Below are 144,179 nucleotides of genomic sequence, written 5' to 3'. Positions count from 1 at the left end.
TGCCTCCCCAATAGTGGTGGTCAGGAAGAAGAACGGATCCCTACGCCTATGTATCGATTACAGGACCCTGAACCGGAGGACCATTCCTGACCAGTACACCACACCTCGGATAGAGGATGCTCTGCAGAGCCTGTCGGGAGCAAAGTGGTTCAGTGTGCTGGACTTAAAGAGTGGGTATTATCAGATCCCCATGTGCCCTGAAGACAAAGAGAAGACCGCTTTTATCACCCCAGTCGGATTCTTTGAGTTCAACCGGATGCCGCAAGGCCTGTCTGGGGCCCCAGCAACGTTCCAGAGGTTGATGGAAAAAACAGTGGGTGACATGAACCTACTTGAAGTATTAGTTTACCTGGATGACGTCATAGTATTTGGAAGAACATTGGAAGAGCACGAAGAATGCCTGGAGAAGGTCCTGAAGAGACTTCATGATGAAGGTCTGAAGCTCTCTATGGAAAAATGCCAGTTCTACCAGCCCTCAGTGAATTACCTGGGACACACTGTGTCTGAAGAGGGAGTGGCAACCGATCCCGAGAAGTTAGAAGCTGTCACTTCTTGGCCAAGGCCCACCAACGTGACTGAACTCAGGTCATTCTTAGGCTTCTGTTCGTACTACAGAAGGTTCGTGGAGGGGTTCGCTAAAATAGCCCACCCACTCACTGAGCTCCTGAAGAAACAGGAAGAAGTTAGTGTAAGCCCAGATCAGTCAAGGAAGCCAAAAGAAGGGCCCAGAAGGAAGAAAGAGTCCATCCAGGACCAGTGGACTCCAGGATGTGAGGAAGCCTTCAGACAATTGAAGTGGAGCCTTACCACTGCTCCGGTTTTGGCCTATGCAGACCCTGCCAAACCATACGAGTTGCATGTGGATGCCAGCCGTGACGGACTGGGAGGAGTGCTCTATCAAGAGCATGAAGGGCATCTGCAGCCGATCGCCTATGTGAGCAGAAGTTTGATTCCTGCCGAAAGAAACTATCCGACTCACAAGCTTGAATTTCTGGCTCTGAAGTGGGCAGTGGTAGACAAGTTGAAGGATTACCTTTACGGGGCTGAATTCGTGGTAAAGACGGACAACAACCCCCTCACGTACCTGCTTACCACTGCAAAGCTGGATGCCATCGGTCACAGATGGCTAGCTGCTCTCTCGGCATTTACCTTCAGCCTGAAGTACAGACCAGGGGTTGGTAATCGAGATGGGGATGCTCTATCAAGAAGGCCTCATGACCCCCGAAATCCATCAGAAGACTGGACTCAACTTACTCCAGAGGGGGTAAGAGCCCTTTGTGAAGGGACAAGTCTACACGGGAGAGGTGGGGCCAGAGCTGAAGAAGTGGGAGTATCCTCAGCGGGAGTACCCAGGTGCTATTGCAACGTCTCCCAGGTTGTACAAGAGGGTCTCCCCAAGCTATCCAGAAAGGATCTCAGGAGAGATCAGGAGGAAGATCCACTGTGTGGGCTGGTGCTGAAGGCATTGGAACATCAACAGTCTGATGTGCTGCAGAAGAGCCCCAAGAAGGAAGCCCGGCTGATACTGAAAGAATGGGATCGGTTGCAGTTGCAACAAGGGGTGGTCTACCGAAGGGGCCCCTCTGATGATCCAGAAGCAAAGTGGCAGCTGCTCATGCCGGAAAAGCACAGAGAGAGGGTACTGATTGCTTTACACGATCATCATGGTCATTTGGGAGCCAAGAGGACTTTCCAACTAGTAAGGGACAGGTTCTACTGGCCTCACATGAGGAAAGAAGTGGAGAGTTACTGTCATTCCTGCCTCAGGTGTATACAACGGAAGACATTGCCCCAGAGGGCTGCCCCAATGGGCCATTTGGAGAGCCAGGGACCAATGGACCTGGTCTGCATAGACCTTCTTTGTTTGGAATTCGATCTGAGTGGGCAGGGGGACATCTTGGTGGTAACAGATCACTTTACCCGTTATGCCCAAGCATTTCCTACTAGAGACCAGCAAGCAACCACAGTAGCAAAGACTCTCGTGGAAAAGTTCTTCGTCCATTATGGCTTACCTCAACGGATACATTCGGACCAAGGAAGGGACTTTGAGAGCAAATTAATAAAAAGACTGTTGGATCTACTAGGCATACAAAAGTCCAGGACTACTCCTTATCACCCACAAGGGGACCCTCAACTAGAAAGGTTCAACAGGACTCTCCTGAATATGTTGGGGACGTTGACTGCAGAACAGAAACCCCATTGGAGTAAACACATTACTGCACTGGTTCATGCCTACAACAGTACCAAAAGTGACGCCACTGGGTATTCACCTTACAGATTGATGTTCGGCCGTGAAGCCCGATTACCAGTGGACCTGGCTTTTGGTTCCTCCTTGGATCACACATCAGAGACCTCCCATAGAGGGTATGTGGACAGGCTGCGGAGGAGCCTGAAGATAGCTTACGAGCAGGCTCAAGCCACCTCGAACTCCAGAGTCAACAGGAACAAGAGAAACTTTGACCTGAAAGTAAGAGTTCAGGATCTTCAACCAGGTGACCGGGTTTTGCTGAGGAATCTAGGCATCCCAGGCAAGCATAAGTTGGCTGATCGTTGGAGATCACAGCCTTATGTTGTGTGTAGGAAGCTTCCAGGGCTCCCAGTGTATGAAATCAAGCCAGAAGGAAACACTGGGCCAATAAAAACCTGGCATCGGAATCACCTTTTACCTCTCACTGAGGCAGTCAGGATAAGCACAGAGGAGGAATTCCCATCCACATCCACCGATGTGTGTAGGCCAATAACCAGATCTCAGCTTGCACCCTCTACAGATGAAGATGAGGAAGTGGAGATGAGTTGGCTGTGGCCTCCGGAAACTTCAGAAACAGATGCTGATATCTCTTCAGAAGTAGAGGAGGATAATAACGGAACTCTCAGGGCAGAGGCCCCAGAATTTGTGCCGGCAACTCATCTTGCAGAAGAGCCCAGTACTCTTATTTACTCTCCATTTTTAGTCACTGAGAGGAGGGATGACGACATTTGTCAAAAAGGAATGGATACCCCGAAAGTGCAAAGAGCAAAGAATGCTCTGAAGCATCTCAGTTTGTCAGCAAAAGAAACCTTGAACTGTCCCGTCCCTCTACTTTTGATTCAGTAAGGGACAACCCCACCTCACCCCTTGGCACATCTGTACCAGACACAGTAGTATCAGCTGTGAGTGCACAGGATAGCTCCCCATCATATGACAATTGGTGGGAAGCTCCTCTGTCTGTATTGTATAACCGTATAGAGGCTAAAATGCAGAATAGAGTTAGCAATTTGAACCTCTTTGGAGGACCAAAGAGATAAAGTAGGGGGAGTGTGTAGCGCTGACATTCTTGTATATTGATGTGTGTTTGCATACTTTAATACAACGTCTATGGACATTGCTATGTTTTGTTTAGTATTTTGGTTGCCTTGGAGACGAGGAGAGACCCAAATACTGGTAATGCAGAGAGATGTTTGGTTGAGGATTTTGGTTGCCTTGGAGACGAGGGGAGACAGGAGTGTAAACAAAAAAAGCCTTCTGGATGCGGATGCCGAGCTGCTGGGGAGGAAAGGCTGAGCTCGGAGAGCTAGAGGACAGTGGCCGGATTGCAGAGACCGAGAAACACTCATCCGAGCATCGGAGAACCGGATCCATCCAGCGGAGCTGAACAGAGCTGACGGAGAAGCAAGTTGCAGTCACAGGACCCTGAACAAAAGTTACTACCCGGAGCTCCGATCCAGTGGGTGAGCGGGTCACGACCCACAGTTTGCTAAGTTTACACGCAGTTAGACTCATATACAGGCCTCACTGGGATTTATAGTTCCACAGAGGAACTGAAACTGAGAAGGCTTGAGGCCTATCTAATTTGACGTTTCAAGCGATTTTAAAATAGTTGTTGCAGTTACACCAGGAGCATTTTCACTTCAATTTGACTCATCAAAACTGTGGATTACAAAATCACTTTAGCTAGCGAAGAAAAGAAGATCCAAGACCAAGTACTTTAAGTGAGATCTCACGCATAGCTAATAAAGTAGGGGGAGCTCCCAGGTATAAAATGTTTATGTATACTGTTTTCAAATAGCTTATATTTAAATCAATTGTGCTGTCGTCTTACGTTGGGATGACAGCACAATTACTGTAATCACTTCTTTGCATATTTCACAGTAAAATATATCTCTTTTTTTTTTTTTAATTTTCATTCTTTATTTGTCTTTTTTCTTATTCACATTTGATTATTAAACAAATCGTTCATAAAAAATTTCAGGAACCAACATCATTCCTTATATGTATCTTAATCTTAATATAAAATACAGATAATATAAAAGGTAAGGACACATTGATTATCTTGTTTATATAAAAGGAAGGAAAAACAACATCAGAGAAAAAGGAAAAAAAAAAGAGAGAGAAAAAAAAGAAAAAAAAAAGGAAAAATGCTCAGATCACATCTACTGATCAGGGGAACTATTCTTATACCTATTCACGGTGTGGTTAATACTTAATTTCTTCACCCTTAGTTTTATATAACTGGTCCCTCCATCCGTTCTCCTCTCTCCCCCGGTGAGGTTTCAGGGCCAGCCCAATCCTAGTTTTTCCTGAGTTGGCACACATATGTCTTTATCTTGGGGTGCTGTTTTTAATTCTACTTCACCCCAGCTATAGTTCTTACCCACTAGAGGGGCGGGCCCTTCTCTTCCAGCCAAGGCCTCCACATCTCCTCAAACTCCTTAAGGTTACCTCTTTTTGTATAAACTGCTCTTTCTTTACAGATCGTCTCGTTTACTGCTCTAATCCATTCTCTTATTGCCGGGGGTGTTATCGCCTGCCATCTTGTCATTATTAATTTTCTGGCTTGGAACAAGCATCATAATAGTGCGACTGTAGTGATTTTCTTCTCCTCCCGTTCCCTCCTATATCCCAGTACACATAGTGTGGCTTCCGCCTCCAGAGGTACACCAAATGTATCTCCTAAGACATTTATCACTCCCTCCCAATATCGGAACAACTTTGGGCATCGCCACACCATGTGTACTAGGTCTCCAGTCCCCTGGCATCTAGGACATTTGTCATCTGTTCTTCTTCCAAAGTTGAACAGACGTTTGGGTGTATAATAAGCTCGGTTTACCAGCATCAGGTGGGAGACCCTTTGTGGGGGTGAGACCGAAACCTTCGGTCCCATCTCCAAGACCCTCCGCCACTGATCCTGTGTCACTTCCCCCAGATCCTCCTCCCATTTCTCTTTTATTTTTAGAAGATGCAAGCCCATATTAGCCTTTTTACCTATCTGTTTATATAGTTCAGAAATAAGTCCCTTAGTTGGTCCTACCTTGCCTAAGTTTTGGAAAAGGGGCATTTCACACCACACTAGGGTTTGTGTCCTGAATTGGGCTTCAAGGGCATGCCCCACCTTTATATAAGTAAAAAATGAATATTGTGGTATCTTAAATTCCTCTCTTAAATCCTGAAATTTCCTATATTTATCCTCTTTATACAGTTGTTTCAACCTTTTAATGCCATTTATTTCCCATGCTCTGACCTTTCCTATCTGGAGGATTTCCTTCAATTTAGTATTATTCCACAGTGGGGAGTATTCAGAAAACCCGGTGTATCCCATCAATTTTTTAACCGTTTTCCATATTTTAGTTATCATTTTTATTGTTGGGTTCCTATGACTAAAGGAGTCAGCCTCTAGTGCTTCAAAAATAGTATCATGGGAAACCCCATTCATCATTATCTTCCCGTTGGGGGTACCTCCTCCTGGAATATTACCTCCCCCTATTTGTTGCAGTTGTGCAGATAAATAATAAATCTCGGGTTGGGGTACTGCAAGTCCTCCCTCCCCCACCGGGAGTTGCAATGTGCGAAGACGTATCCTGGCCTGCCCCCCTTTCCATATTAGCTCTCTGAAGAGAGATTCGATTTTATTGAACCATTTTTTACAGATCCATACTGGGGAGTTGTGCATTATATATAGGAGTTGTGGTTGCCAAATCATCTTGATTAAACTACATCTACCCGCGACTGACAGATGGAGACGTTTCCAAATGTAGATTTTTTGTTTGAACTTAGCAAGTAAGGGGGTGAGATTTTTATTAACGTATTGATTGGGATTTTTCGTCACCAATATCCCCAGATATCTCATTGTATCCACCACCGTTAACTGTGGCAATCCCCGTATCGCCATTTCTCCAAGTGGATCTATCGGGAGTAGCTCGGATTTCCCCCAGTTTATTTCTAATCCCGAAAAACTCCCGAACTCCTCCACCAGGCTCATTGCTTTTGTCAGTGATTGTTCCGTGTCTCCCAGGAAGAACAGGATGTCATCGGCGTATAGCGCGATTCTTTCATCTCCCGTCGTTCTCTGGAATCCGGATATCTCGGTGTTTGACCTTATAGCGATTGCCAAAGGTTCCATCGCTAGGGCGAAGAGCAGGGGTGACAAAGGGCACCCCTGTCTCGTCCCCCTCTCGAGGACAATTTTTTTTGAGAATTCATTATTTATTTTTAACTTGGCACTAGGGTTGTCATAGAGCATTTTTATCCACCCCGAAAATATCGGGCCAAACCCAAATTTATCCAACACCCTCCATATATACCCCCATTCTACGCTGTCGAAGGCTTTGGTCACATCCAGTGACAATACGGCCCTTGTTCCCTCATTCTGTGTTGGGGTTTGTAGGTTTAGAAATGTCCTTCTGATGTTCATACTGGTAGATCTATTAGCTATAAATCCCGTCTGGTCTGGGTGAATTAATTTTGAAATAACCCTATTAAGCCTTGTTGCCAAGACCTTGGCTATTATTTTAGCGTCAGAGCACAAAAGGGATATAGGTCTATATGCCGCGGGATCCAGGGGATCTTTCCCATCTTTTGGTATAATTATAACAGTTGCTTCCAGCATTGAAGCAGGGAGTTTACCTTCTATAGCCGCTCCATTTAATGTTTTTATGAGCTCAGGTAACAATACATCTCCATAATATTTGTATATTTCCACCGGGAGCCCATCTGGTCCTGGCGACTTTTGATTCGCCATACCTGCTACTGCCAGCTGTATTTCCCCAAGTGTTATTGGGGTTTCTAATTCTTCCCTTTCTGATTGTGTTATAAACAGGATTTCTAGTCTCTCCAGGAAATCCTCCATTTCTTTCTCCATTCCCCCCTTCTGTGTAGTATACAGTTTTTGATAGTATGCCCAGAAGGTCTGCACTATCTCTGAGGTGTCTGATGTTATCGTGCCACTTGTTAATCTGATGGACCGAACGCCGGAGGGGGAAGAATTAGACTTTACCACCTGCGCCAACATCCTTCCAACACTTTCACCATCTGCAAACGAAGATTGTCGCAGGAAAAGTCGTCTAGTCTCTACTTCCCTTGTAATTACCAACTTATATGCTTGTTGTTTTTCAAGCCATATTTTCCTCCCCTTCGGCGTTGGGTCCCCCACATAATTATTTTCTGCCTCTAGCACCTCTCTACGGGATTTTTCCTCCGCCTCTCTGGCTTTTTTATTAAATTTTGCCACCTGCTGAATCAGGACACCTCGAAGGTACGCCTTCAGGGTGTCCCATAATATCCCGGTACCCGTGGTGCCTTCATTAATATCCACAAATTCCTTTAGTTTAGGCAGAACCTCTTCCGACTTCTTTATTAACTCAAACCAGTATGCATTGATTTTCCAATCTCTCTGAGTTTTTTGTCCGCCTATATTTAGAGTTAAAACCATAGGAGAGTGATCAGACACTCCTCTTGGCAAATATATTACTTTTCCCACAATCTGTAATGCTTTATGATTTCCCAGGGCCATATCAATCCTAGAGAGTGTGGAGTGCGTACTTGAATAACAAGAATATTGTTGAATACCCGGGTTCCTCACTCTCCACAAATCTATTAAACCGACTTCTTCCATAAATTGACCCAGGCGGCTATTTTTCATGGGGTCTGGGCCCAACGGTGTGGGAAACCTATCAGCCCCTTGGTCCAAGACCTCATTAAAATCTCCTACTACCAACACCGGTATCTCTTCCTTTCCCAGTATAAATGCATTTAATCTGAGCATAATATCTATTTTAAAGGGTGGAGGGACATAAATATTTGCTATTACATACATTTTATTGTCAATTGTACAATGCAAGAAAACATATCGACCACACTCATCTATGCTGATCTGTCTGCAGGAAAATCTCACTCCAGCTCTCACCAAAATACTCACTCCTCTAGAATATGTGGAATGTACTGAGTGGTACTGGGTGGGGTATTTTTTACTCTGTAATAAATAACTTGTATTCTTCATTAAATGTGTTTCCTGCAGACACATCAGCTCTATCCCATGTTTTTCCATCGTGGCAAAGACTGCGGCTCTTTTAGCTGCGGTCCCCAGGCCCCTAACGTTCCATGAGCTTAAGTTTAACGCTTTACTTTGCATTTAACAACCAAAGATATACCATAAAGGGTCGGGGGTACCAATCCCAAAACATAATTATATAACTATTCTTTACCCTAATTTTCTTTGTTTGTGAGTGATCCTCGCCAATTTCCCCATTACCGTGTCTATTAAAAATTATAATCCAGCATCCCCAAAAAATGTATGTGCTATCCAGTGTTATTTCCATATAGGTTTTCAAACTTTATTTTCCCATAAAAAATTTGTACCCATTGTGCATTACTTTGCCATTTTCCATTTTCCCATTCCTTTGTGCATTATCATTACTTTCTGTACTCTTCTTTGGTTCGTGTTTTACATATATTTTACTTATTTCAGTGAGCAATTCTTTCCTGTGTGTCGTGTGCTTATCTTCCCTTCCCCTTCCACCCTTCCTCCCCCCCCCCCCTCCCCTCCCTCCCTCCTCCCCCCTCTGCACCTACCCAGGTGTTCCCCTAAGGGGTTTCCTATAGCCTTTTCCCACACCATCCTAACCTCTTTTGACACGCCCTCATTCACTCCCCCCCCCTCTCCACCCCCCACCCCTCCCTCCCCTCACCATTCACACCCCCTCTATCAATGTTCCACTCTTGACCAATTCCTCTCACTCATTTAGGTGTACGCCCTTCCTCCCACCTCCCCCCCCATTATTTTTACAAATTACAAATTAATCCCCTTACTCCTAACTCCCCCCCCTTCCCTTAATTATAATTTAAGTGTCTCCTCCACCCCCTGCTGATAGTTGATCCCTTTTCCTCTCCATCCATAATGCTGCGTCTTCAGGATTATCAAAAAATAATGTCGTACCCAGCGCAACCACCCGTAACCGCGCTGGGTATAATAAAGCATATGAAAGTTTAGCCTTCTGCATTTTCCGTTTAATCTCCAAAAAACCCGCCCTCCTCTTCTGTAACTGGGGGGAAAAATCAGGATAAAATGAGACTTTAAAACCTTCAAAAAAAACCTCTCCCATTTCTCTACTCTTTCTCAATAAGGCCTCTTTGTCACGATAATTTAAAAATTTCAGTAACATTGATCTTGGGTGCCCCCCGGTGGGGGGAGGCTTAAAGGGGACTCTATGCGCTCTTTCTATTGTAAATGCTTGTGAGAAGCTTTCTTTACCAAATAATTTTACAAACCAATTTTCCAAGAATTCTATTGTTCTAGCCCCCTCACATCTCTCCGGTAGTCCCACCAGCCTAACATTATCCCTCCGGAGTCTATTTTCTATTTCGTCCATTTTTTCTTCAAATATATCCACTTGGGACTTCATGTTCTTAACATCTTGTTTGACAGGGTGCATTTCGTCCTCTATTTGTGAAATCCTCCCCTCCGCCTCTGATATCCTTTCGTTGGTTTTCCATAACTCCTGTCTCACTGAGACCAGTTCCTCCTTAACGCCTTTCATTTGGTCACACAGTTCTCCTAATGCCTTTTTACATTCATTCACCACTAAGAATACATCTTTTATTGTGGGAGCATCTTCTGACATAGGGATTACTTTTGGGTCCATAACTGCAGCAGCTGTATTCTTGTTAACAGAAGTTTTACTTGCTGCCGCTGCCGCTGTTTGACCTTGACTTCGTCTATCTGTGTTTATTTTGGCAGAGGCCTGGGGTATTGAGCCATTTTTACTTGGGGTTTGCTCTGTTGAAAGGACACATTTTTCTAATTTGGCTGCTGCCGCAGCAGCTACCCCCACCTTATCCTTTGCTGATCTTAATGTTTGCGGCCCAGACATTATAAATAAAAAACTTCTGTTTAAGGGTAGATTAAGAGTGAATTTACCACTAATGCTCAATCTCTAATTGATCCTGATAAGCGATTTACAGTCATATAGAAACCAGTATATCCTTTATATCCTTTATATCCGGGGCAGGCCAGGAGGGCTTGGAACGAACAATACCGGGAGAAAAAATTAGAGAAGATGGGCAAAAGCCAAAAAAAAAATAAAAATCCCAAACAAAAAATAAGTTTTTCTCTATCCTCTGTTAAAGCTCTATCTCAGGATCAAGAGTCAGCCATCTCATGTAGAGCCACCATAAGTAAAGGGGAGCAAATTAATAGCGCCGTGTCTTAATTATAGGCAACAAGTCCAAAAGCAGGGTATCACACCGGCAGTGCACCAGTGACCGTGGGTAGTAAATAGTAGATCAATAACCCTGCATCACAAGTGTAGGGTGGAGAAATCCCAGTTATCCGCGGTGCAATGTGCATACTCTCACTTCACTTCATTGAGCAGTTAATTCATTAGGCATGTAACCAGTCCATACATCAATGCACAGCACAGCACAGTTAATTCATTAGGCATATAACCAGTCCATACATCAATGCACAGTACAGCACACCACAGATCAGCTCAGTTCAGGGCACAATGCAACCAATCACCGCTGTTGTGCGAGATTTACTCACTTTTGTGATGCTTTATGATGTTTCTCCACGGCTTCTCCCCCTTTAGACAGATCAAACTGCAGGGACTGTGGGTTTAATTATCAAAAAAAACACCGTTCCTTCCCACTTAGTCAGATATCATATCCTCTCCCCTCTCCTTCTCCTTCTCCTATAGTACACCGAGACAGGGGGGGAATGTATCCTCTTTGTCAAGCAGGTTCAACATGGGGGAGTGGGGGGAACCCCCTGGTTATCTCCCGTGCCTCCTACAGCCGAGGAACGCCGAGCTACGCCGGGACTGACAGGGCCGATCACGTGGTCTGGTCAGCTGACCGCCATCCTCCAATCGTGTGCTTAGCTCACCTGCTGCAGCCAAGCCTCTACCTCCGGGTCTCCTCCGCTCTCTCCACCGTCTCCAGAAGTTCCCCGGATGGGGGGACAGGCAGCCACAAACCCCCTCAGGACACAAGAGCGTTTGACCGACAAAGCAGGTAACCGCTTCCGTCAATGAAAATAAACGGCAATGGCGTCAATGGCGTCAACAGGGACGGGGGACAGACTCCAACAATTTAGGCAGCATTCCCAGCACTGCTGACCGGATTCATATGCCTGGAGTGGGGGGTCCATGGGAGACTCGGCACACACCTCTCCACTTCTCACATCTCCGTCTCACTCACTCACTCATGCTCCACGCTCCTGCATCCGGCCACACCCCCACGGTAAAATATATCTCTGGTTAAGTATCCAGTTGTTGTGGCGTACTGTTTTTCTCACTCCAAGTGCAGTCAGTGGATCCTGGGGTTAGAATACAGGTATTTTGTATTGTCTTACATTGTATTGTATTGTATTGCATTGCATCACAGCTGTGCCAAGGGGATTGAGCCAAGTTAGTGGGGTTTATTGTTAGAGTGCAGGCCCAAATTAAACCAGCAGCTCCTTCGGGGGTCAGTGCTACACGTATATATATATACAGTAGGGGCCAGATTCAGATACAATGGCGTATCTTTTGGCCGGCGTAGCACATCCCATTTGCACTATGCCAACGTAACATAGTGAGCCAAGTACAGTATTCACAAAGCACTTGCTCCGTAAGTTACGTTGGCATAGCGCAAATGGGCGGGCGTAACCCCACCTAATTCAAAGTAGGCATGTAGTGGGTCGGCTACATTTAAATTAACCATGACCCCATGTAAATGAGGGCCGTTCGTACGGCGCATGCGCGCGCATGCGCGCGCATGCTCAGATTCACGTTGCAAATACTTCCTACGAAACAACGCCGGCTCAATTCTTTTGACGTGAACGTAACCTACGCCCAGCCCCATTTACGTACGCTTACACAAACAACGTAAAATACGATGGCTGTTCCGTCGTCCATACCTTGCATGGGCTGCGCCATCTTTTTGGTGGTTTATCTTTACGCCGGCGTATGTCTTACGTAAACGGCGTAGCTTACTGCGACAGGCGTGCGTATGTTCGTGAATCGGTGTATCTTGCTCATTTACATATTCAATGCGTAAATCCACGTACACGCCCCTAGTGGCCAGCGTAAATATGCACATAAGATACTACGACGGCGTAGGAGACTTACGTCGGTCGTATCTTGGCAACAGTGAGGCGTATATCATTTTAAGAATGCGCGCAAAGATACAACGGCGAGCATTCGGACCTACGACATCGTATCTACTGATACGCCGTCGTAAGTCTCTCTGAATCTGGCCCTATGTGTGTATATCAGCTTTGTATGTAGACACCCAGTTTTTTTTTTTCATAATGTTTTCTAGTGATGCGTAAAAAGTAATTTACTTAAATATAGTGTAGCGGGGGTCATATTGCCAGAGACGTTTGGTAATCTTTCATATCAAAATTTCTCCCAGAGAGTTCCAGTTACCTGTATATATTTGTTTGTTTATCTCTTTCTAAAAAATAAACCAATGCATTGTGGGACTAGAGGTACCAGGAGAAACGGACTCCATTGACATTAGTAGAAATAGACTACAGTTCCCACAATACCTTGTCTTCCTGGAACACATGACACCTCCGCACAGCCTTATGGGGGAGGTTATTTAAAGACTGGGAGGAGCTGAACTCGCTCTCTTGGGATCTGCATCTCTCCCCCTGAGGAACGAGGGAGAGCACTACAGCCGAGCATTTAGGCCTGAAGCCTGGGCCTGGATCCACCGGAAGACCAACCATCCGGAGGGAGACGAGATCAAGTGTGTTCAGCTCATGTTCCAGGAGATCGGACAGGCTGACCAGCTGACGATCGGAGCTGTGGAGAGCAGGACTCCGGAGACCGTGTGTTTTGGCATGGCCGCTGAACGGCTTACCTTCTGTGAGGAGCCCGGGCGGACTAGGCCTGTTTGGGTGAGAGGGCACTTGCCCAAGTTTCCTTATCCCCCCATAGCCTTGTGACTTACAGTGCCTCACCTCTCAAAAAGGCATGCTGTTTAATGATCTGTTTAAGGAACATCTGAAAGTCAAGCTGGCCATGTTTGACTGATGCTGACTGGAGGATTGGTTCACTGCACCTGTGTTGATCGTACCTTAGACTGAGCCTAAAGCCCTTTTTGGATGAAAAATATATTAAAGTGCACCAACGAGCCTACAAATTGACTTAATCGCTGAGGAACATTCCGGAGTCAAGCAGGCTAGGCCTGATTGAGATTGTTAGCAATTGCACTTCAATAGACTGCCCACTAGGGGAGCTCACGAGCATAGATCATTTATAGTTAGTTGTAGAGCTCATACTGTTGACATTCTTTTTGTTATTCAGTTGACTCTCGCAAAGGGCCCTCCTGCTGGGGTAGCGCTAAATGTGGGGGCTCGTCCGGGATCCTTCTTCTCCAAAATCAAAATTCCCCTCATATTGAACCTTACCTTTGCCAAGACCAGCCATGGATGCTGCTGCCGAATCCAAGTGGTGCAAAGAAGAAAATGTTACCTTGAAGAATGGCCTATTGGTCGAAATTAAGAGAGAAGTCTGGACAGAGGAAAAGTTGCTCCCAGTCCTGAGGACCTTATCCATAGACAGGAAGCCATGGGTGGTGGACATGCGGATAGATGGCACTAACCCTCACACATATGCCTTATGTGAGTGGAAGAATGAACTTCTGGATTGTTTTAAGGGTGCCAGTGTAAAGACTGCAGACCGTGTAGAACTCTTTCTAATACACCCTGCAGAAGAGCAAGAAGGTCCCACTTCCTCTGGAGCACCGAAACCAAAAGGGGATAAAGAACAAAAGACAGAGGGGCCCAGCCTCACACCATTAAAAACTCTTGGCCCAGAACTATGTGCTGTGTTAGGAGAAATTGTAGCCCAGTGTAAAAAAGATTCCCCAGATTACCTGATAACGGGATACAGGAAACTCAGAACTTTCTCAGGGAGACAACCAGTGCCATCCTCGGAGGATGGATTTGAAGAATGGCTGGATCACGCCAACCAGGCACTGGAAGAGTGGGAAGTCCCCTAGAAGCATAAAAAGCAAAGGATTATGGAGAGTCTAAGGGGACCAGCGTTAGAAGCCATACGTAACCTAAAACTCAGCAAAAGGAACTGTGCTGCACAGGATTATCTAGATGTTTTGCAGAGTGTATTTGGGAGGACTGAAAACACCAGTGAACTCCACTATCAATTAGAGCACTGTTATCAGAAACAGGGAGAGAAGTTGTCTGAATTTGTCGGCCGCTTAGATAAAATCTTGCACCAGATCCTGTTAAAAAAGGGAATGGATACAATAAAAGTGGATGAAGCCCGAGCTCAACAAGTTCTAAGGGGAGCTCAGCCCATGGACCCCATTGCCCTTCTGTTTCAAATCCAACAAGGAGGCGGTGTGTTGAAATACCCTGACTTGATTCGGATGATCAGAGAGGAGGAGGTCCTACTGGATCAGAAGAATAGACACCAGCCTCCCGAACCCCCAGCACAAGTTTGTGTAGTGGGCACAGAGGACAGTGACTCTCAGGTTGAGCTTCTGAGGAGGCAGGTGTCCCAACTGATGGAAATGGTGGTCGCCTTGACCAGTCAAGCAGAGGTTCTTCCTTTCCAAACCAAACAGGAGAATCCGGAGAGGCCCGCCTATAGGCAGAATGATCAATTAAGCAGACCAAGGAGATTTATATTTTGCTTCAACTGTGGAGGAATAGGGCATACAAGGGAGGTTTGCCCCAGCCCAGCTAAAGTTAGTCAACAAATGTACAAGCCGGCAGAAAACTTCAGAGGGCCCCAGTGAAGGAGTCAACCGGGTGCCCGCCTACTGTAAACAACTCCAAAATAACAAAAGAAGCAGAGAGGCGAAGAAAGGAAGAAAAACATTGTCCCAGTCCATCTTAAACCCCTCCCCTGCATGGACGGGTGGAAGCCAGAAAGAACCCTAGTAAGAGGGGAGTGAGGGTGCAGGTTACCTTCAGATCCAAATCCGCCAGAGGATTTATCTGCTGGAAACGGTCCGGCGGACCATTTCCAGCGGATATCCTCTGGTGTGTACGAGGCCTAAAAGGTCTAATACTATACCTAGTCCTCCAACCGCCAATTTGGTGGAGGACAGCCCCAGCTCACCCCCTGGCACACCTGAGCAACACACCTCAGTGTTAGTAAGTAGTGGACAGACTAGCCTGCCCCCAGTAAGTAATTGGTGGGAGGTTACTCTGTCAGGCCCTGTACACACGATCAGTTCAAACTGATGAAAACGGACTGAAGTTCAGTTTCAACAGTCCAAACCTACCGTGTGTATGGCCCATCAGACTTTTGTCCTTCAGACCAAAGTTTTAAAACTTGCGTTAAAATCGGACTGATGAACTGATGACCGATTAGTCAAAACCGATGGTTAGTACGCAAAAGCATCGGTTCAAAACCTGCGCATGCTCAGAATCAAGTCGACGCATGCTTGGAAGCATTGAACTTCGTTTTTTAGCACGCCGTTGTGTTTTATATCACCGCGTTGGACTCAATCGGATTTTGAACTGATGGTGTGTAGGCACATCAGACCATCAGACCATCAGTCCATCAGACCATCAGACTTCAGCCTTCAGTCCGTTTTCATCAGTTTGGACTGATCGTGTGTACAAGGCCTCAGAATTGTGCAATCATTTAGAGGCGCTAAGATTTTGTTGAGTATCTTTGGGGACCAAAGAATTTGAGTGGGGGGAGTGTGTAGTGGGGGTCATATTGCCAGGGACTTTTGGTAATCTTTCATATCTAAATTTCTCCCCGAGAGTTCCAGTTACCTGTATATATTTGTTTGTTTATCTCTTTCTAAAAAATAAACCAATGCATTGTGGGACTAGAGGTACCAGGAGAAACGGACTCCATTGACATTAGTAGAAATAGACTACAGTTCCCACAATGCCTTGTCTTCCTGGAACACATGACACCTCTGCACAGCCTTATGGGGGAGGTTATTTAAAGACTGGGAGGAGCTGAACTCGCTCTCTTGGGATCTGCATCTCTCCCCCTGAGGAACAAGGGAGAGCACTACAGCCGAGCATTTAGGCCTGAAGCCTGGGCCTGGATCCACCGGAAGACCAACCATCCGGAGGGAGACAAGATCAAGTGTGTTCAGCTCATGTTCCAGGAGATCGGACAGGTTGGCCAGCTGACGATCGGAGCTGTGGAGAGCAGGACTCCGGAGACCGTGTGTTGTGGCGTGGCCGCTGAACGGCTTAAATTCTGTGAGGAGCCCGGGCGGACTAGGCCTGTTTGGGTGAGAGGGCACTTACCCAAGTTTCCTTATCCCCCCATAGCCTTGTGACTTACAGTGCCTCACCTCTCAAAAAGGCATGCTGTTTAATGATCTGTTTAAGGAACATCTGAAAGTCACGCTGGCCATGTTTGACTGATGCTGACTGGAGGATTGGTTCACCGCACCTGTGTTGATCGTACCTTAGACTGAGCCTAAAGCCCTTTTTGGATTACAAATATATTAAAGTGCACCAACAAGCCTACAAATTGACTTAATCGCTGAGGAACATTCCGGAGCCAAGCAGGCTAGGCCTGATTGAGATTGTTAGAAATTGCACTTCAATAGACTGCCCACTAGGGGAGCTCGCAAGCATAGATCATTTTTAGTTAGTTGTAGAGTTCATACTGTTGACATTCTTTTTGTTATTTAGTTGACTCTCGCAAAGGGCCCTTTGCAGAGACAGTTATATACCTATATTATATATATTTGTGTGTGTAAATCATTGATTGCTCTTTTTATTCTTCCATGCCAAGTAAAGTTATTCTTGGTTTAACTACATTTATTGTGAGGTGTGTTTGCTCCTGAAGTCTGCAATCAAAGAAAGGTAACAACAATATTGCAAGTTATTTTATTTGTGTATTATTTGGATCCCATAGCTACACTTGGGATTCACAATATATTTGCATTTTTGCTTGGTGTGCCAAGGGAGGGTTCGAGCCACTTAAAGGGGTTGGATAAATTAGTGAGAGTAAGCCCAAAATCTAACCAGCGGCTCCTGCGGGGGTAGCGCTACAATAGATTAATGTTATTCTTTTCTGATTCAGCAGTACTTTCAAACATCTCCTGATAAATCTTTAATAGTGAAACGTGTAGAGATCTGACAGCATACCTGTCCTGCTTCTTGATGTTAACATTCACAACTTAGGTGTATATAACCATATGTTTATGTAATCTGTATGTGGAAAGGATACAGTCCTGCCAATATGTGGTATATGAACAGTTTTCAATAGCTAAACATTATTTATTTGTTTGTTAAATCTGAGTTGTTTTTAAGGCAAAAATGTTTTGTAGTAAAACACTTTTTTATTTGACTGTAGTTTTCAGATGAGATAAAGTCCCATTTTTTTATGTTTTCTAATAGAAATGTATTCCTATTATTCATAATAGTATGTAAACATTTGCATAGAAAAATGAATACGAAGAAAAAGTTCCATTCTATTAACATAATATCCTAAAAATACAGTAGCTCAGAGTTTATAATATTTTAAAATCAATATTCCTTTATGTGATTGTTAATTTTCTATTTCATGTGAATTTCGTAGTCTACACGTCAATGACTTTGTAACTTTTGATTTTTTCTTTCTAACAGTAATATGCAAAGAGGAGGAGGATTAAAAAGTTGTGAAAAAGAAGAAGTGATGGAGAACAGAGAGATATAGGGAAGGTTGGATATGAGATAAATGTATACCTTTAGCCAGCTACTCCCTGAACCTAACACCAAATTGTGATGTGGATCTATTCTAGAGAAACACCAAGCAATTTAAAATATTATGTAGTAGTAAATTGCACCTGATGTCATTTATCTTTGGTAGAAAATTGAACCACACTAGCAAAGTTGATAAACATGAGCCAACATCTATTTACAACTATTTTATAAAAATATGGTGCGGCGGATGCTGCCCTCCTCCCTTTCTATGAGTTGGGAAATAAATCTGGGAAACTCCTGGCTAAAGCACTTAAGGCCAAAAAAGGCAGCCTTAACGGTCCACTCTAAAGCTAACCCCAGTGGACACACTGTTGTCACTAATGAGGATATAGCTGATCAGTTTGTCCATTACAATTCTAAGCTCTATGAACTATCCTCCTTCGAACTACCGGAGGACAATAAAGCCATACATGAGAAGATTACTATTTTCCTTCCACAATACAGCCCTAAACTCCTGACATCTTTTTAGGCTACAGATTTGGGACAACCAATTTCTCTAGAGGAAACTGCCAAGGTACTAAAACAACTTAAACCAGGTAAAAGTTCATGCCCACATGGTTTAATAGTCGGCTATTACAAAATATTCTCTGATACCCTGCTTCCCCATTTCTTTAAAGCATTCAACTCGCTATCCTCCTCTACTCCTCCTGGCCAAGATCTTTTGGAAGCCCACATAATGGTCTTTCCCAAGCCAGGCAAGGACTCCTCCATGGTCTCTAATTACAGATCAATTTTGCTCTTGCATGTAGATGTAAAGATCTATGCAAAAATTCTCACCAATTGTTTATTTCCTTTGCTCCCAAACTGGTATCTTTAGACCAAGTGGGATTCATCCCTGTGTGGGAGGCGAGAGACAACACCCTGGAAGCTATCAATATACATCATTGGCTCTCCTCCTCCCACCAACCAGGCTTTTTCCTAACATTGGAGGTGGAGAAGGAGTTTTATAGCGTGGCCTGGGATTACATGACCAAAGCGTTGAAAGCAATTGGTATCCGAAACCAAATGCTCAATTTCATTCTAGCTTTATACTCCTCACCCACAGCAAAAGTTCTTGTCAATGACCACCTATAAAACACCTTCTCCATATTTCCTTCCACAAATGGTGTGGAGTGTCTTGCTCGCCGCCTCCTTTGGACTACAGGAGAGTCAGGACGCCCACTAACACACAGCTTCTTTCTCTATCTGCAACGTAGAGAGCGTCCTGACTCTCATGTAGTCCAAGGGAAGGGAGAGCATGACACTCCACACCAGGGAGAAAGCCTTGCATTACTGTGTGGAGTTACAGACAGAAGAACAGGAAGTGAGGATTTCTCAGAAGAAATAGGGACATTTAACAGCAAAATTGAAGGATGAGGTAAGTGAAGGAGGACTGCACTAAAGTAAAGGAAGCTATTTAGGAAAAATATTGTACCTTTACAAAGGACACACCAATCACAGGGGGCGCACAGGGGGCGTGGTTTTGGGAGGATGTCCATGGACACCTTCCCAGGACAACAGGGCCATGCTGTAGCCATCTTTCAGCTATAGTGCGGTTCTGAAGTGGTTAACATTCTGTTACCATCCATTAACATTCTGTTACCATCCCCTACTGTTATGTGGCAGCTAAGATGATAGCATCAGCAACATTAAGATACAGTTTGCACAATCTATTGTAAAATGTGTGTTTTGTTGAAAATCTTTAGCAGTAAATATAGATTACTGTGGGCAACTGTGCATATAGGATTGTGTATATGGGGGGTTTTGATTTGTGTGTGTATTTTTTTTTTAACTGGGTTGAACAGGATGGACTTGTGTCTTTTTCAACCAGATTAAATATTTAACTATTTCAACTTAATTACATTTGCAGCACACCTACTCTGTTTGATGTCCTTGATAACTGATACTCAAAGTGCAGATCGAAAAATTAAAAACTTGGGTGGAATAATCTGATTCCAAATAGTGCCTGCATAGTTCCTGCCCCAGTGTTACTAACCAGTGGCTGATCATGTTTCTGGGGAGGTAAACCCTGAATAGAAAAAAAAGAGAAACTCACCTTGACTCCAAATATCACAAATGGCAAAAACTAGAAAAAAAAGAGCTGTAAGTACTTCTTCAAAATTCATTCAGGTATACAAAAGAAGAAAAATCCAAACAAATGTAGCGCCATGCTCCCATTGATTATGCGCTATATGTTAAATTCTAGTTGCCTGAGCTGTAATTTAGCTCAGAATAATTATGATAAATTGTCGGTTCTGTTTCAGTTCAGCTGGGTTGCACAATTTTCCCCTTGACGGTGGGTGTCGCTGTTACCACAGGTCAAGGTTGGAAAGGCAGCTGGATGCATTGGGTATCTCTTTCCCAGAAGCAGCTCAGGGGGTGTGGTCAACCCGCTGTGCATTCTGGGGAGGGGTACTTAAGGGACAGATGCCGTTTTGGTGGGGTTCGTTTGCCGATCCTGACCTGATAGCCCTCCTGGCCTCAGGAATGTGTGAGCTGTTTTGTAGCCTCTGGGCCAGCTGGCCCGAGGCCTCACAACTGAGGGTAGGCCCAGGAGTTTCTGGGGCCTACTAATCCAGGCATGGTCCTTCGCTACCTTACCTATGGAAGGAAGCTGAACCAGTGGGATTCAATTGATGGATGCACCCTGGCAAATTTACCTCACTGTGCTGCTGGCCCGGCTGAAAGATTCTTGGCACCATGAGTCGTGTACTTCATTGAAACTATACAAAGTGTGCGAGTGGTTATGCGATCTTGTGGCAGAAGATCGTGGGACGGCCTAACAACACTTGTCAAGTCTGTGACAGAGACTTTGATGAGCTTCGCACCAGCTGCTAGGCCAGTGAGAGTAGGCCTATCTGGTGGTTGCTGAAATCCAGTGTGGAGCTGAGTTAATCCTCTGGATCTGAGTTGTACCCGTGATCCGCAAAGCAAAGGTAACTGAGTCTTTTCGCATTCCTCGACCCCTCTGTTGGAGAACTTTGTTCAATAAAAACCTTGAAAGAGTCTTCGTGTTTGGTGCAGACATTTCTATGGCCAACTCTTCAAGGATAACCCCTGAAACGAGTGTATGGAACAGTAAGGTAATGGCAGGCCCAAATCTAAACCAGCAGCTCCTTCAGGGGTAGTGCTACACAAATAAAAAATATATAGCTTTATTGACCAACAATATATACACTCACCAGCTACTTTATTAAAGCGGAGTTCCGGCCACAATTTCACTTTTTAAATATAAATACCCCTGTAATACACAAGCTTAATGTATTCTAGTAAAGTTAGTCTGTAAACTAAGATCCGTTTTGTTAGGTTGTTACAGCATTTAGACACTTTATAAAATAGAAATTGACTGGGGCCATCTTAAGTGTGTGCATTATGAAGCCAGACTGTATGACTTCCTGGATTTCAGCCTTGCAGATCTCGCACATGCTCAGTGCTGCACAAGCAGTGTAATAGGTTTCAGATCAGGTTTCAATAGCAACGGGAGTGTCAGAGGAAGTTGCCGCCCCTTATCTATGCAAACCTCTCCTCCCCTCCCCTCCTCCTTCCAGGAACCAGTAAATATACAAAATAATTTGTTCCTGTGCAGATATATCTACATAACAAAATTATATATATATATCTATCTTGTTATATATGTGGTGTGTATACATATACTAGACATGTGCACTGTCAATAAATTCATTATGTTTAGTTCCGTTTCACATTAGCCGTATTTTGTACCCAAAACTCACTTCGGATTCGTACGCTCATAATGAGCACAGCAGGAGTACAGCCACAGGAACAGGGATGGTGGGAACCCTTTATGAGGGGTTCCCACCATCCCTGCACTGACTTCCTGTGGCTTTACTCCTGCTGTGCCCAATATGAGGGGTTCCCACCATCCCTGTGCTATGCTGCATTGGCCCCGGCACCCCGCATCGGCCCCAGCACCACACATTGGCCCCCGGCACCCCGCATCGGCCCCAGCACCACGCATTGGCATGCCTATGCTTGGTTGCCCCTGCAGGTGTGAACTAAGCCTAACTGTAAGGCCCCTTTCACACGGGGCATGTTTGTTTTGATGGGCTCCGCGTTGCTCAGCAGGGGGTCGATCTGCTGAGCAGACGGATGACAGATCATTCACTACTCACTGTGCAGAGACGTACCTGCCTGTCCCGCTCTCCTCCGAGGACTGCCTGTCCATTTCCATCCAATCCGCCAGACAGATGGAACATAGGACCACTGTCCACCATCCATCTGATTTGGCGGACAGGATCAGATTGGATAGCAGATGTAAGCGGACATGTCATCGCTGACATCTGCCGCACCATAGGGAACGCTGGAGGATCCAATCGGGTCCATCTGAAAAACAGACAGGCAGATCTGATCGGAAAGCCCATGTGAAAGGGGCCTTGGCACATAAAAAATATAAATTCTCCATAAACATACATGATTCTCTAAATGATCAGTGTTCATACAGTAACATGCAAATAGCCATGAACATTGTGCTCTGATATGTTTATTGAGGAATGTTGTTTTCTATATGGAGTGTAGAGTTTATGTGGTGAGTGTACACGTCATTGTACAGGGTGTGAATAACGCAGGGTTAAATGGAAAGGTCATAAATGAACTTCTCATTGAGTGGGACATACATAGAGTGATGGGGGATGTTTATGTAGATAGATAGTGATTAGTGTACTGTGCCTGCTTAGGAGATATATGACCCGATGTCTGTCAGCTAAGGGGAGGGGTGCTGCAAACTCTGCCAGCTCCTACACACACTTGCCTGCTATTTTAACTCTCCTTGTCACTTAACCCTTCACATGTTGCCACAAACATCTCCTCCGAGTCCTGACATGAAACTTTGTATTTGTGTGCACTTTAGCAGCTTACCTGCACAAAACTTCCCTCACTCACTCAGCTCAGCTCCCTCTCTGCATACAGCGTGCAGTAGCTATGCCCCTCCTCCGGGTTCTCCCATTGCACGGCACTGAAGGGGGAATCTGAGGGGAACACGGAGCGAGTGTGCAGGAGAACACTGAGGGGTAAGACAGAAAGAATACTCAGAACTTCTAAATACATACACCGCCAGGCAGTGTATGTATTTGGAAGCAATGACACTGCTACTGACAAACCTGGGGGCGGTGCTAGGAGTTGGATAGGGACAAGAGGAAGAGGACACCACCTCTATGGGTGGCACTGCCCTCCCTCCCGCCCCCCGAGATTCAACTACGGTGGCGATAGTTCAGCCCAGCCTTCTGGGATTGATGACACACATCTCCCAGAAGGCATAACAGCGCTGGATGCGGCGGAGAGGCCATTCCGCCGCAACGGGGAAATGAACTCACAAGAATAAAACTGTGAGTTTTTCAAACAAAAAAAAAAAACATGCCAATTCTATTTAAGGGGGCAGTGTTAAATAGAATGCAAAGAAGTTGAGAAATAGGGTGGAACTCCGCTTTAAGTACATCTGTTCAATTGCTTGGTAACACAAATTGCTAATCAGCCAATCACATGACAGCAACTCAATGCATTTAGACATCTAGATATGGTAAGGACAAATTGCTGAAGTTCAAACTGAGCATCAGAATGAGGAAGAAAGGGGATTCTGCTTGCTGATGATGCGTCACCTAATCTTTCGACCTATAAATAGTCACTTCCCCTTCCTGTCATTGCCCTAGTATAGGTTCCATTTCCTGCTTGTTGGTGTTTGATATATTGTACTTCTGGTTGCTGACTTCTGCTTGTTCCCGACTTTGCTTCTTGGATTACTCCTTTGGATTACACTGATCGTTGTTGCTGACCCAGCCTGTTCCCCACGCCGCCTTGTGGTTTACCCCTAAAGATTTTTGCCTTGGTTCACTAACTTCACACTAGCCGTATTTACAATAAACACATTATAGCAGACAACAGACAGACAGGTGGCTGAAGTTGATGACATCAGCACCTTCTATGAGCCCCAACATTATAAAGCCACCACTATAATATGGCATATACAGGGTTCCCAGAGTCTGTGTGTTTTGGGGGGACATGGACTTGAATCCAAAGTAACATCACTTCAAGGTCCCCAGGCATACACCTCGCAAAGTGTATTGTTCCCTTAAAATCCATGGCCCATAATCGGAAAGCAAGAGGCTAGCATTCAGTCTTCTGCAAAAGACTCTGTCCCGGCTAGGTCTGTCACACATCTCCCCTTTCGGCAGGTGACTAACGCAGGAGGAGACCCCAAACGGGTTGCCTCCGAAGTTAGTCAGTTGTTACAGTCGCCCAATGCAGGTATCCACACAGTGCCCCAAATTGTCCCAAACAGAGCATTACTCACCCAGCCAACCTCTGCCTCTCTCAGAGAACATATCCGCCGCTGGGGAGAGGCCTGGACTGGCCCTTCTCCCTGGAGTCCTTTCAGCCGCTGGAGAGAAGACAGGGTGACTGGGCCCACTCCGTCATGCTGTTGGGGATCTGTGCTGACTTCCCAGCATCCTTGGGGTATACACGTGGAGTCTCATCCACTTGTGGTAGATGAAAATCCCCAGTGCTTGCAAAGCAAGGCTGACATCCTCCTGTTTCAGTGCCGCACCATTTTCTGGGGTTGTGTCAAGGACGACCAAAGTCCCATCCACTACCACAGGAACTCCCTCTTCTGTTAGTTGAGGGCAAAGGGCAGCAGGACTCTGCTCTGTTGCCAGCTCTTCTGCTGGGTTGCTGTGAGTGGAGACCGCAGTCCCATCCCCTGATATCAGCTCAAGCTACAGTTGTATGCAGAGGCCAGTAGCATTCTGCCCTGTATGTCAGTGATTCAGCTGGTAGTAAAGGCTTTACTACCTCAGCTTGTCGCTGGAGAAAGGCACCAACTGCCCCAGCTCTCTGGAACTCCACAGTTGCTGCCGGTGCTGGGCAGAGGTTGGTAGTCCTCTGCCCTGTTGCCAGCACTTCTGCTGGTTACTCCACATCCTCTGCTCCAGTTAACTGTTGTGGCAGGAGGCTGGCTTCCTCCACTTCCAAACGGTGTAGCTGCCATTGAGGAGGTGAGCCGGCTGCTTTCTTTTTCAGTTCCCTCATCTGGCTGCTGGGACGACATGTCTATGGTACTGTCTCTCAGGTGCACTTATCTTTGCTGGGGAGGAAAGACTGCTTCCTCCACCCTGGCTGACTGTTGGGGAGGGACGATGAGCACCTCCTTTCCCTTCTCCCCCTGTATCTGCTGCTGGGAAGTGATCGCCACCTTCTTACCCTGAGCCCCTGGAACTGCCACAAGTGTGGGGCAAAGGTCTTGGACCCTCTGTCCGGTGACCAGTGATTCAGCTGGGGAAGTTCCCTGTTCCATGAGCAGTAGCGGAACGGGTGCGCGCATGAGCGGTAGTGGTGCGTGTGCGAGCGAGAGTGGTAGTGGTGCATGTGCGCGAGCATGCTGACGCCATTTTGGCACCGAACTGGGCTATTTAAAGGGACTGTTGCCTGGGCTTCTTGCTGTTCAGTCTACAGTGTTCCTGAGACCCATCTGCAACCTCTTAACCTGTTTGCCTACCGTTCCTGTGACTCGGCTTGTTCCTGATTGTTCCTGACTTCTGCCTTCTTTGACCTTGGCTTGTTTGACTATGTCTCTGCTTCTCCCTCTGGTCTGACTGCTGCCCGCCTGTTGCTGACCCGGCCTGAACCACGACTCTGCTTCTGCCTTGAACCTGTACCTGATCCGTCTGTCCGTGTATGACCCGGCCTGTCTGGACTTGCCTGTGTCTGTACTACAGAACACCTCCCCCTCTGCTGTAGCTTCCTGCACCTTGCCTCCAGCTTGTCAGCTGTTCCAGCCTACACCTGCACCACTGACATCTCCCGGTGTTCCCAGAAGTCCAGCTCAGCACCATCGTTCCTGTCAGGCGCTTGTGCGACCCGAGCTCCCTGTCCACACTACCAGGGGTTCCAGAGTCAGAGGAGTAAGAGTAGCCGCTCCTTGCATATCAGGCTCTACCACCAGGTACATGACAGTACCGAACAGCCATGTCCGAGCCTGCGCAGGGATCGGATCCTATGGAGGAACTCTGTCGGCATCTTGACGGTCTAACCCAGGCAGTCAGAACCCTGCAAGAAGGTTACACCCAACTGGAGAACCGAGGCCAGGCCTTGTCTACTCCAGCCTCCACCTATCCTGGTGCCTCTGCTTCACCTTCAGTAATCATGTTGCCCCCAGAACCCAAGGTTCCCACGCCTGAGAAATTTTCAGGGGAACAAAGTAAATACAAAGCTTTTCGAAATGCCTGCGAGCTCTATTTCGCATTACAGCCACAGACTTTTTCATTGGAGACCACCAAGGTGGGCTTCGTTATCTCCCTCCTGTCTGGTGAGCCGCAAACTTAGGCCCATCGTCTCCTGGAGCAAAAGGACATCTCTCTTAATAATCTGGGCACCTTCTTTCAGGCCATGTCTCTATTATATGAGGACCCACACCAAGCTGCTACTGCAGAAGCCGCTTTGCATGCCCTTCAACAAGGCCGCAGGCCAGCGAAGGACTATGTGTCTGAATCCAGGAGATGGAGTTCAGACACGAACTGGAACAATGCGGTCTTATGTTATCAGTTCTGCTTAGGTCTCTCGGAGCCACTCAAAGATGAACTGGCACATGTAGGGGTCCCTAAACCTTGGATGTCCTTATCAATCTGACTACCCAAATTGACAGACGTTTAATAGAATGCAAGTCTGAACAAGCCGCTGGTCTGTCTCGTCCAGCCTGGATGATGCCTCGGGTACCCACTTTCTCCAACCCGGCTCCCCCGATCCCAATGGCCTCCTCTATTGACACCTCAGAACCCATGCAGTTGGGCCTACTCCGTCCCTCACTCACACCAGAGGAACGTCAACGTCAACAAATTAATAACTTATGCCTCTATTGTGAAGAATCTGAAACATTATGTAAGGACTTGCCCAGCGAAGCTTTTCCATGTCGTCTGTCCATACGCCTGTTGTTCCCAATAACTCTACTCAATTGGCTATCCCCATTCTATTGCAACTTCCAGGAGGGAATATTCAGGTCAACGCTATACTTGACTCCGGAGCCTGCAGTTGTTTTTTGGACTTTTCTTTTGCCACCAAACATCACATTCCTCTGCGCCCTAGGGCTAAGGGACTCTCTGTACACCTAGCCGATGGATCAGTCTTAAAATCTGGGCCGGTCACACAAGAAACCCTGCCTTTGGTCACGACCATTTCTAACAATCATCGGGAACTACTGTGTCTAGATGTCATTGAGTCTCCTCTGTTCCCCATAATCCTGGGTATGCCGTGGCTCCAGGCCCACAACCCTCAAATTAATTGGATAACTAGGGAAATCAGCCTCTGCTCCCCTTATTGCCAGCAACATTGCCTGCAGGTAGTTTTGTGTGCTCCTTCTTTGCTCTGTATGGACTCTGATACCGAGACCCACCAATCTGTTCCCGAAGTGTACCATGACTTCTTAGATGTCTTCAGCAAAAAGGGGGCTGAGACCCTTCCTCCGCACAGGCCTTATGATTTTGCGATTGAGCCCCTCCCTGGAGCCAAAATCCCCTTTGGCAGAATCTTTCCCTTGACAGAACTTGAACTCAAAACCCTAAAGATTTACATTGATGATAATCTCAAAAAGGGGCTCATCCGTCCATCTATTTCACCGGCAGGAGCAGGGATTTTCTTTGTTGAGAAAAAGGACCACACTCTTTGCCCCTGTGTGGACTACCAAGAGCTCAATAAGGTGACAATCAAAAACCGGTACCCCCCCCTTCCCCTGGTACCTGAGTTGTTTCAGAGACTGGGGGCCGCGGTTATCTTTACGAAACTGGATCTCTGTGGGCCTACAACTTGGTGCGCATCCAAATCGTTGACGAGTGGAAGACTGCCTTTCGTACCCGCTTTGGACACTTTGAATATCTAGTGATGCCTATCATTTTGTGAATGATATTTTTAGAGACTATCTTGATCTTTTTGTCATCATATACCTTGACGACATCCTTATCTTTTCCCCTTCCCTGGACAAGCATCGAGAACACGTCAAGAATGTGCTCAAACGACATATAGCCGGGGTCAAAGAATATCAAGTCTGATGCCCTCTCACATATGTACAGTAACTCGGAAGCTCCTGCCCTCCCGGACACCATCCTGTCTTCAGGGAACTTTCTGCTGCTACAAGGGGACCTACTGTCTCAAATCAGGCAAGCCTCTTTAGGAATTTCCCCATTATCAGGTACGAATCTGCAATCTAAAGATGGCCTGCTGTGGTACAAGGACAAAATCTTACCAGAGGACTTACGGGTCAGTGTCCTGAGTTCCTGCCATGACCACGAACTGGCCGGCCACTTCGGGGTACTCAAAACCTCTGAACTCTTGCAACACACATTTTGGTGGCCTCAGCTTTTAAAGGCCTGCATGAGCTATGTGGAGTCGTGCACCACATGTATCCGAAATAAGGGGAGAAGGTTTAGAGCTTGTGGACTTTTAAAACCATTGCCTGTACCGAGACAATGGAGGATGATTTCCATGGATTTCATCGTGAAGCTTCCCCCTTCTGAGTGCTTCACCACTTTCTTTGTGGTTGTAGACAGACTATCCAAGATGGCACACTTCCTGCCCATGAAGGGTACACCCTCTGCTCCCGAAACAGCTCCCAGAACAGAAAAATCCTGAGGCTCCATAGCATCCTTGCAAACATTGTATAGGATCGGGGGGTGCAATTTACTTCTAAGTTTTGGAGAGCACTCTGTAAGTCCCTTAAGATTGATCTGTCATTTTCATCCGCCTACCATCCACAATCAAACGGCCAGACTAAAAGAACAGACCAGACGCTTGAACAATATTTACGTTGCTTCTTATCTTTTTCACAAGGAGACTGGGTATCTCTGTTGTCTCTGGCTGAATTTGCATAAAATAATTTGGTCCATTCCGCTACAAAGCAATCCCCATTCTATGTGAATTCCGGCTATCATGCGCTATTCATGTCCAACTGTGTCCCGGAGTGTGCGGTACACACTGTTCAGGAGACATTAGATTTCTTCAAATTACTAATAATAAATTGTTACAGAAGACAATGACAAAGACACAGGAATATAACAAAGAAATATTTGACAAAAACAAGAAGAGGAGAACTTAAAGGGGTTGTAAATTACATTTTTTTCCCCTAAATAGCTTCCTTTACCTTAGTGCAGTCCTCCTTCACTTACCTCATCCTTCGATTTTGATTTTAAATGTCCTTATTTCTTCTAAGAAATGCTCACTACCTGTTCTTCTATCTGTAACTACACACCGTAATGCAAGGCTTTCTCCCTGGTGTGGAGAAAGCCTCTTGAGGGGGGAGGGGGCGAGCAGGCAAGTCAGGACACTCTCTACTTTGCAGATAGAGAAAGGAGCTGTGTGTTAGTGGGTGTCCTGACACTCCTGCTTGCCCCCCCCCAAGAGGCTTTCTCTACACCAGGTAGAAAGCCTCACATTACGGTGTGTAGTTACAGACAGAAGAAAAGGAAGTGAGGATTTCTCAGAAGAAATAAGGACATTTAAAAGCAAAATCGAAGGATGGGGTAAGTGAAGTAGGACTGCACTAAGGTAAAAAAAGCTATTTAGGGGCAAAAAAAATCCTTTACAACCCCTTTAACCTGGAACCCGGAGATCAGGTGTGGTTGTCCACCCTTCAAAGAAACTGGGCCCTAAATTTGTGGGTCTCTTCCCAATCAAGAGGAAAATTAACAGCGTAGCCTACGAACTAGAGCTACCAGAATCATTCCTTATCCATCCGGCGAAACACTGGTCCTCCTGAACCATTCCTGGTTAATGGTGAGGAGGAGTTCGAAGTTGAGTCCATCTTGGACTGTAGGAAGAGGCGCAATCAAGTTCAGTTCCTAGTAAAGTGGAAGGGATATGGCCCTGAGGAGAACTTGTGGGAGCCCGAGTGCAATATCCACGCCGAAAGATTGATTCAGTCCTTAAAAGACTCTCATCCAGTTAAGGTGGCCCAGTTGGGCACCGAAGGCTGACCATTGGAGGGGGCAATATCAAAAAGGGCAAGCCAGTCCACAAGATGGCGGTAGCGGCACATCAGGGCGTACAGGTGCGAGCACGAGCGGTAGCGCATGGGCATGCCCATGAGCAGTAGCGGCACAAACGGTAGCGGCGTGCGCACGCGTGCCGACGTCATTTTGGCATCGAACTGGGCTATTTAAAGGGACTGATGCCTGGGCTTCTTGCTGTTCAGTCTACAGCGTTCATGAGACCCATCTGCTATCTGTTAACCTGTTTACCTACCCGTTGCTGTGACCCGGCTTGTTCTTGATTGTTCCTGACTTCTGCCTGCCTTGACCTCGGCTTGTTTGACTATGTCTCAGCTTCTCCCTCTGGTCTGACTGCTGCCTGCCTGTTGCTGACCCGGCCTGAACCACGACTCTGCTTCTGCCTTGAACCTGTACCTGATCCGTCTGCCCGTGTATGACCCGGCCTGTCTGGACTTGCTTGTGTCTGCACTACAGAACACCTCCCCCTCTGCTGTAGCTTCCTGCTTCCTGCACCTTGCCTCCAGCTTGTCAGCTGTTCCAGCCTACACCTGCACCACTGACATCTCCCAGAGTTCCCAGAAGTCCAGCTCAGCTCCAGCACCAGCGTTCCTGATAGGCGCTTGTGTGACTCTGCCTTCTCGAGCTCCCTGTCTGCACTACCAGGGGTTCCGGAATCAGAGGAGTAAGAATAGCCGTTCCCTGCATATCGGGCTCTACCACCAGGTACGTGACAGTCAGTCAGCACTTGCTGCATCCGCCATAAGACCTCTGCATCCATAGCTGCAGGGGCAGGTTGGCAAAGCACACTATTACTCTGCCACATTGCCGACTCTTCAGCCAGGATTTCAGAACTGGTATTTTCTGATAGTCCCAGGCAAAGGGAGCCCCATCCTGCTGCCTGAGCAGAGTCTAGCAGCTGTCTGTAGGCGATCTCCAGCTCCCATTCCTGAACGGGCAGAAACTCCAAATCTTCCTGTGCCCAGAGCACGATTTGCAAATAATAAGTCAGGTTTAAAATGTGGAACAATATTCATAGCTCCCAACTGTCCCTGATTTTGAGGAACTGTCCCTGATTTGGAGCAATGTCCCTCTGTCCCTCATTCCTCCTCATTTGTCCCTCATTTTGGTCTGATCTATATAGCTGTATATAAAATGCACTTTTTATCTATCAACAAGTGTTTTCCAGTGCAAAACCTTTCATCTGATTTCTAAATTGCTGCATTTGTAAATTTCAAAAGCCAAAATAAAGGAATAGTAGTGCTAAAAAAAGAACTTGTGGGCTTAACCAATCGTGTTTTTGTATACTTCACCTTTAAGGGGGCGTGGCCCCCACCCCCAAAGATCCCATCCCTGCTCCATCTACCTACCCAAATCCCAGTCCTGCTCCATCCACCTACCCCAATCCCATCCCTGCTCCATACACCTACCCCCTATTTCATCCCACCCCAGCTCCATCCATCCCCCGATCCCATCCTTGCTCCATCTACCCCCATCCCAGCTCCATCCATCTCATCCAATCCCATCCCTGCTCCATCCACCCCCCAACCCATCCCTGCTCCACAAAACCCCCATCCCATCCCAGCTCCATCCATCCCCCGATCCTATCCCTTCTCTATCCACCCCATCCCATCCCTGCTCCATCTATCCCCACAATCCAATCCCTGCTCCATCCACCCCCTCATCCCATCCCAGCTCCATCCATCCCCCCGATCCTATCCCTGCTCCATCCATCCCATCCCATACCAGCTCCATCCATCCCCCCAATCCCATCCCTGTTCCATCCCAACTCCATCCATCCCCCTGTTCCCATCCTAGTTCCATCCACCCCCATCCCATCCCTGCTCCATTCATCCCCCAATCCCATCCCGGCTTCATCCATCCCCTCAATCCCATCCCAGCTCCATTCACAACCCCGATCCCATACTGGCTCCATCCACCCCCGATCCTGTTCCAGCTTCATCCATCACCCCACCCTGGCTCCATCCATTCCCCTAATTCCATCCCAGCTTTATCCATTACCCTGATCCCATCCTGGCTGCATCCATCCCCCCAATCCTATTCCAGCCCGTCCACACCCCGGATCACATCCCTCCTCCATCCATTCCCCTGATTCCATCCCGGCTTCACCCATTCCCCGGGGGGGGGGGGGTGACACCATGTTTTACCGCACCAGGTGGCACCAACCCTAGTGACGCCACTGTGTAGGATGCTCAGGTGTGTTTTGCTTTATGTATGCTAACACAACTTATAGTATCTCATAAAAGTGAGTACACCCCTCACATTTTTGGAAATATTTTATTCTATCTTTTCATGTAACGACACTGAATAAATGACACTTTGCTACAATGTAAAGTACTAAGTGTACAGCTTGTATAACAGTGTAAATTTGCTGCCCCTTCAAAATAACTCAACACACAGCCATTAATATTTAAACCGCTGGCAACAAAAGTCAGTACACCCCTAAGTGAAAATTTCCCAATTCTCTAGAGACTTTTGTTGTCACAGGGTCATTTAAAAAATGACAGGCAGAGGAAGAGGCAGGCCCTTCCGCAGGGGTGGTAGGGGTAGGGCAGGAGCACCAGCCTGGAGCCAAAGTGGGAAGTGGCACAATGTTCGTTCGATTACGTCAAAGGACGCCCCAGACTTGGTTGAGTGGCTCACCACCAACACCACCACCACCACCATATACCCTCTGCTTGAGTCACAGGAATTATTTTCCGATCCATCAGAAGACATTTCAGATGCGCAGCCATTCTTGGCAGTGGATCAGGAAGAGGAGGTAGCAACAGCCGGCACTCAGCAGTCTGACGACAGTACTCAGATCAGCCCAAGGAGGTTGGTGCCCACTGTTGCTGCCTACTCCGAGATCTCTACTGTTAGTGATGGGGAAGGTGACGTTGATGATGACGTGTCTACAGACATCACGTGGGTGCCCACAAGAGAGGAAGAGTTCAGAGGGAGAGATGGACCAGCAGATAGGGAGGAGAAGCAGGCCGAACTCACATTGCACAGGAGGGACAAACTAGACTCCTAATGTATCAGGAGCGAGCCATCAACCATGTACGGTCAAATATGGCGCTTCCAGGACGCCGGCCCATGGCTCCGCGGTGTAGGCTTTTTTTAACGTGTCCACTCCAGACAATAGTGTTGCCATCTGCAGCCTTTGCAGTCAACGCATAAGTCGCAGTAAGCACAACACTCACCTAGGGACGACCGCCTTAAGAAGGCACCTTGCCTCCCATCACCAAGCCCAGTGGGAGCAACGCCATCAGAACCCACAAAGCCACACTCCAGGCTCTCACCGTCCAGCCTCTTCTCCTTCTCCTTCCCCTCTATGCTCACAATTGTCCTCTACTCCACCTTCCATCATGCCTTCCTCACGTTTTTCTGCAAAAAGGCAGGCACCCGTGGCCCAAATGTTTGATCGTAAAAAAACGATGATGCCAGATAACCCTCTTGCCCAACGGTTGAGCGATGGCTTGTCGGAACTGATAGCCCGCCAACTACTGTCATAAAACTGGTAGAGTCGGAGGCCTTTCGAAAATTTGTGCCCATTGGAACACCACAATGGAAGGTTCTAGGAAGGAATTATTTTTCACAGAAGGGCATCCCAGAGCTATATGGCCATGTTCAGCAGCAAGTGAATGTATCTCTGGCACACAGTGTCGGTGCCAAGATACATCTGACCACAGACACGTGGTCTAGCAAACACGGGCAGGGAAGGTATATAACTTTCACTGCCGACTGGGTGAACCTTCTGACGGCCATCAAGCATGTAAACCTCTTCTTCTCCTCCCCCTCCATCCTCCCTCTCCTCCTCGGCTGACTCCTCATTTCCTGATGCTACCGTCTCTTCCGCTGCGCCGCCCAAGATCCCCAGAACTTATTCGACATGCCAGGTGAGACGTTGCCATGCTGTGCTGCGTCTGTTGAGCTTGGAAGACAAGAGCCACACTGGTCCTGCACTCCTTTCAGCTTTGCGTTCACAGGCAAATCAGTGGCTAACACCGCTCAATTTGACAGTTGGTAAAGTGGTGTGCGACAATGGTGCCAATCTGCTGAGCACGCTGAAACAGGGCAAAATTACACATGTGCCATGCATGGCACACGTCCTGAACTTGGTCGTGCAATGATTCGTTGCCAAATACCCTGGGCTCCAGGACATCATGCGGCAGGCCAGGAAAATCTCCGCCCATTTCAGAAGATCTTACATGGCCATGGCTCGCCTTTCTGACATTCAGCGGATACACAACGTGTCCGTCAGACATCTTATTTGTGACTGCCCGACGCGATGGAACTCAACATTGTACAGTAGGTGTTTGTGATATTGTGTTTTTAGCACGACAGCATTGCGCTGATTCTCGGCGACATGGTGCCGAGATCTCGCCGACATCTCGCACCCACTGGAATAGTGACAGCACATCCCAGCAAGCGCGTCATAGAAGCGACGGGAGATCCGACTTGGATTCCCGCCAATTCTACACGTGTGCGGCGTTTGTTATGAATCCTGAGGGGGAAGTCCCCGCCGGATTTTAAATAAAAATCCGGCATGGGTTCCCCCCTCAGGAGCATACCGGGCCCTTAGGTCTGTTATGGGTTGTAAGGAGAGCCCCCCTACGCCGAAAAAAACGGCGTAGGAGGTCCCCCCTACAATCCATACCAGACCCATATCCAAAGCACGCAACCCGGCCGGCCAGGAAGGGAGTGGGGACGAGCGAGCGCCCCCCCCTCCTGAGCCGTACCAGGCTGCATGCCCTCAACATGGGGGGGTTGGGTGCTCTGGGGCAGGGGGGCGCACTGTGGCCCCCCCACCTCAGAGCACCCTGTCCCCATGTTGATGAGGACAGGGCCCCTTCCCGACAACCCTGGCCGTTGGTTGTCGGGGTATGCGGGCGGGAGGCTTATCGGAATCTGGGAGCCCCCTTTGATAAGGGGGCCCCCAGATACCGGCCCCCCACCCTAAGTGAATGGATATGGGGTACATCGTACCCCTAACCATTCACCTGTAGGAAAAATGTCAAAGTTAATAAACACACCACACAAGGGTTTTTAAAATAATTTATTTTTCTGCTCCAGAGGCTCCCCCTGTCTTCTTTATTAGCTCTTTTACCAGGGGGAGCTTCTTCTTTGACGTCTTCGGGTGGGTGGGGGCCGCCGTCTGGTTCTCTTCCACCGCCGGGGTGGGTCGCTTTTAAAAAAGCCCCCACCCCCCGGCGGGTTTCCTCCGGCGTCTTCGGCGGGGGGGCTTCTTCTTCCGCTATCCCGACGGGTCTTCTCCGCTATCCGGGGGGTCTTCTCAACTCTCCAGGGGTCTCCTTCTATGTTCGCCGCTCTCCGCTGTTGACTCGGCGCACCCCGGTTCTTCCTCTCGCTGTCCGGTGCTTTCTTCTTCCGTGCTGTACGTCTTCTTCTCCTTCCGTGCTGTGAGTTCTTCTTCCGTGCTGTGACGTCATGTTCTTCACTTCTCTTCTTCTCCCGATGTTGACACGCCGGCTCTTCTCGCTGAAATGGCAGGTGCGCTGCTTTCATCGGACCTATATAGGCCTCACAGTCCCATCATGCTCTGTACCTACCCATCTGATACCTACCCACGTGGGTAGGTATCACATGGGTAGGTACCAGAGCATGATGGGACTGTGAGGCCTATATAGGTCCGATGCAAGCCGCGCACACGTCATTGCAGCGAGGAAAGGCGACGTGTCAACATCGGGAGAAGAAGAGAAGTGAAGAACATGACGTCACAGCACGGAAGAAGAACTCACAGCACGGAAGGAGAAGAAGACGTACAGCACGGAAGAAGAAGGCACCGGACAGCGAGAGGAAGAACCGGGGTGCGCCGAGTCAACAGCGGAGAGCGGCGAACATAGAAGGAGACCCCCGGAGAGTTGAGAAGACCCCCCGGATAGCGGAGAAGACCCGTCGGGATAGCGGAAGAAGAAGCCCCCCCGCCGAAGACGCCGGAGGAAACCCGCCGGGGGGTGGGGGCTTTTTTAAAAGCAACCCCCCCGGCGGTGGAAGAGAACCAGACGGCGGCCCCCACCCACCCGAAGACGTCAAAGAAGAAGCTCCCCCTGGTAAAAGAGCTAATAAAGAAGACAGGGGGAGCCTCTGGAGCAGAAAAATAAATTATTTTAAAAACCCTTGTGTGGTGTGTTTATTAACTTTGACATTTTTCCTACAGGTGAATGGTTAGGGGTACGATGTACCCCATATCCATTCACTTAGGGTGGGGGGCCGGTATCTAGGGGCCCCCTTATTAAAGGGGGCTCCCAGATTCCGATAATCCTCCCGCCCGCGTACCCCGACAACCAACGGACAACCAACGGCCAGGGTTGTCGGGAAGGGGCCCTGTCCTCATCAACATGGGGACAGGGTGCTCTGAGGTGGGGGGGCCGCAGTGCGCCCCCCTGCCCCAGAGCACCCAACCCCCCCATGTTGAGGGCATGCAGCCTGGTACGGCTCAGGAGGGGGGGGGGCGCTCGCTCGTCCCCACTCCCTTCCTGGCCGGCCGGGTAGGGGGGCTCTCCTTACAACTCATAACAGACCTAAGGGCCTGGTATGCTCCTGAGGGGGGAACCCATGCCGGATTTTTATTTAAAATCCGGCGGGGACTTCCCCCTCAGGATTCATAACAAACGCCGCACACGTGTAGAATTGGCGGGAATCCAAGTCGGATCTCCCGTCGCTTCTATGACAGCTCTGTCTCCATCGCGGCAAGCCAGCTCAGCGCTGGCTCCCGCGATGGGGCTCGTAGGTGCTCAATCTCGCCGAGAAAGGGAGCGAGATTGACACAATATCGCGTGCACCTACTGTATATGCTTGATAGGCTGCTCCAGCAAAAACGTGCAGTTAATGACTACCTGTACAAGCTCTACGGCAGGACTGGTTCTGGGGAGCTTGTTTTTTTTGCACCGCACCAGTGGCTGCTCATGCGCGACTCATGCAGACTTCTGCGGCCATTTGATGAGATCACCAAACTGGTCAGTCGCAGCCTGTTACGACTATGCCTTTACTTTAGAGATTTTGTTTATAAGTTTGGATTTCAGCTGCGGAGGCTACTCAGGGTTTAACCACCGGTTCACTCTCAATTAACTCAGAGAGTTTGGGGTTAGGTCATCACAACCTCCAGTGAGAATAAAACATATATGTACGATTGCTTATTACTTCATAAGGAATGGTGCCCAGTACACATATGAAGAGTGTGCTCAATTTGTGAATACCTGCTGTGTAAACATGAGGTACTATAAATGAATTAGCTGGGTTTGTTATCACTACAGGTTCACACCAGTATACTAGTGATTGCAACAGACAGAGTTCATGTCAAGTAACCTACATTTAATATGTAAGGCAAGGATTCACAGTCCCATGTAGATATCAGCAGTGACTATAAACAATACTTCTTGTTATAGAACTGATATGGTACTTGCGGTTTGAGTAGCATCAGCAGGTGGTGGGTTCAGGAGGCTCCTATTTTTATTAAACCGGGTAACTGTGGAGCAGGTGGAAGATGGAGGTCCAATGTAAGGTCCGGTGTCAAACAGATAGGTAGTTGCGGTGCTGGTAGTAGTTGAGTGAGGAGGGATTGTGGTCAGGAGCAGTGGAGAGATGTGGCTCACTGCAGTGACAGGATCCAGGCTCGAGGGTGCACAGCAATTGGTTCCAGCTCCCAGGTGGCGGCAGGTGTCCAACAAGAATAACAGAACACTTTGCGGCCGAACCTGGGGGTTTAAATAGGCCGACTGCGATGGGGAGAAGCTAATGCACACCGGGGCGTGCTCCCGCGTTCCAGCGTGGAACGCAGACGTCCGCGCACCGGAAGTGACGCGGACGCCTTGCAGAACGGAGCGCAGCTGTTTAGGAAAGGTACAGCTGCGCTCATTCTACCTTCAGTAACGACAGTGGCGTTACACAGTCAGGGTGCCATCAGTGACATTGTACCTTACACCTTCTTTTTCTGGAGCGTGCATTGCGTTGTGTCATTGATCAAGCCGTCGAGGAGCAGGAGCAGGAAGATGAGGAAGTCGCAATGCTGGATGAATTCCCAGGGGGGGCTACTCCACCTGAGACAAGTCAACAACGGGAGTCTGAAGAGGAGTCAGAGGAGGATGGTGCTGGGGCGGAGGAGGAGGAGGAGCAAGAAGAGCATGCTTTAAATCTTTCCCTGGTGTTGTCCGTGGATGGGGGGAGGAGAACGAGGACAACATTATCCTGGATGATGAGCAGGAGCCAGGCCAGTACAGCGCTTCCAGTTTAGTGCAAATGGGGGCCTTCATGCTCCAGTGTTTTAAGAGGGACCCCGTATAAAAGGGCAAGGACCAGTACTGGATGGCAATGTACTTAGACCCCCGGTACAAACAAAACATGGCGGAAATGTTACCACCATCACAGAGGGCTATCAGAATGCAGCACTTCCAGGCCTTGCTTCAAAAAATGCTGCATTCTGCTTTTGCATCTACTGGCAGAGGAATTTCCACTCAGAGAGAAACAGTTTTGGGTACCAATCCAACAGCGCCTGCAAGAAGAGGGCGGTTTGAAGATGTCTTGGTCACTAATGATATGAGATCATTCTTTCAGCCGACCCATCGACAGCTGTCCTCCGGATCCAGCATCAGGGAACGCCTAGACCGACAGGTGTCCAACTACATCGAGTTAACGGCCGATGTTGACGCACTGAGAAGTGATGAACCCCTGGACTACTGGGTGGGCAGGCTTGACCTCTGGCCAGAGCTTGCACAATTTGCAATGGAACTGTTGGCTTGCCCCTCATCCAGTGTCCTGTCCGAAAGGACGTTCAGCGCAGCAGGGGGGTCGTGACCGATAAGCGCACTTGCCTAGCTCACGACAGTGATGACTACCTCACATTTATAAAAATTAGTAAAGCATGGATCTCGGAGGAATTCAACACATGTGACCAGTAGACCATGTTTCATTCAAATTCAGGTGAACGCCTGTGGGCTAATTTTTTGGGCCTGTACTGGCCGACACTTTTTTCTGTATCCGTTGAATGCCTAATGTACCACCAGCCACAGAATACAAAGTTGTTTGCTGTCTGGTGAACGCCTGTGGCCGTGGGCTAATTTTTGGGGCCTGTAATGGCCGACACTTACTTCTGTATCCTTTGAATGCCTAATGTACCACCAGCCACAGAATACAAAGTTACAAAGTTGTTTGCTGTCCGGTGAACGCCTGTGGCCGTTGGCTAATTTTTGGGGCCTGTAATGGCTGACACTTACTGTTGTATCCGGTGAATGCCTATTGCACCACCAGCCACAGAATACAAAGTTGTTTGCTGTCAGGTGAACGCCTGTGGCCGTGGGCTAATACTATATGTACTCTCAAAGTACCAGAGCTATATTGCCTCTCATATGCAATTAATACGTGTTACTACAAATACTATATGTACTCTCAAAGTACCTGAGCTTTATTGCCTCTCATACGCAATTAATACTTGTTACTACTAATACTATATGTACTCTCAAAGTACCTAAGTTATATTGCCTCACATATGCAATTAATACTTGTTACTGAAAATACTATATGTACTCTAAAAGTACCAGAGCTATATTGCCTCTCATATGCAATTAATACTTGTTACTACTAATACTATATGTACTCTCAAAGTACCTGAGCTATATTGCCTCTCATACATTTCTATTTGTTGCCAGTACAACTTGTGTATTATACGTGTATCCTCAAAGTACCTGACCTACACTATCTCTCATATGCAATTAATACTTGTTACTACAAATACAATTTACTACGTGCTTGATAGAAGTATAAAATACTTATAGGCCTTGTCCTAATTGTTAAATACGTGCGCTCTAACTTTTCTGTGCTAGGGGTTGATGCTATTTCATAGCATCTCCCCTAGTGGCCTAAATACATCTCTACATGCTAAGGTTTATATGATGTAGAGAACCCCCCAACTCCTGTTGCTAGGAGTGACGCCTGGGGTCCCTTACTGATAATCACCTGCATGTAGTGGTTTATTGGGATATTGACCTTGAACAAATATTAGTTTTTCTCTATTGTTTTGGCTCATTTCTTGAAACAGAAATGACATTCTCAAAACTCTAAGATCATTTGGCAAAACAGTCTTACAGTTTAGCACAACACTATAACTCACATGCAAAAGCTCATATCTCTCCCAAAACTGTTCACTCATGCTTCAAAACCATATTCCTTTCCCATATAAAGAGTCAGTGCCCCCAAAATGGCAAAGATTCTTCTCAATTGCTTTGGCTCATTTCTTGATACTGACCAGACATTCTCAGCTCTCTTGGTGCTTTTGCCAAAATAACCTGAATGGTTCGGCACAACACCATGGTTCACCTTCAAAAGTTCATATCTTTCCCAAAACAGTTCACTCATGTGTCAAAACTAAATTTTGTTCTCATTCAAATAGTCAGTGCCCCCAAAATGCTTCATCCCTTTGGCATTGTGTAAGCACTGCAAGTCAAAATGTTTAGATGTTTTGTCTCTATGGCAGAGGACCATTGAAATATCCCTCATGTCCCCCTTTCAGTCCTAGCCCAGTCCTTCATTGACAATGGTTACTGTACAGTTTGGGCCAGATTCACAAATGAGATATGACAGCGTTTCTCCTGATACACCGTCGTATCTCTGTTTCTATCTATGCAACTGATTCATAGAATCAGTTACGCATAGATAGCCAGATCCGACAGGTGTAATTGTTTTACACTGTCGGATCTTAGGATGCAGTACCGCGGCCGCTGCTGGGGGGAGTTTGCATCGTTAACCAGCGTCGGGTATGCAAATTAGGAGTTACGGCGGATCCACAATGGTTTTTCGCGTTCGCTACGTCGCCGCTAGTCTAGTTTCCCGTCGCAAAGTTACACTTTTTTTTGGTGTCTTAACTTTAGTCAGCAAGTGTATTGCTGTCTAAAGTATGGCCATCGTTCCCGCGTCGAAATGTAAAAATCAACGTCGTTTGCGTAAGCCGTCCGGTAATACGGAAGTACGCTACGCGCGTCGCCGTTCAAAAAATGACGTCACGACGCGCAAAGCACGGCGGGAGTTTGGAAACGGAGCATGCGCGGTAGGTCCGGCGCGGGAGCGTGCCTAATTTACTGTAAATGGCACACGCCCATTTACAAATTGGCCCGCCTTACGCCGGAGGCCGCCGGCGTAGGTTTTCATTGCAAGTGCTTGGCGAATCAGGCACTTGCGATGAAAAATTGCGGCGGTGTAACGTATCTAGGATACGTTACGCCGCCGCGATTCTACGTGAATCTGGCCCTATTTGTCTAGCTAATTGAATAAAACTAAAAAAAAAAAGAAAAGATTTTAGGGTAAGAGTCGCCTCCAAGGTTTGACATCACACATTGCTCTCATACTGCCAAGGAAAATTTACTTTACAGTATTGTAGACATTATTATTCACACACAAAGTACCTTCCATACATCAGAGTAAAAAGAAAATGTATACAGCAGGGGTCTTGAATTAAAATTCAAGGAGGTCCGGTCACTAAAAAAAAATTTGGGTCGAGGTCCGAATCTCAAGTCCCCATTTATCCCCATCACGGTGCCCCTTTACATCAGGCGTCCCCATCACGGTGCCCCATTACATCAGGCATCCCCATAACAGTGCCCCTTTACATCAGGGGTCCCCATCACAGTGCCCCTTTACATCAGGGGTCCCCATCACGGTGCTAATTTACATCAGGCATTCCCGTCAGAATGCCTCCTTACATCAGATGTCCCATCAGAGTCCCCCTTAACATAAAATAAGGGTCACGCTGATGGGCACATTTTATGTTAAGGGAAACGCTAATGGGCACATTTTATGTTAAGGGGCACCCTGATGGACACATTTTATATTAGGAGCACTCTGATGGGCACAACAAAACGTGCCCCTTAATTCAAAATGTGCCCATCAGTGTTGCTCATAAAATATGCCCATCAGCGTGACTCTTAACATAAAATAAGGGTCACGCTGATGGGCACCTGTTATTTTAAGGGGCACTCTGATGGGCACATTTTATTTATTTTTATTTATTTTTTAAGGGGCATGCTAATGGGTATATTTTTAATGTGCACACTGGTGGGCAAATTTTATGTTAAGGGACACTCTAATGGGCACAACAAAATGTGTCCATCGGTGTGCCCCTTAACAAAATATGCCTATCAGTGTGCACATTAAAAATATACCCATCAGTGTACCCCTTAAAATAAAATTTGTCCATCAGAGTGCCCCTTAAAAAAAAAATTGTCCATCAGAGTGCCCCTTAACATAAAAAAAATATGCCCAGCAGTAAATACCAGCTAACATGTGGCCCACATACCTTGAATGAGGGCACAACAGAAGGGGCAGAATCTGCAAGATAAGGAGACAGGACCCGGGAACCGCGAGTAGCAGGGGGCAGGTCGCACCCGTGACGTCACGCCCCTACTAGCAAGAAGAGTCAGAACCAATTGTCTTGTCAGAACACCGGGAATCGCAAGCAGCAGGGGGCGGGTCGCACACGTGATGTCACGCCCCTACTTGCGTCTATGCAAGCTTTTCATCTCAGACCTGAGGTGAGGAGCGGGGAGCGAGGAGCCGCCGCATGCACGCACGCACGCACGCAGCGTCACTGGGGGAAACTCGCGGTCCCAGCAAACAAACAGCTGCGGACATTAATGATTATACTGGCAGCCTGGCGGTCCGGGCAGAAGCGGCACTCGGTCCGGACTCGGACCGCGGGCCGCCATTTAGTGACGGCTGGTATACAGCATAATATACGGAAAAATAAATACACAAACAAAAAACAAGGAAAATGACATTTAGCCTACAATGCTGGAAATAAAGCTGGAGTTTTCACAACTACTGTAACATCTCTTCACTGGTCGCTGTCCTCACCCTCCCTCTCCTGGCCACCGTCCTCACCCTCCTGGCCACCGTCCTCACCCTCCTGCCCACCGTCCTCACCCTCCTGTCCACCGTTCTCACCCTCCTGTCCACCGTCCTCACCCTCCCACTCCTGTCCACCATCCTCACCCTCCTGCCCATCCACTATTCCATACTATTCCATAGTTTATTTTCTATGTATCGCTCACCCCCGAAGGAGCCGCTGGTTATACAGTAGATTGGGATGGCGTGTTACCTCTGTGATTGTCTAGGGTAGACGATGAGAGCCTTAGCAAATGGAATGTCCACACAGCAGGTGTCTTTTCTTGTGCTTTATTTTACCAAACATGGTAAACAGTAAAACTTGAGGTAGATAGCAAAGATGGGTGAGGAGAAGAAATAGCAGATTCAGGCTTAACAATACGGAAACAGTCCTGCTTCCAACAATACTTTACTTTCCTCGCCCCTCCAGCCGCAGTGGGTATAGTGTACCTGGACAGGCCTCTCACACCGACCTGGCAGCCAGAGTATCACTCGGAACTTTGAGGGAAAAGATCTCTGCCACAGACCCTCCCTAGAACTTAGATCATGGAGACAATCTTCCTTGGTAGAATTTGTGTTAGAATCGCCTTCAGGTAGTATTTTCAGCCAGGTTACCGACTGACAGGTTGCCGACATCCAACCTTTCAGTGTCTGGTTACCTTGATCCCCGATGGATTGTCTAGGCCCTGTTGGATCGCCAGCCTCTCTTGACTCTCCTCAGGCGGACTCCCCACCAAACAGCTATCTTGCTTGGGATCTTCTCAGAATTGGGGACCCAGTCGAATACTGGGGCCCCGCCACAGCTTTTAATGTTCCGGGCCAACATGGTCCCGGAACCCAGGAACACCGCGTGGCACGCGCACCCCGGCCTGGTAGGCCATCTCGCTGGGGGGCCGTGATGTGTGGTCACCCTAAAGGTGGGTGCCACCTCAGGAAAAGAACCCCGCCTCAATGGCGTCTGCTCCAGAAATACCATCCCCCAGCATGCCCCGCGAGAGAAACTTCCTCCCGATTGGCTGCTGGCAAGAGGCACCCCAGCCTGGACTCCACTGGCGCCACCTGTCGCCCCGGGGTGGCAGGGCCGTCTTTAATATGGTTTGGGCCCTGGGCAAACATTTTTTTTGGGCCCCCCTCCAGCTTATTTTGGGCCTGGCTGGTTCACATGTATGTTTTGGCGGTCCTCATTTGTGCAGGTACAGCAGTCCATTGATTTGAATGGGCTGCCATGCCTTTGTTTCCTGCAGAAAAAAGGTGCATTCAGCATTTTAAAAATACAGTTGCCTTGAAATCCATTCTGCTTTTGCACCATGCTACTTACCTGCAGTTCTTGCACACACAAACGCACTGTGTTTTTAAAAGCGTGACCTAAACGTCTAAAGATGCAGCAAGTTTGACAGTGCGGGAACTGCAGATAAGTCACAGCAGACAGCAGAATGGACAGACAGTGCTGTATTTCAGTGCTTGATGGGCATAGGCGTGCCGTGTGCGCAGCCTATTACATGAGGCATGCGCTTTTCTTTGCAGGAAACGCAGGCATGGCGGCCCATTCAAATGAATGGGCTGCTGTGCCTGCGCAAATGTGGGCCGCCAAAACACATACATGTGAACCAGCCAGGCCCAAAATAAGCCCATCAAGCAGTTAAATACAGACAGTAATGTCATCTGCTCTGAGGCTTTACTCAGCCTGGACTGCAGGTCTGGTCTGTGATTTAAAGAGTTCCTCTATTTTACACATGGCATGGCATGGGGTCCCATGGTGCTAAAGCAGAATGGACAGACGGTGCTGTGACCCCATGCCATGCCATGTGTAAAATAGAGGAACTTTTTAAAACACTGACCAGACCTGCAGTGAATCATCAAATATTATAAAGACTTTGGGCACACTCTACAGAAAACTTCTATTTACAATATAGATTAGCAAACAGTGACTTTCCTTTGAGGAGCAGGACATGAAGAAGTCAGCCTCGGGAAGAGCAAACTGGGGATGTTATAAAATCACATTCTAATTCACTTTTATATACAAGCAGCACCCAGTGGCAGGACGGGAGAAGTGCACGTCTAAAGGGAAGCCAGGGGTGCTGTACATTTTAAAACACTTGGAAGGGAAGCAGTACTGTCACTGGCTGCGTGCCGCTGATGATTTTCAGCCTGATTTGTGGGCAGCACAGGGGCTTAACGGGAGGCAGGGCCGCCATCAGGAATTATGGGGCCACTTGCACAGCTTCAGGCATGGGCCCCCTGGAGCAGAGAACCGGGATAGGGGGTGCTGCTGCCTGAAATTAATAAAGCAGGGGGGGCTGCCACAAATTTAGAAGCGGGGGCCATTTACAAAAAAAGAAATAAAGAAAAATATATATAAAAAAGGGGTGTAGCCTTCCGGGGCCCTGGGGACCTCTGGGCCCTTTAATAAAAAGAAAAAAAGAAATAAAAAATATATATAAAAAATATATTTTAAAAAGGGGGTTGCCATCTGGGGCCCTGGGGACCTCTGGGCCCTTTAATATTTTTTTTTTATTAAAAATAAATTACAAAAAAAAGGGGGTTGCCATCCGGGACCTCTGGGCCCTTTAATAAAAAATATATATAAAGAAACATTTATAAAAAAAAGGGGGGGTTGCCATCCAGGGCCCTGGGGACCTCTGGGCCCTTAAATTAAAAAAAAATAAAAAAATATATAAACAAAAATAAAAAAATAAAAAAATAAACATTTATAAAAAAATAAAGGGTGTTTGCCACATGGGGCCCTGGCGAACTCTGAGCCCTTTAATAAAAAAAAAAATATATATATATATATATATATATATATATATATATATATATATATATATAGAGAGAGAAAAAAAAGAAATAAAATGTTTTTTATAAAAAATAAGGGGGGTTGCCATCCGGGGCCCTGGGGACCCCTGGGTCCTATAATAATAATAATAAACATTATATAATATATATATATATATATATATATATATATATATATATATATATATATATATATATAAAAAAAGATTTTTTTTTATAAAAAAAGGGGGGTTGTCATCCGGGGCCCTGGGGAACTATGGGCCCCTGGGGACCCCCAGACCTCTAAAAAAAAAATTGGCCCTTTAATAAAAAATAAAATAAAAATATATTAAAAAATTGTCCGTTTAATAAAAATATAGAATTTTTTTTTTTATTTAAAAATAAATAAAAAAAGGGGGGGGGGGTTGCCATCTGGGGCCCTGGGGTCCTCCGGGCCCCTGGGGGCCTCCGGACCCCTAAAAAAAAAAAAAAAAAAAATTTTTTTTTTTTTTTTTTTTTTTTTTTCCAAAGGGGGTTGCTTTGGGCCCCCAACAGTGACAGGGCCCAGGGCACCTGCCCCATTTGCCCTGCGGTAAAGACGGCCCTGCGGGGTGGTATGACACCCCAGCAAACACAGAATGGACCCGCAGCACAGCCCAGCTGAAACAGAGACCCTTTGTAAAATTGCAATCAGAATCAGAGTCAACTACACTCTAATTATCCCTTAACTTTTACAGTAATAGCACCGGTACTTGGAAGTACACAGGCGCTACATCTACAATATTTTTCTTGTCATTGTTAGTATCATACGTAACATCCCACTGAGGTAAGATACTGTTATACTGTAGGCCTATCACACACACACACACACACACACTAAATGAATATGTAAATGAATAAACATATTTGTTGCTCTATGCACATGTGTCCTGTCCTATACATTATATAATTCCATCATTGATTGTGAGGCCATGGCTGATGACATGGTCTATAATTGTGGCCCGAATTTCATCAGGGACAGCATGGTGTCTTCGTGCTCCTCGGCCTCTTTCCCCTATTCCACCACCACGCACCCTTACTCCTCCTCCTCTTCTTCTTCCTCGAACATACAGTTGCCATTGTTCATTTACTTGGCCAGGTGACTCCATGTTCAGACATTGTACTGGTCCTGCATGGTCAAGCTCTATATATACATGTTTGGCAGCATTCACAATCATGGACAGCATCTGTCAGGTACAGTAACTAAAAATACTGTTTGATTGGTCATCTGAGACCAACTCCAACTCCTCCTTCGTTATTCAAGTTCTAGTTGCACCCGACTGTCAATTGCTGTAATCATTTTATCAAATGTTCCAAGAGATTCATATATGGTATTCATGGTATTATGTTCCTGAATAATTTTGACAATTGAACAGACTATTATGCATGTGATGACTTAAACCAGGGGTCTCCAAACTTTTCAAACTAAGGGCCAGTTTATTGTCCTTCAGACTTTAGGAGGGCCGGATTATGTCCAGCGAGGGCAGAAAATGTCCCGGGCCCAGCACCAGTGAGAATAAATATGGCCTCAGGGTTGGTGGTCAGTAGGAGGAGGAGTAGGGCCCCTATCAGTAGGAGGAATACCATCATTGATATGAATGAATGAATGACTTGTATAGCGCTACACATGCAAACTGAATCGCCTCTAGGATATCAGTAGAAGAAATAGTGCCCCCTTGTTGGTGTCAGTGGAAGGAATAGTGCCTCATATCAGTTGGAGGAATAGTGCCCCAAGGGCCGCATAAAGGCTAGCAAAGGGCCACATCTGGCCCCCGGGCCGCAGTTTGGAGACCCCTGACTTAAACAATGAAATGACGCTGACACGTTTTGGAGAGAACGACCATTAGACTGAAAAAATGACAATCAGTTTAGATCAACAAGATCTATTCAATTGGAAATTGTGCTTAATGTAGGCTACTTGTACTTAATCATTTGAAAGATGTACTGAGACATTGAGACATGTACTGAGACATTTGCAATTTGATGAAATGAATGAGAAATGCAATTCAGTTGTGAACAATTGCCAAGTGGTTTGGAGATTTGTCCATGTTGTTTTGAGAATGTCATTTCTGTTTCAAGAAATGAGCCAAAACAATGGAGAAAAACTGTAAACGCTAAGCCTTGGTCGCATGTTGTAATGCGTCCATGCTTAGTAGCTCAATGCCTTTCTTTATGTGACACAGAGATGATGTATAGATCCCCAAACTCCTGTTGCGAGGAGTGATGCCTGGGGCCTAATACTGAGTTGTCGCATAGAGAATCGCATTGAATTCCTTGCTAACCGCAGTTGTGGTTCACTCCGTTCACCAGTGCTGTTACAATGCCTAATGTACCACCAGCCACAGAATACAAGGTTGTTTGCTGCCAGGTGAACGCCTGTCGCCGTGGGCTAATTTTTGGGGCATGTAATGGCCAACACTTACTTCTGTATCCGGTGAATATCTTAATGTACCTCCAGCCACAGAACACAAAGTTGTTTGCTGTCAGGTGAACGCTGTTGGCTAATTTTTAGGGGTTGTAATGGCCGGCACTTACTTATGTATCCGTTTTTTCACTTACAGTTTTTCTCCATTGTTTTGGCTCATTTCTTGAAACAGAAATGACATTCTCAAAACAACATGGACAAATCTCCAAACCACTTCGCAATTGTTCACAACTGAATGGCATTTCTCATTCATTTCATCAAATTTCAAATGTCTCAGTACATGTCTCACTGTCTCAGTACATCTTTCAAATGATTTAGTACAAGTAGCCTACATTTAGCACAATTTCCAATTGAATAGATCTTGTTGATCTAAACTGATTGTCATTTCTTCAGTCTAATGGTCGTTCTCTCCAAAACGTGTCAGCGTCATTTCATTGTTTAAGTCATCACATGCACAATAGTCTGTTCAATTTTCAAAATTATTCAGGAACATAATACCATGAATACCATATATGAATCTCTTGGAACATTTGATAAAATGATTACAGCAATTGACAGTCGGGTGCAACTAGAACTTGACTAACGAAGGAGGAGTTGGAGTTGGTCTCAGATGACCAATCAAACAGTATGTTTAGTTACTGTACCTGACAGATGCTGTCCATGATTGTGAATGCTGCCAAACATGTATATATAGAGCTTGACCATGCAGGAACAGTACAATTTCTGAACATGGAGTCACCTGGCCAAGTAAATGAACAATGGCAACTGTCTGCTCGAGGAAGAAGAAGAGGAGGAGGAGTAAGGGTGTGTGGTGGTGGAATAGGGGGAAGAGGCTGAGGAGCACGAAGACACCATGTTGTCCTTGATGAAATTCGGGCCACAATTAAAGACCATGTCATCAACCATGGCCTCACAATCAATGATGGAATTATATAATGTATAGGACAGGACACTGTGCATAGAGCAACAAATATGTTTATTCATTTACATATTCATTTAGTGTGTGTGATAGGCCTACAGTATAACAGTATCTTACCTCAGTGGGATGTTACGTATGATACTAACAATGACAAGAAAAATATTGTAGATGTAGCGCCTGTGTACTTTCAAGTACCCGTGCTATTACTGTAAAAGTTAAGGAATAATCAGAGTGTAGTTGACTCTGATTCTGATTGCAATTTTACAAAGGGTCTCTGTTTCAGCTGGGCTGTGCTGCTGGTCCATTCTGTGGTTGCTGGGGTGTCATACCACCCCGGGGCGACAGTTGAGTCCAGGCTGGGGTGCCTCTTGCCAGCAGCCAATCGGGAGGGAGTTTCTCTCACGGGGCATGCTGGGGAGGGTACTTCTGGAGCAGACGCCATTGAGGCGGGGTTCTTTTCCTGAGGTGGCACCCACCTTTAGGGTGACCACACATCACGGCCCCCGGGCGAGATGGCCTACCAGACAGGGGTGCGCGTGCCACGCGGTGTTCTTGGTTCCGGGACCATGTTGGCCCAAAACATTTAAAGCTGTGGCGGGGCCCCAGTATTCGACTGGGTCCCCAATTCTGAGAAGAACATGTACCCCAGGTTTGGAACCACTGGATTACTGGCCAGTAGTATATTGAACTTGTGGAACATAGAACATTCCTATGTAGCTGTCTGTAACTCTAGTGTATGACTCCTCTGTATGACTGATTTGATGTTTTCTTTTTTTACTCTATTGTAGAGAATAATGGCACTGGAAGGAAACGAGACCTCTCACATACCCATGTATGTGGATGAGGCTGGCTTCAACCTGGCCAAGGGCCAAAGACGTGGCCGTAATTTTATTGACCACCGGGCCACGGTGGATGTCCCAGGCCAGGGAGGGGGCAATATAACTATGTGTGCTGCCATTTCTGAGAATGGTGTGGCCACTCACATCCCCAGTCTTGGCCCATACAATACACAGAAGCTCCTCATCTTCTTGGACCACCTTCATTTGGATTTGATCCCTGAAAATGAGAGAGGTCTCATATGGCCTCACCTACCACAAAATATAATTGTATGGGGCAATGTGAATTTTCACCATGGCCCGCTTATAAGGGCCTGGTTTACTGCTCATCCAAGGATGGATATGGTGTTCCTACCACCTTACTCTCCTTTCCTCAATACTATTGAGGAGTTTTTCTCCGCTTGGAGGTGGAGAGTGTATGAGCTTCGGGCTCAAGATCAGAGGTCCCTGCTCCATGCAATGGACGCTGCCTGTGAGGATATTACAGGAGATCAGTGTAGGGGATGGTTGCAACATGCACGCCGTTTCTTCCCTCGTTGCATCGCAAGGGAGAATATACGCTGTGATGTTGACGAAAATCTGTGGCCAGACAGACAGCAGCGTGTGGATGGGCAGGAGGGTGAGGATGGTGGACAGGAGAGGGAGGGTGAGGACAGCGACCAGTGAAGAGATGTTACAGTAGATGTAAAACTCCAGCTTTATTTACAGCATTGTAGGCTAAATGTAATTTTCCTTGTTTCATGTTTGTGCATTTATATTTCCGTATATACTATGCTGTATACATTTTCTTTTTACTCTGAAGTATGGAAGTTACCGTATTTATCGCGGTATACCGCGCTCCCGCGTATACCGCGCACCCCTAAAGTTGCCCCGAATCCTGTGGAAAAAAAGTTTTTTTTTTACTTACAGTTTTGGTGTCTTGCGCGGCGTCCATCGGCGGCCTCGTCGGGTCCGGCGTCCGTCTGCGGCTTCGGGTGTCCTCTTCGTCAGGTCCGGCGTCCTTCTGCGGCTTCGGGTGTGCTCTACGTCGGGTCCGGCATCCGTCTGCGGCTTCGGGTGTCCTCTTCGTCGGGTCCGGCGTCCTTCTGCGGCGTCCTCGCGTCCTCCCCGCTCGTTTCCCGCGCCGAGTTTGAATACTGCGCTGACATATACCGAGCGCAGTACACTCGTGTATTGTAGGGCAGGCTCGGCAACTCTCGCGCTGACGTCCTGTACTCTCAGGACGTCAGCGCGAGAGGCGTCGAGACTGCCCAAAGATACACGAGTGTACTGCGCTTGGTATATGCCGGCGCAGTATTCAAACTTGTGGCCGGAAAGCGGGTATCGGCGTATACCGCGCACCCACGATTTTGCCCTGATTTTCAGGGCAAAATAGTGTGCGGTATACGCCGATAAATACGGTACTTTGTGTGTGAATGATAATGGTTAAAATACTGTAAAGTAAATTTTCCTTGGCAGTATGAGTGCAATGTGTGATGTCAAACCTTGGAGGCGACTCTTACCCTAAAATCTTTTCTTCTTTTTTCAGTTTTATACACAATTGTATTCAGTTAGCTAGACAAAAACTGTACAGTAACCATTGTCAATGAAGGACTGGGCTAAGACTGAAAGGTGGACATGAGGGATATTTCAGTGGTCCTCAGCCATAGAGACAAAGAATCTAAACATTTTGACTTGCAGTGCTTACACAATGCCAAAGGGATGAAGCATTTTGGGGGCACTGACTATTTGAATGAGAAAGAAATTTAGTTTTGACACATGAGTGAACTGTTTTGGGAAAGATATGAATTTTTGAAGGTGAACCATGGTGTTGTGCTGAACCATCCAGGTTATTTTGGCAAAAGTACCAAGAGAGCTGAGAACGTCCGATCTGTATCAAGAAATGAGCCAAAGCAATTGAGAAAAATATTTGCCATTTTGAGGGCACTGACTCTTTATATGGGAAATGAATATGGTTTTGAAGCATGAGTGAACAGTTTTGGGAGAGATATGAGCTTTTGCACGTGAGTTATAGTGTTGTGCTGAACTGTAAGACTGTTTTGCCAAATGATCTTAGAGTTTTGAGAATGTCATTTCTGTTTCAAGAAATGAGCCAAAACAATAGAGAAAAACTGTAATACTTCTGGTAGGTCAGTGTCCATGTTGTGGGACTATTTGTGCACAGATAGTAAGTATTGTGTGGCTGCAAATATGACCTGCAGGTTTTTAATATTCGGCTGCCATTAAAGTCAATGGGGCCGCCGCGAACTTGCGGTTTGCGGACATTTGCGAAAGTTTGCGGTTAGCGTTCGCAAACCATCCCGTCGGATGTTCGTCCATCACTAGTTTGGGGTCCTTATCATGTTGGAATACTGCTCTGCGGCCCAGTCTCTAAGGGTAGGGGATCATGCTCTGCTTCAGTATGTCACAGTACACATTGGCATTAATGGTTCTCTCAATGAACTGCAGCTCACCAGTGCCAGCAGCACTCATGCAGCCCAAGACCATGTCTTTGTACTCCTCACCAGGTTGTCACCACACATGCTTGACACCATCTCAACCAAATAAGTTTATCTTGGTCTCATCAGACCACAGGACATGGTTCCAGTAAAGTCTGCTTTTTTACAGCAAACTGTTTGCAGGCTTTCTTGTGCATCATCTTTAGAAAAGGCCTCCTTTGATGCAGTGTGTGGGGCTTATCAGAATCTGGAAGCCCTTTTAACAAAGGGGACCCTCACGAATGATACAGCCTCCTTAGGAGGTGTGTGACCCATCTGACAGCTCTTAAATAACCAAGGGAAGGCTACTGATGTGGAGAGGTGACCGCTCCCCCCTCTGAAGCAACGTCATGGGTGGCCCCGCCCTCGGTTATTTAAAGGGGTTGTAAAGGTACATTTTTTTTCCCTAAATAGCTTCCTTTACTTTAGTGCAGTTCACTTACCTCATCCTTCGATTTTGCTTTTAAATGTCCTTATTTCTTCTGAAAAATCCTCACTTTCTGTTATTCTGTCTGTAACTCCACACAGTAATGCAAGGCTTTCTCCCTGGTGTGGAGTGTCATGCTCGCCCCCTCCCTTGGACTACAGGAGAGTCAGGATGCCCACTAACACACAGCTCCTTTCTCTATCTGCAACGTAGAGAGTGTCCTGACTCTCCTGTAGTCCAAGGGTGGGGGCAAGCATGACACTCCACACCAGGGAGAAAGCCTTGCATTAATGTGTGGAGTTACAGACAGAAGAATAGGAAGTGAGGATTTCTCAGAAGAAATAAGGACATTTAAAAGCAAAATGGAAGGATGAGGTAAGTGAAGGAGGACTGCACAAAAGTAAAGGAAGCTATTTAGGAAAAAAAATGTACCTTTACAACCCCTTTAAAAGCTGTCAGACGGGTCGCGCGTCATTCGGCCGGGCACCTCCTATGGAGGCAGTATCGTTTGCGGTGGTGGGTCCGGGTCGTAGAAGGATTACAGCGTTGGATTTTTAATTTTTTTTATTAAAGGACTTATCCCAAGCTGTGTTTTTTTGTACCTTTTTCGTCACTTTTTTGGGTGAAATGGTAGGGGTACAATGTACCCTGTTACCAATTCACATAGGAGGGGCTGACATCTGGGGGTCCCCTTTGATAAAGGGGGTTTCCAGATTCCGATAAGCCCCCCGCCCGCAGACCCCCACAACCACCTGGCAAGGGTTGTGGGGATGAGGCACTGGTCCCCACCAACATGGGGACATCCTCCCCATGTTGAGGGCATGTGGCCTGGTACGGTTCAGGAGGGGGGGCACTCTCTCTCCCCCCCATTTTTTCCTGCAGCCTGCTAGGTTGCGTGCTCGGATAAGGGTCTGGTATGGATTATTGGGGGGAACCCCACACCTTTTTTTTTATTTTGCTGCAGGGTTTCCCTTAAAATCCATACCAGACCTCAAGGGCCTGGTAATGGACTCGGGGGGAACCCATGTCGTTTTTTTCAATGATTTTTATTTGTATTGCCGGGACCCGACAATTCATTATAGCCACGAGTAGTTTTAAATTACTTTTTTTTCTTTAGAAATGTCATTTTGTGCAGGGACTTTTCTAAGCATGGGATACATTATACATGTCCCCTGGGGCAGGACCCAGGTCCCCAAACACTTTTTATGACAATAACTTGCATATTAACCTTTAAAATTTGCCCTTTTGATTTTTCATGTTCGTGTCCCATAGACTTTAACAGTGTTTGCGTGTTCAAACTTATTTTTTGATTGTTTGCATGTTCTGCTGCAAATCGAACCTGGGGGGGGGGGTGTTCGGCTCCCCCCTACCTCTGTATATGACCCTTGAGCATGTGCACTCAACCTCTTTGGTTGACCATGGCAAGGACTCTTCCGAGTGGAACCTGTCCTGTTTAACCGCTGTATGGTCTTCGCCACTGTACTGCAGCTCAGTTTCAGAGTCTTGACAATCTTCTTATAGCCTAGGCTTTTTTCAGATTCTCTGAGCGTTCTTTGCCACGACGTGCCATGATGATCTTCCAGTGACCAGTATGAGAGTGTGAGAGCGATAACACAAATTTTACCACACCTGAGAGGGAAAATGGCTAATTGGGTCGAATTTGGACATTTTCACTCGGAGATCTACTAATTTTTGTTGCCAGCGGTTTAGACATTAATGGATGCGTATTGAGTTATTTTGAGGGGACAGCAAATTTACACTGCTATACACGCTGTACACTCACTACTTTACATTGTAGCAAAGTGTAATTTCTTCAGTGTTGTCACATGAAAAGATATAAAATATTTACAAAAGAAGGGGTGTGAGGGGTGTACTCACTTTTGTGAGATACTGTATATGTGTGAATAGACCCTCTAACTTTTATGGTACAATAGATCATGTTTTATGTGATTGAATTTAAAAATAAACCCTAACATGATCAAATAAATACTAATCCTGCTTTTCATTCTAGTTACTGTGGATGAAAGGCATACAGACAGCAACTTTTGCATTGGATGAAAATTTAATTCAAGTGTTCCTTCGTAATTTAAAAAAAAAAGCTTCCCTCTGGGCATCCATCACAGCGCAGATTTATCATCAGCAACAAAACTGACAGTTTTTGATGCTTGCATCTAAAACATACAGCAAGTGGGGCTTTTTAATCCATTGACTTTCAAAACAGCTATGTCTCTGATAAGGAAACTTTTCCAATGAAATACTTGTTAGTTGGACATCTTTCTTTCCTGGGGAAAATTGTGGCATCACCAGTTTACATCAGATTGCCATTATCTCAGAGAAAAAAGGCAATCAAGCATAAAAAGTTTATTGTTTTAGGAGTGCTGGTACACTTAAGAATGTTCTGACATATTCTGTAAATGTGGAATTTGTCTGGGACTTAAATCACTCAGGCAGTGAATAATAAAGATAATTGTTTGTTGAAAGTAAGTGTCCCTTCCATACCTCTTTCAGTGCAGTGATGTCATTATGGTTCCAGGCATATTTGTTTTTGCATGTTCTGTTTAACTTCATATGCTCATATTTTAATGACATATATGCCAAACTAAACAGCCCAGCATTAGCAAATTCAACAAACTGGTTCACATCCTAATTATCTTGCTTGTGATTTTTTTGACTAGAGAGAGACAGAAATAGATAGAGAGATAGAGATAGATAGATAGATAGATAGATAGATAGATAGATAGATAGATAGATAGATAGATAGATAGATAGATAGATAGATAGATAGATAGATAGATAGATAGATAGATAGATAGATAGATAGATAGATAGATAGATAGATAGATAGATAGATAGATAGATAGATAGATAGATAGATTTGAACATTTTTTTTTCTTTTATGTTGCTACCTGAAAATTACATGATTTAACTGTTGATCTATTGTAGTGATCTAATTAATATTACTACATCTATTAGTAGTAAACAGATTTCTAAGTAAAAGCATTAAGCAGGTTTCATTATTATAACAAGATTCAAGTGAAATTAATTAAAATTAACAATATGTGACTTATGATATACAGTATAACTGAAGTCACTTCATCCTGTTTCTGCATGGAAAATTTCAACAGTTGCTTGGCAAGAAGCTTCAAATATCTGTGGCATTTGGCTGGAAGCATTAGTTTGAATTCAGAACCACGGTTTCCATTTCATATTTCATCACAAGGTCACACTTAAGTGATTTGTACCAATTCTCTTGAAAAAAGGGACAGATGTCATTATAAACACATTGCAAAAACAAAGACTTGTGGCCTAGCCACAAAAATCCTTAGTCTGAAAGTTGTTTTAAATCTGTTCTTAATAATCTGCTACATTAAAATTTGTGTAATTATGCTGCCTTATTCTACTCAACTAATTTTTCTTTAAGCATTTTCTGGTCCTCTCTACTTGTAATATTAACATTACCACATATTATTTGAATTATTCCTATATATTCATTGCCAATACAACAATACAAACCAATATTGATATTTAACCCATTTGTAAAAATGGGACATATATATATGCCCTAACTGTTAGGGTATGTCCACATGAGAGTGTAAATACATGGCTTTTAAAAAAAAATATATATATATATTTGGTGTATTTATCTGAGCAAAACAGATTTACAGATACAAAGAGACTGTGTATTATAACACCATATGGATGTACACAAACATACAAGTCAACTGATTCTACAAATCACAGTTTTTGTTAAAACAATGTCCTAAAGGGAACAACCCTATGGAAAACTCTGTGGTAATTATGGAAAATTATAGCACTCAGTTTATATTTAGGGAATCATTTCATATTTTGTGTCGGAGGGGGGGAAGGTTATACCCAAGATTGTAACAGCCTGGTACCATAGAGGTTTGAGGAAATTCAAGAAGCTTGAAAGAAAAGCCTGGAGAGGAGGAAAGAGACTGATAATGCTGTCTGATGAGGTACCTTTTTGAGAATTTACTGTTTCTTGAAGAGAAGCAACACTTTGGGATTGATTTACTGAAACTGGAGAGTGAAAAATCTTGCAAAATCTTGTGTAGCTCTGCAAAGAAATTGATCAGCTTCCAGGTGTTTTCTGATAAAGCTTAATTGAATAAGCTGAAGTTAGAAGCCGATTGGCTACCATGCACAGCTGTACCACATTTTGCATTCTCTAGTTTTAGTAAAACAACTCCTTTGTATATTTATGAGATTATAACACTATGGCCCGGATTCACAAAGCACTTGCATCAACGTATCTCAAGATACGCCGCGTAAGTGCAAATATGCGCCGTCGTATCTATGCGCCTGACCCACAAACTAAGTTACGCCTAAAAACAGGCTTCATCCCACCGACGTAACTCTACGTCGGCGTAGCGTGGGCGCATATTTACGCTGGACGCATGTAGCGCTCCCATTGATTTTGTATTCAAATATGCAAATGAGGGAGATACGGCGATTCACGAACGTATGTGCGCCCGGCGCAGGCTACGCGCGGTGCGCGTAAGTTTTACGTCCGGCCTAAAGTTATTTCCCATAAAGCAGGTGTAACTCAGCAACAGACATGCACAGGTCAGCTGGAGAGCAGCTGCAGCAGCACCGTTATGGACAAGCTGAGCAACCACACTTGCAGGACAACACATCTGTATGCCAACATGCCAGGGGCAGCCATGGTCATAGCACTACTGCATCCACAGGCACAGAGGAGGGCACGGGAGAGGATATACCGAACGTGCATGAACGTCTTTGGCATGGGGGAATCGGAGGTGTATCGCATCTTCAGATTCAGCCCTGATGCCATCCTGATATTAGCCACAGCCCTGCATGATGAAATCACCAGCCAAACAGAACACTCACATGCAGTGCAGCCACTGGTCAAGGTACTGGCAACACTCCATTTCCTCGCCAATGGATCTTTCCAACGTACAAGTGGAGTCGTGTCTGGGATGTCACAATCCACCATGAGCAGATGCGTGCACCAGGTTGTCCCTGCAATCCTCACATGCTATCAGGTATCGTACTTACCGAGGCCAAGATGCTGTGGACAGCTCACCTTTGCGAACCGGCGCTGACCGCCCCCTGGTGATGGGAACAGAGGGGGGAAAGCGCCAGAAGGCACCGGTACCGGAAGCGGGGTCACTGGATTGAAGTGCAGGTATGGGTGGACACAGGAAGCCACTGGTGACACCTGGTGGACAGGTGAGAAGTCCGGGTACACAGGATACTCAAGCAGGAAGTAGCAGAGAACAAGTCCAAAGGCAAGTCGGGGTCAAGGGCTGGAGAGACAAGCGTGTGTGCCCGTGCGCGTTCCTGTGCGCGTCCACGCACCTGTTGCGCCGCCGGACCGCGCATGCGCGCACCGCATAGGTAAGCGCGATAGCGCCGTTCTTCTGCGCATGTGCGCGAATCCGTGGCTGACAGAACTGGTGTCCTGACACACGCATGTCCCACCACATCATCAAACCCACCCATGAGCACCTGCGGCAGAAGGCAATGCAGGATTTCTACAGAATTGCCGGATTCCCATGCACCGTGGGGGCCATTGATTGCACACATGTGGCACTACGGCCCCCCCGTGCCACAGAGCACATATACCGCAATCGTAAATAGTGGCATTCCATCAACGTACAGGTGATAGCCGATGCCCATTGCCTCATATGGCACGTCCGTGCCAAACACCCAGGGGCCAGCCACGACAGCTACATATACCGTCAAAGCAACATCCCAACAGAATTCGAACAGAACGTGTACAGGGACAGCTGGCTGGTTGGCGAGTGACATGGGTGTCAGGCATGACTGTCTGACCCCATGATGCAGACATCACGAGGGGCACATGCACGACTAACATCCTCCTGTCTTTTCCCTTCCAGGTGACTCGGCATATGCACTTGGGCCCCATCTCCTGACTCCATACCGGAATCCCCAAACCAGAGGCGAGAGAAGATACAATGCTGCACACATACGCACCCGTGCAGTGGTGGAGCGCACATTTGGCATCCTGAAGTTGTGTTTCCGATGCCTGGATAAGTCCGGGGGGACCCTGTTGTATTCCCCAAACTTTGTGTGCCAGATCATCGGTGCATGTTGCGTGCTGCACAACTATGCTATGAGAAAGGGCCTGGAGATTGACATATGTGATGACCTGACCCCTGAACCAGACAGTACCCCCCTGCCTGAGGCTACCCCGTCTGCTGAGGGAACAGCAGTCAGGAGTTGCCTCGTGGAACGCATCTTTGCACGTTAAACACACACATTCATCATGGCACACGGACAATGCACGCATGCACACCACTGTGGTCCCTAGCTCACACACACCACATCCACCTCACATTGGTTTAGCCCAAGTCCACCGCACGGGTCTTGGTAACAGCAATGCCACGCCAAGGCCCCAATGATGTTGCTGTCCATTCATACCACATTCACACGGTCGTGGGGATAACCTCTCCCTGACGACCCAAGGTGACATGCCTTGCTGGCAGGAATGTCTGGCGTGGGTCGGACACCGGCAGCAGATGGCCCAGCTCCCTCCAGCACATCTGTGGATGACAAAAAACATTCACATGTTGGTGGACCCACACACTTGTCACATGTTCCCTTGCACCCCCTCACATGCTACACACCGAATGGGGGATAAAACACACTTACCTCTCCTCAAGTCCTGGTCACTGGAGTCGAAGCCCGCCAGGCCCTCCACCTTCTCCTCCTCCAGACAGCTGGCGATCACCTCCTCCTCAGCTGTCAACTTCATAGAAGAAGTTGGTCCGCCTCCCGTGCCCCTGAGGTGCTTCCTTACCTTGGCCAGCTTCTCCCTGACCCGCCGTCTCATGTCATTAATTTTTTTAGTAATGTCTTTGGAGGTCCTGGTCTCATGCCCAAGAGCATTGATCTCCAGGGTGATCTTCTGGTAGATCTCATTCTTCCTTGCCTTGCTGGTCCTGGCACTCTGTGCGCCATGGAGGTACACATCATACTGCACTATTGCTGAGGTCAGGATCGCCCTTTCTTCCGATGAGAAATTTTTCTTCCTCCTCTCCCTGTCCACCTCAGCATCTGACATGGCTCCACAAAAGTACTGTGCTCCAGGGGGAAGACAAGGAAGCTGGTGTACTTTTGCGCTGGACGGGTGTATGGCTGGGCGTATTTATGTGCTCAGCGTAAGCCGGTGAGCCGGCGTACCTTAGGAAGTTGCACCGGCGTAGTTGTGAGCATGTGCATAGGGGTGCTGGGCATATGTCCACATCACGACGCATGCACCGTTCATGATACGCCGGGCGTAAAACATTGCACCACGCTCGGACCATCATTTGCATGGGGTCACACCCACTTCCACCTACGCCGGCCTGCGCCTTCAAAACCTACGCCACGCCGACACAGCGTGGGGAGCAAGAGCTTGCTGAATGTGGTGCTTGCCTCTCTGCGCTGCGTCAGCGTAGCATAAAGGAGATACGCTACAGTGGCATAAATATGCGCCGCTGTCTGTGAATCTGGGCCTATCTCTTGTCTTTAGGCCTTAGCTGCTGAAAACTTGTCAATATGGAGGACTTGTCACACAGTGAAAACAAGGCTTGTAATGGCTTAGGACCATGTGGGGTATGCTAGTGATGCAAGATGATCTGATGGAGATGAGAGGAGAGCTCAAATGAAAACTGTGGTAAAATTATGGAGATCTTCTGATTATTATTATTATACAGGATTTTAATAGTGCCAACGGTTTGCACAGCGCTTAACAAAATAAAGGCAGACATTACAGCATTACAGTTACAGTACAATTTGGTACAAGAGGAATCAAAGGACCCTGCTCATTAGAGCTTACAATTTAAAAAGGGAGGGTCAATTGATACAAAAGGTAATAGCTGTGGGGGGGTGAGCTGATGGAGGAAGTCAGGGCTGGACTGGGAAAGAAATTTGGCCCTGGACTTCATCCAGACTGGCCCACTTTGACAGGTCTCTCCCATGGTGGCGGAACAACTCCCGCACCTCCCCGGCCACCCCGCACCTCCCCGGCCACCCAAACGGCTGGTACTGGTACTCTTATAGGCAGTACCAGTGGGGAAGCTAGACATTATTTCACCTGGGACAAAGAATCAGTTTGGTGCCCCCCCCTTATGGGACAAGATTAGGCAGAAGTGAGAAACTCCCAGGCCATAGCTGTTGAGTCAGCTGTCATGCTCCTGTGTCGTCCCCCTGCTCCTCTGCTCCTCCCCCTGCTTCTTTGTTGCCCCCAGGTGAGTGCTGTGGGGAGGGAGAGGAGGTGAGCGCTACAGGGAGGGAGAGACAGAGGAGCGAAGGGGGGAGGTGGTCCGCTGTCACTGAAGCCGGCCCACTGAGCCATCGGCCCACCGGGAAACTCCCTGTAGTCCCAATGGCCAGTCCATCCCTGGAGGAAGTGAAATAATGTATTAGTTAGAAGCAGTATAGGCTTCTTTAAAGAGAAGGGTTTTCAGGGATCGATGGATAGATTAGGGAACAGTCGGACAGATTGGGGTAGGGAATTTCAAAGGAAGTGGAAAGGTCCAAGAGTAAGAGTACGGAATAATGACTGTTGGTTTTGGCTGTTAAGAAGTCGTTTGTGAGTTTTAGGAGAGCAGGTTCTATGGAGTGCTGTGGGCAAAATCCAGACTGAAGGGGATTAAGAAGGTTATTCTCAATGAGGTGGTCGCTCAGTCGGTTGTAGACTAAACATTCAGGGAGTTTGGAGGCAAAAGGGAGTAAAGAGATGGGTCTTAGGTTGTTAAGATTGGTGGGGTCTAGTGAGGCTTTTTTTTGTATGGGAGTCACTACTAGCACATGTTTTAGAGGGTTGGTGAAGATGCCAGTAGAGCGTGAGAGGTTGAAGATATGAGTTAAAGAGTGTAGGATAGAGCCAGATGGTGATCGTAGTATTTGAGAAGTTACATAGTTACATAGTTACATAGTTAGTCAGGCTGAAAAAAGACACAAGTCCATCCAGTTCAACCACAAAAAATAAACAAACAAAATAAAAAAACACAGTACAATCCCATACACCCAACTACATACCCACAGTTGATCCAGAGGAAGGCAAACAACCCCAGCAGAGCATGATCCAATTTGCTACAGCAGGGGAAAAAAATTCCCTCCTGATCCCCCGAGAGGCAATCAGATTTACCCTGGATCAACTTTACCTACAAATCTTAGTACTCAGTTATTTTATGTACATTTAGGAAAGTATCCAGGCCTTTCTTAAAGCAATCTACTGAGCTGGCCAGAACCACCTCTGGAGGGAGTCTGTTCCACATTTTCACAGCTCTTACTGTGAAAAAACCTTTCCGTATTTGGAGGTGAAATCTCTTTTCCTCTAGACGTAAAGAGTGCCCTCTTGTCCTCAGTGTTGACCGTAAAGTGAATAACTCAACACCAAGTCCACTGTATGGACCTCTTATATATTTGTACATGTTGATCATATCCCCCCTAATTCTCCTCTTCTCAAGAGTGAATAAATTCAGTTCCTCTAATCTTTCCTCATAGCTGAGCTCCTCCATGCCTCTTATCAGTTTGGTTGCCCTTCTCTGCACTTTCTCCAGTTCCCTGATATCCTTTTTGAGAACTGGTGCCCAAAACTGAACTGCATATTCCAGATGAGGTCTTACTAATGATTTGTAGAGGGGCAAAATTATATCTCTGTCTCTGGAGTCCATACCTCTCTTAATACAAGAAAGGACTTTGCTCGCTTTGGAAACCGCAGCTTGGCATTGCATGTTATTATTGAGCTTATGATCTACCAAGACCCCCAGATCCTTCTCCATTACAGATCCCCCCAGTTGTACTCCCCCTAGCATGTATGATGCATGCATATTCTTAGTCCCTAAGTGCATAACTTTACATTTATCTACATTAAACCTCATCTGCCACTCAGTCGCCCAATTAGACAGAGCATTGAGGTCGGCTTGTAAATTGGAGACATCCTGCAAGGACGTTATTCCACTGCATAGCTTGGTGTCATCTGCAAAGACAGAAATGTTACTTTTGATCTCAGACCCAATATCATTTATAAATATATTGAAAAGTAAGGGTCCCAGCACTGAACCTTGGGGTACACCACTGATAACCTTGGACCATTCAGAGTAAGAATCATTAACCACAACTCTCTGAATTCTGTCTTTCAGGCAGTTTTCTATCCATTTACAAACTGATATATCCAATCCTGTAGACCTTACCTTACACATGAGCCGTGTGTGGGGAACTGTATCGAACGCTTTTGCAAAATCCAAATATATCACGTCCACAGCCACCCCTCTGTCCAGGGTTTTACTTACCTCTTCATAAAAGGAAATCAGGTTTGTCTGACAACTTCTGTCTTTCATGAATCCATGCTGTCTGCTGCTTAAATAGTTTTTTTTCCAGCAAGAACTCATCCATGTGGTCTTTTATTAAACGTTCCAGTATCCAGTAGAAGTGAAAGGGATCTGTTAAATGGAACTAAAAATGGGTGTGCCACATCCCAAAAACTATTGGGAAGAGAAACAAAGACCTGGAGTGGGACTTTGAAGGCACTACCGCAAAAATAATAATAGTATTGAAGTAAATAAATAATATTTATTGAAAACACATATATAAATAGTACAAAAGCATAAAAATTGCAATACAGATATGGATTCTTAAAACCATTGCGTTTTGGAAAACAGGATTTTTCTTCCTTCATCAAGGTAATAACTTTCACATCTATAAGAAATGCAATATAATCAGGGGACAATTTGTACAACAATACATCTATTGACAAAGTCTATAGTGCATCTAGCCCATCAAAGTACTTGTCACTTACATCCTTATTGTTGGAAATGCAAACAAGTATCCAAAAGGTTAAAAAGAGAGTTTTAACACGGCAGTGCATGTCCCTTCATGCAGTCCATCCACTGAGTCAATGTTGGTAATTAGCAGACAGGAGAAAACCTCAGAACATGACACTTCTGGACTCCACCATCCCCAGGAGTCCAGGCTTGCAAGGGAGAACTCAGAGAGTGCAGGTGTGCACTGTGAAGTGGCTAGAGAAGCTGGAGAGTGCAGGCTGCACTGTGAAACCCCAGAGACCTGAGTCTAAGGTTGCTGACAGGAGTCAGGAGAGCTCCATGCTGGAGCCTGAGCAGTTGTGCTACTGCTGACAAGAGCCAGATGGCTTGGTATTTTCTTTGGCACATATAAGCCAGGAGGCTGAAGGTACCGTTCTGTGTGGACAGTGAAAACCCCCTGCGTGGGAAACCTATGTTTGGATTTTGTTATTTTTGCCTTTTCAATAAAAGTGGGCCAACAAGCCCTTAAACATAGTTCCGGACTGGCGTGAATCGCTTAAAATCGCATATCCCACTTGAACTAAACACCCCCAATATTACAATATTTATACACTGTATTGAGTTTAGCTGGATCCGCTCTTCCTAATATACTGACAGGCAGGCAGGTGATTGTGCTAGCTTCAGTATTTTCACGTGGTGTACTGTCTGTGTCCTCTGCACAGTGTGCACCTAAAGCTACGTCAATAGATTTGCTGGTGTTTCTCATATTAATTCCTACAGGCAGAGATCTGCTCATAATAATACCACAGGCAGGGGATCATTCTGCAAGTATTTTCATGTGGTGTACTGTCTGTGTCCTCTGCACAGTGTGCACCTAAAGCTATGTGCTGTGTGTACTCTCTGTGTCCTTTGCACAGTGTGCACCTAAATCTACGTAAAGCTGGTGTTCTCATATTAATTCCTACAGGCAGAGATCTGGTCATATTAATACCACAGGCAGGGAATCATTCTGCAAGTATTTTCACGTGGTGTACTGTCTGTGTCCTCTGCACAGTGTGCACCTTAAGCTATGTCAATAGATTTGCTGGTGTTTCTCATATTAATTCCTACAGGCAGAGATCTGCTCATAATAATACCACAGGCAGGGGATCATTCTGCAAGTATTTTCATGTGGTGTACTGTCTGTGTCCTCTGCACAGTGTGCACCTTAAGCTATGTCAATAGATTTGCTGGTGTTTCTCATATTAATTCCTACAGGAAGGGATCTGCTCATATTAATACCACAGGCAGGGGATCATTCTGCAAGTATTTTCACGTGGTGTACTCTCTGTGTCCTCTGCACAGTGTGCACTTAAAGCTATGTGGTGTGTACTGTATGTGTCCTCTGCACAGTGTGCACCTAAAGCTACAGTAGGTGAACCCGATTTTGTGTCAATCTCGCTCTCTTTCTCGGCGAGATTGAGCACCTACGAGCCCCATCGCGGGAGCCAGCGCCGAGCTGGCTTGCCGCGATGGAGACAGAGCCGTCATAGAAGCGACGGGAGATCCGACTTGGATTCCCGCCAATTCTACACGTGTGCAGCGTTTGTTATGAATCCTGAGGGGGAAGTCCCCGCCGGATTTTAAATAAAAATCCGGCATGGGTTCCCCCCTCAGGAGCATACCGGGCCCTTAGGTCTGTTATGGGTTGTAAGGAGAGCCCCCCTACGCCGAAAAAAAACGGCGTAGGGGGTCCCCCTACAATCCATACCAGACCCGTATCCAAAGCACGCTACCCGGCCAGCCAGGAAGGGAGTGGGGACGAGCAAGCGCCCCCCCCCCCCTCCTGAGCCGTACCAGACTGCATGCCCTTCAACATGGGGGGGGTTGGGTGCTCTGGGGCAGGGGGCGCACTGCGGCCCCCCCACCTCAGAGCACCCTGTCCCCATGTTGATGAGGACAGGGCCCCTTCCCGACAACCCTGGCTGTTGGTTGTCGGGGTATGCGGGCGGGAGGCTTATCGGAATCTACGTGGTAGGTATCACATGGGTAGGTACAGAGCATGATGGGACTGTGAGGCCTATATAGGTCCGATGCAAGGCGCGCATCCGTCATTTAAGCGAGAAGAACCAGCGTGTCAACATCGGAAGAAGAAGAGAAGTGAAGAACATGACGTCACAGCGCGGAAGAAGAACTCACAGCACGGAAGGAGAAGAAGACGTACAGCACGGAAGAAGGCACCGGACAGCGAGACGAAGAACCGGGGTGCACCGAGTCAACAGCGGAGAGCGGCGAACATAGAAGGAGACCCCCGGAGAGCCGAGAAGACCCGTCGGGATAGCGGAAGAAGAAGCCCCCCCGCCGAAGACGCTGGAGGAAACCCGCCGGGGGGTGGGGGCTTTTTTAAAAGCGACCCCCCCCCCGGCGGTGGAAGAGAACCAGACGGCGGCCCCCACCCACCCGAAGACGTCAAAGAAGAAGCTCCCCCTGGTAAAAGAGCTAATAAAGAAGACAGGGGGGGCCTCCGGAGCAGACTAATAAAATATTTTAATACCCTGTGTGGTTTATTTGTGTTTTTACCACTTTTCTTGCAGGTGAATGGGTAGGGGTACGATGTACCCCATACTCATTCACTTAGGGTGGGGGGCCGGTATCTGGGGGCCCCCTTATTAAAGGGGGCTCCCAGATTCCGATAAGCCTCCCGCCCGCATACCCCGACAACCAACGGCCAGGGTTGTCGGGAAGGGGCCCTGTCCTCATCAACATGGGGACAGGGTGCTCTGAGGTGGGGGGGCCGCAGTGCGCCCCCTGCCCCAGAGCACCCAACCCCCCCATGTTGAGGGCATGCAGCCTGGTACGGCTCAGGAGGGGGGGCGCTCGCTCGTCCCCACTCCCTTCCTGGCTGGCCGGGTAGCGTGCTTTGGATACGGGTCTGGTATGGATTGTAGGGGGACCCCCTACGCCGTTTTTTTTCGGCGTAGGGGGGCTCTCCTTACAACCCATAACAGACCTAAGGGCCCGGTATGCTCCTGAGGGGGGAACCCATGCCGGATTTTTATTTAAAATCCGGCGGGGACTTCCCCCTCAGGATTCATAACAAACGCCGCACACGTGTAGAATTGGCGGGAATCCAAGTCGGATCTCCCGTCGCTTCTATGACGCGCTTGCTGGGATGTGCTGTCACTATTCCAGTGTCGGCGAGATCTCGGCACCATGTCGCCGAGATTTAGCGCGATGCTGTCGTGCTAAAAACACAATATCACAAACACCTACTGTACATCAATAGATTTGCTGGTGTTTCTCATTTTAATTCCTACAGGCAGGGATCTGCTCATATTATCACCACATGCAGGGGATCATTCTGCAGGTATGCATCACAATGCAAAGCTCCGCATGTGCAGGGCGCTGCTGTCTCTCAGCATTATTCCAAAAGTTCTTTGGTGTGGGCCTTTTTTGACTGGATCTTAGACTCCGCACCCTGGGGAATCTTGGGCTCAAGCTTCCCGTAGGGTCCCTGTTTGTGCCCCAGTGAACCTCTCCCCCATATCCACTCTGTGGTCCATCCGCAGCAGTCTGCTATAGGGTTCACTACCTTATGGTGCACCCCTGACTCCAATGGGGTGCACTTGTCATCTGGCCACAGGTGACCTGACAGTTTGATCAGCCATGAACCTGGCGGACGTGCCACTACCTGCAGATGATCCATTGCAGGGCATAGTCTGCAGACTTGAGACTCATGAATCAAATCAGACTCAAGTGATGCGAATCCTTCAGGATCTGGCTTCCCGCTTCGAGCAGCTCCAGACCTCTTTGGGAACCCCGAATCAGCAACCTCAAGTACAACCAGCGGCTGCACCTATCACACCAGTCACAGAGTCGCATTCACTAAAACTACCACCTCCATTCTGTTTTTCTGTGGACTCCAAAGCCTGCAGGGGGTTTCTTAGCCATGTTGAGCTTCAGCCTCAAAACTTCCTGTCTGATCAGGCAAAGGTAGCCTATATCATTTCCCTCCTTTCCGGTGAAGCTTTAGCCTGGACTGCCCCCCTGTGGGAGAAGAATGATCTGGTGGTTTCTAGCCTGTCCGACTTCTTGAAGCTCTTTCGTAATGTCTTCGAGGAGCTGGCTCTGGTTTCTTCAGCGGCTAGTGCTCTTTTACGTCTCCGCCAAGAATCCCGTTCTGTGGGACAATATGCTCTTCAGTTCCGTATCCTCTCAGCTGAATTGAGCTGGAACAATAAGGCCCTGGTCGCTACCTTTTTACATGGCCTCTCTGACCGAGTGAAAGACGAATTGGCGGGAAGAACCATCCCCGCCGGTGTGCACAATGTCATTTCCTTGTGCAATCAGATCAATATTCGTTTTCAGGATTGGTCCATAGAAAAAAGACGCCATCACTCCCTAGGCCCTAACCAGTCTGAACTCCCCTCACTTCATCCAGTGGAGCATCATCTTCCTGCTGAGGAACCTATGCAGCTGGGCCGGACCAGATTAACTCCAGAAGAACGTGCTAGGCAAAGAAATCTGGGCGTGTGTCTCTGTTGTGGAGGCATGGGTCACTTTCGTGACTCCTGCTCGCTGCGCCCGGGAAAGGCTCGGGTCTAGTACATTTAGAAGGTGGAGTATTGGATCCAGAAACATCACCTTCCCGTCTTCTTCTTCCAGTGTCCCTTCATGTAGGCACTTCTCCTCAAACGATCCTTGCATATCTGGATTCTGGGGCTGCCGGCAATTTTATGGACTGGAGAACTGCTTCTTCTATGAAGCTAACCCTTTCACCCCTCACTACACCGTTGGTAGTCAGTGGGCCCTATTCGCTTTCAGACGCTACCTATTAGGATGTCGGTAGGGATTCTCCAACAGGAGTGGATATCCTTTCTCATTCTACCCAAAGCCTCTACTCCCATTGTATTGGGCCTTCATTGGCTACAGCTCCACTCTCCCCATGTGGACTGAATCTCTGGGCAGATCCTGGCTTGGGGTTCCTCATGTTTCTCGTCATGTCTTCTCAAGGTGGCCCCCAAGGAGAGGCTTCCGGTTCCTACCACATTTGTATCTTCTGATCTTCCCGCTGCATACAGTGATTACCGGGATGTGTTCTGTAAGAAATCAGCTGAGGTGCTCCCTCCCCACAGGTCTTTTGACTGTGCCATTGACCTTGTCCCAGGAGCAACACTGCCTAGGGGTCGTACCTACCCTTTGTCTATCCCAGAGACCCAGGCCATGTTGAAGTATGTCGCAGATAATCTTGAAAGAGGTTTCATCCGGAAATCCTCATCGCCTGCAGGAGCAGGGTTCTTTTTCGTTGTCAAAAAGGATGGTACCTTGAAACCCTGCATCGACTATCGAGGGTCAAACGCTGTTACTATTAAAAATCGATACCCCTTACCCTTAATTTATGAGCTATTCGATAGGTTGAAGGATGCCTCCATTTTCACCAAGTTGGATCTCAGGGGCGCGTACAACCTCATTCGAATACGAGAGGGTGACGAATAGAAGACTGCATTTAACACTCGAGACGACCATTACAAATACCTGGTTATGCCTTTTGGGTTGTGTAATGCCCCAGCTGTGTTTCAAAATGTTGTCAATGAAATCTTCAGGGACTTGCTGTACCAGATTGTTGTCATCTATCTGGATGACATTCTTATCTTTTCGGAAAATCTGCTCGTCCACAGAAACCATGTCTGCACTGTACTTCAGCGCCTTAGATAGAATAATCTCTATGCCAAGCTGGAGAAATGTTACTTTGAATGTTCTGAGGTTTAATTTCTGGGATGCTTTGTCTCAACAAGTTTGGGTCTTCGTATGGATCCTGGGAAGGTCTCGGCCATTACCAACTGGCCTCTTTCTGCTAGCCTCAAGACCACACAGCACTTTCTTGGATTCACAAATTATTATAGGCAGTTCATAAGGAATTACTCTTCCATTGCCGCGCCTATTATCGCTTTGACCAAGAAGGGTGCTAATGCCAAAGACTGGCCTCCCAAAGCTGTCTCTGCGTTTCACGACCTGAAACAGGCCTTTGTTTCTGGACCTCTCTTGAGGAGACCCAATCCTGGGGATGCATTCTTTATTGAAGTGGACGCTTATTCAATGGGGGTGGGAGCTGTGCTTCTTCAACTTTTTGAGAAGAGACGTCAACCATGTGCGTTCTTTTCCAATAAATTTTCCCAGGCTGAGAGAAATTATCGGTGACCGGGAACTTCTCGAAATCAAGCTGGCGTTATGACGCATACACACTGTCGTGTTTTGTGATGAAATAAAACAAAGTTTTTAAAAACGTCATTTAAAATGAACGTGTGTGGGCTTCACATCGTTTTTTTGGCTTCTAAAAAACGACCAAAAAAAATTCGAACATGCTTAAATTTTTTATGTCGTTTTTCAAAATGTCGTTTTTTGTGTCATAAAAAATTATCGTGTGTGGGCTAAAACAACGTTTTGAACAACGTTTTAAACCCGCGCATGCTCAGAAGCAAGTTATGAGACGGGAGCTTGAATGGAACAGAGTGCCATCGTACGTGTTGTACGTAACCACGCTTTGCTAGAGCATTTTCAGAAAACGATGGTGTGTGGGCAACGTCGTTTTTTTATAATGAAGTTAGAAAAACAACGTTTTTTTTCATGATGAAAAACGTTGTTTTATTTCATCACAAAAAACGACCGTGTGTACGCGGCATAAGAAGAGTGGCGTCATCTTTTGGAGGATTCCCCTCACTCCATAACGATCTTCACCGATCGCAAGAATTTACAGTACCTACAGAATGCTAAACTTCTGAATCCCAGACAGGCCAGGTGGAGTCTCTTCTTATCCCATTTTAATTTCACGATTACGTACAAACCTGGTTCCTGCAACGGTCGGGCCGATGCGCTCTCTAGGTCCTTTGACACTTTGGACGAGGAGTCCACTCCTGAACCTGAGCCGATCATCCCAACCTCATGCATCTTTTCCCATTCTACCACCCTGGACTCAAAAATTCCTCCTGCTAAGACCTTTGTCCCCACTGAACTAAGAGCTAAGATGCTTCGTTGGGGATATAATTCCAAGGTGGCGGGCCACGCTGGATGCCTCCGGTCCTTCTTACTCATCAGTCGTCACAACTGGTGACCTAATCTCCGCTCGGATGTCAAAGACTATGTCAAGGCTTGTCATGTTTGTGCTCAGTCTAAATCCTCCACACAAGCTCCTGCTGGTCTCCTCATGCCCTTTCCCATTCCTAAGGAGCACTGGGCTCATATTGCTATGGATGTTATCACCGATCTCCCACTGCCTGAGGGTAATATGGTCGTTTGGGTGGTAGTCGATCGGTTCTCCAAGATGGCTCATTTTGTTCCTCTTCCTGGTCTTCCTTCTGCTCCTGCCTTGGTTCCCATTTTTATTCAATAAATTTTCCACCTCCATGGGGTTCCTTCTCATATTGTTTCCGACATGGGTGTTCATGTGTAAGGTAAGGTCTACAGGATTGCATATATCAGTTTGTAAATGGATAGAAAACTGGCTAAAAGACAGAATTCAGAGATTCGTGGTTAATGATTCATACTCTGAATGGTCTAAGGTTATCAGTGGTGTACCCCAAGGTTCAGTGTTGGGACCCCTACTTTTTAATATATTTATAAATGATATTGGGTCTGAGATCAAAAGTAACATTTCTGTCTTTGCAGATGACACCAAGCTATGCAGTGGAATAACGTCCTTACGGGATGTCTACAATTTACAAGCCGACCTCAGTGCTCTGTCTAATTGGGCAACTAAGTGGCAGATGAGGTTTAATGTTGATAAATGTAAAGTTATGCACTTGGGGGCTAAGAATATGCATGCATCATACATGCTAGGGGGAGTACAACTGGGGGGATCTGTAGTGGAGAAGGATCTGGGGGTTTTAGTTGATCATAAGCTCAATAATGGCATGCAATGCCAAGCTGCGGTTTCCAAAGCGAGCAAAGTCCTTTCTTGTATTAAGAGAGGTATGGACTCCAGAGAGAGAGGTATAATTTTGCCCCTGTACAAATCATTAGTAAGACCTCATCTGGAATATGCAGTTCAGTTGTGGGCACCGGTTCCTAAAAAGGATATCGGAGAACTGGAGAAAGTGCAGAGAAGGGCAACCAAACTGATAAGAGGCATGGAGGAGCTCAGCTATGAGGAAAGATTAGAAGAACTAAATGTATTCACTCTTGAGAAGAGAAGCATAAGGGGTGATATGATCAAAATGTACAAATATATAAGGGGTCCATATAGTGAACTTGGTGTTGAGTTATTCACTTTACGGTCAACACTGAGGACAAGGGGGCACTCTTTATGTCTAGAGTATCTCCAAATACGGAAAGGTTTCTTCACAGTAAGAGCTGTGGAAATGTGGAACAGACTCCCTCCAGACATGGTTCTGGCCAGCTCAGTAGATTGCTTTAAGAAAGGCCTGGATTCTTTCCTAAATGTACATAATATAACCGAGTACTAAGATTTGTAGGTACAGTTGATCCAGGGTAAATCCAATTGCCTCTCAGGGGATCAGGAAGGAATTTTTTCCCCTGCTGTAGCAAATTGGATCATGCTCTTCTGGGGTTTTTTGCCTTCATCTGGATCAACTGTGTGTATGGAGTTGGGTGTATGGGATTGTACTGTGTTTTTTATGTTGTTTGTTTATTTTTTTGTGGTTGAACTGGATGGACTTGTGTCTTTTTTCAACCTGACTAACTATGTAATTTACATCACGGTTCTGGAGAGCCTTTTGCAAATCCCTCAATATTGTCTTGGATTTTTCCTCTTCTTACCATCCTCAATCCAATGGACAGACTGAGAGGGTTAATCAGGAGTTAGAGTTTTTTTTTTTCGCACCTAAGGCCCCGTACACACGACCAAACATGTCTTCAGCAGACATGTTCGGTCGTGTGTAGGCCAGAGCGGACAGGATTCCAGCATACATTTGCCCGCCGGGCCTTTTCCCAGCGGGCAAATATTTCCGGACTTGTTTTAAAACGGCCCGCTGGAATCCTGTCCCCTCGGACATGTTCGGTCGTCTGTACAGACCTACCGTACATGTCCGAGCGCCCGCCATCCCTCGCATGCGTCGAATGACTTCGACGCATGCGTGGAAGCATTGAACTGGCAGGGCCGCCCACGTCGCCGCGTCATCGTCGCGGCCACGCCCCGCGTATTGTTTACGCGCGGATTTCTGTATGATGGTGAGTACAGCCACCATACAGAAATTCCCAGGGCAGACATGTACGGTGAAAACGGTCCGGCGGACCGGTTTCATCGTACATGTATGCTCATCTGTACGCGGCCTTAGTCTCTGCTCATTATGATGATAGGTCCTCTCTACTTCCGTGAGCGGAATTTTCCTCCAGATTTTCCAGCTTTGGCCTTGGCTCAGGAGTCCTTCAATTCTATCTGGAGTGACGTTCATGATTCCCTCCGGGCAGCTGCCGACAAATTCAAAGGCTTTGCTGACCGCCACAGGCGTAAACCGCCTTCTCTTTAGCCAGGGGACAAAGTCTGGCTCTCCACCAGGAACATCAAGCTCCGAGTTCCTTCTCTGAAGTTTGCTCCAAGATTCATTGGTCCATACAGTATAACGTCTAAACTGAATCCGATTTGTTTCAGACTCCAGATTTCCAAAAGCCTCAAAATTGCTAACTCCTTCCATGTTGCTCTTCTGAAGCCTTTAGTCCTCAATAGGTTCTCTCGTCCCCTCCCTACCATGGCGCCGGTCTCTGACGATAATCAGGAGTACGAGGTCAGTCAAATTCTGGATTCCCGACTCTGTAGAGGCGCTCTTCAGTACCTTGTTTATTGGAAAGGGTTTGGCCCTGAGGAGAGGTCTTGGATCACTGCATCTGAGGTCTTTGCACCTCGTCTGTTAAAAAAGTTTAGCTGAAGTTCCCCTCTAAACCTGGGCCCAAGCGGGGAATAGGGATGAGCCGAACACCCCCCTGTTCTGTTCGCACCAGAACCTGCGAACACACCAAATGTTCATGTGAACTTTAGAACCCCCGTTAAAGTCTATGGGACTTGAACATTTGAAATCTAAAGTGCTAATTTTAAAGGCTAATATGCAAGTTATTGTCCTAAAAAGTGTTTGGGGACCTGGGTCCTGCCCCAGGGGACATGTATCAATGCAAAAAAAGTTTTAAAAACTGCAGTTTTTTCGGGAGCAGTGAATTTAATAATGCTAAAAGTGAAACAATAAAAGTGAAATATTCCTTTAAATTTAGTACCTAGGGGGGATGTAAAGTTAGCATGCGAAATAGCGCATGTTTCCCATACTTAGAACTGTCTCTGCACAAAGTGTAATTTCTGAAAGAAAAAAAGACATTTAAAACTGACTTGCGGCTATAATGAATTGTCAGCTCTGGCAATTCAGAGCGAATTCATTCATAGAAAAAAAAAAGCGTAGGGGTCCCCCCAAATTCAATTACCAGGCCCTTCAGGTCTGGTATGGATATTAAGGGGAACCCCGCCGTCGATTAAAAAAAAATGACGTGGGGTTCCCCCTAAATATCCATTCCAGACCCTTCAGGTCTGGTGTGGATTTTAAGGGGAACTCCACCCCAATTTTTTTTTTAAAATGGCGTGAAGTTCCCTCAAAAATCCACACCAGACCCCTTATTCAAGCACGTTAACCTGGGCAGCGGCAGAAAAGAGGGGGGACAGAGTGCAGCCCCCTTCTCCTGAACCGTACCAGGCCACATGCTCTCAATATGGGGAGGATGTCCCCATGTTGATGGGGACAAAGGCCTCATCCCCACAACCCTGGCCGGTGGTTGTGGGGGTCTGCGGGTGGGGGGCTTATCAGAATCTGGAAGACCCCCTTAACAAAGGGGACCCCCAGATCCTGCCCCCCCCTATGTGAATTGGTAATGGGGTACATTGTACCCCTACCATTTCACGAAGGAAGTGTAAATAGTTGTAAAAAAACACACACACACCGTAGAAAAAAGTCCTTTATTAATAAAAAAAAATAAAAATAAATCCAGCGGTGGTAATCCACTCGGTGCTGGCTCCCCACTCCAACGTTGTCAGTATCCAGCGATGGGTGATCTCCTCTCCGGTCCAGCGATGAGAAGATCGTCCGGTATCCAGAGCACAGCATCGCCAGCCGCCTCTCTCCGCCGGACACAGCCCGGCGAATGACGCGGCTGAAGCTGTGACATTTCTTTTATTGGTGAGGCGGGGCCACTCGTCACATGACCCCCTCCCTCTCTGACGCACCCTCTTCTACGTCACTGGGGAAGCCTGGCTTCCCCCTTGCGTCAGAGGGGGCGGGTCACGTGACGGGTGGCCCGCCTCACCAATAAAAGAAATGTCACAGCTTTAGCCGCGTCATTCGCCGGGCTGTGTCCGGCAGAGAGAGGTGGCCGGTGATGCCTGCGCACTGGATCCCGGACGATCTTCTCATCGCTGGACCGGAGAGGAGATCACCCGTCGCTGGATACTGACAACGTTGGAGCAGGGAGCCGGGACCGAGTGGATTACCACCGCTGCATTTTTTTTATTATTAATAAAGGACTTTTTTCTATGGTGTGTGTGTTTTTTACAACTATTTACACTTCCTTCGTGAAATGGTGGGGGTACATGGTACCCCATTACCAATTCACATGGGGGGGCAGGATCTGGGGGTCCCCTTTAATAAAAGGGTCTTCCAGATTCTGATAAGCCCCCCGCCCGCAGACCCCCACGACCACCGGGGGCTGCACTCTGTCCCCCCCTCTTTTCTGCGACCGGCCAGGTTAACGTGCTCGGATAAGGGGTCTGGTGTGGATTTTTTGGGGGAACTCCACGCCATTTTTTTAAATAATTTGGGGTGGAGTTCCCCTTAAAATCCACACCAGACCTGAAGGGTCTGGAATGGATATTTGGGGGGAACCCCGCGTCATTTTTTTAAAAAATTTACGGCGGGGTTCCCCTTAATATCCATACTAGACCTGAAGGGCCTGGTAATTGAATTTGGGGGGACCCCCACACTTTTCATTTCATTTTTTATGAATGAATTCTCTCTGAATTGCCGGGAGCCGACAATTCATTATAGTCAGGTTTTAAATGACTTTTTTTCTTTCAGAAATGACACTTTGAGCAATGACAGTTCTAAGTACGGGAAACGTGTGCTATTTCACATGCCTACTTTACACCCCCCCCCCCCTAGGTCCGAAATTTAAAGGAATATTTCACTTTTTTTGTTTCACTCTAAGCATTATTAAATTCACTGCTCCCGAAAAAACTGCCAATTTTAAAACTTTTTTTTGCATTGATACATGTCCCCTGGGGCAGGACCCAGGTCCCCAAACACTTTTTAGGACAATAACTTGCATATTAGCCTTTAAAATTAGCACTTTAGATTTCTCCCATAGACTTTAACAGGGTGTTCCGCGGCTTTTCGAATTTGCCGCGAACTCCCCAAATAGTTTGTTGTTCGCCGAACAGGCAATGTTCGAGTCGAACATGAGTTCGACTCAAACACAAAGCTCATCCCTAGCGGGGAAGGGGGAGGCCTCGTAAGAGGGAGGGTACTGTCATGGATATGTAGTATGTCTGGCAGCTTACCTTTTTCTCCATGTGTTCATTAAAGACCAGACTCTCTTATCTGGCTGCCTTTATCATCTCTCCTCCCTGTATGGCTTCACCCCAGGCCATCCCAGAACTCTATATTAACCAGTTTACTGCAGGTCTGCTTTGCTGATCAACGTTGTTTGTTAGCATTGTGTTCCTGCTTGCTGTGTGCTACGTTATTTCAGTGTACCGATTTTGGCTTGTCTAGGACTACTCCTGTTTGCCTGTGACCCTAACCCTCGGCCTGTCCCATGGTTATCCTTGTCTGCTTGTTGCCCCGACCTCGGCTTATCCCTCACTATCTCTTGTGCCCTGAGTGGCTGCTTCCCCTCTGTCCCTACGGAGCTTGACCTAGGGGACCCCGGGGGGCCGCGACCTGGATCCAGTTGCAGCGAAGGCCATCACTACTAGAGGCTCTGGTGAATACCAGCTGGATCTTAGACTCCGCGCCCTGGGTAATCTTGGGCTCATGCTTCCTGTAGGGTCCCTGTTTGTGCCCCAGTGAACCTCTCCCCCATATCCACTCTGTGGTCCATCCGCAGCAGTCTGTTATAGGGTTCACTACCTTGTGGTGCACCCCTGACTCCAACGGGGTGCACTTTTCATCTGGCCACAGGTGACCTGACAACTGCGCTCCAACTAGAGTATCTGTGAGGGGTTGCAGTGTTGTGGCACCAACACCAGTGCCTAAGGCCCAATTTTTCTGCCCCTGTTTAACAGGGGAGTAGGGATGAGCCAAACATACCTGCGTTCGGTTCGCACCAGAACGTTCGAACAGACCAATCGTTCGCGTGAACATTTAGAACCCCATTGAAGTCTATGGGACACGAATGTTCGAATTCAAAAGTGCTCATTTTAAAGCCCAATATGCAAGTTATTGTTGGAAAACATCTTTGAGAACCCAGGTCTTGCCCCAGGGAACATGAATCAATGGGAAAAAAAGTTTTAAAAACTGTGAAAAAAAAATTCTTTAAATATGGTACCTGCTGGGTGTCTATAGTAGTGGCACGTGTTTAGAAATGTCCCTGCACAACATGAGATTACTCTCAGAAAAAAGTAATTTAATACTGCTAGAGGCTTTAATGTAATGTTTGGTCCCTGCAATATGGATAAAAATCATTGAAAAAACATAGCATGAGTTTCCCCGCCACCACTCCCCCCAGGTCATTACAAGACCCAGTGCCGATCCTGACCTCCCTGGGGCCCTAAGCAAAATGACATGGCACATTCAAAATGAGAATCGGGGGGGCGCTGACGACAGTGACATGTCACATTAAAGAAAGTTGAGAAGCGGGGTGAGGGGGTGTTCTGCTGTCCGAAATGACTCAGCCAGCGAGTTTAGAAGCGGGATGAGGGGCGAAAATGACTTCTCACCAGGCGGGGCCTCTAGTAATTTGGGGGGCCCTTTGCAGCTTTGCGGGGCCCTAAGTGGCTTGCATAGTGAGCCTATAGCGAGGATTGGCCCTGACAAGACCTTTTGGCCCTATATACTGTAGATTTCTTAAGTAGAATCAGAACCATGTCATACTTTGCTACTGCATATTGCACAATTTCCTAAAGAGACCCTCAACAAACTACATGACACTTGTGCCTGATGAGGCCACTGATGTTCCAGTGGTGGTGGCCAGTGAGACTGTCTATACAGGCTTGGCCACCCAAAGTGCACGTGCTGTGCGGCAACAATATGTCGATTATTTTAGGGGTGGGGGAGGGTACATTACAATGCCAGATCTTGGCTCAATAAATTATTTTTTTGGGAAAGAAAAATTCGAGAAAAAAGGGGGGTTGCCATCCGGGGCCCCCTTTGAACAAATTCTGTGAAGAACTCCTGTTCTCTGAAGGCCTCCATTATTTCTGAAAGTCAAAATTTAGCAAAAAAAAACTAATGTCAGTCAAGCCTTAGCTTTCTCCCCATATCTAACCCACAAACTCATCCACTGATCATAGAGTCCAAAAATCAAGTTTCGTATCGTCGTACTGCACAATCGTTTTTCCGACGTTTTCTACCGATTGTGAACGACGTTCTCATTCACGCAATATCCCTTTATACACTGCGCATGTGAGAAGCTCTGCATGTTTTCACGCCCATGACGATCGTTCTAGTGATTGACACGCCCCTTTTCAGTCGGTCAATGCAAGAGTCTGAAGACATGATGGAGGAGAGACAGCAAGCTGCAACCAGGCAGGAGAGAGGCCAGGCACACACCAGGAGGAGCAGGAGGTACAAAGCCACCAACATGAGCTTCGACGAGATGGTTGAGATGGTGGCTGTTCTTAAAAAGGAGGACTACGACGGCAAAAAAGGGCCTTACAAGAACCCCAATAAACTCAAGGCCCAGATCATGGAGAAGGTACAGAGGACTCTCCATGCAAAATTTGGGGTGCAGAGGTCCAGGGAGCAGTTGCGCAAGAGATGGTCTGATTTGAAACTACGAGAGCCCGAAGCAGCTGGAGAGAATTTGAAGAGTCCGCAGAAGACGTAAGTAATTTTCATGTGTACTCTGAATATTTGTTTTTATTATTTTGCGGCATGTGCTTTTTATTTCAGGTTGTGTATATATAGAGTTCAAGAATAGATGTTTCAAGGTTCATGTTTGTGGGCATAATAATTGGTTGTTCATTCTATTTAAGATCTTTTTATGTGAGACCAATTTTTTATTTAATGTAGATGTGTTATTAACTAGATTTAAATAATCCAACTTAAGTCAATATACAGTAAAAGGAGAGTATGCTCAGCACAGCAGTTTATTACACATATGGTTGGCATGGCCGATCCGCCCTATAGTCTCACTATGCAAGCCGCTTAGGGCACCGCAAAGCTGCGAAGGGCCCCCCAAATAACTAGAGGCCCCTCCTGGTAAGAAGTCATTTCCCCCCCCTCACCCTGCTTCTCAACTCGCTGGCTGCATGGGAGAAGAGGCAAGAAGTCAGCACCCCTTGCTTCTCAATTTAATGTAAGATGTCATTTCGGACTGCAGAACACCCCCTCCCCCCACTTCTCAACTTTCTTTAATGTGACATGTCACTGTCGTCAGCGCCCCCCGCTTCTCATTTTTAATGTGCCATGTAATTTTGCTTCGGGCCCCAGGGAGGTCAGGATCGGCACTAAGTGTTGGTCACAAGAACAACCTAGTTAGCATGTCATACAGAGGTGATCCAGTGTATACTTGTTGTTTTCCCATGTAGGAAACTTGTCCAAAGATAGAGAAATGCAGCAGCTTTGGTAATGGATAAAATCATGTGTTAAGCTTAGAAGGATTGTAACAACAGACAATTGTACAACACTTTTTAAAAAGAATGATTGATATTCCTCTTTCAGGCCTCTAATCTTTTTGATTAATCTATCCCTTTTTTTACAATCTCAAGCTGCAGCAGTGGAGCCGACCAACCCCACACAGTGCCAAGCCCCACCCTCGCCGGATGTGCAGGAAGTGCAAAATGCCACCACATCAGGTCAGTGTCATACATCACAGCTTCAGGTAATACATGTAGGCCTGCATAATTTTAATACTTGTTTTTATTCCAAATTTCAGGTGTACAAGCTGTTGGGAGCTTAGACACCTACAGTGCCCAGGTGCTAATTGGGGAGATATTGTCCTGCAGGGCACAAATAGAGGACACAAACCTCGCCCTCGAGAAGATCATAAAAAACAACAGAAAGGTGGACCAAAACCTGAAGAATCTTATTGATGTTCTGGGGAGGGTTTAAAAAAAAAAAAAAAAACAATAGATGTAGACAAGTATTTAAAAGCAAAAATATAGGGCCAGATCCTCAAAAGGGATACGCTGGCGTATCTACTGATACGCCGTTGTATCCCTGTTTCTATCTTTGGAACTGATCCACATAATCAGTTTCCAAAAGATAGGCAGAAGATCCGACATGTGTAAGGGACTTACACTGCCGGATCTTATGATGCAGTACCGCATCCGCCGCTGGGGGCATTTCGAATCGAAATGCCGCTTCGCGTATGCAAATGAGTACTTACGGAGATCCACGAAGCGGTTTAGCTTCGTGAAATCTCCGTAAATACTTACGTTGCAATCGTAAAATTAGGGCTGCTTTTACAAAGTGTAAACTGTTTACACCTTGTAAAAGTAGACCCTTCTTACTCGCGACGCTGTTATTTTATTTATTTTTCTTTATTTTTTTCCGCCGTATCTTTTTTTTTTCCCGACGCAACTTTTTTTACCCGGCGCGATTCTCAAAACTCGGTGTAACGTAAAAACGTCAGGAAAATGATGTCGTGAGCATGCGCAGTACGTCCGTCGCGGGAGCGCGCCTAATTTAAATGGGACTCGCCCCATGAAAATAAGAACGCCTTGCGCCGGACGGATTTAAGTTACACAGCCGAAAATTTCTAGGTAAGTGCTTTGTGGATCGGGCACTTAGGTAGAAATTTTGCGGCAGTGTAACTTAAATCAGAATATTTAAGTTACGGCGGCTCTTTGTGGATCTGGCCCATAGTTCTTAAAAATAAAAAATAAAATAAACAATTTCTATTAAGATATTTAAAAAGAAAATAAAAATGACACATTTTAAGTGTGATACAATAAATATTTTTGGATACTCAACAATGTCTGGCTTCTTATTATATCAATGCTGCCTAAAAGAACAAATCTAGATTTGTGGTGTTTACATTGACAATGATGAGTATTTAGTACTGGAAAATAAACATGACACTATGATAACGTAGGAGAAAGCTAGAATGAACTCAAATTAGAAAAGAATCAAACAAAGAAAATTACTAGAACAGGGGCAGAAAAATTGGGCCTTAGGCACTGGTGGCGGTGTCACAACACTGCAACCCCTCACAGATACTGTAATTGGAGCGCAGCAGAGAGCCACATGCAAAGTATTGCATCAAAAATTGTTATTAGACGCCCCTGTTAAACAGGGGCATACAAATTGGGCCTTAGGCACAACACAACACTGCAACCCCTCAGATATTGTAATTGGACCGCAGCAAAGAGCCACATGCAAAGTATTGCATCAAACATTGTTATTAGACGCCCCTGTTAAACAGGGGCAGAAAAATTGGGCCTTAAGCACTGGTGGCGGAGCCCAGAAACAAAAAAATTCTTACTAGCTATCAGCAAGATCAGTGAGGAGGAAAAGAATATTCAGTCAGCAGCATAACAGGACAGTCACTCAGCATCAGCATAGGCAGTTTCCAAGGGATCTGTCATTTAAAAAAAAATCATTCAGTTACATCTGCATCAGGTGCTTGGTGTTGATCCAAGCCTGATTCATTTTTATGAAGGTCAGTCGATCAACGGAGTCGGTGGAGAGGCGCACCCTGTGATCGGTCACAAAGCCTCCAGCAGCACTGAATGTGCGTTCTGAAAGAACGCTGGATGCAGGGCAAGCCAGTAGCTCAATTGCGTACTGTGCAAGCTCTGGCCAGTGATCCATCCTCAAGACCCAGTATGCCAGAGGATTTTCGGTGGGGAAGGTGTCCAAGTTTGATCTTGCCCCTAGGTATTCACGCACCATGTAAACCAAACGCTGCCGATGGTTGCTGGAACCGTTCATACCTTGGGGCTGCGGACTAAAAAATTGTCTGAACGCATCGGTCAGACGGCCACCTTCTCCACCGCTCCTTCTGTGACTCACCGAAGCCTCAGCAACATGTTGTCCAGGAACAGGATTTGGTAATCCCCCAGGTTCTGGGAACGCGTTGCACAGAGCCTTCTGCAAGGCCTCACGAAGATGTTTCATCTTCTGCTCCCTCTGCGACGGCAAGATAAGCTCCGCAACCTTACTCTTGTAACGTGGATCAAGGAGAGTTGCCAGCCAGTAATGATCCCTCTCCTTGATACCACGAACACGAGGATCCTTACGCAGGCTTTGCAGGATCAGGGAGGCCATGCAGCGTAGGTTTGCTGAGGCATTCGGGGCACAGTCCTCTGAGTCACTGAGGATGACAGGATCTGCAGCCACCTCATCCCAGCCACGTAAAAGTCCACGGGTTCCTTGGGACTGTAAGTGATCCCTTGAAGACTGCTGCTGCTGAGTGCTAGGCTCCACCTCCATGCTGCTGATACAATCCTCCTCCTCCTCCTCTACCTCGTCCTCCTCGTCCTCTTCCTGTGTGGTAGGCGGGCATGCAGGACCACTGTCTGGATAAAGGGGGCCTTGAGAGGTAAGGAAGTCCTCCTCTTCCTCCCTCTGTTCTGACTCAAGGGCCCTGTCCATTATTCCATGTAGAGTGTGCTCCAACAGGTACAGTCTCACTGATGCATGCACTGTCACTGCTCACCATCCTTGTGGCCTCCTCAAATGGTGACAGGACAGTGCATGCATCCCTGATCAAGGCCCACTGGCGTGGGGAAAAAAAACAAGCTCCCCTGACCCAGTTCTGCTGCCATATTGGCACAGGTACTCATTGATGGCCCTCTGCTGCGTGGCCAATGTAGAGTTCCATCTGGTGGGCATGTCACAGATTAGGCGGTTCTTGGGCAGGTTGTATTCCCTTTGGAGGTCTGTCAGCCGAGCAGTGGCATTGTAAGACCTTCGTAAATGCACACAGACTTTCCTGGCCTGCTTCAGGACATCCTGTAAGCCCGGGTACCTGCCCAAGAACCGCTGCACCACCAAATTGAGAACATGAGCAAAACAAGGCACGTGGGTCAGTTTTCCCTGTCGCAGGGCAGAGAGGAGGTTGGTGCCATTGTCGCTAACCACCATTCCTGGCTTAAGCTGGCATGGCGTCAACCACCTCTGAGCCTGCCCCTGTAGAGCTGACAGAACCTCTGCACCAGTGTAGCTCCTGTCTCCCAAGCACACCAGCTCTAGTACCGCATTGCATCTCTTGGCCTGCATTCCTGCGTAGCCCCTCGTACGCCTACGGAGCACGGCTGGTTCAAAGGAAACATCAGCACAGGAAGAGGCCACAGAGGAAGTAGAAGAGGAGGGGTGGAGGAGAGAGGTGTGTCACAACCAGTAGTAGTGTTTTGGAGGCGTGGTGGTGGAACAACCTCCAACACTACTGTACCTTGCCCTGCGTCCTTCCCAGCTGCCAGCAGAGTCACCCAATGCACCGTGAAAGAGAGGTAACATCCCTGTCCATGCCTGCTGGACCATGAGTCAGCGGTAAGATGCACCTTACCACTGACTGCCCTGTCCAGCGAGGCATGGACATTGCCTTCCACATGCCGGTAGAGAGTGGGAATCGCCTTCCGTGAGAAAAAGTGCCGTTTGGGTACTTGCCACTGAGGTACCGCACATTCCACAAACTCACGGAAGGGGGCAGAATCTACCAACTGAAAAGGTAGCAGTTGAAGTGCTAGCAATTTCGCTAAGCTAGCATTCAACCGCTGGGCATGTGGATGGCTGGGAGAGTACTTCTTTCTGCGCTGCAGCAGCTGGGGCAGGGAAATGTGTCTGCTACCATCAGTAGATTTCCCGCATGTACTACTAGGTTGTGACACACCTATTTCTACACCTTCAGTCCTATCAGTGCAGGCTTCAGAGAGGACTGAGGGTCTAGTGGGGTTGGAGCTCCCAGCTGATGAGGGGCAAGGGGAGGTCTGCGTTGTTCTTTGGTGTGGGTCTTTCTGGTATGCTTGCCAACGAACTGCATGGCAGGTCGACATATGTCTGGTCAAGCATGTGGTGCCCAAGCGGGTGATGTTTTGGCCACGCGAGATACGCTTGAGACATATGTTGCAAATAGCAACGGTGCAATCCGATGCACATGTCTCAAAAAAGGCCCACACCAAAGAACTTTTGCAGTACCGTTGAGACGCAGCAGCGCCCTGCACAGGCGTAGCTCTGCGATGTAATGCAGTTGGTGTGCTGCCCTTAAGCTGTCCCCTGGAGGGCATCCTGCCTCTTTGGAGATGTGCCTGTGCCTCTTCCTCATCCTCCTCCTCCTCCTCCTCCTCCTCTTCCTCCTCTTCACTCCTATCAGGCACCCACGTAGAGTCAGTGACCTCATCATCCCCTCCCTCCTCATCACTGTCGAAAACCTGGCAGTATGCTGCAGCTGGGGGAACATGACTTCCAGATTGCTGTCCCGCTCGGGCACCCGCTCTCTCTGGGCTCACATCAATGGCCTCCTCTATCTGTGTTCCATCATCGGAGCCTTCAAAACGCTGCGCATCTTCATGTAGCATGTACCCAACACTGTGTTGAAACAGTTCGGGGGACTCCTCAGGAGGACATGGTGGGACTAGGGAAGGATTGTGTGATGCCATTGTGCAGAGGGAAGAGGACACCTTGGCAGCTGCTTTGCCACATAAACTAAGCTCAGCCTGGCTGAGAGAGGATGAGGAGGATGAGGACGGCTTGGTCATCCACTCTACTAATTTCTCTGCATGTTGAGGCTCAACACAGGTAGCTCCCGAAAAGAAGGACGAGCGTGTCAGACAGCCACATCCTGAAGAGGATGCACCGTGTCCACCACCAGCGTTGCCTCTAGATGCAGAGCATGCTTGCCCTTGTGACTCTCTGCCTTTCTTTGTTGTCCTTCCAGACATTTTAATAGCCTGCACAGGACAAAATCAGAAATAAACAGCACCTGTCCAGTAAGAGCAACTGCGTTTATGGGCAAAACCACAGCAAACGTGCAGTAAGATCGACTGCGTTTATGGGCAAAAACACAGCAAACGTGCAGTAAGATCGACTGCGTTTATGGGCAAAAACACAGCAAACGTGCCGTAAGAGCAACTGCGTTCATGGGCAAAACCACAGCAAACGTGCCTTAAGATCGACTGCGTTTATGGGCAAAAACACAGCAAACGTGCAGTAAGATCGACTGCGTTTATGGGCAAACACACAGCAAACGTGCAGTGAGATCGACTGTGTTTATGGGCAAAAACACAGCAAACGTGCAGTTAGATCGACTGCGTTTATGGGCAAAAACACAGCAAACGTGCAGTAAGATTGACTGCGTTTATGGGCAAAAACACAGCAAACGTGCAGTAAGATCGAATGCGTTTATGGGCAAAACCACAGCAATTTTGCAGTAAGATCGACTGCGTTTATGGGCAAAAACACAGCAAACGTGCAGTAAGATCGACTGCGTTTATAGGCAAAAACACAGCAAACGTGCTGTAAGATCGACTGCGTTTATGGGCAAAAACACAGCAAGCGTTCAGTAAGATGGACTGCGTTTATGGGCAAACACACAGCAAACGTGCAATAAGATCGACTGTGTTTATGGGCAAAAACACAGCAAACGTGCAGTAAGATCGACTGCATTTATGGGCAAAACCACAGCAAACGTGCAGTAAGATCGACTGTATTTATGGGCAAAAACAAAGCAAATGTGCAGTAAGATCGACTGCATTTATGGGCAAAAACACAGCAAATGTGCAGTAAGATCGACTGCGTTTATGGGCAAAAACACAGCAAACGTGCAGTAAGATCGACTGTGATTATGGGCAAAAACACAGCAAACGTGCAGTAAGATCAACTGCATTTATGGGCAAAAACACAGCAAACGTGCAGTAAGATCGACTGCGTTTATGGGCAAACACACAGCAAACGTGCAGTAAGATCGACTGCGTTTATGGGCAAACACACAGCAAACGTGCAGTAAGATCGACTGTGTTTTTGGGCAAAAACAAAGCAAACGTGCAGTAAGATCGACTGCGTTTATGGGCAAAAACACAGCAAACTTGCAGTATTTTTTTTACGTCATTTCCGTTCTGCTTTTTCCGGCGTATTGTTAAAGCTGCTATATGGTGGCGTACTCAATGTTAAGTATGGCCGTCGTTCCCGCGTATAATTTTGAAAATTTTACGTTGTTTGCGTAAGTCGTCCGTGAATGGGGCTGGACACCATTTACGTTCACGTCGAAACCAATGACGATGAAACCAATGACGCTCATTTGGAGCAATGCACCCTGGGAGTTTTTACGGACGGCGCATGCGCAGTTCGTTCGGCGCGGGGACGTGCTTCATTTAAATGAAACAAGCCCCCTACCTGCCGGATTTGAATTCCGCGCCCTTAAGCCGCTACCCCGCTGTAACTTATGGCGCAAATTCGTTGAGGATTCAAACAAATGCAAAGTAAGTTACAGCGGCGTAGCATATCTTACATACGCTGTGCCCTGTGCAGATGTATGTGGATCTGCCCCTATATATATAACCATCTTCTGAAATTCGAAATTCATATAGAATGAACTCAAATTCGAATAGAAAAAAGAATAATATATATATATATATATATATATATATATATATATATATATATATATATATATATATATATATATATATATATATATATATATATATATATATATATATATATTTTCTTTATTATTCTACTCTTCTAATATTTTTCTATTTGAATTTGAGTTCATTCTATATGAATTTTGAATTTCAGAAAATGGAAGATAGATTGAAGATAGATAGAAGAAGCCAGGTCATATTCTATTGTATTTGATTACATTCTATTAAATTCCATTCTGTTCTTTACTTTTCTTTGATTATCATTCTATTGTTTTAGCAACCTATATTCTATTTTATCGTATTCTTTTTTAGAAATTGATTTATATTTTTTAGATTTTGATTCAAATTTGCTTTCAATTTTCATTCGAATTTGTTTTCGAATCGAATTGTTTTCTAATTCGATTCGAATAGAATTTGTTTTCGAATTTGATCGAATTTTCTACCACTGTTCAACAATGGCATGTAATTACAATTCTTGATATAATAGTTCACAGCAGTGCGTTCCAGCGCCCACCAAGACTAACCGTGAGGGCTTACAGTGTTGTGGCAACACCAACACCTAGGGCCCAAATTTCTGCAGAGTATATACGGCAGGCCCCTACTTTCAAACATCCAACTTACAAACGACTCCTACTTGCAAATGGAAGGAGACAACAGGAAGTGAGAGGAAATCTACCCCTAGGAAGGGAAATTCTCTTCTGTAAGAAGTGTCTCCTGTCCACTGATGCTTTATCACCAATCCTTCTTTCACTAAAAAACCCAAATTTTCAAAAAAACATTTGTCATTGGGACAGAAATTGAGGTGAAATCTTCTGAACAGATGCGCACAGACAGCAAAACAAATGTTACAGGGGGTGATAACCCTTCTCCATGTTTTCCAAAAAGCTTAAAAATAGATATTTTGGCTGTAGCTACACTTTAAAAATGTACCAGTTCAAAATTACAAACAGATTCTACTTAACAACAAACCTACAGTCCCTGTCTTGTTTGCACCGCCTGTACACTGCTGTTCAAAGTATATAGGGCCAAATGGGCTGGTAATGACCTGGGGGAGGGGGGGGGGAACCCATGCTATTTTTCTCAATGATTTTCATCCATATTGCAGGGACCAGACATTAAAGCTGCAAGCAGTTTTAAAGGACTTTTTTCTTATAGTAAAGTAATTTTTTGCAGGGACAGTTCTAAACACAGGAAACACGTGCCACTTCACAGGCATACTATAGATACCCAGCAGGTACGATATTTAATCACTTAAGACCCAGACCTTTAGGCAGCTAAAGGACCCGGCCAGGTTTTGCGATTCGGCACTGCGTCGTTTTAACAGACAATTGCGCGGTCGTGCGACGTGACTCCCAAACAAAATTGGCGTCCTTTTTTCCCCACAAACAGAGCTTTCTTTTGGTGGTATTTGATCACCTCTGCAGGTTTTATTTTTTGCGCTATAAACAAAAATAGAGCGACAATTTAGAAAAAAATGCAATATTTTTTACTTTTTGCTATAATAAATATCCCCCAAAAATATATTAAAAAAAAAATTTCCCCTCAGTTTAGGCCGATATGTATTCTTCTACGTATTTTTGGTAAATTTTTGGTTTGCGTAAAATTTATAGCGTTTACAAAATAGGGGATAGTTTTATTGCATTTTTATTCATTATTATTTTTTTACTACTAATGGCGGGGCGTTCAGCGATTTTTTTCATGACTGCGACATTATAGCTGACACTTCGGACAATTTTGACACATTTTTGGGACCATTGTCATTTTCACAGCAAAAAATGCATTTAACATGCATTGTTTACTGTGAAAATGACAATTGCAGTTTGGGAGTTAACCACAAGGGGGCACTGAAGGGGTTATGTATGACCTAATATGTGTTTATAACTGTAGGGGGTGTGGCTGTAGGTGTGACGTCATCGATTGTGTATCCCTATAAAAGGGATCACACGATCGATGACGCCACCACAGTGAAGAACGGGGAAGCTGTGTTTACAGCTCTCCCCGTTCTTCAGCTCCGGGGACCGATCCCAGGACTCCAGCAGCGATCGGGTCCGCGGTTCCCGCGGTCCCGGTCACGGAGCTTCGGACCCATGGCTGGGCACTAGCACAGGACACTGTACGTGCATGTGCCCAGCCGTGCCATTCTGCCGACGTAAATGTGCAGAAGGTGGCCCTTAAGTGGTTAAAGGAATAAAAAATAAAATGTTTTCACTTTAAGTATCATTAAAATCACTGCTCCCGAAAAAACTTTTTTTTAAACTTTTTTTTGCATTGATACATGATCCATGGGGCAAGACCCGGGTCCCCAAACCTGTTTTATGACAATAACTTGCATATTGGCCTTTAAAATGTGCACTTTTGAATTCAAACATTCAAGTCCCATAGACTTCAATGGGGTTCTAAAGTTTGTGTGAACGTTCGGTCCGTTCGAAGGTTCTGGTGAGAACCGAATGGGGGGGTGTTCGGCTCATCCCTAACCCTGACCCCGACAACAGATCCTGGCTTCTGGCTTTCCTTTTTGTTTTCCAGCATGGCCTCTTCTTCCCTCACAATCTGGATTAGGTCTGGATACTTCAAGATGCCACAATCTTGCTGGGTTCTCAACAGGAGGGTGCTGGGGTCCAAGGGCTGGGCACCCCTCAAGACTTGCTGTGCTCGGATTTCATCCACCTTCCGAGGGTCTAGACCCTTCTTCAGCAAGATTTGGTGTATAATTTTATCCAAACGTCTTATGTACTCCGACAGCTTCTCTCCCACATTTTGATAAGTGTGCTCCAACTGGTAAATAAGATCATAAGCTTTCTCTGTGCACCCAAAAACATCTTGCAGAATGTTCAGATATGTTCAGATAGTGGTGATGGACGAACATCTGACGGGGCGGTTCGTGAAAGCTAACCGCAAACTGTCTAAAATATTCACAAACTGCAAGTTCGCGGCGAGCCCCATTGACTTTAATGGCAGGCGAACATTAAAAACCTGCAGGTCATATTTGCAGCCACAAAATACTTACTAGCTGTGCACAAATTGTCCCACAACATGGACACTAACCTACCAGAAGTTTTAAGCAAAAAAACGCATACAGAAGTAAGTGTCAGCCAATACAGGCCCCAAAAATTAGCCGACAGGCGTTCACCTGACAGCAAACAACTTTGTATTCTGTGGCTGGTGGTACATTAGGCATTCACCGGATACAGAAGTAAGTGTCGCTCATTACAGGCCCCAAAAAATAGCCCACAGGTGTTCACCTGACAGCAAACAACTTTGTATTCTGTGGCTGGAGGTACATTCATGTCTTCAGGCCTTTTATGCCACTGTATTTACCTAAGACAGGGAACATGAATTGTTATGGGTGGTGGTGGATATTTGTGGCCTGTCATGAGGAATTTGAATCAAACATGGTCTACTGGTCACATGTGTTGAATTCCTCCGAGATCCATGCCTCATTCATTTTTAGAAATGTGAGGTAGTTAACACTGTCGTGAGCTAGGCGAGTGCGCTTATCGGTCACAACCCCCCCCTGCTGCGCTGAACGTCCTTTTGGCCAGGACACTGGACGAGGGGCAAGCGAACAGTTCCATTGCAAATTGTGCAAGCTCTGGCCAGAGGTCAAGCCTGCCCACCCAGTAGTCCAGGGGTTCATCACTTCTCAGTGCATCCACATTGACCGTTAACCCGATGTAGTCGGACACCTGTCGGTCTAGGCGTTCCCTGATGCTGGATCCGGAGGACAGCTGTCGATAGGTCGGCTGAAAGAATAATCTCATATCATTAGTGACCAACACATCTTTAAACCGCTCTCTTCTTGCAGACGCTGTCGGATTGGTACCCGCAACTGTTTCTCTGTGAGTGGAAATTCCTCTGCCAGCACACAAAAAAGCAGAATGGAGCATTTCTCGAAACAAGGCCTGGAAGTACTGCATTCTGATAGCCCTCTGTGATGGTGGTAACATTTCCGCCATTTTTTGTTTGTACCGGGGGTCTAAGTATGTTGCCACCCAGTACTGGTCCTTGCCCTTTATACTTTTTATACAGGGGTCCCTAAAACACTGGAGCGTGAAGGCCCCCATTTGCACTAAACTGGAAGCGGTGTAGTGGCCTGGCTCCTGCTCATCATCCAGGATAATGTCATCCTTGTTCTCCTCCCCCAATCCACGGACAACACCAGGGATCCCAGAAAGGTTTAAAGCATGCTCAACTTGCTCCTCCTCATCTGCCCCGGCACTATCCTCCTCTGACTCCTCTTCAGACTTCGTTGTTGACTTGTTGACTTGTCTGTCGGTGGAGTAGCCCCCCCCGGGGAATTCATCCAGCATTGCGACTTCCTCATTTTCCTGCTCCTGCTCCTCCACGGCTTGATCAATGACATGACGCAATGCACGCTCCAGAAAGAAGGCGTAAGGTACAATGTCACTGATGGCACCCTGGCTGCGACTGACCAGTTTGGTGATCTCATCAAATGGCCACAGAAGTCTGCATGAGTCGCGCATGAGCAGTTACTGGCGCAGTGAAAAAAAACAAGCTCCCCAGAACCTGTCCTGCCGCAGAGTTCGTACAGGTAGTCGTTAACTGCATGTTTCTGCTGGAGCAGCCTATCAAGCATATATAAGGTTGAGTTCCATCGTGTCAGGCAGTCACAAATAAGATGTCTGATGGGCAGGTTGTGTCGCCGCTGAATGTCAGCAAGGCGTGACAAGGCCGTGTAAGGTCTTCTGAAATGGCCAGAGATTTTCCTGGCCTGCCATAAGACGTCCTGGACCCGAGGGTATTTGGCAACGAATCGCTGCACAATCAAGTTCAGGACGTGTGCCATGCATGGCACATGTGTAATTTTGCCTTGTTTTAGTGTGCTCAGCAGATTGGCACCATTGTCGCACACCACTTTACCAACTGTTAAATTGAGCAGTGTTAGCCTCTGATCTGCCGTGAATGCAAAGCTGAAAGGAGTGCAGGACCAGTGTGACTCTTGTCTTCCAGGCACAACAAACGCAGCACAGCATGGCAACGTCTCACCTGGCATATCAAATAGGTTCTGGGGATCTTGGGCGGTGCAGCGGAAGAGACGGTAGCATCGGAAAAGGTGGAGTCAGCCGAGGAGGAGAGGGAAGATGGAGTAGGAGGAGGAGAAGAAGAGGCAGGCCTGCATGTAATCTGTGGCGGTAAAACCAAATCTACATGGGTGCCACGGGTTACATGCTTGACGACCGTCAGAAGGTTCACCCAGTGGGCAGTAAAAGTTATATACCTCCCCTGCCCGTGTTTGCTAGACCACATGTCTGTGGTCAGATGTATCTTGGCACTGACACTGTGTGCCAGAGATACATTCACTTGCCACTGAACATGGCCATATAGCTCTGGGATGCCCTTCTGTGAGAAATATTTCCTTCCTGGGACCTTCCTTTGTGGTGTTCCAATGGCCAAAATTTTCGAAAGGCCTCCGAGTCCACCAGTTTATATGGCAGTAGTTGGTGGGCTATCCGTTCCGACAAAAGAAATCGGTCAACCGTTGGGCAAGAGGGTTATCCGGGGATCATCGTTTTTTTATGATCGAACATTTGGGCCACGGAAGCCTGCCTTTTTGCAGAAAAACGTGAGGACGGCATGATGGAAGGTAGAGTGGAGGACAATTGTGAGTATAAAGGAGAAGTAGAAGAGGCTGGACAGTGAGAGCCTGGAGTGTGGCTTTGTGGGTTCTGATGGCGTTGCTCCCACTGGGCTCGGTGATGGGAGGCCAGGTGCCTTCTTAAGGCGGTCATCCCTAGGTGAGTGTTGGGCTTACCGCGACTTATGCGTTGACTGCAAAAGCTGCAGATGGCAACACTATTGTCAGCAGAGGACATGTTAAAAAAAGCCCACATGGGCCGGCGTCCTGGTAGCATGTCACGTACCTGGTTGCTGAGCCCGACGTGTCGGGAGCGGCAGCCCTTACTCCTCTGATCCCAGGACCCCTGGTTGAGTAGACAGGGTGTTCGGGAATGCAGAGTCGCACAAGCGCCTGGTGTAACGCTGGTGCTGGAGCTGGGTGAGGCTTCTGTGATCTCCGAGGGTGCTTCAGGATAATAGGTGCAGACTGATGGTTTGCAGGCAGAAGGTAGAGGCACTGGAAGAGGAGAGCAGCAGCAGCCAGGGGAGATGTACTGTAGTACAGGCAACAACAGGTCCCAGCAGATCAGTCCATAAACTGGTTGGTGGATCAGGTACAGGTATCGCTGGAAAAAGACAGAATAGTGGTTAAGGCTGGGTCAGCAGCTGGCAGGCAGCAGAGGTACAGAGGATGAGGCAGAGGGATGGTCAAAACAAGCCAAAGTCAGGGCAGGCGGAAGGCAGGGCAAAACAGGAACAAGCCGGGTATCAGGATCATGCAGAGGAAACAGGTGCAGGTGGTCACAAGGAACGCTGTAGACCTAACAGCAAGAGGCCAAGGTCCCAGATCGCTTAAATGTCCCGTTTTGGTGCCAGAGTGGCGTTTGCATGTGCCCTCGCGCCGTTACCGCCGGTATTTGAGCCCGTGCACGTTACGGTGCCACAATTGCATGTGCCCGTGCGCCGTTGCCGCGATTGCGCGCCGATGCGCCGCTACCGCCATCTGGTGGCCGGGACTGCTCATGACAGAGCGCCAGATGTGACCGTACATGGTTGATGGCTCGCTCCTGATACATTAGCAGTCTGGTTTGTCCCTCCTGTGCAATGTAAGTTCGGCCATGCTTCCCCTTCCCCATCTGCTGGTCCATCTCTCCCTCTGAACTCCCCTCCTCTTCCTCTCTTGTGGGCACCCACATGACGTCTGTAGACACGTCATCATCGACGTCACCTTCCCCACCACTAACAATAGAGATCTCGGAGTAGGCAGCAACAGCGGGGACCAACCTTTTGGGCTGATCTGGGTACTGTCGTCAGACTGCTGAGTGGTGGCTGTTGCTACCTCCTCATCCTGATCCAATGCCAAGAATGGCTATGCAACGGAAATGTCTTCTGATGGATCGGAAAATAATTCCTGTGACTCAAGCGGAGGGTATATGGTGGTGAGCTAGTCAACCAAAAATGGTGCGTCCTTTGACGTAATCGAATGCACCTTGTGCCACTTCCTACTTTGGCTCCGGCCTGGTGCTCCTGCCCTACCCCTACCGCCCCTGTTGAAGGGCCTGCCTCTTTCTCTGCCTGTTTTAAATGACCCTGTGAGAAAAGTCTCTAGAGAAGTGCAGTATATGTGGAAGAAGGTATATAATACCCCGCTTCAATTTGTCATTTTGGGGGGCCACTGGTTTATCGCACCAGTTATAAAACTTTTTTTCAGTAAATTTTGTCACTGTGTGTAGCAGAGATAACGCAGCGAAAGAGGCAAAAATTCTGCAGTACCCAAATACACTATTATGAAAGTATATTTTTATATAACACCCCGCTTCAATCTGTTGTTTTTGGGGGCCACTGGTTTATCGCACCAGTTATAAAACTTTTTTTCCAGTAACGTTTGTCACTGTGTGTAGCACAGGTAACGCAACAAAACAGAAAAGAAAATTCTGCTTTACCCAAATACACCACCAGTCACATTTCTACACAATACAAATTCATTATAATATGCTTTCTATGTTACAAAGTATATTATAAGTGTATTACACCCCTATATACTGCACACCAAACAATAGTACACATATACCAGTCCTTAAAAAGGACTTTTGTGGATCTTTTAGCTAGTGATTTGTTTCAATACAGCCTGTCCCTGCTCCACACAGCAACCTCTCCCTACACTGACAAAAAGCAGAATGTAAAATGGCCACCAGATCAGGTCTATTTATAAGGTAGGGGGTATGTCCATGTGCTGAAATGTCTCAATTGGCTGTCATGTACCACCTGATGGATGTGTCATGGGTCAAAGTTCTTCTCAATGTAAAATTGCGGATGGGTGCGAATTTCGCTAGATGTCCGGCTGTTCGGCGAACTGCGAATGAGCAAAGTTTGCTGCAAACCGACCGCCGGGCCAACCGCCAGGCCATCCCTAGTCCAGAGCAACACAATCTTGCTTGCTGAGCTACAAATTGCGGATGGTTTCAAGCTCTCTGTGATTCTCTGTTTCTTGTGGGTCTCGGGAATGTCCCATTCATTCAAGGCTTGTGTGGCCTGGTCCAGCCACTCTTCAAAGCTGTCCTCCCCTGTAGGCACTGGTTGTCTTCCAGAGAAAACCCTGAGCTTCCAATACCCAGTTGCCGAGTATGTTGGAGGGTCTCTCTGACATTTTAAAACAAAGTCTCCCAGGGCAGCAAAGAGTTCTGGTCCAATCGTGGCCAGAGGTGATGGGGAGGGAACTTCTTCTTTTTTTGATTCAGCTTGACTGGAGGAGGTAGGACCCGCCTCTGGAACCTTCCAGATGGCTTACACAAAGCTCCGTCGCGTTAGCCAATCGCACACTGGGATTCCTGTTTTTCACTCTAGTAGTGCATAGGTGCGGGAGGTCCCACAGTCTGTTTTGACAGCAATCACCCACGCCTTTCTGTCTAATGATAGTGTCTTCACAGCTTGGCTGATTTGTTCCTCAGCCCAGCCTCCCCTGGAAGCTCGATCACCATGCTCGATTACAAGCGGGCACCTTCCTCCTCACACCACTGGACAGTAGAAGCAGGGTCCATCCTGGCGCTTGTAGGAGAGAGATGTTAGCAGAGCAACAGAATCTCGGATGACATGTCCCCACATGTAGCAAATCCTAGAGGGAGCTGCTTTTGTTTGCTCAGTCCGTTACTCTACCTTTCATCCTCAATGAACTGTCCCAGCCCCTCTGGCACACCTAGCAATGTGATTAATAGATTTAATCAGAAGGAATACACAACACAGTTCTTCTTGTAGTTTACTTAAAGAAAAGCAAAGAAAAGCAAAGTTCAGGTTAACATTTGTCAGCCAAGACCTGTATAAGTACCCAGGACTTGGCTGAAACAGTTTAAATAAACAATCAGGAACACTATGCAACCAATGAAAGCAATAAGTAACAATATGCACAGATTAAACAGACTCCCCAACAACTTGTGATGTGTTTGGGATGCTGTGGCTAAATGGGAACCCCATTTTTAACCCATTTAGTAGTGCAAAAATGTCAGTTTGTAACCAATGGGTTGATATTTGGGGCTTTGTATCTTTACATTTCTACAGTGAAATCATACCATATTGTGTATTACACATCTGCATTGTAAACGTATTGGTCCAATGGGAAATGTTGTTTCTGGCCCATTTTGAACTGTTACAAAAAAGTCAGTTTGTAACGAATGGGTTGATATTTGGGGCTCTGTATCTTTAAATTTCCATAGTAAAATCATAACGTATTGTAAGATATCATAGAGGGGGATGTGTATGACACATCTGCATTGTAAACGTATTGGTCCAATGGGAGATTTTTGGTTTTAACCCATTTTGAAATGCAAAAATGTCAGTTTGTAGCCAATGGGTTGATATTTGGGGCTCTGTATCTTTAAGGCCGAGTACTCATGAGCAGACATGTCCGATGAAACCGGTCCGCGGACCGTTTTCATCGGACATGTCTGCCCGGGGACTTCTGTTCGATGGCTGTACACACCATCGAACAGAAGTCCGCGCGTAAACAATATGCGGGGCGTGTCCGCGGTGTCGCCGCGTCGATGACGCGGTGTCTCCGCAACAATGACGCGGCGACGTGGGCGGCCTGCCTTTAAAATGCTTCCACGCATGCGTCGAAGTCATTCGACGCATGCGAGGGATGGCGGGCGGCCGGACATGTACGGTAGGTCTGTACAGACGACCGTACATGTCGGGGGGACAGGTTTCCAGCGGACTGTTTTAAAGCAAGTCCAGGAAACAGTTGTCCGCTGGAAACCTGTCCGATCCGCCCGAAAATGGTCCGCTCGTGCCTACACACGGCCAAACATGTCTGCTGAAACTGGTCCGCGGACCAGTTTCAGCAGACATGTTTGGTCGTGAGTACGGGGCCTAAGTTTCCATAGTAAAATCATATCATATTGTAAATGTTAGAGAGGGGGGTGTGTATGTGACAACTCTGTGTAATCATTATTTTATATATTTCATTATGTTATATCTAGTTTTACTGTGTTGAATATCCAACCAAAAAAACTTGTCTGATAGCATGACCACTGATTTGCAACTGTCTGATGGCTTGACTCCAGTCCGCAGAAGACCCAGGCAGAGCATCTCCCCAAACAGGCAGGATAGAGCAGCAGATGAGACTGACTTGTAATCTGGTGCACACAATCCATTTTTCTTTGGCCTCAGTGGCCTGTTGTTTCCGTATCTGTGGGGTTGAATTAGGGGAAAATCAAGTTATTCTGAATATACTTTCTCTCTCACCCCACACAGTCAGCTCCAAGTTGTCTCTCTACATGTATAGCCCTTCTCAGGGCTGGCTCTAGGCCTTTAGGTTCTCTGTGCTGTGCAAAAATTATTGACAGTGCCCCTCCCAGTGACTACATGCCTTTATATATATTTTGGTGAGATACTTCAATTCTGGGAAAGCAGAAGCTGACTGATATGATGAAATCACTTGCATTACTATTCAGTGACTAAGCTGAACATGGACAGACACACAGACACCTATTACTTCAGAAAAACAAAAGGTATGCAATCTGACTGCAACAAAGTGTGTTTAACCACTTAAGATCCAGAGCATTATGCAGGGAAAGGATCTGGGCCATTTTTGCAATTCGGCACTGTGTTGCTTTAACTGACAATTGCGCGGTCGTTCGACGTGGCTCCCAAACAAAATTAGTGTCCTTTTTTCCCACAAATAGAGCTTTCTTTTGGGAGTATTTGATCACTAGTGTTGAGCAGAATATGCCATATTCGATTTCGCGATATATCTCGAATATATATTCGAATATTCGAGATATATTCGCTAAATTCGAATATTCGTGATATTTTATCGAAATTAATTGAATGCGATTTTTCGCTATCGCGAATGCGAAAATAATTGCGATTTTTTAATAACTGCGGTAGGAGCGCTCTGATTGGCTTAGAATATTCGTGATATTTTATCGAAATATCGCAACATGCGAATGCGATATTTATTGCGCAATTTCGAGATATGCTGGAGGAGCGCTCTGATTGGCTCAGAATATTCGTGATATTTTATCGAAATATCGCAACATGCGAATGCGATATTTATTGCGCAATTTCGAGATATGCTGGAGGAGCGCTCTGATTGGCTCAGAATATTCGTGATATTTTATCGAAATATCGCAACATGCGAATGCGATATTTATTGCGCAATTTCGAGATATGCTGGAGGAGCGCTCTGATTGGCTCAGAATATTCGTGATATTTTATCGAAATATCGCAACATGCGAATGCGATATTTATTGCGCAATTTCGAGATATGCTGGAGGAGCGCTCTGATTGGCTCAGAATATTCCTGATATTTTATCGAAATATCGCAACATGCGAATGCGAAATTTATTGCAGATATTTCGAAAACTGCTGTAGCAGCACTCTGAAATCGAATATGTATGATATTTTAACCAAAATACATATTGCGATTGCGATTTTTCGAGCGCGCATGCGCAATTGCGCGAACAACACGCGACCATTTCCTGGAGCCTTGCCAGTTTCCCAATATTACAGCAACATGGTGGGAAGCAATTTCTCAAAGTCTGAGGAAAAGTTGCTGATTTGTGTAAGTATTTTGACCACTGTTATTTCATCATCTTCAACTGCATTTAAGTCTAGTTTAAAAGTTAGTATATATGATCAGATATTAGTATTTAACCAAAAATGTGTCTCCTGCTTTTACAAAACTACAAGTCCCAGCATGCCTGGACAGCTGCAGACACCCTGGTTGGCAAATGTGTATTTAGGCACTTTTCCTTGTTATTTAGCATAATGAATTTAAAATTTTTTTGGACATAGGACGTATGCGAACGTCCTGACTTCAGTGTCCTCAAGGCCCAAGGACGTTCGAATACATATTGCCCTTTAGATGTTGCAGAACTACAACTTCCAGCATGCCTGGGAATGCTGGCACTTCTAGTATTGTAAGTTCTGCAGGCCCACATTTTTCAGGCCTTTATGCACGGGTCTCTAAACTGTGGCACCCTAGATGCAGCAAAAGTAAAATTCTTAGCATGCACTGAAAGACCGTGGCTGATGGGAGTAGTAGTTTTGCAACAGCTGGAGGTGGACTGGTCTTGAAACCCAGAGTTAGGTAACAAACCCGTAGTGTTTTGCAACCATTCTGCCTCCAGCTGGTTATTTTCTGTTGAAAAGCCTGTGGCGTGCAAAACACAACCCAAAAACTCCACCCGGTGCAAGGAAAAATTTGCACACACCTAAAGAGTGACATCACAAAAAACTGCGACGGTTGCATACGTCAGTGGTCCTCCGAAAAGGTCCCGTCTCTGACCCCCCGGGGCGTTAGGCTCCTGACAGGGAAAAGAGTTACTGTGGTCCATACAGCCGAAGCCATATGGACCCATCTCGGTCCAAGCAGCGCAATCAACACGCGAACAACACGCGACCATTTCCTGGACCCTTGCCAGTTTCCAACTTTATGATCGCAACGCAATCGCAGAGCAAGATGGTTGGAAGTAATTTCACTGTATCTGAGGAAAAGTTGCTGATTTGTGTAAGTATTTTGACCACTGTTATTTCATTATCTTCAACTGCATTTTAGTCTAGTTTAAAAGTTAGTATATATTCATAATTATGCAAATGATAATGGCTGCTATATTTATGTAAAAAAGGTGGCGACGGAAATGGCAGTATATAAAATCTGTCATGTTACCCCTGTCATTGATTAATAAGGCGAGAATGCTTCCAATTGTTGAATAGCATACATTTATGTCATATATCCATAAGGCTGTCAACAAAAGTATTACAATATACTTTGTTCTTCATCTTGCAGAAGTTCCTGGAAACAGGATACGATGAGCTGCGGAGGCAGCAAGAAAAACAGGGAGTTATAAGCTCCCTGATTGAGGAACTAGGCGAAGAACACACTCGCATGGCGATCCTCAAAAAGTGGTCCGACCTGAAGAGGCGCCAGATGAACCGGGTCAGGCGTATCCGGAATAAATATCATCCTGGTAAGTTATTGGTCACAGTTATGTTTTTTTTTCCCTAAAGTGTATTTTGTGCGTGTACTCGAGAGAGGAGCCGGACTGCAGGAGTTGGGAGTAGGCAGGCCTCCCCCAGAGGTAATCTGCCACCTTTCTCCATGCCCCGGGTGGCAATGGCGGGTGTGAGGGGGTCCTCCCACACAGACCGTCCTACCTGCTCCGCTTCGAAGCCCCACGGGGCAGAGGGACTCCCTATAAGGGAGTGAGAGGATTTGCCCGCTCAACCAGCCCCGTTAGTCCTTCGCCTCTCTTTTTAGAGACCGCATGGTCAGAGTGCGTGCATGTTAACCCAATTGCGAGTGCGTGTGTAAGTGTGGTGGTTTTTGTGGGAGGGAGGTGGGCATACTAAGCGCAGGCTTACCTCGCATAGCACACCCACCGGGGGCCGAGCTGAGACCACCAAACTCAATTCACATGTAGCCGAGAGCGGGATCCGAACCCCTAGCTGCAGAGGTGAATGGCTTGTCAGCGCAGTGGCAATCGCGTTGAGCCAGCCCGGGTCCCTTGGGGACAGTTATGGAAGGTCATATGTAATTAATGTAAGGTCAGATGTTGTTAACCAAGACGCCATGTTGTTGTAACATATATCACCACCAGCCAAGGTATTCATAGTACTGTTGGAAAAAAACATGGGACAGCAGACAGGAACACAGAAGTTATGTGGGAACATACTTTTCCCATTGCTTTGCATGGGACTTTAAACAAAAAGCCCGACCCTCACCAATGGGGTTAGTTAAGGGATAAATTAACGATCCTATACTTTAAGTGGACGTATAGATAACATGTGACCAAGTGTTATCGAAATATCTACAGCTGTTATGAAATAACATGTATTTCCCATAGAGTTGAATGGGACTTTAAAGAAAAACCCTGACCAAGGCAAATGGGGGTGGGTATGGGTTAAACCACCAATCCTATATTTGTGGCTGACATATAAGTAACCTGTGTGCCAAGTTTCATGTAAATATCTTTAGCCGTTTGGACGTGATGGTGGAACATACATACATACATGCACACACACGTTGAGTTTTATATATATAGATTCCCACTAAATTCCTGTGTTAGGCGTGGGGTTGTTATAGTAATCCTGTGTACTCCATCAAGTACTTTTTTTTAACATGAGATCGTCTGAACAAAACAAAGGAGACAAAAACAGGTCATTTTACCATGGTGGCAGCCCAGCTCACGCTCAGTCCCCTGTAGTGCCCACAAGACCCTTTAATATAACATTGTCCCATTGGTTAACTGTCTATATAAATTAATTTGTATTCATATACAATACAGTAGAGTACACAGAATTTGCATACGTCATTAGAAAACATTTTTATAATATATGAACATTGTGTTATTATAGGAGCTCCGCTACCAACTGTGCGCCCCAAGCGCACAAGGCGACAGGCCGCAGAGGAGGAGCAGGAGGAGGATGTGGAAGAGGAGGAGAGGGATGAGGAGGAGCAGCCAGGGCCATCCACATCACCACCCCCAGTTCCTGTGGAGGAGCAAGAGGAGGAGCTGCACCCCCCCCCCGAAACTTCTGGTGGAGTAGTGGGTGACGAGGAAGAGGAGCAGGATGAGACGGTTAATTATACCGTCAATCAGGAGGGTAAATATGTGCACATATATTAATAAAATTTCAACAATAAAATGTAGCTCTAAAAATGGACAGCATTTAAAGCAGGGCTGTGGAGTCGGTAGATAAATTTTTCGACTCCGACTCCTCAGTTTTATGTACTTCAGACTCCGACTCCCCGACTCCCCGACTCCGACTCCTCTGTATTAATATGCAAATGTATTTTATAGATTCCTTGAGGGAAAGAAACGCAAACTACCACAGGACTACTGGCTGGGAAGCCAACAGTCTACTGTATTGCACAGTTTAAGCAAAAGACAAACACAATGAAAACAATCAAGTGACTGGATAGTAGCAGCAGGCTTAAACATCAGGAACATGATCTTTAACAGTTCAAAAATACAGACCACATTATTTGGCTGTTTTAGAACCAAAACAAAGCTTATCTATAATGAACCCAAAAAAAAAAATATGAAAAACCTAGAAATGGTTTATATTAATCTTGAAATGTAGTTCTAGGCTTAGCAAATGCAAATAAATGCAATGTAGAGTTCTAAGGAAGAGAATTGCCTCTGCCAGATCCTCTTTCATAGAGTCTCTTAAGTCAGACTTTATTATTTTTATGGCTGAAAATAATCTTTCGTAACGGTCTTTGAAATCCAAATGTTTTTTTCTTATATCCTAACAGTTCTAAAAAAGCTAGAGGTGAAGCAAGCTGCCATGAAAAACCTCACGAAGAGAGTAATGGCAAATGAGCAGCAGATACTGTTTTTGATGCGCCAAAATCAACAACTGGTGCAACAACTGGCGAAAAACATGGATGAGGTGACAGAGCTTCAGAAGTTAATGTCCTAATTTTTTTTTTTTTTTTTTAATAAAAAATGTTATATTTTGCAAAGGTTTCATTTCTTATTGAAATTGTTAGTTTTTTAAACACATCTAACTTCACATCTAACTTCACATCTAACACATCAACATCAACATCAACACATCTAGCTTAATAATAACCGAAAACATTTTATACTATTACTAGCTGAATACCCGGCGTTGCCCGGTCTTCCTATCTTAACCTTTTGGGGAGGAAAATCATAGTAATATAAATATACCCATCTTTTATATAAGGGTGTTGGTAAGGGTTAATTTAACTGTTATATATTTTTATTTGGCATATAAGTAATATGTATAGCGGGTATTATTGAAATATCTCCAGGCGTACAGAAGTTATGTGGGAACATACATTTTCCATTGATTTGCATGGGACTTTAAAGGAAAACCCCGACCCTCACAAATGGGGGTAGTTAAGGGATAAATTAACTATCAGTGGTATCAGTGAACAGCAGTGGTAATAGGAGTATATATAGAGTGGGAATTAACTTTTTACATAGGTGTCTTGACAGAGCAGCAGCAGCAGCAGTAGTAGTAGTAGTAGTAGATACAGAGTCATATCACTTGGGCAGGAGGTGCCATGATGAACAGCAGTGGTAATAGGAGTATATAGAGTGGGAAATTACTTTTGACATAGTTGTCTTGACTGAGCAGCAGCAGCAGCAGCAGCAGCAGTAGTAGTATTAGCAGTAGTAGTTGATACAGAGTCATATCACTTGGGCAGGAGTTGCCATGATGAACAGCAGTAGGAATAAGAGTATATAGAGTGTGAAACAACTGCTGACATAGGTGTATTGACTGGGCGGCAGCAGCAACAGCAGAAGCAGCAGTAGTAGTATTAACAGTAGTAGTTGATACAGAGTCATATCACATGGGCAGGAGTTGCCATGATGTACAGCAGTCTTAATAAGAGTATATAGAGTGTGAAATAACTGCTGACATAGGTGTATTGACTGGGCGGCAGCAGCAGCAGAAGCATCAGTAGTAGTATTAACAGTAGTAGTTGATACAGAGTCATATCACATGGGCAGGAGTTGCCATGATGTACAGCAGTCTTAATAAGAGTATATAGAGTGTGAAATAACTGCTGACATAGGTGTATTGACTGGGCGGCAGCAGCAGCAGAAGCATCAGTAGTAGTATTAACAGTAGTAGTTGATACAGAGTCATATCACATGGGCAGGAGTTGCCATGATGTACAGCAGTCTTAATAAGAGTATATAGAGTGTGAAATAACTGCTGACATAGGTGTATTGACTGGGCGGCAGCAGCAGCAGCAGAAGCAGCAGTAGTAGTATTAACAGTAGTAGTTGATACAGAGTCATATCACATGGGCAGGAGTTGCCATGATGTACAGCAGTCTTAATAAGAGTATATAGAGTGTGAAATAACTGCTGACATAGGTGTATTGACTGGGCGGCAGCAGCAGCAGAAGCAGCAGTAGTAGTATTAACAGTAGTAGTTGATACAGAGTCATATCACATGGGCAGGAGTTGCCATGATGTACAGCAGTCTTAATAAGAGTATATAGAGTGTGAAATAACTGCTGACATAGGTGTATTGACTGGGCGGCAGCAGCAGCAGAAGCATCAGTAGTAGTATTAACAGTAGTAGTTGATACAGAGTCATATCACATGGGCAGGAGTTGCCATGATGTACAGCAGTCTTAATAAGAGTATATAGGGTGTGAAATAACTGCTGACATAATTGTCTTGACTGATCCAAAGGAGTCATGGGAGAAAATCATGTGGTCAGATGAGACTATAATATAATTTTTTGATCATAATTTCACTAACCGTGTTCGGAGGAAGAATAATGATGAGTACCATGCCAAGAACGCCATCCCTAATGTGAAGCATGGGGGTGGTAGCATCATGCTTTGGTGGTGTTTTTCTGCACATGGGACAGGGTGACTGCACTGTATTAAGGAGAGGATGACCGGGGCCATGTATTGCAAGATTTTGGGCAACAACCTCCTTCCCTGAGTTAGAGCTTTGAAGATGGGTCGAGGCTGGGTCTTCCAACATGAGAATGACCCAAAGCACACAGCCAGGATAACCAAGGATTGGCTCTGTAAGGAGCATATCAAGGTTCTGGCGTGGCCTAGCCAGTCTCCAGACCTAAACCCAATAGAGAATCTTTGGAGGGAGCTCAAACTCCGTGTTTCTCAGCGATAGCCCAGAAACATGACTGATGTAGAGAAGATCTGTGTGGAGGAGTGGGCCAAAATCCCTCCTCCAGTGTGTGCAAAGCTGGTGTAAAACTACAAGAAATTTTTGACCGCTGTAATTGCAAAGAAAGCCTACTGTACCAAATATTAACATTGATTTTCTCTGATGTTGAAATAGTTATATTCAGCACTGTAAATACATCAGGTCCGGGGCTTCATCAGGGAATGCATGGCAAGGGACCCTTCAGCGCCCTGAACCGACGACGGGTGCCAGAAAGTCACCGCCGATCCAGGACTCATTCATCTTTATGAATGTGAGTCTGTCCACGGACTCTGTGGACAGACGGGTCCTCTTGTCCGTGACCACCCCACCTGCCGCGCTGAATGTCCGCTCAGATAGTACGCTGGAGGGGGGGCAAGACAATAACTCCAGCGCATACTGAGCGAGCTCGCGGCAGGTGTCCAATCTGGCAACCCAGTACTCCATGGGGTCGTCGGTGCTCATACTGTCAGAAGCACCGACGGACGCCATGTAGTCTGCCACCATGTGGGCCAGCCGCTGGTGGTGACTGCTGCTGCTGCTGCTGGTGGTGGTACTGGGTCGCTCGGTTTGGAAGAACATCCTCATCTCTTCCATTAGGTCCCCTGCTCGGCTGCAGCTGGGTGCAGCCACCTGCTGGGTGAGATGAGGGGGGACAACTGGAGGCCGGGGAGTTGCCTGCTCCAACCGTCTGACAATGGCTGCCTGCAGTTCCTCCATCCGGTGCTGCCTCCGGCTGGCTGGGATGAACTGCTCCAGTTTCCCCTTGCACCTGGGATCCAAAAGGGTGGCCATCCAGAAATCATCCCTCGTCTTGATGGTCTTAACCCGGGGGTCCCTCCTGAGGCATCTGAGCATGTGGGCAGCCATGGGGAAGAGCACAGCCCGCTGTGACTCCTCAATGCTGGCCAGGTGAATGAGGTGCGACTCTTCTTCCCTGAGGCGCTGCTGGTCAAACTCAGACATGCCCAACCCCCGGACTATCGGTGCCCCCAACACCGGCTCTCCCTCCTGACCAGGCCCTGACTCCGGGACGACACCAGCAACCACCTCCTCCTCCTCTTCATCATCATCCTCCTCCTCCTCCTCCTCCTCCTGGTCCTGGCCCTGGTCTCGGTGGAGCATTGCTGACTCCTCCTGCTCCACCAAGGCACTCTCCCCAGCCTCGAGCAGGCGATCTAGTGTCCTCTCCAGCATGAACAGTATTGGCAGCACGCTATTGAGGCCAATTTGCTCACTGCTGACCATCTTGGTCGCCTGCTCGAAGGAGGACAACACTTGGCAGACCTGGTTTATCTGCCCCCACTCCGCACAGGCGATGAAAGGGAGTTGTGGTGAAGCCCTCTGAGTGCCTAGTTCCATCAGGTACTCCCTCACCGCCCTTTGCTGCTCCCACAACCTCTTCAGCATGTGGAGGGTGGAGTTCCACCGCGTCACACTGTCCACAATCAGCCTGTGAAGGGGCAGATTGTACTTCCGCTGCAATTTGGACAGGGACGCGGTAGCGGTTGGGGAGCGCCTGAAGTGGCTGGCAATCCTACGCGCCTTTGCCACAATGTCACTCAACCCTGGATAAGTGCGCAGGAACTTCTGCACCACCAGGTTGAGGACATGTGCCAGACAGGGCACGTGCGTCAGACTGCCAGCATGGAGGGCGGCGAGTAGGTTGCTGCCGTTATCGCAGACAACCATACCTGGCTGGAGCCTTCGGGGTGTCAGCCACTTCTGGACCTGAGCTTGAAGTGCTTTCAGCACTTCTTCTGCAGTGTGTCTCCGGTCCCCTAAACTAACAAGCTGGAGCACGGCCTGACAGCGCACGTGCCCCACACTTGAGTAGCTACGGGGGCGCTTGCTGGGAGGCTCAGCAGCTGCGGAGACAGTGGCTTGAGGGAGACCAGCAGTTCTCCCCTGGACACCCCGGGGCGGCACCACAAGATCGGTTGCCGACGATCCCTCACCGACGCCTCGGAGGGAAACCCAATGGGCCGTGAAGCTGATGTAGCGTCCCTGCCCATGCCTGCTGGTCCAGCCATCCATTGTCAGATGAACCCTGTCGCTGACAGCGTGATCCAGCGACAGGGTTACATTCTGAACAATGTGCTGGTGTAGGGCAGGGACACCAGTCCTGGCAAAGAAATGGCGGCTGGGGACACGCCATTGGGGTTGGGCCTGCTCCAACATCTGCCTGAAGGGGTTGCTGTCAACTATGTTGAAGGGCAGCAGATGTTGGGCAATAACCCTTGCCAGGAGCCCATTGAGGGAACGCACACGTCGGTCTCCAGGGGGGAAGGGAGTGGTGCGGTCAAAGGCGTCTGAAATCGACGCCTGGCGCCGGACGGCAGTGCGGGACACAGACGTGGAGGGTGCTGTGGAAGTAGAGGTCTGGCTGCCGGTACCAGTACCTCTACTAGAGGGAGCGGGGGGGCATGACCTGCTGGAAACAGATGAAGATGTGGCAGGGGCTGCTGTACCCTGCTCACTTGTGGTGGTGGCGCTGCTACCACCACCACGCTTCATCTCCTCATACAACGCCCAGTGGTTTATCCTGAGGTGCTGGTTCAGGGCTGTGGTACCCACCCGAGCCAAACACTTCCCTCTCTTCACCCTCACTTTACAAATCCGGCAGATGGCCACGGTAGGGTTGTCTGCCACCAGGGTAAAGAAATTCCAGACAGGTGACTTCAGCACCGCCCTCCTGTCAGATGGGGTGACGCTTACTTGCACCTGCTGGGATTCGGTGCGCACAGGTGGAGCTGCCTGCTGCTGCTGCTGCTGCTGCTGCTCCTCCTCCTGACACCTCCTGCTGCCATCACCAGTGGAGACCCTGACGATGGTCTCCCTGGTGGTGACCTGGCGCACCGTTTCACCAGGGTGCCTACCTTCCCCGTCGTCACTGACGTAGTGAGCCGACGCGTCAGATGGCAACCATGATGGGTCACCCTCTTCGCCCCCAGAGATGTCAGACCAAGGGCTGAGATGTGTTGGTCTGAGGGAACCACGTGACATGGAGCCTCTAGCCTGGCTCCGCTGTCCCCTCACCCACGCCTGGGTCTGACTAGGTGCTGCTGTTTCCTGCACCAAAACAGCAGCACCAGTTTGAAGGGATGTCTCTGGGATACTGCCAGCAGGTATCCCATCCTCCTCATCCATCCCTTCAAAAAGGTCCTGACCATCAGGACAGAGCTGGAGGTCTGCCTGATGCATGGCCTCCCCCAAGAGATCCCTATCACTGTCGCTGTCGAACAGTAAGATGCTGGACTCTTGGGGGCTGGGGGGGGGTAGTACAGGCAACGGTGTAATGGTGGTACTACTGTGAGTCGGGACCGACGACTCAGTGGCACTGCTGTGCCCCATGTAGTCCACCACTACTTGAGCCTGAGATGGCAATATCGGGCGGCTGCCCGATGGGAAGAACTCCCGGATCAGGCGTACTCCCCTTGCACCCGATCCTCTACCACTAGTAGGGGCACGAGAGGTACCCCGTGCTGGCAGCGATCCAGCACTGGGAGTAACTCCCCTACCCCTACTGCCACGGCCACGGATGCCGCTCATAATTGCTGATATGTGTGTGGGGGGGTTAAACTTTATTGGGGGGGAAAATGTGAACAAAATGTGTTTTTGTGTTTTTTTTACAAGACAGGAACGCAGACAAAGACGTACACAGACAGCTACTAAACTATAAGAAAAGTAGTACACCAGACAAGGACTACAAAATTAAAGAAAAAAAAAAAAAGCACTAAACAAACACTAACTTTTTTTTTTTTTTTTTTTTTTAAACACAAAACACAGACACTAAACACACACTAAGCTAAGCTAGATGAAATAAATGTACACTAACAGTGTGTACACTTACTACACAAAATTTAACTAAACTGAACACAAAACTTAGCTTTTATAAAAGCTCTTTAGGGAAAACTAAACAAAATTTGAACTGAGATGCCTATCAAATATCACTGAACAGTGAACCTGCAAGATCTGACAGTAACACAAGATGAACAAAACTTAGCTTTTAGAAAAGCTCTTTTATAAAGCTCAGATCAATATGTGTTCTGAAATCTCTTGCAAATATAACTGAACAGGGAGGATTGCAGGATCAAACAGTAACACAAATGAAAAAAACAGCACAAAACAGCACAAAACGTAGCTTTGAAAAAAGCTCTTGGGTCTATTGCTTTGAAAAAAGCAGTTGATATACTGGAAAAGATCCACTGGAATCACTAAATAGCAATGCTGGTGATGATCTAAATCAATCAAGAACAAAGACACAGGAAACCAGGAAACCAGGAACACAGAAACAGCCTCCACACTCTATAGCAAGCTTCTGAATCTGCAATGAAATGGTGCTGGGAGTGAGCTTATATAATGTCCATGCAGGCAGGTTCCTATTGGTTGCTAACCTGTGACGAGTGTGGAAGGAGAACTCTGATTGGCTCTGATGCAAAAGGGCGGAGCAAATAATCGCGCAATATTCCTATTGCCGAATATTCGCATTGCGAATATTCGGCAATATAAAATGATCGCTTCAGCTACTCGGCCCAATGGCTCTAATCATACCAGCAATGCTTTCAGACGTCTATGGAGATCACTAGGATGTGATCTGTTTTAAAAATGAAACTGTAAAAATCGCTCTGATGCGGAAGATCGGGGCGAGGAAAATAATCGCGCGATATTGCGTTTGCCGAATAATCGCATTGCGATCTTTCTGGAAAATTCAATGAACGCTTCAGCTACTCGGCCCAGGGTCTCTAATGATACCAGCAATGCTTTTAGACGTCGATGGAGATATCTAGGATGTGATCTGATTCAAAAAAAAAATTGTAAAAAATCGAATATTCGGAATTGCGAATATTCACCGCGAATTTCGAAATATAGCGCGATTTCTCGAATATGCTATATTCGAGTCGAATATTCGCAATGCGAATATTCGTGAGCAACACTATTGATCACCTCTGCAATCTTTATTTTTTAAACAAAAATAGAGGGACAATTTTGAAAAAAAATCAATATTTTTTACTTTTTGCTATAATAAATATGCCCAAAATATATATATATATATATAAAAAAAAAAATCCTCAGTTTAGGCCGATACGTATCCTTCTACTTATTTTTGGTAAAAAAATCGCAATAAGCGTATATTGATTGGTTTGCGCAAAAGTTATAGCATCTACAAAATAGGGAATAGTTTTATGGCATTTTTATTAATTTTTTTTTTTACTAGTAATGGAGGCGATCAGCATTTTTTTTTGTGACTGCAACATTATGGCGGACACATCGGACACTTTTGACACATTTTTGGGACCATCGGCTTCCCCTTTGTGTTTCCAAGGGAGTCTAATGCGGGGGATCTATGCTACATATACGGTGGGAATGCCCGAAGATCAGAAGCTTTTGGAACAAAATTTACCAGATAGCATCCAAAGTCACAGGACTTGTGATTCCCAGATCTCCTTCAACGGCTCTTCTCAACCAGTTAATCCCCAAGGCCCCGAATTCCTCCCAAAAACGAATTTTCTTTATTTTCTTGGGTGCTAAAATCACCTTGGCTAGGGCCTGGAAGCTCTTCTCAACCAGTTAATCCCCAAGGCCCCGAAATCCTCCCAAAAACAAATTTTCTTTATTTTCTTGGGTGCTAAAATCACCTTGGCTAGGGCCTGGAAGCTCCCCAAGGTTTCTGTTACGGCGGCTAAACGCAAAATATTGTGGATTATGTCCCAAGAGAAAATGGTGAGCTCCATCCTAGACAATTTTACCCAGTTTAGGGAGATCTGGGAACCATGGGCTAAATACATGGGAGTAAATGATTCCCTTTACATGTCTTGATGTCTCTGATTGTGCTTAGATCCAGACTGCCTGCAGGTGCTCTCTCTCTCTCTTTTTTCCCACTTCCTTCCTCTTTTCATCTTTCTACCCCACCCTCTTCACCTCTCCCATACTTCCCTGAGTTGTTAGGGAATCGATCCTAGGCACTGATATTATCTTAGTGCATCACGTATATTGTAGTGCCTGTTGAAGGGCTTTTCCCATGTTACTGCCGTTCGACGATGTAAGCAGTACGAGTTGTCACAGCCTACTTCAAATGTTTTGTTGATATATTTGCCACCGGTACCTCTGGCAGAAGATGAGCCATCGGGGGGGGGGCGGTGGGTGGGGGTCTGTTCTCTTTCTCCTAGCACAGTTAGTACCCATTGGGGGTGCGGGGGGGTTTGGGACTGGACTCACTCCCAGGGGTCCACGGGGCATAAAGTCTACCAGGTATTGTTCAACAGGCGCTCTCGCTAGCAGACTTACACGAGGGGTAGCTTACTCTAACCTTATTGCGATATGTACTGTGATCTTGTACCATTGTCACTTTGCTTACGGCTGCCTTGTTATGTCATGTATGATTTTTGAAATAATACAATTTTGAACTTAAATCAAAATACTGCAGGTCCCTGCCTGTATTTGTATGAGAACACCAGCAATTGGCCCATTTTGTTTCTTCAAATTTTCTAATCACTGACCTCCGTTTCCTGGGGGAGGAGTCGGAGGCATGGCGGACTAGCGTCCTCGCTAGGAGAGTCTAGCGGTTCCCGGAGGCACTCGCGATCAGGAAAACGGCTACTGTAGCGGCCCCCCCACCTCTATCTGATCCCCCGGCGAGGTAAAGAGGAGCCGTACAATCGGAGGAAAAGATCACTGGGCACAGCCGATGTCGCGGCGAGGTAGGAGCGCCGCGAAGTGCAGCAGAGGAGCACCCGCCCAAACAGGACATTCCTATATTACGCGATACATGACAGTGCGGGGTGAACAGCAGAAACAACACGAGGACCGCGGAGTGAGCAGGAGGACCTCACTTATTGAAAGCGCAGCGCCCGCATCTCCAGTACTTACTGTTTTTGTCCCTGCGGGAATTCCCGATCCATCTGCGGACATACGGCCAACGGAGCTCAGGAGGACACCTGCTGAGGAAGTGCCAAAGTCTACGTGGAGTCAGGTGAGAAATACTACACACACAGGAGGCTCTGCAGTGCTAGGTGATGCCCAGACAAGATCACTGACAGTCGGGTTCACGGCACAACACACTACAGAGGCACAGTTAACCCTATCCCCCCTCCACGGAGGCCACATATCCATTAAACAGGTCACCAGATCGTATCACCAGATGGGGAACATTTTCAATGACCCAATCAATGAGTGAAAGATCCATATAAGGTGGAAGTGTGGATATGGGTGGAGAGTAACCGACGAGGAACATAAGAGGGGTATCATAGAATATAAAAAATATAAATAATAGGCCAGGCAAGAAAGAAGACAAGGACGGACAGTGGGGAGGGAAGAGGGGAGGCCCAAGCTATTCGCGCTATAGGGCAAGGTATCCACAAACTCATAATACATGTGATTATTGTATAGCTGGTTGTCTCCCTTATTGTTGTTTTCCTTTTTTTTCTTTTTTTTCTTTTTTTTTGGGGTTAGGAAGGAGTTGTTTTGTGTATAAAAGTTGTGTAATAAACTGATTTTTTCTGTTTTTTAGGGGTAGGCAGAGAACAAATTTTAGTTGACAGTTCAGTTGGGACTTAAGGTTGTTATAATTATAGGGTTAAAGTGATGAAATATAAGGGGGGGAACAGACCCATAAAACAAAATAGAGCCGGACTGGGAACCGGGCGAGACTCGCCGCGGTGCTTTCACACTTTCCCCAATAAGCGTCTCTCCTCCATTTGGAGGGAAGTCGGAGACGCGGGGGATAAACTTTTTTTTTTTTTTGGTTTTTGTAAAATCCCCCTTTTTTTTTTTTTCTCTCTCGGATATCTGGATGGAGGACTCAAATCCGAGTTACAGCGGGGGGGGGGGGGGGGGGTGGTAGGGGGTTTTTTTTGTCGTGTTTTTTTTTTTTCTTTTTCTTCCGCTCTCCAGTTTGTTGTCGCCATCGCTCTCCCATACCTCCTCTCTTTGAAATAGGGCCCCGGGGCCGAGGGAGAGAGTGGCAGAATCCGGGAAGTCGGGTACTTAATGCTGACAAACAATGTGTCTCGAAATGAACAGAATAAATATAATATCGTATAATGTGAAAGGGCTAAATATCCCAGAAAAAAGAACAAAACTATTGCTGGAACTAGGGAGATCAAAATCACAAATTGTTTTCCTACAGGAGACACACTTTAGAAAAGATAAGATTCCAAAATGGAAGAGCCAGAGATTCCCAGTGGTTTACATGGGAGCATCCCAATCGTCAAATGCTAACGGGGTAGCAATTTTACTAGCAAAAAATATAAAATGGAAAGAATCTAAGGTGCTGACAGACGAAGAAGGAAGGTTCCTGATGATAAAGGGGACATTAAACGATCAACAGGTCACGTTGGTAAATATCTATCTCCCCAATATAGACCAAGTAGCCACTCTGAGTAAATTTGCAGAATTGATAAAAGAAAACAAAGAAGGAGCTCTGATATTAGGAGGAGATATGAATATGCTATTGGACCCTACACTGGATTCTTCCAGGGGATCCTATGGCATATCCAACTCTAAACTGAGGCAAGCAAGAAACATGCTGTATGACCTGCAACTAGTAGATAGTTGGAGGTCCCAACATGCCCATGAAAGGGACTATAGTTTTTTTTCCCATAAACATAAAACTTATACACGAATTGATTACATTTTTTTAGATCGAGCGGTTTTGATGAATTTAAGGGAAACCTCAATTGGTTCAATCACAATCTCAGACCATGCCCCAGTCAGTTGTAGCATCGACTGGGGAGTTTTAGGACCTAGGGTTTGGAACTGGAGGATCAATGAATCCTTAATTAAAGACCCAGACTATGAGGAGAGGATAAGTCAGGAAATAGTCACATTCTTTGAAAGGAACAATGATGATGAAACATCCCCACTTTGTAAGTGGGAAGCACATAAGTGTTACTTGAGGGGAATACTTATTTCAATGGGTGCCCATAGGAAGAGAAAATTAGGAGCAAAATTGGATACCTTGCTGGGGGAAATTAAGATAGCGGAAAATGAACATAAGAAAGAGCAAAAAATAACAAACGAGGATAGACTGATGTCCCTTAGAGAGAAGCTTAATCTATTTTTGATGGACAAGGCGAAAGCCAAGCTGAATAGATGCAGAAGGGCGTACTATGAGTTTGGCAACAAACCCACAAAGATGCTAGCAAACGCACTGAGAGACTCAAGAGCCAAAAAACACATAGAGAAAATAAAAACACAGGGAGACAATTTAGTGAGCTCCTCACAATCAATAGCGAAAGAATTCAGAGAATATTACAAAGGATTGTACCAATTAAATAACCAACCATCAGCTGAGGAAAGACAGAAGAGAGAAGAGAAAATTAAAGAATACCTAGAGAAGTCAGGGATGCCCAAAATCTCAAAGGAAAGTATAGGGAGTATGGAGACCCCGATTGCATTAGAAGAATGCCAAGAGGCAATAAAGGAAATGAAACCAGGTAAATCACCAGGGCCAGATGGATACACGCTATTATATTACAAAACATTTCAAGATAAATTAATACCGAAATTCCTAGACGCCTTCAACTCATTGAAAGAAAGAGCCCCGATGAGACGAGAAACAGTAGAAGCCCATATAGCGGTCATTCCTAAAGAAGGAAAAGATCCGTCAGTATGTGCGAGCTACCGACCGATATCTTTGTTGAATATAGACTTAAAAATTTTCTCAAAGATAATCGCTAACAGACTAGTAAGATATATCCCCTCTCTCATACACCCAGACCAGGTAGGGTTTGTTCCTGGAAGGGAAGGGAGAGAGAACACGCACAGAGTGCTAAGTACCATCTACCTGGCCCAACTTCATCATATGCCAGTAGCACTTATTTCAACAGACGCGGAGAAAGCCTTCGACAGGGTGGACTGGATTTTTTTGAACGCAACATTGAAATTTATAGGCATGGGGGTGGGCATGCAGAACTGGATTGCTAGCCTCTACTCGTGCCCTTCTGCTAGAGTGAAGGTAAATGAGGCTCTCTCGGACCCATTTCCAATTTGGAACGGGACTAGACAAGGTTGCCCGCTTTCTCCGATCATTTTTATTCTAACACTGGAGCCTCTACTGAGGACAATCCGATCAAATCCAGATATAAGAGGTTTTCGGATCAAAGGAACTGAGTATAAAGTAACGGCTTTCGCAGATGATCTGTTGTTCTCAGTTATGGCTCCAGAATTATCATTGCCCCCCTTGATGAAGGAGATAGGGGAATTTGGAGACCTCTCCAATTTCAAGGTTAATTACGGCAAATCAGAGGCGATGGGAATAGAAGTAAACAAACAAATAAAAGATCAACTAACAGCGAATTTCCCGTTTAAATGGTTGGATTCCCACATACTGTATTTAGGGACAAAAATATCAAAAAACCTAAACAGAATTTTTGAGCTAAACTTTGCTCCGATAGCAAGGCAAATTAAATCCAATTTCACGAGATGGGAAAAAGAGACCTATTCTTGGTTTGGGCGGATTAGCATCCTAAAAATGAATGTGTTACCAAGACTACTGTACCTATTCCAGACCTTGCCAGTAAAGATCCCTTTGAGCTTTCTTAAGGACCTAAGATCTAGGTTCGCGAAAATCACAGACCATCGATGTCTCTAGAGCAAAAAATCACAAATATTCCCCTTGAAGGCATGGTCTGGATACAAGATATAGAAATTCCAGGGGAGGTTAAGAAACATCCTACAGTAGGCGCAACTCTACGTGTCATGAAAAACTTTTTTAGGAAAATTAAGCTAGCGACATACCCAAGCCCACTGACCCCGGTACTAGGAAACCCCAAATTTCAAACAGGACTCTTAGACCCACACTTTAAGATATTAAAACGATTAGGCTGGAGTAGAGTAATACACTTCGAGGGAGATATTTCAAGGGCAAGAAGAGAGGAAAGGGAGGAGGCAATAAAAAAAGAATTAGATGTAATGAGACAAAATCAACTAAAGACGGCTATTAAAGCATTAAAATTAGGACCGCTCAGAGATCTCACAGGATTCGAGGAAATATGTCTGAAGGGAGGGGAGTTGAGACATGGTCTTTCAGTGATGTATAGCATTTGGGTGGAGATGGGAGCACCAAAGGACTTACCGTTCATACGTACCTGGAGGTCGAGTTTTCAGAGAATCAGATAAAAAAGATTTTTGACTTTACACATAAAGCCTCATTGGCGACCAGATACCAAGAGGGAGGGTATAAAATCCTTACCAGATGGTATAAAACGCCCGTAGCACTAAACCGGATATTTCCGGAAGTTTCAAATAGATGTTGGCGATGTGGTAAAGAGGAGGGCACAATGCTACATGTTTTCTGGTCCTGTGTAAAGTTAAAAGACTTTTGGAAAACGGTCAGGGATACAGTTAAAGATATCTTGGAGGTGGATTTGGGAACTAACCCGGCCACATACCTTTTATTGGATATACCTACTGTATTTCGTTGGCAAGGTTCAAAAGGTCCCTGATCAGACACCTATTGGTTGCAGCAAGGGCATGTATCCCAATTCTATGGAAAAGTGCAAACACCCCAAATAAACAACAATGGTTAGGTAGAATATCGGAAATCCAGCAGATGGAGAAACTTACCATGGGCATAAGAGAACAAGAGGATAAGTACAGAATGACATGGACTCCCTATATAAGATATAGAGAGGGAGACCCGTGAGTGAAAGGGGAGGAGAGAGGAGGGGGGCACTGGCGACAATAACCTGGAGAGAATCGTCTTTTTTTTTTTTTTTTTTTTGGGGGGGGAGGGGAAAGGGTGGATGGGAGGTGTATGTATGGGTTATTCAGGAACTATAGCTATTACTATAAACACTTACAGAAAGAATGTAAGAAACAGAGAAGTGGAATGTTTCCAGTTATGTTGTAACATACAGAAGGCATATTTGTGTGTAAATGAATTAACATGATGTGGATAACTTTGAAAAAAATAATAAAATAAAGAATTTTGAAAAAAGAACACCAGCAATTGTATTCAGGTAAGCTTTAGGTGCACACTATGCAAAGGAAACTTAATAAAAATACTGCAGTTCCCCGCCTGTATTTGTATGAGGACACCAGCAATTGTATTCAGGTAAGCTTTAGGTGCACACTTTGCAAAGGACACCAAATAAAAATACTGCAGGTCCCTGCCTGTATTGGTATGAGAACACCAGCAATTGTATTCAGGTAAGCTTTAGGTGCACACTGTGCAAAGAACACCAATTCAAAATATTGCAGGTCCCTGCCTGTATTTGTATGAGAACACCAGCATTTGTATTTAGGTAAGCTTTAGGTGCACACTGTGGAAAGGACACTAAATCAAAATACTGCAGGTCCCTGCCTGTATTTGTATGAGAACACCAGCAATTGGATCCAGGTAAGCTTTAGGTGCACACTGTGCAAATGACACTAAATAAAAATACTGCAGGTCCCTGCCTGTATTAGTATGAGAACACCAGCAAATGTATTCAGGTAAGCTTTAGGTGCACAATGTGCAAAGGACACAGTACACTAAGTGAAAATACTGCAGCTAGCACAATCACCTGCCAGCCTGTCAGTATATTAGGAAGAGAATACAGGAACGGATCTAGCTAAACTGAATACAGTGTATAAATATATATACAACACCTGGGATGCATATATATCCTCTACACACTGTAACTGAAGCTAACTGACTCGCCTGCCTGCTCTATCTAACTCAAATTAAATGACACTGTCTCTTTCTCTCTGTCTGTCCTTAACCCCTTAACGCCCGCCGCACGACTATATACGTCCGCAAAATGGCACGGACAGGCAGATGGGCGTATATATACGTCCCTGCCTTCTAGCGGGTGGGGGGTTCGATCAGGACCCCCCCCCCCGCTGCGTGCGGCGGGTGGATTCCCTCGGGGAGCGATCCGGGACGACGGTGCGGCTATTCGTTTATAGCCGCTCCGTCGCGATCGCCCCCCTGGAGCTGAAGAACGGGGAGAGCCGTATGTAAACACGGCTTCCCCGTGCTTCACTGTGGCGGCGTATCGATCGAGTGATCCTTTTTATAAGGGTGACTAGATCGATGACGTCAGTCCTACAGCCACACCCCCCTACAGTTGTAAACACACAATAGGTGAACCCTAACTCCTACAGCGCCCCCTGTGGTTAACTCCCAAACTGCAACTGTCATTTCCACAATAAACAATGCAATTTAAATGCATTTTTTGCTGTGAAAATGACAATGGTCCCAAAAATGTGTCAAAATTGTCCGAAGTGTCCGCCATAATGTCGCAGTCACGAAAAAAATCGCTGATCGCCGCCAATAGTAGTAAAAAAAAAAAAATTAATAAAAATGCAATAAAACTATCCCCTATTTTGTAAACGCTATAAATTTTGCGCAAACCAATCGATAAACGCTTATTGCAATTTTTTTTACCAAAAATAGGTAGATGAATACGTATTGGCCTAAACTGAGGGAAACATTTTTTTTATATATGTTTTTGGGGGATATTTATTATAGCAAAAAGTAAAAAATATTGCATTTTTTTCAAAATTGTCGCTCTATTTTTGTTTATAGCACAAAAAATAAAAACCGCAGAGGTGATCAAATACCACCAAAAGAAAGCTCTATTTGTGGGGAAAAAAGGACGCCAATTTTGTTTGGGAGCCACGTCGCACGACCGCGCAATTGTCTGTTAAAGCGACGCAGTGCCGAATCGCAAAACCTGGCCTGGGCATTTACCTGCAAAATGGTCCGGGGCTAAAGTGTTTAACCACCACCACAACACACTACACAAGGCCGCCACGCAGGTGGCCTTATATAGTGTGGGGCGTGTACTAAACCCCCTGAGACATAATTGGTCAAAGCAACCCTGGCTTTGGCCAATTACGGCTCTCTGTACAGATGCCGCTGTGATTGGCCAAGCACGCGGGGCCAATCATCAGCCAGCAATGCACTGCGATGTCGCAGTGAATTTTGGGCCGTGATGCGTCACTTAAATTTGGCGCGAACGACCCATAACGTTCGTAATTCGATGATCGATCGAACGGCCGATGTTCGAGTCGAACTTACGTTCGAGCCGAACTCGAAGCTCATCCCTACTCTTTAGTGAGGTCAAGCTAAAAGGAAGTGCTGTTACATGCTTACTGAGCACCAGACCCTGGTTCCCCATAAATGGTATTTTTAGTATCCGGTAATTCTGTACATTCCCCACTTTATGTTGTTAATCTACTTTGCGTGCCAGTCTGAATTTATTGCTTCAAAAAACATTCTGACAGCAGCCCCAATGAGGAGTCTTCGGATAACTGAAGCATTAAAAGAGTCTGTCAGGTCCAAAAAAGAAAAAGATTAACTGCAGAAAGCAAACACTCCCACTTTAAAGCATTCAAAGATGCTGAAGTTAGAATTTATGTTAGTGGGATTACTGGTACTTACTTTGGTAGAAGCTAGCTGTAATCCCTATATGTCACCATTGCTAGGCAGGCCATACATTATACATGTTTTTTTTTTTTGTCCAACCAGTGGATTGAACAAAAAAAATTGGCCAATTCCCTCAGGCACATATTTGAGGTAGATGAGGGAGTGACTCCCACTGTGCTATTGTGTTCTCATGGTGGCGAGCCTACCCCACCATCACAATGATTGGTGTTGCCAGCTATAGCCAATGGCACTAATCGTTCAGAAAAAAAAATGTCAGGGTGGTTGTACAGAAATTGACCAATAGATCCTTGTAAAATTAGTTAATTTGAACATCAACCCCTGCTTACAGCTTGAATCCAATTTGGGTGGTCAGGATTTGATTATCAAGTATTTTATAAACATCTGTTAACCCTTCCTTTTGTTGCAGACGGTTATTATTATATGTGTTAATCCTACCATTACAGACAATCTTTTATAGTCATAACTTATGTCACCGAATATTTGTAATGATGTACGTTTTAAACAAATAAAAATGTATTGTTATGGGGGCATAGCCGGACCTAGCTGGAAGATGGACGCTTGAGCTCAGAGCTCCCATCACCTCAGGACTGATCCTCTCGAACTGACCCCAAACTTAGCCTAAACTATAGGGAGGACTGCCTCCAGACAATCTTCGGCATTCCGATCCTGCTCCCCTGCGAGCAGAATGGGGGTTTGAGACAGAATATCCAGGAGATGTTCAGAGCCAATAGGGGGAACATGGCGTCTTCCCACTACGGACATTCACAGGGCCGCTCTCAGGCGCACTCCCTCCCTCTACCTGGGATACTGCTGACAGGAACACAAACCGCCCCATCCCCACCAAGCACTATGGGACATGGTGGGATGGATGCCCCCCACAGCCTCAGCTGAACATTCAGGACCTGAGGACCATCGCCGTGGATATCAAGGACACCCTCTTGGTGGCCATTTCTGAACTCCGCCTGGACATCCATGCCCTCGCCGACCGGGTCCACAATGTTGAAAGGGCAGCAGACCAGCATGAGGTGGTCCTCAGCCGTACCGCCAGAAAAATTGATGCCCACACTCTGCAACTCAGGGATATGCAGCTCCATTTGGAAGACCTGGACAACAGGGGACGGCGTCATAACCTAAGGTAAGAGGCATGCCGGAGTCCATAGAAGGGGAACAAATACCCCAGGCTGTGACTAGTCTCTTCAATGGCATTCTTTTTTTTTTTTACTCAATAGGTTTTTATTAAGAAGTGATAAGGCATACAGAGTTACTATCGCATGTACATAACATTTCTTTTCCTATAAGAACTTTACAGAAAGATAATAAGAATCAGAGGTCAATATAATAGAACACGACATATGAAGGGCCTTAGCCCCGAGATTGGCAATCTGACAATTATCATAGTCAAACATATTAACATATATTGAAACATATCAAAACAGACTAGAAGAGACGGATCGGAGGGTACTCGCCAAGTACTGAGATTTCTCAGGGTTAAGGGAGAGGGCCCCCTCCCCCTGAGCACCCCTTTCGGGCACTATGCTGTGCCCAGGTAGGGAACTCCCTCCCCTTCCCCCATGCCATCTCCGATCCCTAGTTAAGCCCCTATAGGGCGAGGGTATCACCTAGTGCTATGCCGTGAGCCTCTAAAAGAAGTCAATCAAAGAGAAGAGGAGAGTGTGTCTGTCAATCCTGATGAGTCTATCCATTCAGTCCATAGTTGCCATTTCCTGAGGAGTTGTGTCTTGTCGCTATGGCGTAATGTCAGGGTAGTTTCATAGATAAAGTGGGTATGTGTGGTGTGTACAACGTCCCGGAGGGTAGGAGGGTCAGGATCCTTCCATTTCCTAGTGATACTAAGGCGTGCGGCTAAGAGAATATGAATAATAATCGTTCTCGCAGGGTTAGGGAAGCGGTCAATATTGAGAGATAGTAATGCCAAGGACGGTTGTTTGTCTATGGTCACCTTTGTGACGTCAAGAAGGAGTTGAAACACTGAAGTCCAGTAATGAGTAAGTCTTGGGCAGCCCCAAAGCGTATGGATCAAGTCACCTTTCTTACCACAATTCCTCCAACAGGTGTTGTTAAGTGAGGTGTCAAATTTGGAGATCCTATCGGGAGTTAAATACTGTCATGGATCTTAAGATATTAAAGTGTTTCTACTTGACATCTGTTACACAGGAGAGGGACATTCAATGCAAGGACACCGGCTATTGAAATGCTAAGTGGAACCAGCTAGAGAAATACCTTTTATTGTGCTCTGCAGGCTAAGAGCGGGTGTCGGAGACACTCCGTCTGGCTAAAAAACTATGGATTGAAGGTTAATTGAATCTAGAATGTATGTGTGAAGATGTATGTGTTTATTGTTCTAAAGGTCAGAAGCCTCCTGTCAGCTGTATTGAATTAGCATTCTATTGTCTAAAGCAATGTAACCTCTCAGAGGTAGTAATTAAGTAGACCGGGTTATTGTGTACATTGATTACCCCCTGGGGCTTCTGTCTCAATACACAAGTCTTTCTATCCAAGCTATTGGACCAATCCCTGTTGACTATTTCAAGTCCTCATTTGCATGGTCAAGGAGGACTTGAGTGAAGACTGGATACTTTACAATTGACCAATAGGAAAGCGGTTGTTGGGAGTGGGATGTTCCAAATTCTGTATAAAAGTGTGCTGTGTATTTGAAAATAAAGAGTCCTGTTGGAACTTACATACAGCCTGCCTGGTGTTTGTTCCTAATGGGTCTGAACGGCACATAGCTGTAGTTCGGACCCCGGAACCTTGGATGACTGGACCATCAGACGTTGCAATCTGCAAGCTGACTCACTGGTAGCAGAGGAGTGTCGGGAGAGCAGGACCTGGGCGAGGAAGGATCTCGTCACATTGGTTGGCAGCGGTGGGATTTGCTCTCCAGTTACTGGGACAACTCCAAACCACCACCATGAATGACCAGCTATGCAGCCTGGAGGAGAACCATGCTAAAAGACTTGCTTGAGAGCCGTGGAGGGACCGGTGGGAAGAACAAGGCCACCCTGATCATTGCGCTAGCCGAGATGGATCAGAGGGATGGTGATGCAGGACCCCGGTCAGTTGAAGACTTGTTCCAGCAGCGAGTTCAACAGCGGTTGGCATTATATGGTGCGAACCCATCAGAGACCGCCATACAGAATACCATTAGAGACCTCCAGCGGCAGGATGAGAGAGAACGAGAGCGACAACAGAGAGAACGAGAGCGGCAACAGGAGCTGAGAATTGCAGAAATACGGCGATCGGTGACAACGCCTAAAGAAGCAGCACCAAATGAAAGAAGAGGAGAGGTACAGATATCAGTAACCATGGAAGAGGAATTCAGAAGGAGGTTGCGAGAGAAGCAGATACAGCGCAGAGGACCAGTATCAGTGGAGGTCCTGCTTGGATGGTCTGATTCGATCCGCTGCGAACTCTGGAAAGAAGCACTAGCCCGCGAGCAGCGACACCAGGGAAAAGCTCTCCCCTCCATCCATGTAAGGTACTGGTCACAGTATGAAGTACGGATGCTGTTATTGGGGGAACAACCAAAGCAGGAGTGGACAGCAGAGTTAAGCAGGCTGATCCGGGAAGAGATGCGGTTGGACGAGAGCTACAGAGCCCTCCGGTGGTATGTAGTCCAAGAGTGCCCGTGGTCAGCGGATGACAGCCCCACGGAAGGCTTTGACTATGATGGCCTGGGATTGTTGTATTGGAGGATGTCCAGGGATCCCAACTTTGGGAGCGATCGGGAGTGGCGTTGGGAGGAAATAATGGAGCACAGAGAGCGAAGACTGAATGTCCCGGAAGTGCACTGGTTACAGGAAGATTTGGAATTCCTGGCCGCTCAAGAATGGGAACTGGAAATCACCTACAAACAGCTGCTAGACTCCGCTCAGCAGCAGGGTGAGGTTCCCTTTACCTGGGACTATGAGGAAATATCAGCTGACAGTGATGAAATCCTGGCTGATGAATCAGCAGTGGAAAATCGGGAGCTTGCCATTCCCAAAGCTGAAGTGCTGACCGCAGGGCCGAGCTCTGCTAACCTCTGCTCAGTACCCATAGCATCTTCTGGGTTCCATGGACAGGAGATGGTGAACCTCTATCCCCAGACACCAGTTGTAGAGACAGGGGATTTGATAGACTTTTCTGCTGAGGAAGAACAACCTGGGGAGCCTCCAGCAGAAGAGCTGGTATCAGGGCCAAACTTCACTGTGCTCTGCCCAGCACCAAGGGCAGTATTTGTGGAGTTACAAGGAACTTCCCCAGCTGAAGCGCTGGTCACAGGACAGAGGGATCAAGACCTCTGCCCCACCCCCGTGGCAGTTCCGGAGGCTCAGGGTGAGAAGATGGCAATCACTCCCCAGCCACAGATTACAGAATGTATGGACTGTTCAGAGGATGTTATGGATTATGCACCCCCAGCAGAAGTGCTGGCAACAGGGCAGAATGCTAGCCATCTCTGCCCAGCACTGGGACCAACTGTGGAGTTCCAGGGAGCCGGGGCAGTTGGCCCCCCTCCCCAGCAACAAGCTGAGGTAGTAAAGCTGTTACTCCCAGCTGAATCACTGGCAGCAGGGCAGGATGCTACTGGCTGCTGCACACAACTACAGCTTGAGCGGATATCGGTGGATGGGACTGTGGTCCCCACTCACAGCAACCCAGCGGAAGAGCTGGCAACAGAGCAGAGTGCCCCGGGCCTCTGCTCTCAACTAACAGAAGAGGGGGTTCCTGTGGTAGTGGATGGGACTCCGATCTCCACAGACACAACCCCAGAAAATGGTGCGGCACTGAGACAGGAGGATGTCGGCTTTGCTTTGCAAGCACCGGGGGATTTTTACCTAGCATCAGTGGATGGGACTGCAGTCTCCACTGGTATACCCCAGGAATGGTGGCCAGTTGGCCCAGATTCCCAATGGCATGATGAACTGAGCCCAGCCACCCTGTCTTCTCTCCAGCGGCTGAAAGGACTCCAGGGAGAAGGGCCAGTCCAGGCCTCTCCCCAGCGGCAGGCGTGTTCTCTGAGAGAGGCAGAGATTGGCTGGGTGAGTAATGCTCTCTTTGGGACAAGGTATCTGGGGTACTGGGTGGGTACCGGAATTGGGATCTCTCCCAGTGTTAGTCTCCTGCCAAAGGGGGAGATGTGTGACAGACCTAGCCGGGACAGGGGCTTTTGGAGAGGACTGAATGTGAGCCTCTTGCCATCCGATTATGGGCCAGGACCTCAAAACAGGAAGGCAGATGGGTCATCCCAGCGGACAGTCCTGGAACCTTAAGACTACTTTTCCAACATCCTCGAGTTGACCCGTTTGGGTCCCACTGCGGCTGTTGGACTGTTTCCCAGGGGAAGTAATGTCATGGATCTTAAGATATTAAAGTGTTTCTACTTGACATCTGTTACACAGGAGAGGGACATTCAATGCAAGGACACCGGCTATTGAAATGCTAAGTGGAACCAGCTAGAGAAATACCTTTTATTGTGCTCTGCAGGCTAAGAGCGGGTGTCGGAGACACTCCGTCTGGCTAAAAAACTATGGATTGAAGGTTAATTGAATCTAGAATGTATGTGTGAAGATGTATGTGTTTATTGTTCTAAAGGTCAGAAGCCTCCTGTCAGCTGTATTGAATTAGCATTCTATTGTCTAAAGCAATGTAACCTCTCAGAGGTAGTAATTAAGTAGACCGGGTTATTGTGTACATTGATTACCCCCTGGGGCTTCTGTCTCAATACACAAGTCTTTCTATCCAAGCTATTGGACCAATCCCTGTTGACTATTTCAAGTCCTCATTTGCATGGTCAAGGAGGACTTGAGTGAAGACTGGATACTTTACAATTGACCAATAGGAAAGCGGTTGTTGGGAGTGGGATGTTCCAAATTCTGTATAAAAGTGTGCTGTGTATTTGAAAATAAAGAGTCCTGTTGGAACTTACATACAGCCTGCCTGGTGTTTGTTCCTAATGGGTCTGAACGGCACATAGCTGTAGTTCGGACCCCGGAACCTTGGATGACTGGACCATCAGACGTTGCAATCTGCAAGCTGACTCACTGGTAGCAGAGGAGTGTCGGGAGAGCAGGACCTGGGCGAGGAAGGATCTCGTCACAAATACCAACGGTAAGTTATCTTAAATGCTAATTCCCACAGAGTGGAGCAGCATGTAGCCTTATAGGTGGAGTGGCCAGCCCTTTCCCATTGAGTCAGGGTGAATTCTCGCCCCAGATCCCTTTCCCAGGTGGTCAGTGCAGTGCAGCTAGTAAATGTGGTCTTGGAGCCAAGTAGGTTATAGAATGTCGTTATCCCCTTTCGGTGTGTTGTTGGGGACCTATAGTATACCCAGGCGGCTTGGGGAAGTGAGCATTCCCATGTTTTTAATGAGAGAAGGCAGTGTCGGGTGCGGAGGTAAAGGAACAGGTCAGAGTCTGGGATGTTAAATTGTTCCTGGAGGTCCGGGAAGGATTTGATGGTACTTCCCATTATTAGGTCGGATACATGGATCAGCCCTTTGGCTTTCCAGCGGGAGTATGAAGTGGAAGCCATCAAGATTTGCAATGTCTCTAGGGGAACAGGTATTGTAGAACGTACGTCAGGGGTCGCGGGCAGTCGCGCAAGTCGGGACCAGACCTTGAGGGTCGCGAGAATGGTCGGAGAAAGGTGGGGAGGAGTCTTTGCTCCCATTGTGGTAGCAAACAACCAAGCAGGGAGATTATGATGCGGAACCGAGGATTGTTCTATTCTACCCCATAATGTGGAGGGGGGCCAGAGGGAATCCATTCCTTAGTTTGCGTCAAAATTGAGGCCATGTAGTAGTCTCGGAAGTTGACATAGCCCATTCCCCCTGCCGAGCGGTGTTTTGTCAGTCGAGTGTGGCCACATCTGGCTTTTTTACCTTTCCAGACGTATTTCAATAGCATTGATTGTAGTGAAGAGAAATATTTGAGGGGAATAGGGATGGGGAGCGTTCGAAATAGATACAATATTTGGGGGAGATGGAGCATTTTAAATGCCGCTAAGTGGCCAGACCATGAGAACTCTAAGGATGCCAGCCTGGTGAGATCCGCCTGAAGTTTAGAGCGAATTAGTAGATAATTAGAGGCAAATAAAGCTTTCGTAGTGGAGGTGAGCTGGATCCCCAAATATGTAATGCTACTGTCCGCCCAGACGTATGGGAAATTGAGTGCAATCCGGTTCTTGGTAGCCTCGTCTAAGCCTAGGTCAAGCATGTAGGATTTGGCTTCATTAGCTTTGTAGAAAAATATTTCGCTAAGCCAGGCAAGCATCCTCTGGATCTCAGGCAGGGAGCGCTCAGGATCAGTAACCACAAGGATCACATCGTCCGCAAATAGGCTTATTTTGTGTTCTGCTCCTGCTATATTCATACCAGAGATGTTTTTGTTAGTTCTTATAACTTCTGCTAGGGGCTCCATGACCAGGTTGAATATTAGGGGTGATAGGGGGCATCCCTGCCTAGTGCCATTGGTGATTTGAAAGGGCGTGGAGAGGGCACCCGCCGAGAGTACTCTGGCTGAAGGGTTGGAGTATAAAGCCATGATGGCATCATGGATGCCACCAATCAAACCAAATTTGGTCAACACTGCCGACACGTATCCCCAGTGGACCCTGTCAAACGCCTTCTCTGCATCTAAGGAGAGAAGCAGAGAAGGCGTTCCGGAGGTCTCGATCTGGTGCATGATGTTTATCATCCGTCGCGTGGCGTCTGAGGCCTGGCGTCCCTTGGTGAAACCTGACTGGTCTGGGGAAATTAAAGATGGGAGAATGAGTTCCAGTCTGTTGGCTATGAGTTTGGCATAAATTTTTAGGTCGACGTTTAGTAAGGAGATGGGGCGGAAATTTTTCGGGGAGACGGGGTCTTTGCCTGGTTAGGGTAAGGTCACTACCGTAGCTGCGAGCATTTCAGCCGGGAAGGATGCTGATCCAGCGGCTGAGTTGAAGGTGCGCTGCATAGTGGGAGCTAAGAGGTGTTGGAATTTCCGGTAGTATTCCCCAGTGAAGCCATCTGGGCCTGGGGATTTAGAGGAGGGGAGGCCGTTTATCGCTTTAAGGATTTCATCAATCGTGAAGGGGTTATTTAATGTGGAGAGTTGTGTGGGCGTAACCGATGAGAGATCAACACTATCCAGGAATGTTTGGATCGAGGCAGGAGATGGTTGAGTTGTGAAGGGGTCCTTCTTGAGATTGTATAGGTCTGCATAGTACTCACTAAATGCATCTGCTATTGATTGAGGTTTAAGGAGCTTTTCTCCGGAGTGGGGGTGGATCAGATATGGGATTTTCGTTTTGGTCCTGCAACCTTTGACTCTGAGGGACATTGCTTTCCCAGCTTTATTGCCCGTGGAGTAGCAAGTGGCTTTAAGAAGCTTGTATGATTTTTCGTGTTTCTCAAGAAGTAGAGCTCTGAGGTCATGCCTTAAAGTAAAGATTTGCGACTGTAGGGACGGGGAAGGGTTGGTTTTGTTAAGGGCCTCCGCAGAGGTCAGGGCTTGTGTGAGTTTGTCTATCTTTCGAGTTCTATGTCGTTTAGCTCTAGCCCCCATTTGGAGGAAAACCCCCCGTATCACAGCCTTGTGGGCATTCCACACCACCAGCGGGTCAGATGTGGAAGTGTGGTTGATTGAGAAGTATTCTTCAAGATTTTTTTTGATGGTGTCTGAGTAGTAGGGAGTATTGAGGAGGTAGTTGTTGGCTCTCCATATATGGGTAGTGGGAAGGGAGGAATTGTCAGAGATGGTGAGACTGATGGGGGCATGATCTGACCAGGTGGTGGTGTGGATTTCAGAACCCAGAACCCTTTGCAATAACCAGCTATCAGTTAAAAACAAGTCAATACGCGAGTAGGTGTTGTGACGGGGCGACAAGAACTTAAAGTCCCTCTCGCTCGCATTACAGCACCTCCACACATCATACATGCTATGAGAGGAAATGAAAGAATCCAAGGAAGAGGCACGCCGGGGAGGCCCGGCGGTAGAGTCCATGGTATTGTTAGGGACCTTATTGAAATCCCCACATATAAGTAGGTGTCCAGTTTGGAACTTGCGAATTGCCTTCATCATTTTCCTGAGGAATGTCATTTGACCCTGATTCGAAACATAGAGGGATACCAGTGTGTACGGTACTTTGTTGATGTCACAGTTCAGAAACACGTATCTACCATCCTGGTCAGTGACACATTGGTGTAGTTGGAAGGTGACCGAGTCTCTGATGGCGATCATCACTCCGCGTTGTTTTTTGGAGAAGTAGGCCTGAAAGACATGTGGGAACTGTTTGTGGGAGCACTTGGGAGCGGCTTGTAGCGCAAAGTGGGTCTCCTGGACGCACAGAACGTCACAATTGTGGGCAAGTGCTGATGACCACAAAGATGTCCGTTTTGCGGGGTGGTTTAGGCCCTTGGCATTAAGGGAGAGTATTTTGATCCCCATGTTCTGGTGTGAGGTGGTGACAAGAGAGCGTTAAAGTACTTACAGTTGTAGGTGAGAGCCGCTCAAGACCCAGGTAAGTAGGCAGGGAAGACGAGGTGGTGTGTTTTCTGGCGTATCAGGAAGCAGGGCAGGATCGAGCCGCTAAGATGTAGGAGACAAAATAAAGGTGAGTAATCACAGTAGGGTATTGAAAGGAGTTCGTGCCTTAGGTTTAGAGGAGAGGTTCACTTGGTACAGTGTATGTAGAAGCAGCACCGTTAGGTGATCCCTGGTGTGGAGAAAATATCCAAATGAGAAAAAAAATAAAACAAAAAGATGAAAATGAAAAAATGAACTGTAGGGAACAAGAGGTCAACAATTTCCCTGTACAAGGGAGCAACGTATGAATCAGCAACAAACAGCTCTACTCGAGCGGCTGATTAAGTGCAGGGGAGAGTTTGGTGAGCAGGTGGTGGGTCACATGACCAGACCGGACAGAAGTGTTGCTCAGCGTAGCGGTCTCGGGTTATTCATTTTGAAGTTCCCCTTGTCAGCTCCAAAGGTGAATGGATTAGGGACCCTGTTGTGTTCTGGCTGGTTGTGGGAGGGTTCCGGTAGAATTCCCCAGGAGTGTAGCAGCTTCATACCTCCTTCTAGGGTGGATATGGCATGTGGGATGCCATTGTGAGTGACCAAGATGGTCGCTGGGTGTCGCCATTTATAGATGATCTTGTGGTTGTGCAGGGCCTTTGTGATGGTTTTAAGCTGTCTTCTCATCTGGAGTGTGTACTGAGATAGATCGGCGTATAGCTGGATATCTGAGTATGGCGCCGGGAGCGGGGAAGCCTCCCTTGCTTTCATTAGTATTTGCTCTTTAGCCTGAAATAAATGAATTCTTAGTAAAACATCTCTGGGTATATCTGCTTCCAAATGGCGGGGCTTGGGGAGCCGATGTATGCGGTCTATAGTAAGTTCAATGGGGGAGAGCTCAGGCAGCATGCTGGAGAACATGGTGCTGGCATAGGCATGCAGCTCCTTTGGCTGGACGCTCTCAGGGACCCCACGTATTTTAATGTTGTTGCGTCTGGAGCGGTCCTCGAGGTCCGCGAGCTTCGCTTTGATCCATAAATTGTCATCCTTTTGCTCAGCATACCCATCCACCAGCTCGTTCACTGTGTCAGTGCAATCCACCATTTTGTTCTCTATAAATTGCATTCTATTGTTCATATGCTTCATTTCTAGAGAGAATGTGTTGATCAATGAGGATAGGTTAGTCATGAGTGAGGATTGTAATGTCATGAGCATGCCCTTCATCGTGGTGTCTAACACCGGCTGCCCTGTGGTGGGGAACTGGGCAATGGAGGATTGCAGGGAGGATATGGCAGAGTCATTGTGTAGGCCTGTACTCACTGCGATTAAGGCCTGCATGTGGTGGTCCATCCTCATCTTGGATTTGGCAGGGCTCTGCGTTCCCGGTGTGGCAGGCGAGTTGTCCGGAGGGTAGGAGAGCTGCTGCGGCAGCTTCAGATCTCGTGGATGGGCTGTGGGGAGAGCCGTGTAGTCCAGCATCTGCCGCGCTGTGCTCCCGTCGGAGCCATCTTGGCTTTTTCGGCAGGGCTGGAAGAAGAAGGATTCCAGCCTTTTCGGGCCGCGTTCCTGTGTCCGTTTTCGGGTCATTGTGTCGGCGGGTCCCGGGGGAGGTGGGGACGTGTCTGTGGTGTCGGTTTAGAGCAGCGTGAGTACCCGAAATTTCGCTCGTTGTCCGGTCCGGTCGGCGGAGCTCACAGCTCAAGCGTCCATTTGCGTGCACGCGCAAGCCACGCCCCCTTCAATGGCATTCTTAACCAACCTCTGCACACTGCCATCGATATGGAACGGATCCATCGTGCTCTGCGTCCCAGGAGTAGGGACACGGATCCTCCGCGGGACATAGTCTGCTGTCTGATGGACTACAGGCTCAAGGAGGACATTCTGAGACAGGCGAGGGGACAGCAACTCACCCACGACGTGGCCCTGGTCCAAATCTTTCAGGACCTCTCGGGCACTCTGCAGCACTGCCGAGACAGGGACAGACAGGGCTGGTGTCCACTGATCAATATAGGACCTCCGTCACTCCTAGACCCCCCCTTACTTCTTCCTCTTACTCCCAACCTTCAGTTGTAGACTTTATCCCACGTTTGTATTAACAAGATATTTCCGTACCGCCCCCCTACTACTCATCGCACTTGGTAAGGATGGACAGAGGGGCGAGAACCCCCACACAACCACTAACGCTGATGAGATAATCAATCATCTAAGGGATAATACATGCTTACCTCTCGATGAACCTCATCTGTCATAATACTAAATTAAACTGTTAAAGGAGTTGTAAATAAAAAAAAATGTATGCTGAAATGACTGTTTACAGGGTATAGAGACATAATAGTTAACTGATTCCTTTTAAAAACTATTGAAAATAGATAAAAATTAATCGTATAATGTACCTGTAGTTTCTAGTTTTGTTTTTGTATGTTGTTTCCTGCCTCTCTGCTGTACAAAGCCACAAAGCCAATACAGGGCAGTGATGGTTTGGAAAACGAAACTGATTGGTGCTGAGGGGTTTTAGACACACAGTAATCACACCTTCTTGAAGTTAGTGACAACAGAGAGAAAGCTCCCAGCACTGTGGTTATCAGGAAACAGACAACCAGGAAGTGTGGAGATCAGAGAAGAATTACAGCAACTTGAGAGCAAAAATGAACAATGAGGACATGAAAACAGCACTGCATTAAGGTAAAGGAAGCTATTAAGATAAAAAAAAAAATCCTTTACAAACCCTTTAAGGGTCCCCTCCCGCTCACAGTCAGATCCGTTTAGGGGTAACCAGGTCTTAGGATGACCAGTACTGGTCCGTCCTCTCAGCTCTTCCCCATTCCCCATCCCTTCCACAACACATTTGGTTTCTCAGGTTTTATGGGGTTTGACAGGGAAAGTTCTTAACTTAAGGACTTTCAGTAAAGTTGACTGCTGAATCCAAATTCATTTAAAAAATATGTATTTAATATACAAGCAAGCAGATAGCTGCAAGCTTGGAGAACCTCATGTGTACATGGTAATACAATTGATAATGGTTCTAACAAAACTGTGGGTCTCAGTACAATGTATACATTCTAAAGGGGAAGGCACCTTGAATGTGACTTCATTCAAAAGACAAATGGTCATTTAGCATCTACATGTCACTTCCCAAATTTTCTGGGAAGAAATGGCAGATAAAGCTCATTCACATGGGGAGGTGTGAATGACATCTGTTCAGGAACAGAAAGTAACATTGGCTTACATCCTGTTATTTGCCTAATCAATTTCTAGGATATTGAACACAGTCAAAATACATTGCTACACAATATATATATCCTAACAGATACAATCAATATTACTATATATATATATACACAATATACACACACACATACATATATATATATATATATATATATATATATATATATATATATATATATATATATATATATATATATATATATATATATATATACACATACATATACACATACATATATACATATACATAGCAAATCAGAAACACATGCTTTGATAATCGGGAATAAATGTTTGATTAAATAAATGGCTATTCTATTTACCCGATCAATCCCATCTCTTGGTCAAATTAGAAATTGACCACATAATTAACAAAACATAACAGCACTATAACAAACAATTTATACATTGGTTGTGGACAGTTAGGTTCTTGACTATTCAGTGTAATGATTATTTTTTGGAGACAGGGCCTAAGTACCGTATTTATTGGGGTATAGCGCGCTCCCGCGTATAGCGCGCACCCCTAAAGTTGGCCAGAAATTCCTGTGGAAAAAAAGATTTTGTACTTACAGTTTTGGTGTCTTGCGCCACGTACATCGGCGGCCTCGTCGGGTCCAGCGTCCGTCTGCGGCTTCGAGTGTCCTCTTAGTCGGTCCGGCGTCCTTCTGCGGCGTCCTCCTCGCTCGTTTCTCACTTTCCCGCGCCGAGTTTGAATACTGCGCCGGCATATACCGAGCGCAGTACACTCGGGCAGGCTCGGCTACTGTCGCGCTCACGTCCTGTACGTCCAGGACGTGAGCGCGGAAGGAGCCGAGACTGCCCGACTATACACGAGTGTACTGCGCTCGGTATATCTCGGCGCAGTATTCAAACTCGGCGGCGGGAAAGCGGGTATCGGCGTATATCGCGCACCCAAAAAAAAAACAAAGTCTCATTAAACATACAAAACCTAACATAAATGGCTTTTTTTTTAAAAAAAAGCAGATACAATTACAATTCCTAAATTCCAACATCTCCCTCTAACTGCCTAATCTTGCGTGAAATATTAATTTGTTTTCTAGTTCATATTTTTCCTAATTTATGTACCCAATTTACTTCTGCAGAAAAATCTCATTTTGCTTTGTCAAGGCTAAAAAATACTAAAATACCAAAAAAATAAAAAAATAAAAATATTATGCGTTATTCTAACAATGTATGAACACAAAGGGCCAGATTCTCAAAAAAGCGCTTATCTATAGGCGGGCGTAGCGTATCTCAGATACACTATGCCGCCGTAACTTAGTGAGGCAGGTCCCGTATTCTCAAAGAACTTGCGCCCAAAGTTATGGCGGCATAGTGTAACTGTGCCGGCGTAAGCCCGCGTAATTAAAAGTAGGCTAGTGTGGGCGTGTTTTATGTTAATGTATCGTGACCTGACCTGATTGACGTTTTTAACGAACGGCGCATGCACGCGCATGCTCAGTATCACGTTGAATTTTCTAATTAAATTACGCCCGCTCAATGCATAGTCTACGTGAACGTAACTTACGTCCAGCCCCATTCACGGATGACTTACGCAAACGACGTAAAACACAACGCTGTTCCGACGTTTCCGACGTCCATACCTAACATGACTTACCCCTGCTTTATGAGGCGTAACTTTACGCCAGCGTATGTCTTACATAAATGATGTATCTTGCTATGCCGGGCGCACGTATGTTCGTGAATCGGCATATCTAGCTCATTAGCATATTCAATGTGGAAATCTACGGAAGCGCCACCTAGCGGCCAGCGTAAATATGCAACTAAGATACGACGGTGTAAGAGACTTACGGCGCTCGTTTCTTAGCCAAATTTATGCGTAACTGATTCTAAGAATCAGGCGCATAGATACGACGGCTCGGATTCGGACTTACGCCGGCGTACGTGGAGATACGCCATCGTAAGTCCTTTGAGAATCTGGGCCCAAGTCTTTAGTTGATTCCTCTGCTGTAACTGTGACAGGCTATTCCTCCATAAGACGCCACTGAAACACCTTAAGAGCGGATATAATGTACATAATTTTTTTCTTCAGGACTATCGTAGTCCGCATGACAAGAGACCTCCGGTAGGTGTGCAGAATTTAATCTTCTTTTCTTCAGGATTTTCGCAATCCACATGATAAAAAGACTTCCGGTAGGTGTGCAGAATTGAATCTTCTTTTCTTCAGGAATTTTCGTAATCCACATGATAAAATACTTTTTTAAGACAACTGACATGATAGGTATCAAATGTCTTTAGACACAAGCTTTTGAAAGCACTCTTTTTCATCAATGGTGTTCATAACTGATGGCGTCAGAGATTGTTAGTCCCAAAACTTGATTATTAACAAAAATGCCCATAAAGCCTTTTGAGTTTTTTACTGCTGAAGTAAATGTATGTTCTGGAGGCAATAAGACCTAGAAGAAAATAAAAAAAAATCTTTATACAAGGAGAAACCATTCTCATTTACAATAAAATGTTATTCAACTGTCATCCAACTAAACTGTCCACATTATCCTGAATTCAATAAGACATTTATCATAAACAATAGGCTTCTCAGAAGGGGGGGGCTATTACGTATGGCTTGGATCAATGATCCTACAGGAACGTAGACAAGAGCGCACAGAATACAGGATTTACAGGAATAACAGGAGTATAGTGCAGCACTGGGCTTCGGGGTTCATAGAAGGTCAGATACACAAGATACAGTTGATGTATACAAGGATTCTAAGGCAGGAAGGATACCTAGAACTAAGGGCCAATAAACACATGAGAATCCCTTGCAGTGCTGAGATGCTGGGATCACTAAACAGTAGGGAGTTAAACATTCAAGCTGGGGGCGTGACCGGAAGGAGAGTGAGGAGTGAGGATGTGAGGATGTGAGATGCAAGGTGTGTGTCTCCCTTAGCCTCGCAGGTATCTCCATATTCAAACTCCATGCCATGCCATGCTCATGTAGTGAGCGCAGATCCAGCGCCAGCCTGTAGCTGTGTGTAGCTGTTCATGGATTCACCTCCGCCTGCAGTATTTTGTACCGGCAAAAAACATCCCGGTATAATTCCTTAATATACCTTCTAGCCCTGCTGGAAAACTCTGTCTCTGCCTCTGCTGAAGCTGTTGGGTGGACGTACCTGCCGGCGATCCCGAGTGCCCCTGAAAATCCGTGGCCGCTTCTGTCTACCTGCTGCCTGCTTGTCCGGGGGGTTTCCTAGGAGTTCCCCTGGTGATACGGAGTGCGGAGGGAGACTGGCGGTGAAGGTCTGGCTGCAGCCAGTGATCCGGGCTCACGATTGGAGGGTGGCGGTCAACTGACCGGACCACGTGATCGGGTCCAGCGAATCCCGCGTGACCTGGCCAGAGGACGGAGAAGAAAGTATTGGGGGGTATCCCGGAGGTTCCCCCTCACTCCCCCACCGCATCGATACAGCCTGATACAGCCTGGCAGGGCACTGGAGAAGGGGGGCGGACAGACTTGTCCAAGACAAGACCTGGAAAGTAAGCTCCACGGCAGTTTGCAGCGCAGCACAGAAAGTGAGTAACCCAGTATAACATCGGTGAATGGGTGTACTATGCATTTTAGCCTGAACTGTACTGAATTGAACTAATACTAACACTAATCCTCTGGCTGAGCACTGCTGATTGAAGCTGCTACCCTATGCCATGCTTATGACACGGTGCCATTGATTTGCTGCTCTCTGCTTTTTTTTTTTCTCCCCCCTCTGTAAAAGGAGGTGAGAGGGAAGGAACAGTTTTTTTTTCTCTCTCTCTTTTGCTGACTGTAATAACAAAGGACCTGGCTGGATAAAACCAAGAGTCAAAGTTAAAAGGGGACCAGCTAATCTTTCCCTATACCTCGGGCGGTAGAAATATCAACTTTAAACAGCAAGGGCTGGAAATAACTTTCAAATCAGCCTAAATCAGCAGGCAGGCTGCTGGAAGGGGGGGGGGAAACAATTATACTACTCTTAGGCCCCATACACACGATAGAATCCATCCGCTGAAAAATCCCAGCAAATGGGTTTCAGCGGATAGATCCTATGGTGTGTACACTCCAGCGGATCTGTTTCCGCTGATATTTCTCCCCTGGGATGGATTCCAGCAGATCGAATATTTGCTGACATGCCAAACAAATCTATCTGCTGGAATCCATCCCAACGGATGGATCCGCTGGTCTGTATAGACTCACCGGATCCATCCATCCGAAGGGATCCCCCGCATGCGTCGTAATGATTCGACGCATGCGTGGAATTCCTTATATGACAGCGTCACGTCGCCGCGTCATAATCGCGGCGACGGCGCGTCACGTCATCGCCAGAGGATTTCGGCGCGGATTTCAATGCGATGGTGAGTACACTCCATTGCATAGAAATCCGCGGAAATCCTCGAGAGGATTTATCCGTGGAAACGGTCCGCTGAACCGTATCCGCGGATAAATCCTCCCGTGTGTATGGGGCCTTAGTCATTTCTAGGAAATGTTGGAATATTTTTAATTTTCCAGGTTGATCACCGGAGGGTTTATATATTTTCCATTTTTTTTTTTTGTTCCTGCTGAAATTATTAATGCTACCACATTGCTATCTATTTTAAAGACTGTATATAAATAGCACCCTGAGTGCTCAATAAGTGCTACCTCTCCACGCCTGTGTAACTCATTGCTACCATCAAGTGGAAAGGAAAAAAATATATATATAGTCATGTCAGGCCCACAATCATTGCGCTCTGCTAAGGACAAGGAAAAAGATAAAAGTGGATCAGTTAATGCAGCAGCTAAACTAGAGAAATATGTGCATACAACAGATCATACCCCAGTCAAAGGAGGGTTCATTCAGACTAAAATAATAACAGACAGGAAAAGCCAAGGACCACCGGTAGGGCCTGGTAAAAATGCTATTAACAAGAATATACCCACAGTTGACAAAGGGACTGAGATAGAGCTAATATTAGTCCCCACGGTGGAAGGGGACCCTACATTGAAAGATGTATTCTCGGTGGTCAATGTATGCAAACAGACTTTGGGTGAGTTGTGCGACCAGATGAAGGGCGTTAAAGAAGAGCTGGCTCTCGTGCGACAAGAGCTTCAAAAAACAAATGAACGGATAACTGAGGCAGAGGGAAGAATATCTCAGATAGAAGATGATTTATACCCTGTAAAGCAAGAGGTTAAAACAATGAAAGAACAAATGAGCAAGTTTGAGGAAAAGCTGGATGAAATGGAAAGCAGGAACCATAGGGACAATGTGAGACTGGTAGGACTACTGGAAAAGTGCGAAGGGACCAATCCCATAGAGTTCTTGGAAAGCTGGTTTTCAAAGTTATTTGGAAGAGAATCTTTTTCACCACAGTTCTCCATAGAAAGAGCGCACAGAGTCCCTGCTAAACCTCCCCCACCAGGGGGACGCCCACGATCAATATTAATGACATTTTTTAATTTTAAAGACAAAGTAATGTTACTCAGAAGAAGCAGAGAGATGGGGAACATTCTGTGGGAAGGAACGAAGGTTTCACTGTATCCGGATTTTTCACCTCTCTTGCAGAAGCGGAGGGCCAGCTTTATCGAAGTTAAGCGTAAAATGCAAAAGTTTAAAGTAACATACGCTTTATTATATCCTGCACGCTTGCGAGTGGCAGCTCCGGATGGGACTTTCTTTTTTGAATCCGCAGAGGATGCGATGACATGGCTGGAGGACAAAAAAGATCAGCTTGTACTAAAATGACGGAACACTTAGCTTAGGGGACACAGAATGAGAATGGAGTATATCACAATGAGATTTAGAGTGGGGACGGTAGGGGGGAGGGGGGAGAGTATGGATGAACCGATCACAATAAAAGCCCACAGGGATTACCTAGGGAGGTGTGGGGAAGGAAGGGGAGCTGGGAGGGAGAGTAGAAAGGGGAGGAAGTATTTAAAAGGGGTATATGGGGGGAAACAGAAGGGTTTGACTACACTGAGAGGAAAATATGCACATACACAAACGATACAAATACTGGTAAAAGGTAAACTAACACAGACAATAGATCTAACAGGAGCATATATAGATGTTACACAATATAATGATAGAGCACATAGATAAACGAAACAGTAAACAGGGAAAAGTTAATAGCACATTTAGAGAAAGAGATAGAAAATAGATATGTATGTATGGGTACAATGTGGAGGTGTATATATGGATATGTTTGTATAGATATGTATATGCGTACAGAGATAAAGGAATATGAGTATACTAGGGGCACTAAGTGGTGTAAGAGGGAATTACCCCTTTTTCTAAAGGCTATCAGTTGTGTATATATAACATGGTTTAGAATGCTTAAGGATATAAATTAATGCAGAATAGAACAATGCAGATAAGATCTAGGATGTCATGTACAATTAATTGTCCTCCTCTATGGGTAAGCAGGTAGATACAATGTTATCTTGGAAAGTCAGGGGTTTGCACGACTCCAGAAAAAGGACTGCTTTATTCACGTTTTTTTGCAACAAAATCCCACAATTATATGTTTGCAGGAATCTCACCTCACTGGTGACACTACTCAATTGCTATGTATGACTAAATACCCCATGCAATACCATTCGGTTCATACTAGATACTCTAGGGGGGTTAGTATATTGTTCTCTAGAAACACGGCATTTATTAAACAAGATGCACTTGTAGACCCCCGAGGGCAGGTTTATTTTTTTTTAATGGGGAAATGGGACTCTTGTTTATGTGTTATAGCCAATGTATATGTACCGCCACCTTTTACGTTGACAGTACTGCAATGTCTGGCCAGGTTTCTTTTTTTTGTCTTAATTTCTCTTTATTATTTTCCAAAAGATAAATATAAATACAGATTTACATGTTTACATATTGGTAGTATAAATTGTCTAATTCAATTCCATTGATATATATAAACAAGCATACATTGTCTAAATTCATTAATTTAACACATCCCCTCCCTCTCTTCTCCCCCCTCCTACCCCCCTATTAATATAATAGAAAAATAGGAGCAGGTATCTTCATCTGAGTTATCTTTTGATTAGTTAATAGAAAGGAAGTAAAAAAAAAAGAAATCCAATCCACGAGGCATAGATAAGGAATCAAGCCGATCGGAATCCAAAGAGAACAGAGGGAGCTTGATTTCTCCTTGTCGTTAGAGAGCTTTAACAACATCTGATATGAGGGGATCTACGAGCCCCATATAGAGGCTATCTCTCCAAGGGAACTCCCATTTCTATCAGCCAAGGCCCCCACACTCTTCTAAATCTGTTATAGTTTCCTTGTTTAATAAAGGCCACCCTCTCGCACCAAATCAAGGCATTGATGGTTTTAACCCAGTTCTCAACTGATGGAGGAACATGCGCTTGCCATCTCTGTGCTATTAGCTTCCGAGCTTGGAATAGGCACCTAAGCACACTTTCCAAAGTTCCTGCGGGGATTCTATGATCTTCCATATCTCCTAGCAGGCAAGTTCTAGCCTCCGGCTCTAAAGAGGTCTTAAAGATTTTATTGATCCTGCTTATCACTTCTGTCCAATATCTAAAAAGCTTGGGGCATCTCCAGAACATGTGAAAAAGATCCCCTGTTGCCTTGCACCTGGGGCATTCATCACTTGGATTCCAGTCTAGTACAAACATTTTTTTAGGGGTATAATAGACCCGGTGCAGTAGAAATAAATGGGACAGTCTCTGTGCTGGGGCAATTGACACCAATGCCCCTCTATATAAGATTTCGTTCCACTGCTCCAGGGTTAATAACCCAATGTCTCTTTCCCACCTTTCTCGGCTCTTGGAGACCCCGATTTGACTTATGGCTTTAGCCCCCAGTTTATCGTATAGTGCAGAGATTTGACCTTTTGTGATATTAGTCTGAATCATTTTAAGAAGCGCAGGGGTATGAGTCCTAACCATCGGATGGATCTTAAACTGGGTCTGGAGGGCGTGCCTAATCTGTAGATAATTCAAGAATGTTTTATTTGGTATGTTAAATTCATCTCTCAATTCCAAAAACGTTTTAATAAGGTTTCGCTTATACATGTGTAATAACCGTGTTATCCCCTGGTTCTCCCAGATTTTAGGAATTTCTATATCTTTGAGTTCTGTTAGGTTCTTATTATGCCAAAGGGGGGCAAACTCAGTTACACCAGTATATCCCAGCAAAGCTTTCGTAGTCTGCCACACTTTATTAATTAGCTTTACAGTTGGGCATTGATGATAAAATGAGTTTGCCTCCAGGGCTTCTATTAGAATTTTATGTGGGGCCCTTGATAGCATTAATCTAAAACCGTTATTACCCAGATTTTGAGAACCACAACCCACTATATGCTGTAGCTGAGATGCCAAGAAATATGTTCTCGGGTGTGGAACCGCCATCCCCCCCTCCTTCACTGGGAGTTGCATGGTCTGCAAACTGATTCTGGCCTGGCCTCCCTTCCACATTAGCTCCCTGAATACTGTTTCCATTCGTTTAAACCATATTTGGTTCACCCAAATTGGAGAGTTGTGAAGAACATATAATATCTGGGGGAGCCAGATCATTTTTATCAGATTGTGTCTCCCAGCTACAGAAAGGGGGAGGCGGCTCCAGATATCTTTTTTTAATTTCAATTTTAACAATAGTGGAGCTATATTATTACTGGTATATTCCTTGACCTCACTAGTAATCCAGACCCCCAAATATTTCAATTTTGTTGAAATCTTTAGGTGGGGCATTTCGGCTATTATCTGGTCACCTAACGGATCTATTGGGAGTAGGTATACAAGAACAAGTCTCCTGCGCTCTGATATTTTAAAAGGAAATGCTATGCAGTGGTGCAGTTCGATTAAAAGTTATCATCTAGAGTCTTGCAGCCCTCCTCAGAATCGTGGGTATTCATAAAACTATAAAAGAGAAGAAAAAGAGCGGAGGGCGCACCGACCTCGTGTGATACTGATAAAAAATATTTATTCAAATAATAAAATCAATGGTTATACTCACACATTAGGAGTTAAAAACAGGCTTTAAAAATGAATACAGCAGGTATCCAGCATCGTCAGTGGAACATGAGTAATCGTTTGGACCAATCAGTAGAAGTAAAAGCTGACGCGTTTCGGGGGCGTACCCCTTTCCACGTCAGCTCTGAGGAAAGGGGTACGCCCCCGAAACGCGTCAGCTTTTACTTCTACCTATTGGGAGTAGGGCCGACTTATCCCAATTGAAAATTAATCCCGAGAACCTTCCAAACTCCCTAACCATTTGGACCACTGTGGTCAGCGAGCTATCTATATTTACTATAAAGAACAGGACATCGTCCGCGAAGAGCGATATCTTGTCTTCCTCTAAACCCCTTCTAAACCCCTGTATGTCTTTATTTAGTCTAGTTTTAATAGCAAGAGGTTCCATGGCAAGTGCGAACAGGAGCGGTGAAAGGGGGCAACCCTGTCTCGTCCCTCTCTCGAGCTTGAATGTATCTGAGACTTCACCATTAATTTTAATTTTTGCTCGTGGTTCGCTATATAGGAGTTTAACCCACTTGGTAAATGATGGGCCAAATCCAAAGCTTTCTAATACCTTCCATAGGTATGGCCACTCGAAGGCTCTCAATGCACCCTTTTAGGCGATTTGCCAGTACTTTGGCAAGAATTTTTGCATCTGTACAGAGCAATGATATTGGGCGATAAGAAGTAGGGTCTAGTTTATCTTTTCCCTCCTTATGGATTACAACAATCATTGCCTCCATCATAGAGGAAGGAAGCTGCCCCTCCAAAAAAGCATTTTTTAATATCTGAAGCAGTTCTGGTAGCAAAATTTCACCAAAGCGCTTGTAAATCTCTATTGGGAGCCCGTCCGGGCCAGGTGATTTGTGGCTGGAAATCCTCGCTACTACCAGCTGTAATTCTTCCAGTGTAACTGGGGATTCCAATTTTTCCCTGTCTTTTTCTGACAGAGTTGGAACTTAAAATATTTAAAATATTTGTCTTATCTCGCTACTGTCAGTGGAAATATCACCTGTTGGGGCCCTAATTACCGAAATATTTGAAGAGGGGAGTTGGCCCGAGTCAGCAAGAACAGGATTCGACCCACTTTCTCCCCCTCCCCAAATTGAGTTTGTCTCTGGAATATTTGGTAGTTCTCTGCCTTTCTCATAGTAGCCATTTTATAGACCTTCTGTTTGTCAAGCCACTCTCTTTGCCTGCTTAAGGACGGGGTCTCAATATATCTTTGTTCAGCTACCATCACTTCACTTCTAAGATCCTCTTCCCATGCCCTAGACTCCCTTTGTACTCTTGTCACTCTCTGAATCAGCAAACCCCTTAAATAGGCCTTCAGCGAGTCCCAGACCACTCCAGGCTTTGCCGAGCCTGTATTTATTTGAACATATTCTTTCAAGCTGTTCAGCAGTTCCTGTGGTTCACCCAATAGCTCAAGCCAGTATATACTGATTTTCCACTCTCTTAGAGGGGTTCTCTTGCTCCTCCTAATGACTAGATCGAATGGTGAGTGGTCTGAGACCCCCCTTGGCCCATATTCTATCTCCTCAACCATGCCCAGTGCCAACTCATTGCCCAAGGCCATGTAGATTCTGGACAAGGTAGCATGGGGGCTAGAAAGACAAGAATACTGTCGGATACAAGGATGGCGAGTGCGCCAAATATCCTTTAATCCCGTCTCATCCAGGAAATGGGCCAATCGGCTCCCTTGTTCTATATTTGGTTCATATGTCGAGGGAAATCTATCGTATGCTCTATCTAGCACTACATTGTAGTCGCCTACTGCTACCAAGGGAATGTTGGTTTTACCCAACATAAATTCCACTAGTTTCTGTAAGACGTCGAACTTAAATGGGGGGGGATGTAGATATTAGCAAGAATATATGGCCTATTTCCAATAGAGCAGGCCAAAAATACATACCGGCCCTGTTCGTCTATCAAACTCTTCTCACAAGTAAATGGCACACCTTTCCCTATCATTATACTCACTCCCCTTGAATATGCGGAGTGTACAGCGTGGTAGCGAAATGGGAATTTTCGTAGACCCAACTGGGTCATTGTATCTTTGGTTAGGTGTGTCTCCTGTAGGCAAAGTATCCCTGGCCCCCTTCCTTCTATTGATGCTAGCACCAGTGCTTTCTTAGTGGGGTCCCCTAGCCCCCGTACATTCCATGATCTAATCCTCAAAGCCATGGACTAAAATAGAGTAGCAATGACATGAAATAAAATAGCTCAGCATAAAGCAACCACTTTTTTTTCTCAACCACTTTTTTTTCTTGTTCCCCATCTTCCTGCCGCTTATCAAGACCAAGACCTCTCCTCTCTTCTATGATGATTAAGATACCTCTTTCCCCCAAAATTCCCTCCCGCCTTCCCCCTCCCCCTCCCGACACCCTCCCTCCCCAATCCCCCTCCCCTCCCCCCCTGCCCACCTGGGCTCCCCCATAGGGCTTCACCTGTGACCTCACCACTCTCGCCTGACCACAACCATCCTCCCATTCTCACACTTATTCACCTCTCTCCCTCTGTTGAGGAGTGAGAGCCTCTCGTCTCCCCCCCCATCCCCCTAATGAGAATCTGAATCCCCATCTCCCAGAGCTAAAAAAGAAAATACCTGCCTTCCCCCCCCAAAAAAAAGGAAGAAAAAGAGGGACCCCACAGTTGGTCAAATTAATCAAGTTATCGATGAGTATAACAACCTAAGCAAATTAGAGTCATTGGCATAGTAAAAGTGAACATAGTGCACCCCCACCCCCCAGTTAATAGGATTAATCAATTATCCATGTATGTAGTAACTCAAGCAAACTGGAACCACTAATAATATATAAGTGAGCATAGTACAGCTAAAAAAGTGTCAATAAAGTGTCAATAAATACAGATTCCTCCCTCTATAACCCAAACAACCCCAACTCCCCCCCAAAAAAAAAAAACCTTTCCCTCCTCCCCTTCCCCCTCTCCCCTCCTTGAAGAAAGAAAAAAAACACAAAATAGTGGAACATTTAGTGCCAGTAATCTTATAGTGCAAGTTTCCTTGTGTACACAATCAGACTAAAAAAAAAAGGGGGGGGGAGAGAGAAAAAAAAAATAAAGGAAAAAGGGGGGGGAGGGACCCCGCAGTTAATTAAAGTAAATGAATTATCCGTAAATATAAAGACTCAAGCAAATTAGAATCTTTAGCAATATAAAAGTGAGCATTGTGTGACTATACAAGTGACAATAAATATGTATCACTCCCTCCCTAGAAGAAAAAAAAAAAAAAAAAAAAAAAAAGAACATCTTTTCCCTGCCTTCCTCCCCCCCTCCCCCCTCTTAAAAAAAAACACACAAAATAGTGAAACATTTAGGGCCAGATTCTCAAAGGCGTTACGACGGCGCAACACCATTAGCGCCGTCGTAACACCTCATCTGGCCCCGGGTATCTATGCGACTGATTCTCAGAATCAGTTTTGCATAGGTACCCATTAGATCTGACAAGCGTAAGGCTGTTACGCTGTCAGATCTTAAAAGTAATTTTTTTTTCCGCCGCTAGGTGTCGCATCGTCGCTTTTCCCCGTCGTCTATGCAAATGAGGTAAGTACGGCGATTCCCGAACATACGCGAGGTCGACGCAGCAAATTAACGTCGTTTGCGTAGCGTACCCGACGCGTAAGGTTGCCCCTGCTAATTAGCAGGCGCAACCAATGTTAACTATGGGCGTCGTTCCCGCGTCGAATTGAATAAAAATTACGTAGTTTGCGTAAGACGTCCGTGAATGGCGCTGGACGCCATTTACGTATACATCTAGGCAAATGACGTCGGGGCGACGTCATTTAGCGCAATGCACGTCGGGTAATTTACCCGACGGAGCATGCGCAGTACGCTCGGCGCGGGAGCGCGCCTAATTTAAATGGTGCCCGCCCCATTTGAATTGGGCGGGCTTGCGCCGAGCAATCTAACGCTACACCGCCGCAAGTTTACAGGTAAGTGTTCTGAGAATCAGGATGTAAACCTGTAGACCTGCGGCGGTGTAACGTAGAGCTCATATATTACGCTGCCCAGGAGCAGCGCGAATGTATGAGAATCTGGGCCACAGTGTTATTAATCTTGTAGTGCTATTCTTCTTGTGTAGTCAATCAAGTTGTAAAAAAGTTATATGAGAAAAAAAAAGGGGGAATTATTTCGGTAGCAGTTACTACCTAGGAAAAAAGGTGTCCCTCCAAAAAAAAAAGAAAAGGGGAGGCATATAGTTATGTTATG

This window comes from Rana temporaria, chromosome 5 (genome assembly GCF_905171775.1).
Source record: "Rana temporaria chromosome 5, aRanTem1.1, whole genome shotgun sequence".
NCBI classification, from domain to species: Eukaryota; Metazoa; Chordata; class Amphibia; order Anura; family Ranidae; genus Rana; species Rana temporaria.
The sequence above is the reverse complement of the archived record's forward strand: the minus strand, read 5'-3'. Positions refer to the sequence as shown.